Below are 144,179 nucleotides of genomic sequence, written 5' to 3'. Positions count from 1 at the left end.
GTCATTGTGCCCACACTAGTAGTGCCCGGACAGATTGATGATTTGATTGTTGGCACGAATGTGATTAAATTCTTGACCCATAAGCTCAAAGAAAGCGACGTTTACTGGAAAGTAGTATCCACACAGGGCAGCTCTGGTGTCAGAGGCAACCAAGATGACTTTGTTGCCATGCTGGCTGGCGTCCGCCAGTGGCAGGGTGAAGTACCCCCCGACAAGATAGGCACAGTAAAGCTCCACCAAGCCGTTACTCTTCTGCCGGGTCATGAGAATTTGGTCTGGGGCAAACTGCCAGCAAACTCACGCGGCCCACCCGGCTCTACAGTCATAGTTGAGCCGACCAAATCACGGTCAGCTCCGAGAAACATCCTTGTGGGACGTGTTGTGACTCCTTTATAGGGTGATGGCTGGGTGCCTCTGAAAATAATGAATCCAACTGAAAAGACTGTTTTTCTTAGAAGAAATGCGAAGGTGGCAGACGTCCATGCCTGTTTAGCTTTGGAAGATATGCAAGACGATGGGCTGTCCCGCCTTGTGTCCAATAGCCAGCGCGTTGACAGCAACACACAGGTTCCAGGTTCTCTGACACGTTGCGACAGCATGGCCTCAATGATCTGGATATTGACTCATGTGAAGTGTCCGACAGTTGGAAGGTTGAAATGTGCAAACTTGCCGTGACTTATTCTGACATTTTTTCCAAGCACAGCTTAGACTGTGGTGAGGTGAGAGATTTTGTACACCGCATCCATTTGGTGGACGACAAGCCGTTCAGGGTGCCATACAGACGAGTCGCTCCCGCAGATTACCAGAAGCTTTGTGTTGTCTTGAATGAGATGGAAGAAAGAGGGATTATTAGGAAATCTGCAAGTGAATATGCGTTCCCACTGGTTCTTGTGTGGAAGAAGAATGGCGATCTGAGGCTATGCACAGATTTTCGGTGGCTGAACGCCCGCACAGTCAAAGACGCACACCCACTGCCCCACCAAGAAGACTGTCTTGCTGCTTTAGGTGGCAATGTGTTTTTTAGCACGATGGACCTCACCTCTGGTTTTTATAACGTTCCTCTCCATGAAGACGATAAAAAGTACACTGCTTTTTCCTCTCCTGTCGGACTCCATGAGTACAATAGACTCCCTCAGGGTCTCTCAAACAGCCCTGCAAGTTTCATGAGAATGATGTTGAAAATCTTCGGTGACCAGAACTTCATGAGCTTGCTTTGCTATCTTGATGACCTCATGATATTTGCTCCAAGTGAGGAACTTGCTTTGGAACGGATTGAAATGATTTTCCAGAGGCTGCGTTTGCACAATCTAAAGCTTGCCCCCAAAAAATGTTTCCTCCTCAGGCGCTCTGTGCGTTTTCTTGGGCATGTCATAAACAGCCAAGGTATCTCTACTGACCCGTCCAAGGTGGAGGCAGTCACTAGTGTAACCAGAGCAGATCTTATGAGAGCAGATGGGTTGACTCCTGATACAAAAAAGATAGTCATTTTTAGGGCTAGTTATGTGGTATCAGCGCTTCATTGAGAATTGCTCCACCTTAGCTAAGCCACTTTTCAACCTCGTTGCTGGGAGCAAACAGTTCAGGGCGACCAGAGGGGGCAAGAGGAAAAAAGTCCCTGTGTCAAGACAACTGACACCTGCTGACTGGACACCCGACTGTGAACAGGCCTTGCAGAAACTTAAAAGTGCCCTGCTCGGAAATGTCATACTGGCACACCCTGATTTTTCGAAGCCTTTTATTCTATCCACTGATGCCTCCACTGATGGCTTAGGTGCTGTTTTGTCACAGGTTGTGCCAGGGGAAGATCGGGCCCGCCCCATAGCCTTTGCGAGCAAGACTTTGAATAGGGCTCAGAGCAACTATCCAGCCCACCGCCTTGAATTTTTTTGCTTTGAAATGGGCGTTTTGTGAAAAGTTTAGTCACTGGTTGAAGGGCCACAGATTCACGGCATGGACGGATAATAATCCACTTACGAATATTTTGACAAAGCCCAAGTTGGACGCATGCGAGCAATGTTGGGTGGCCAAGCTTGCAGCCTATGAGTTTGATGTGAAGTACGTTCCTGGATCAAAAAACGTAGTAGCTGATGCCCTGAGTCGGACCCTTTTGTTGTCAGTAAAGTGAGTCACCGCCTTATTCATGAGCCTTACTCTGCACTTCTGTCCGCCTCAGAACATCTGCCCGGCCCAGAACTGCAGGACCTATTCCGCCAATCCACTGCTTGTCAGGCCACTCAACATGCCAGTTGGTCCAAGGGGCCAGAAGATCAGCTGTCTGCCAGTATGTCAGCACATGAAGTTGCTGCAGCTATCAGTCGACACACTGAATGGGATACGGCCACTAGAGTGAGAGCTGTTCCCCTGGCCTGTCATCTCCAGAGTCTAGCTGACATAGGCCAGAGTACTTTGCCTTCTTTTTTGGCCCGTGAGCTCCAGGACAGACAGCTTGATGATGCTGACCTTGCCCGTGTCATTTTTTACGTTGGTCGGAAACGACGGCCTTCCAGGCGTGAGCGGGCGCAGGAGAACTGGAGCACACTGAAACTTTTGAAGCAGTGGGAGAAGTTGTCTTTAAGAGGAGAAATCTTATTCAGGGTGTCTAAAGATCTGGCTACTGGGAAGAAGAGATTTCAGTACTTTGCGCCTCAGTCTCTACGGTCAGATGTCTTGCGAGGCTGCCATGAGGATGCTGGTCACCAAGGTCAACTTCGAACAATGCACCTGGTCAAACAGAGGTTTTACTGGGCAAGCATGGAGCGTGATGTAGCCCACCACGTGAAGTGCTGCACCAGATGTGTGATGAGCAAAACACCAGAGCCTGACGGCCGTGCTCCTTTAGAGAGCGTAAAGACAACTGCGCCCCTAGAACTGGTTTGCATCGACTTTTGGACTGCAGAGGATGCAAAGGGCAGGGCAATCGACGTCTTGGTGGTGACCGACCACTACACTAAGCTGTCCCACGCGTTCTGCTGCCCAGACCAGACGGCGAAACATGTTGCTTGGAAGTTATGGGAAAAATGTTTCTGCTTCTATTGCTTTCCTGAGCGCATTCACTCTGGCCAGGGTGCGAACTTTGAGAGTGATTTGATCGCCACCCTCCTCCAGATCTCGGGTGTGAGGAAGTCCCACACAACTGCCTACCACCCTATGGGCAATGGTCTTGTCGATTTAACGGTTTAACCGTACCCTCGGTAACATGATCAGAGTGCTCCCGCCCAGAGAGAAACAGTCTTGGCCCCAGATGCTGCACACTTTTACCTTTATGTACAACAGCACTATTCACGAAACAACCGGCTTTGCCCCATTCTACCTCATCCCACGGCTTCCTGTTGATGTGATGTTCAAGTCTGTGCTGAAGGAAGACGGTGATGCCCCTTACCCAAAGTTTGTTGACTCACTCCAGAAGGATCTTCGTGAGGCGATGCTGCTTGTTGAGAAGAATACAAGCAGAGAGCAGAGACGCCAAGCTCGAGTCTACAACCGGCGAGTGAAGGGTGGCCAGATTGTGTGCGGCGACAGAGTGCTGCTTGCTAACAAGGGCGAGAGAGGCCGGAAGAAGTTGGCAGACAAATGGGAGAACGTCATTTACACTGTAACGGACTGTGACCCAAAGACTCACATCTTCAAAATACTCAACCCAGGGACAGGACAGACTAAAGTGGTCCAACGTAACATGCTCCTGTGTGTCAATTTTCTCCCTGTCATGCCCGAAACTGAGGATGGGAGTGTCTCTTTGGTCTCTACTTGCAGTGTTGAACGCGGTGATGACACTGATGAGTGCGTCGACAGGACTGTCCGCACTAGTGAATGGGTGTCCCAGATCTCCGTCGAGGAGCCGGATCACTCACTTGAAGGCCCTGACAACGATGCCCACTTGCAGGATGACGAGATGACTGAGCTGACAGCCGACCATTAGTCTGTGTCCTACAGTGATGTAGTTACCGGTCCTGAGCAGGATCAGGAGACCTGTGCTACTGCCCAGGATGTTGACAGTCTGAGCCCTGCTGCACCACACGTACAGACTGAGCCTTTAGGTCCTCTTGATCCTGCACAGGCCCAGCACCTTTCTGACACTTCTACACGTAGGTCCAGGGTGGGTCGTATCATCAGGCCTGTTAATAGGCTCATTTACAACATGTCAGCTCAGACCAATTTAAAAGCACAAAGGCTCAGGAAATGGGCCAGTTCAGTTCTTAGTGTCAGAACTATTGGTTAGGGTAGGGTGGTTTTGTTTTTTTGATACTGTGGCCTGTTATTTTTGTGGTTTTGATATGGTGCACTCTATGTGCATGTTGGTGGATTGGATGTGTGAAGTGTAAATGGCACTTTATAGGTCTTCATTGTAGAGTTTGTGTATAGCGCGACTCTCGTGGGTTCTTAAATGAACAGCCTTTTGGTTGACAGAGGTATGCTGGGGGATGCCTATTTCAATTCATGGATGTATATAATGTGATGGCCTGATGAGGTGGTGTTATGGGATGCGTTAGGCATACCGTTGGTACCTGGACTTGTTTTTCTTGTTACAAGCTTTGAATGTTATTGGGGATTGTCCTTTGCAGGGGTGTGGATGATTTATTTTTTATGTGCAAGTGGAATTAAGAGGGGGAGAATGTAACAGTGAAGATTTGGTTTTGTTCCACTTGCAAACTTTTTGTGCTATTAAACCACACTGAGCATGCGCATAAGCCATAATGTATTTGAAGTGAGTGGCTCTCCTCAGAGTTCAGAGGATGAGTCACGGTGAGTTGTGTGCAAAGAGAGCTCCTACACTATTGTCTTAGGATGCAAATATTGAACGTCCTAAATTCATATTGATTACGAAAAGGTGTTCCACATTCTGTCCTTATGTAAATAGTGTTTGTTTTAGTAATTATGCACATCGTTATGTCATCGAAGTTCAAACTAACACGTGTGGATAGCTAACATTTCATCTCCCTCTTACATTAGCATAGAATGCTGTGATCCACGCTGCTGCATTACGAAGTCCCAACTTGTTGTCATTTGTGCCAGATGAATAAAATTGCCGGACTGGAAGCACATCTCCTGACTTCTTGAGAAAGAAACCATACACAACGCAGACGAAATAGAGGGGGTTACAATGGTGCCATGACCCGGATACTTCTTCACATCAGCGCTTGCTGATCTCCGTGGGACATCGCAGTGATTTGGTTCGTCCGACGTCGCTGGAGTCCGAAGCTAGCTGGTTTGCGATCACTCTTAGCAGGCAGCGCAGTTAAGCTAACGTGACCTGGTGGCTACTAGCGAACTAGCAATTTTAATGCTGACGACGCAGCTAGCATTTTGTTCTCTTTCGCTCACCTTTCTATGACACGAATTTGATGAAAACGTAGTGTTGGGGTTTTATTGTGCAGTGAACTTTGAACTGTCAATTTTAGCTTCATATTTCAAGTGGAGTTTGGTTATTATTTTTGGCCAGTGTTTTTGTTTCTGCATTTTTGTTTTCTCTTTGCTTGTCTTTAGTGATGGATAATACTTATTTCCACCACCCTATTGGGAGGGCGAGGGGTTTAATGGGTGTTAGTAGAGCAACTGATTTTGTGGGTGCAGGGAGGGCGTTTTTTGCTCCTCGTGGGAGGGCTCAGCCACGTTATCCGGGGCCACCTGGCCCCATAGATGTGCTTGGGTCAGACACTGAGACACACACACATGGGTGCATGTGGAGGTAGTGAATTATTCTCTGATAGTTGCCCAGCTCCCCTAACGTCCACCCCTATAAGTTCATCTTCTGAGACAGAGAACACACTGAAGCACTTAGGTGTTTTGATCACTGAGTTAGGCAAACACATTGGTGACACTGTCACAGCCCGTTTAATGTCGGACAGAGATGTAGGCACACAAACATTTGCTCCTGATGCATATAATGGCAGCGGCCGCCAGCCGCAGAGCACTACAGTGGACATGTCTCAGGTTAATGTGGTGCTGAAGTCAAAGACCCGCCCATGTTCCGTGGCGATGGCACAGACAAGTACACAGTGAGTGAATGGGTAGATCTCATGGACACTTTCCTGAATAAGAAAAAAGTTGCTAATGCAGACAAAGCGGATGAAATACTAAGTAAATTGATGGGCAGAGCTAAGGATGTGGTCAAGATAGCACTCAGAAGCGACCCCTCTCGTGATTCAAATCAACACCCTGAAGTTATCTATGCCATTCTCAAACGGCACTTCAGTGACATTTTATATTCGTGCATGCCACTTGCAGATTTTTACAGCACATTACCTAAACATAAGGAGAGTGCATTTGATTACTGGGTCCGCTTAAACAAAGCAGCGGATGTTGCTGACGAGTGCTTGAGGTGCCAGGGCAAGAGAATGGAGGATGTGACCAAGGAGGTAGCAATGATGTTTGTGCGCCACTGCCCTGATCAGTCCCTTGCCATGGTGTTCAAGAGTAAAGTTGTTGAACAGTGGACGGCTAAGGAGGTCCTGGAAAGGATTGATGAGCATCAGTGTGAACTGAGGAACAAGCGCACTGAGGTCAGTTCCTTGCCCAGGCAGAATGCAGCGTTCATGCTTGGCAGTGAGGAGAGTCACAGTGAATACAGTCCAGATTGTGCACTGCAGTCCTTTAAACAAAAAATAGAACAGCCCCGCCGTCTTGATGAGTCTGTACCCACTTCACAGACCAGTGTAGACAGAATGGCTGACATGCTCAGCAAAGTTCTTGAAAGTGTCAATGCCCTGCGTGCTTCTAACTCATCCAGTGCTCCGCACCACACTAGGAGGGGTCGTGACAGGTGCCGCTGTGTAGTGAGGGCACACACTCCACCCTCGAACACTGCCGAACCCACCGTCTGTGCTTTGCCTGTCACCAGCCTGGTCACCTGAAACAGTCCTGTCCCTCTGCCCCCCAGCCGCTCCCCGCCAATGTGCCGTCACCGCACCCCCAGTTAAACTAGATAGCCTGCATTTGGAGAGGGGCAGTGTAGGCATTTCAAATGCATCCCTCGCACATACTGTTGACTTGAAGGTCATGTTTGAATCTGTTAGGCAGTCTTTGCCTGGCACCACCACAGTTATCATGCAGAATACATCACGTCTTCTCACAAGTGATAGTTTGTTTTATACCCCCGTTGTTATTAATGAATCGGTTACTGTGAGGGCCATGCTTGATAATGGGTCTATGGCGTGCACCATTAGTGAAGACGTTGAGAGAAAATTAACTGATGCCGGCTCATTGGATAGCGATGTGGAGCCTAACACCGACATTGTTTTGGTGGGTTGTGGAGGAAAACTTGTCTATCCAAAGAGAGTATGTGACCTCCGCCTTAACCTGTATGGATGTGCTGTCATTGTGCCCACACTAGTAGTGCCCGGACAGATTGATGATTTGATTGTTGGCACGAATGTGATTAAATTCTTGACCCATAAGCTCAAAGAAAGCGACGTTTACTGGAAAGTAGTATCCACACAGGGCAGCTTTGGTGTCAGAGGCGACCAAGATGACTTTGTTGCCATGCTGGCTGGCGTCCGCCAGTGGCAGGGTGAAGTACCCCCCGACAAGATAGGCACAGTAAAGCTCCACCAAGCCGTTACTCTTCTGCCGGGTCATGAGAATTTGGTCTGGGGCAAACTGCCAGCAAACTCACGCGGCCCACCCGGCTCTACAGTCATAGTTGAGCCGACCAAATCACGGTCAGCTCCGAGAAACATCCTTGTGGGACGTGTTGTGACTCCTTTATAGGGTGATGGCTGGGTGCCTCTGAAAATAATGAATCCAACTGAAAAGACTGTTTTTTTAGAAGAAATGCGAAGGTGGCAGACGTCCATGCCTGTTTAGCTTTGGAAGATATGCAAGACGATGGGCTGTCCCGCCTTGTGTCCAATAGCCAGCGCGTTGACAGCAACACACAGGTTCCAGGTTCTCTGACACGTTGCGACAGCATGGCCTCAATGATCTGGATATTGACTCATGTGAAGTGTCCGACAGTTGGAAGGTTGAAATGTGCAAACTTTTCAACCTTTCAACCTTTCAAGACTTATTCTGACATTTTTTCCAAGCACAGCTTAGACTGTGGTGAGGTGAGAGATTTTGTACACCGCATCCATTTGGTGGACGACAAGCCGTTCAGGGTGCCATACAGACGAGTCGCTCCCGCAGATTACCAGAAGCTTTGTGTTGTCTTGAATGAGATGGAAGAAAGAGGGATTATTAGGAAATCTGCAAGTGAATATGCGTTCCCACTGGTTCTTGTGTGGAAGAAGAATGGCGATCTGAGGCTATGCACAGATTTTCGGTGGCTGAACGCCCGCACAGTCAAAGACGCACACCCACTGCCCCACCAAGAAGACTGTCTTGCTGCTTTAGGTGGCAATGTGTTTTTTAGCACGATGGACCTCACCTCTGGTTTTTATAACGTTCCTCTCCATGAAGACGATAAAAAGTACACTGCTTTTTCCTCTCCTGTCGGACTCCATGAGTACAATAGACTCCCTCAGGGTCTCTCAAACAGCCCTGCAAGTTTCATGAGAATGATGTTGAAAATCTTCGGTGACCAGAACTTCATGAGCTTGCTTTGCTATCTTGATGACCTCATGATATTTGCTCCAAGTGAGGAACTTGCTTTGGAACGGATTGAAATGATTTTCCAGAGGCTGCGTTTGCACAATCTAAAGCTTGCCCCCAAAAAATGTTTCCTCCTCAGGCGCTCTGTGCGTTTTCTTGGGCATGTCATAAACAGCCAAGGTATCTCTACTGACCCGTCCAAGGTGGAGGCAGTCACTAGTGTAACCAGAGCAGATCTTATGAGAGCAGATGGGTTGACTCCTGATACAAAAAAGATAGTCATTTTTAGGGCTAGTTATGTGGTATCAGCGCTTCATTGAGAATTGCTCCACCTTAGCTAAGCCACTTTTCAACCTCGTTGCTGGGAGCAAACAGTTCAGGGCGACCAGAGGGGGCAAGAGGAAAAAAGTCCCTGTGTCAAGACAACTGACACCTGCTGACTGGACACCCGACTGTGAACAGGCCTTGCAGAAACTTAAAAGTGCCCTGCTCGGAAATGTCATACTGGCACACCCTGATTTTTCGAAGCCTTTTATTCTATCCACTGATGCCTCCACTGATGGCTTAGGTGCTGTTTTGTCACAGGTTGTGCCAGGGGAAGATCGGGCCCGCCCCATAGCCTTTGCGAGCAAGACTTTGAATAGGGCTCAGAGCAACTATCCAGCCCACCGCCTTGAATTTTTTTGCTTTGAAATGGGCGTTTTGTGAAAAGTTTAGTCACTGGTTGAAGGGCCACAGATTCACGGCATGGACGGATAATAATCCACTTACGAATATTTTGACAAAGCCCAAGTTGGACGCATGCGAGCAATGTTGGGTGGCCAAGCTTGCAGCCTATGAGTTTGATGTGAAGTACGTTCCTGGATCAAAAAACGTAGTAGCTGATGCCCTGAGTCGGACCCTTTTGTTGTCAGTAAAGTGAGTCACCGCCTTATTCATGAGCCTTACTCTGCACTTCTGTCCGCCTCAGAACATCTGCCCGGCCCAGAACTGCAAGACCTATTCCGCCAATCCACTGCTTGTCAGGCCACTCAACATGCCAGTTGGTCCAAGGGGCCAGAAGATCAGCTGTCTGCCAGTATGTCAGCACATGAAGTTGCTGCAGCTATCAGTCGACACACTGAATGGGATACGGCCACTAGAGTGAGAGCTGTTCCCCTGGCCTGTCATCTCCAGAGTCTAGCTGACATAGGCCAGAGTACTTTGCCTTCTTTTTTGGCCCGTGAGCTCCAGGACAGACAGCTTGATGATGCTGACCTTGCCCGTGTCATTTTTTACGTTGGTCGGAAACGACGGCCTTCCAGGCGTGAGCGGGCGCAGGAGAACTGGAGCACACTGAAACTTTTGAAGCAGTGGGAGAAGTTGTCTTTAAGAGGAGAAATCTTATTCAGGGTGTCTAAAGATCTGGCTACTGGGAAGAAGAGATTTCAGTACTTTGCGCCTCAGTCTCTACGGTCAGATGTCTTGCGAGGCTGCCATGAGGATGCTGGTCACCAAGGTCAACTTCGAACAATGCACCTGGTCAAACAGAGGTTTTACTGGGCAAGCATGGAGCGTGATGTAGCCCACCACGTGAAGTGCTGCACCAGATGTGTGATGAGCAAAACACCAGAGCCTGACGGCCGTGCTCCTTTAGAGAGCGTAAAGACAACTGCGCCCCTAGAACTGGTTTGCATCGACTTTTGGACTGCAGAGGATGCAAAGGGCAGGGCAATCGACGTCTTGGTGGTGACCGACCACTACACTAAGCTGTCCCACGCGTTCTGCTGCCCAGACCAGACGGCGAAACATGTTGCTTGGAAGTTATGGGAAAAATGTTTCTGCTTCTATTGCTTTCCTGAGCGCATTCACTCTGGCCAGGGTGCGAACTTTGAGAGTGATTTGATCGCCACCCTCCTCCAGATCTCGGGTGTGAGGAAGTCCCACACAACTGCCTACCACCCTATGGGCAATGGTCTTGTCGATTTAACGGTTTAACCGTACCCTCGGTAACATGATCAGAGTGCTCCCGCCCAGAGAGAAACAGTCTTGGCCCCAGATGCTGCACACTTTTACCTTTATGTACAACAGCACTATTCACGAAACAACCGGCTTTGCCCCATTCTACCTCATCCCACGGCTTCCTGTTGATGTGATGTTCAAGTCTGTGCTGAAGGAAGACGGTGATGCCCCTTACCCAAAGTTTGTTGACTCACTCCAGAAGGATCTTCGTGAGGCGATGCTGCTTGTTGAGAAGAATACAAGCAGAGAGCAGAGACGCCAAGCTCGAGTCTACAACCGGCGAGTGAAGGGTGGCCAGATTGTGTGCGGCGACAGAGTGCTGCTTGCTAACAAGGGCGAGAGAGGCCGGAAGAAGTTGGCAGACAAATGGGAGAACGTCATTTAAACTGTAACGGACTGTGACCCAAAGACTCACATCTTCAAAATACTCAACCCAGGGACAGGACAGACTAAAGTGGTCCAACGTAACATGCTCCTGTGTGTCAATTTTCTCCCTGTCATGCCCGAAACTGAGGATGGGAGTGTCTCTTTGGTCTCTACTTGCAGTGTTGAACGCGGTGATGACACTGATGAGTGCGTCGACAGGACTGTCCGCACTAGTGAATGGGTGTCCCAGATCTCCGTCGAGGAGCCGGATCACTCACTTGAAGGCCCTGACAACGATGCCCACTTGCAGGATGACGAGATGACTGAGCTGACAGCCGACCATTAGTCTGTGTCCTACAGTGATGTAGTTACCGGTCCTGAGCAGGATCAGGAGACCTGTGCTACTGCCCAGGATGTTGACAGTCTGAGCCCTGCTGCACCACACGTACACACTGAGCCTTTAGGTCCTCTTGATCCTGCACAGGCCCAGCACCTTTCTGACACTTCTACACGTAGGTCCAGGGTGGGTCGTATCATCAGGCCTGTTAATAGGCTCATTTACAACATGTCAGCTCAGACCAATTTAAAAGCACAAAGGCTCAGGAAATGGGCCAGTTCAGTTCTTAGTGTCAGAACTATTGGTTAGGGTAGACTCTTCCTGCTTCCTGTCCTTTGTTTTGGTTTTGTTTTTTTGATACTGTGGCCTGTTATTTTTGTGGTTTTGATATGGTGCACTCTATGTGCATGTTGGTGGATTGGATGTGTGAAGTGTAAATGGCACTTTATAGGTCTTCATTGTAGAGTTTGTGTATAGCGCGACTCTCGTGGGTTCTTAAATGAACAGCCTTTTGGTTGACAGAGGTATGCTGGGGGATGCCTATTTCAATTAATGGATGTATATAATGTGATGGCCTGATGAGGTGGTGTTATGGGATGCGTTAGGCATACCGTTGGTACCTGGACTTGTTTTTCTTGTTACAAGCTTTGAATGTTATTGGGGATTGTCCTTTGCAGGGGTGTGGATGATTTATTTTTTATGTGCAAGTGGAATTAAGAGGGGGAGAATGTAACAGTGAAGATTTGGTTTTGTTCCACTTGCAAACTTTTTGTGCTATTAAACCACACTGAGCATGCGCATAAGCCATAATGTATTTGAAGTGAGTGGCTCTCCTCAGAGTTCAGAGGATGAGTCACGGTGAGTTGTGTGCAAAGAGAGCTCCTACACTATTGTCTTAGGATGCAAATATTGAACGTCCTAAATTCATATTGATTACGAAAAGGTGTTCCACATTCTGTCCTTATGTAAATAGTGTTTGTTTTAGTAATTATGCACATCGTTATGTCATCGAAGTTCAAACTAACACGTGTGGATAGCTAACATTTCATCTCCCTCTTACATTAGCATAGAATGCTGTGATCCACGCTGCTGCATTACGAAGTCCCAACTTGTTGTCATTTGTGCCAGATGAATAAAATTGCCGGACTGGAAGCACATCTCCTGACTTCTTGAGAAAGAAACCATACACAACGCAGACGAAATAGAGGGGGTTACACTTGGGCAAGGCACTTCACCTTACTTGCCTCGGGGAGAATGTCCCTGTACTTACTGTAAGTCGCTCTGGATAAGAGCGTCTGCTAAATGACTGAATGTAATAAAATGATCAGATGCATTCAGTGGCACTCATAATTTCTCTCATTTTCGATCAGTGCCCCGTTTTTCGATTTGGTTTTTCGATTTTGGTTTCTCAATTGAATAACAAGAAAAACAATTTTCTTGTTATTCTTGGTTTTTGGTTTATCAATTGAAAAATGAAAGAACGAATGATGCACGGATTCAGCTTGTTTCCCGATTTTGGTTTTCTAATTTCAAAACGAAAATCCGTTGGCCGCAAAGTACACTGACCAAGAAGTTATCGATACAGTAACAATTTAGGCACTGTTCAAAAGATTTCCATTGTCTTTTTTTTTTTTTATAGAGCGGAATGCTTCCAGAGGAAGGTTTGCAATTTTAAGTTCTGATTGAAGGGCAATCCAAGCAGACGGGGCAGAGAAACTTAATGCTTTTTTTCCCGTTTCAGTTCGGACTCGAGGAGCAGAAAGATGCAGAATGTCATTTGAGCGTAGTGCATAACGACTTTCGGTTCTCTGAAGGAAAGTGCATAAAAAAGTGGGAATTAAGCCAAGAAGAGCCTTGCGCCTGGGACACACTGCCTGCGATCGGCTGCGACGCGCCTGGAAGCGCCTCCTTTTTTCTTTCGGCGCCCATGTTATCAAATGGGACCGACCACACTGGCTGCGAAGTGCCGAGATTGCCTGCGATCGCCTGCGATCTGCAGCGATCGTTTCGGCAGCTGGTCGAATTTTTTCACAAGACACTTGCGAAATCGGCTGCAGGATGATGAAATACACCATATTAGTTGATATATTTGAATAAAAAAACATGTTATTAAGATTTTACTCCATTAATTGTGTTTACCCTGATGAAAACGAATGAAAATAAACGGATGGATCCGTTGAGCTAGCATGCCCGTAGTTGTTTTGTTTGAGAGAAACGAGTTGTCGCGCGTTGCACACAACACACACGCAGACATAGCCTACAGAGAGAGAACCCCCAAGTCGATTTCTAAAATCAGCATCAAATGAATTCTCGAAGTTGAAAAGCACAGGGAGTTGTTGTATGTCAGCAACAATTTTACAAGGACAACGTAGATAAGGATCAATGCTGGGATATAGCCAATGCCATGTTTATGTACCATGTCAGCGTAAAGGAAAGCTCAGAGTAGCTGAAAGGCTTGGTGACCGGCGCGGAGAAATGCGCGTCTGGTGTGAACAGCTTTTGCTCAGTCGTAGCCGATCGTGGCGCTGCGCGGCGCGTCCGGGCGCTTCGCAGCCAGTGTGTCCCAGGCGTTATACACCAGAGTCATCCAGTGTGTGTAGCGTCTCATTTCCAAGGAAGGCATGCCAGCTTTTACATATAGTTCACAGTGAGTAAAGAATATATTGTGCTTATTAAAGTTATGCATTGTGCTTATTAAAGTTATGAACTTAGAAGTGTGCTCAGGCTTAAACATTGGGTCTCACACTGGGTGTGGGAAGCAGGCTGTTCTTTGTCTCTATCTCTTCATTTTCAGAAACAACCTTGAAACCGGGTGGAGACGGCACCCGAGCAGGTGGGACGCGTAGGCAAGAACAACTCCCTGATGCACGAGAGAACAAGCTCAACCCTTTTTTGATACTTGTGTTTCAATTGCACTGTATAAATATATGCTGGGGAGGGACAGATAGCCAGTTGGACTTCGTGAACCAGCCCAAACTCTGTTGCGGGTAGGGAAACTTAGACAACCCCAGAGCTCTGTACTTGTTGATTTCCAACTGCTGCATTAAAGCTGATATTATCGGACCTCTGCGACTCCAGACCACTCTTTCTAGAACACAGATTTGTGTCATTGGATACCATCATTACATATTGGAATAGACACATAGATATAAGAATCCTTCAAATGGTGACCCCAACGCTGAAAAGAGGGAGTCCAGAGGGTTCCGGCCCGACCGACGGATCGGGGGAGAGACCCATACACCGGTACGAGGAGGCAGACGTAATCGTCAGAGGCGCCTCAACATAAAAAAAGGTAAGCAGACACCTGTTAATTCAAAGTACTGCTATTCGGAACTGAGAACCAAATTTAGACGATTACTATGTTTCATCGTACCTAGTCAAACCAACAGTGGTGGGAAATCAACCGTTTTTGTGTTTTGTCCTTGTCCAAGGGGAGGTTCAAGTCCTTTCCAGGGGTTAGAGTCCCTAAACTCGTTGTCCTTGTCCAAGGGGAGGTTAGAGTCCTTTCCAGGGGTTAGAGTCCCTAAACTCGTTGTCTTTTTCACTGTCTATTTGTGTGGAGTCGGGTTGAGCTGAACGGTATTTTAAACAGATCTGTCGTTCTTTAAAAAATAAAATAAAAAATAAAAAGATCCACTAGGTGTCCTCCAAGGACCATAATTGCCTTCGGTGCAAAGTCTAACAAGTTTTTAAATTGTGAAATCACTCACTTTTATCAATCTCGTGCTTTTTTCTTTGACCAAGAAGTTACAGAAATCCCGAGGAGAGTTGGAGAAAGGTGGGGGCTAAAAGAGTCCTGTTACTTGAGATCTTACAAAGGTGATCCCAGAGGATATAGTTCTGCATAATTATGTGAGTATTAATGCTGATAGATGTGTTCGTTTAGATGAATCCCAAGTTTGGTGGTTAACAAATGCGTGATCAACATTTGTTATAATTCCTAGCCAAACAGGGAGGTTTTTTGAAGCCTTTCCGACCAGAACTTGGATTTATAGGCGGAAAATCTGTGATGTGTGACGGTATTCAGTAAAAATGCAGAAATTGAACCCCAGGTTTATAAATTGGTTCTAATACAATTGGAAGAGTTATACTAGAGCAAACCAGCTGTGTTGGTCAAAGAATGGTTTGAGGAAATGTATGTGAAAAATTATGAGGAAGCAATTGGAAAGGTATATGGGATAACATTTTAAGTCAAAATAGTAAAATCTAGGGTTTTTAAGAGTTTTGATAAAGGTATTAGATGTAATTTGGTTAAAAATGAGAAAGAGAACATAACTAAATGTACTTTTATTTGGAGTTTAATTGTAATTTGGTTTTAAGTTTTATTTGAGAGTTTTATCAGAGGGTTAGGGTTAGGGTTATACTGTTTGGGATAAACAGTTAGGCTGTGATAATGTTGTATTAATAAATGGTATTAGTGCATGAAGAGGGTTATTATAACATTCAGTTCTGAAATAATTTGGGAACACTCATCAAGTCTGATTAATTGTGGTTATGATGGTTTGAGCTAATTGGCTCGTTTTGAACTGCAGCAAAACGAGTTATGAAGTTCTACCTATCTGACCTTTATAGAAAATATATTTGGGAAAAATGTTTGGTTAATAGCTGCATTAAGAACATTATTTGGTCTATATTTCATTTAAGAAGCATACAGATTCTGGTTTGGCATAATGAAAATGGCTTTTATCATATCTTTGATAAAAAGAGGTGTGATTTGGTAAAATAGAGAATCTAAAACAATATTGGTCTTAAACTTAACTGTTTTAAAAGACAGAAAAGGTTTTTTGGAGTGAAAGAAATTAGACTAACAGTTGATTTTCTAAAGAAGGGAACAAAGAAACAGATTGTCATTTCTAGGCATGACTAATAGGAGTTGAATATGGGGGCTCGTTATTAGATGCTGTTACATGTGTTTGCTCAACAATAAGAAAACTGACGGGTAAATACTGCCTGGTAATTATAGATACAGTATGTTTACTATGTGAATTGAAGTCTTTCCCAGTCCTATACCAGGTGCATAACACCATTTGAATTGATTTATTGGAGATCATATGTAATACCACAACTTAAACCTTTCACATAGCATGATGAAGAGGCGAATCAAATGGTTAACCAATTTTATAAAAAAAATGCTAACTAGAAAAGAGATGTCTTCTGCTAAATTCTGTTCCAGGTGAAGCAGTAAACCAAAGAGTGGAGGAGTCAAACGAGGAGATTGGGTATTGATTAAAGTTATCAATGAAAGGAGGGATCTTATGAGAACTTTAAAATATCCTGTCTAATTTATGGTTTTTCTATTTGTTTCGAATTTAGTTTATTTTATTACAATTCTAAAAGCTTGGCTAAAGTTGTATGTATGTGGTGAAGGGGGCCTGTGAGCATGTCCAGGTCTGCCGTGGATACATGGATGTCGAATGTCCACTCTGGAGTGACGGTGGGTTTTCCCCTATAACATCATTAGGGTTTTCCCACTGTGTCCAGTGTGTCCACACCACTTGGCTATAACGCTGCATAGTCTCATCATTATTGTATGTCAACATTGTGTAATCGGTAATGGGATATTTTTTGAATTTGGGTTTGTTGTTGTTGTTGAAAGGAGGGATTTATTTGAACTTTAAAAATATCCACTTTAAATCCTGAAATGGGTTCTTGATTTCAATATCTGTGTTTAATCATTGGTGTTCGACTGTTCGCATCTCATTTGACTCAGTTACTGCTTGATCATGGGAGATAAGGTGATGCTGGGACTGTAACTCTTTTCTGCTTCAGGACGAGTCAGACCGGCGGGTCTGACTACCTAACCCCTGTTCTAAGGCCCCATTCCCCTGGAGACCCTGTCCCCCCCCTTTCTCACTGGATGATCTACCCCTTCCCCTTGGAGACCCTGCCCCATCTGCCCCTATGCCCCATCAGACCTAGGAGTGGTCTGTCCCCCCCCCCTTCCCCTTGAAGACCCTGCCCCACCTGACCCACCTGCCCCATTACGTCATCAGATGTTCGGGGAAGCCTGTTGTACATTTATGGACAGGACCATTCAAGGTCATCGAGAGAACCTTGCACGCCCTAAGGGTGCTGGGGAAAGGAAGTACGTGGTACCACTGCAGCATGTGTTGTGCTGCTCCAGAATCCAGTCGTACGTTGCAGGAGTTGGTGGAGAAGGGCCAGTGAACCGTTTGCTATTGCTACGAATGTGAGAGTCCAGAAAAGAGGGTTACGACTAGGCCAAGAGTGATACTGCTTGACCACACTAGAATTGTACTGGACTAAGTAGGTTTCCGCTATTTTACTTAAGAGTGTGCTATATCAATATCAACATGATTGTTGCTGTATCCCATGTATCAGGTCCCTGTGTAACAGGATCATTGTCTCGGCTGAGGAGAACCCGACGAAGGGGTTCCAAATGCCATTGCTGGGGCTGGCTGACCAGGACGAGGAGGCGGTGGTTGGTCCGGGCTATGTTGATTGATCTCTGGTGTTTTCAGAGATCAAAAGAGGGATTAAAGAATATATTGTGCTTATTAAAGTTATGCATTGTGCTTATTAAAGTTATGAACTTAGAAGTGTGCTCAGGCTTAAACATTGGGTCTCACACTGGGTGTGGGAAGCAGGCTGTTCTTTGTGTCTCTATCTCTTCATTTTCAGAAACAACCTTGAAACCGGGTGGAGACGGCACCCGAGCAGGTGGGACACGTAGGCAAGAACAACTCCCTGATGCACGAGAGAACAAGCTCAACCCTTTTTTGATACTTGTGTTTCAATTGCACTGTATAAATATATGCTGGGGAGGGACAGATAGCCAGTTGGACTTCGTGAACCAGCCCAAACTCTGTTGCGGGTAGGGAAACTTAGACAACCCCAGAGCTCTGTACTTGTTGATTTCCAACTGCTGCATTAAAGCTGATATTATCGGACCTCTGCGACTCCAGACCACTCTTTCTAGAACACAGATTTGTGTCATTGGATACCATCATTACATATTGGAATAGACACATAGATATAAGAATCCTTCATGAGATAGTTTTAGATATGTTGACTGGAGTTAACCCCTTTTGTCATTCTGTTTCGCCCGCGAGACAAAAATGCTGCCTCCCCCTCCCTCAGTTAGGACGCACTAAATTCTAACAAATATATTTTTTAGACGCTACACATGTTATACATCATTGGAACGCTACGATTCTTGTGCTTCCATTGAAATAAACCAATTCAAGATCAAGTCGCAATAGCAAGCAAAGTCAACGTCTTTTTCCGGTGAACATTCCTTCATTCCGGTCCAACAATGCCAAAGAAAAAAGTTTTACTCACCCTAAGTGGTTCAAATAGGTCCAGGTGTGCAAATCATGCCATCAAAACTTGATCTGCTTACAGTCCCAAGGGTTCAAAGTATCTAACCATGTAAAGTAATTCGTCCAAATACAAAGTTTTACGTTCATGAATAGCCATTATCCTTTGTTTCATTATGCAAGTTAGCCTACGGAAGAAACAACTTCTTCACATAAAAGTGTTCTTTTCTCCGGTTAGCAACGGAGTATTTACAATATGAAGGCATCAAAATGTCCGTTGAACCCTCCCCTTTTGATTGACACCTTGTTTGACCCAATAGGAGCTTCCATGCCCCGTTGACAGCCCTCTAAAGCCAACTAGGTCTGTGCGTCCTGCCCCCCCCCGCCCCACACTCGTTCTAAACACATTTCTCGAACTGGCTTCGACTGGCTCTGAAATTAGCTCGTTAGCCTGGTAGCTGACAGCTAGCTGAAAATGCCAATACCTCATTTGTATGCGTCTGTGGAGCCTTCAAAATAACAGTCGATTGCGCAATATGGTTGACAGAATCAGAGTTCTTTGTGCGCCAATCCTTGGAATCAGATAAAGCACTCCAATGTGTTCATGCTTCAGTTTTTGTGTTTCAGTAATACTAATTAGGGATTTAGCTATTATATATGATAGTTCTAAGTACCACCTTTCATTAGAGATAACAATTATGAAAAATAATACCTTTTTATCCTGAGTATTTGACCTTGGTTACAAAGGGTCATTTTGGAGTCTCCAAAAGGCCCTTTTAGAAAATGCCTGGATGTACTCTTATAAAAACATGTGTCAAATATGAATATATTGTGGTATTATGTTTGACTTTTGATTTGAATTGGGTAAGGCTTCAACCTGTGGTCCAATTTAGTCTTCCAGCTAATACCTACCACCTCTAGGCCTCTTCAGGCCTCTGTTTTCAAAACAAAATCTAGGCGGAAATAGAAATTTTCACTTTCCTTGTGTTCAAGCTTCTATTACTCAACACTAGTAGGACTGACAGGGGTCCTGACAACAGGGGACATAACTTCAGAGTGTCAGCTTTCAAAAGAGATCATTTACATGCATGTACTCCAAATGGTTCAAGAACAGCTTCCAATTTACTTTGGGTATGCTGTTTAGGCGTTTTTAGGCACATTTAATTAATAGATTAAAAAAACGACTGGACGAGTCGGGTAGCAAATTGGAAATGCAATACCACCTACATCCACCGGGGCCGTTGCCTCATGCCGAGGGGTGGGGGTCTGAATCACTGCCACCGCTACGTCGCTAAGTCTGCAATCACTGCCACCGCTACGCCATACGTCTGCCATTATGTGGTTCAAGAGATTAGGCTGCCCATAGCGTTGGATTTACTGCTTCAAATTGAAAAGTGAGGCGATCTTCGATTAAAGTCAAGTTTCTTAACATGTGTTGTATTGTCAATTAAAAGTTGCAACTAACCAAGAAGTTTCAAGATCAAGACCCATTCAACACGGTACACAATACCCAAACCCAGATATTATAATTTATTTAATTCTTCAATATCAAACCACTAACCACTCCTGACTCGTTTCAATGACCAGTAGGGATGGGCGGATCGATCCTAAAGTATCAATATTTTCGATACTGGCATTGTATCAAAAGGATCGATTTTTCAACTTGAAATATCGATCCTACCTGGGATTTCCTGTAATAGTAGTAGGCAGTATAGTATAGAAATGTACTTACATTTGACATTTAGCAGACGCTCTTACAGTAAGTACAAGTACATTCTCCCCAAGGCAAGTAGGGTGAATTGCCTTGCCCAAGGACACAACGTCATTTTGACACGGCCGGGAATCGAACCAAAAACCTTCTGATTAATAGCCCGACTCCCTAACCGCTCAGCCATCTGACTCCCTACTTAAATAAGAAAATCAATGGGAACAATTTTTTCTTCCGCTGTGTGCTCATCAGCGGCAGCGCACCGCGCTCTTTCACTCTCACTCAGTGAAAGCACACTCAGCGCAGATTCGAGTGCATTGCTGCGGTCATGACTGAAAGAAAGAAGCATAATCTGGAGTTATTATACTCCAGTTAACAACGATGAAGCTTCATGTGACATTTGTCAAAAAACAATACACCATTGTAGCAATACCACAAACATGACAAGCATCTTAAAATTAAACACCCTAAAGAGCCCAACAAAGTACAGCTGAAGCGAGCAGAGGAGGCAACACAGACATGTAATGCCTATTGTGGTTTATGTAATATTAATAACAATGGCTTTCAGAATTAATTATAAAATTACTCAAGTAAAAATATTTCATAGAAGTATCGGTATCGACGATACTGTGGTGTATTGGGGTTCCATACTTCTATCCTTAATTTTCACTATACTGAAGCGTCCCTATTGGGCAAGATGCTCTACGTACTGTGTCTGTTGGTTTACATAAAGAATGAAGCTAACTGCACGCCGCCTCCAATCCATTCCTTTATTAAGGTTTACATTGTTAACTACGATATGACAATTGGCAACGAGGATGAGATGATCTCACACAACTTTTGTTCGACTTTCGACGACAGTGAGAGTTTTGAGTTTAACCCTTGTGCTGCCTTCGGGTCACATGACCCAAAGGTTCATAACGAACCACCGTTGTGTTTACCCAATTTTACCCAATACAAAAACAAATAACAATTATTTTCTTTTAACCATTGCAATGTGGGGGGTCTGAGACAGCCCGACAGTTAAAAGAAAATGCTTCACTTTGTTTTTGTAGGAGGTAAATTTGTCGCAATACGACGGTGGGTCACAATGACTGATGGGTCAGAATGACCCGAAGATAACACAAGGGTTAAGTTAGTCGTTGTATTCACCGTGCAAGTTGCAACGGTTAGGCTACTAGCTCCGACAGTGGCTAATGTATAGTCAATCGGAGAAAGAGAGACAAAGATAACTTTGGATTGTGTGAAGAGACGTGTGTCGGCGAACTTACTACTGTCATGTCGAGAGTATTGGGGAACATCGGACCGTCATTTCATGACAGTGTGGAGCAGTGGAGTGCTTATACTGAACGTTTTGAATATTTCCTGCTGGCAAACGAGATCAAGGATGACAAGAAAGTGACAACTTTCCTGACTGTAATGGGAGCAAAGACTTTCAATTTGTTTCGGGCATTAGCACAGCCCAACAAGCCAGGAGAGTTTACCTTCACTCAGATAGTGAACACACTAGCGGCACATTTCTCGCCGAAGCCTTTGATATTTATAGTTTATATAGTTTGAGTGTTACAATGTAAGGAGCTAGATTGCCACGCCTGTGGGAAAAAGGGTCATATTGAAAGGGCCTGTCATAGTAAGAAAAAGAGTACACAAGAAATGCACAAGAATACCTACAAACAAAAAAATACTGTACATAAGAAGACAGTGCACGCTGTGGAAAGACAAGTTAGTTGCAGTGATTCATCAGATGAGGAATTACCACTACACATACTTACAGTGGCAAGTGGAGCAGACAGCTACTTGGTAACACCCCTGCTAGAGGGCAACCCAGTGTGTATGGCGATAGATACGGGGGCTGCGGTGTCCCTTGAGTCAGAGACTGTGTATCAGCAACACTTGAAACATCCCCTCCTACCAGCACGGGTGGTGTTGAAGACTTATACGGGAGAAACCGTGGCAGTTAAAGGACTGGTAGAGGTCAGCACTGAACTGAATGGGCAATGTTTGAAACTGCCTTTGTATGTGGTACAGGGCGATCACCCATCCCTGCTGGGCCGATCATGGATGGACAAAGTAAAAATTGACTGGCCAGCGGTACGAATGTTGAACAAGGAAGAAACGGCGTTGGAGAATATCTTAAAGAAGCACACTGATCTTTTCACAAATGAACTGGGAAACATGAAGGACATTACAGCAAAGTTGAGCATTAAAGGGAGCAGCCCATGGTTTTTTAAAGCACAACCTGTTCCGTATGCTCTCCGGCCAAAGGTGGAGAAGGAGTTAGATGATCTAGTGACAAGTGGGGTGCTGGCACCAGGGAGTATCAGTGACTGGGCCACCCCCATCGTGCCTGTCCTCAAAAAGAATGGGACACTGGGTTTGCAGGCCTGGCGCATGGCAAAAAGTTCAGCAAAATTGACCTGAACCAGGCCTACCTACAGATGTCTGTCAATCAAGAGTCCAGAGGACTCCTGACCATCAGCACCCATAAGGGACTTTTCCGCTACTGCCGTCTGGCTTTTGGCGTCACCTCAGCTCCTGCCTTGTTCCAAAAAGCCATGGATCAGATTTTATCAGGGCTGCCAGGCGTACAGGGTTACCTTGACGACATTTTGATTACTGGGACGGATGACTCTGACCACCTTCGCAACCTGGACGTGTGAAAGAAATTCTGGTCATATGTGTTACGGTATTTGCAGGAATGAGGAGGCAAGTGCAGATTTGATGGTAGATCACTTTTCTGACACTAGATACGTCAGAAAAGTTTAACGCATAATAACCGACAACCAAGTAAAAGAAAAACCCAGGTTATATACTCTACTAACAGTAATCAGAAACAGGTGAACAATAGAAACACAGGTGTGCGCAACGGCGTGTAATAGCACTGGACAGAGCCGCCACTAGTAGTCTGGTGAATCTGAGCGTAGACGTGGAGTCGCTGGTCCAGACGTAACAGTACCACCTCCCCCAGGGGCGGCTCCAGCCGACCTGACAGAACAGGATCGAGGACGCCCCCGAGGACGTGGAGCCGGACGATCCGGACAACGATGATGGTCCCTGATGAGAGAAGGATCCAGTATGTCCTTTGCCAGGACCCAACTACACTCCTCGGGTCCGTAGCCCTCCCACTCCACTAGATATTGCAACTGACCACCTCTCCGTCGGGAGTCCAGGAGTCCACGGACAAGATACGCAGGATCCCCGTCGATATCCAAAGGAGGGGGCGGCACGTCGTTATCCAGAGGACCCATCACCACCGGCCTGAGGAGGAAGACATGAAAGGTACGATGGATCTTACAGTGCTCTGGAAGATGGAGTGAGTACGTTACCTCAGTCACCCTCCTCAGGACCTTAAAAGGCCCAAAATACCGGGGTGTTAATTTACGGCAGGGCAGGCGTAACTGCAGGTTTTGCGTAGATAACCATACGCGATCTCCGGGTCTGAACACAGGAGCCGCACTCCTGCGTCGGTCAACTTGTATACGTTGCAACGCACAGCACTTTGCAGGCGGACACGGGCCGCATCCCATGTGGATTCAGCCCGTTGAAATCACTCATCCACTGCAGGGGCTTGTGTCGGACTAGGATGCCAAGGCGCTAAGGGGGGCTGGAAGCCTAGAACACCGTGGAAGGGCGTTAAGCCAGTGGCAGAATGTCGGAGGGAATTTTAGGCATACTCAGCCCAAGGAAGAACGTCAGCTCACTACCCAGCCCGTGCAGGGCGGTCATGGCAGTAACTCCGCAGGAACCTTCCCAGTTCTTGGTTTACCCTCTCCACCTGACCGTTGGACTGTGGGCGATGACCAGATGTTAGACTAACAGACATACCAAGCCGTTCCATGAAGGATTTCAACACTCTAGAGGTAAATTGTGGTCTGCGGTCAGACACGATGTCCTCCAGTATGCCATAATACTAGGGGTGGAACGGTACATGTATTCGTACCGAACCGTACAGTACGGGCGTCACGGTTCGGTGCATGAAATTACACGGAGAATACACAATATAAAAATAAATAAAACATGCGTGCAAATTAATTAATGTAATGCGGAACTACTGTTAGATACTCGTGTTCTTTAGGGACATCTAATCTGTAGCTCTGAAGCTCTGATTGGTGCCGCCAATCAGAGATAGGCTAGCTAGCAGCACTAAGGACGAGTATGGTGAGTGGTGGCGACCCACGAGAGATAGAGGACCCGCGGGCCTTTTTAAGATTGCAAGTTTGGGAAAACTTCGGTTTCCCATTCAGTTACAGTAGTACAGGCGAAAGAGTGGTGGATAAGACAAGCACTGTGTGTCGGCGTTGTTCAGCAGTTAGTTGTGGGCAGTGACGTGCAGTCTGGGTAAAAAATTATTTTATTTAATAAACTTGTATTTTTACTGTTTAATCTTGTGATTTATATATGCAATATGTGTGTTATTCCAATTGTTTAGACGTTACGATGACAAATGTAGCAGTTAGGCCTACGCATAATCAAATACATAAAAAATTGTAGAATAAGCAGTGCTTTTACTGTCCGTTCACTGCGAACGACAAGCGAAAAACTTACTTGCGCACTACGATCCTGTATTCTTTAACATGTACGTTGAAAAGCACAACTCTGCTGTGCCTTTGCACGTAAATATGTTATGCCAGTAATCACCTACGTTACGTATCAAACATGGACCAATTAAAATCGAGTTATTACTGGACATTTGCCGCTGGGACAAAACGGCTCCTATTCCCACCTCTGACACGTCCACCTCTACGACGAGCGGCAAAGTGTGGTCCGAGTGTTTCAGGATGGGAGCTGTTGTGAAGCATCTCTTTAAGTGCTGGAATGCCACTCCAGCCTCTGAGATGAGATTAGTAAGTAAGTCCAGTTTTTATGAAATACTTGGCTCCGTGCAACATCTCAACGGTGGAGTGAATGATCGGCAGAGGGTACCTGTACTTGGTGATGTTGTTTAGCGTCCGGCAATCAATGCAGGGTCGGAGTCCTCCGTCCTTCTTTTTGACAAAGAAAAAACTGGACACTGCAGGTGAGGTGGACGGTCGGATGACTCCCTGATCCAAGGCCTCCTTGATGTACGTCTCCATAGCTTCCGTCTCTGCATAGGACAGGAGTTATACGTGACCTTGAGAAAGTGGAGCTCCTGGCTGCATGTCGATGGCGCAGTCCCAGGGTCAATGCGGAGGAAGTTTCGTGGCACAGATTTTCGAGAAGGCCTTCCGTAGATCTTGGTACTCAGGGGGAACAGACACAGAACATACGTTATCTGGACTCTCCACCGACGTAGCCCCCATATCTAACATCAGACACCTCTCATGGAAAGCTGGTGACCAGGCCGTTATCCTCTTGTCAGTCCATGATATGGAGAGGTTGTGTAGGACGAGCCAGGGCATGCCTAAAACTATGGGGTGAGCAGGTGCCTCAATGACAAAAAAACTGAGTTTCTCCATGTGCTGGTTGTTAATAGACACTGACAATGGGTTTGTTTTGTGTGTAATCTTGCTCTTACCAACAGGTCGACTGTCTACAGCCAAAACAGGAATGTGAACACTCAACGGTATGGTACATTTACATTTATTCATTTAGCAGACACTTTTATCCAAAGCGACTTCCAAGAGAGAGCTTTACAAAGTGCATAGGTCACTGATCATAACAACAAGATAGCCACAAAAACATTGCGAGTAGCCAAAACATGAAGCACACATTGTGAACAACCAAAGTAAGTGCCAAAGGGAAGAACCATAAGAGCATGTAGTTAAACAAGTTACAATTAAACAACATGAACCGCTATAAGTGCAAGTGTACCTGTGGAGAAAAAAAAACAAGCAACAATAATAAAAACAATATGTCACAGCGAGTACAAAAATTTTAAATCAGTTACCACTAACCACAAGAGCAACAAGTCTCTAAGCAAGAGTCATTTTGATCCTTGAGGAAACTAACATCGGGTCAAGCGAACCATTCCTAAGTACCGTTGTACTCCCGGAACAAGTGCGTCTTGAGCCTTTTCTTGAAGGTGGAGAGACAGTCAGTGTCTCTGATGGAGGTGGGGAGTTGATTCCACCACTGGGGGGCCAGACAGGAGAAGAGCTTGTGTTGGGACCGGGCGGTCTTGAGCGGTGGGACCACCAGGCGGTTGTCTGAAGAAGACCGTAGGTGACGGGTGGGGGTGTAAGGCTGCAGGAGAGACTTGATGTAGACGGGTGCAGTCCCGTTCACTGCTCGGAAGGTCAGTACCAGGGTCTTGAATCTGATACGGGCCATGATAGGTAGCCAGTGGAGAGAGATGAGGAGCGGGGTAACATGGGAGCGTCTGGGTAGATTGTAGACCAGGCGGGCCGCTGCGTTCTGAATCCTCTGAAGAGGGCGGGTTGCACATGCTGGGAGACCAGCGAGCAGCGAGTTGCAATAGTTCAACTTGGAGAGGACAAGTGCTTGGACTAGCAGCTGGGTGGAGTGCTCAGACAGGTATCTCCTGATCTTCTGGATGTTGTAGAGAGTGAATCTACACGACCGGGAGACCGCAGCAATGTGGGCCGTGAGGGAGAGCTCGTCGTCCATGGTAACCCCAAGGTTCCTGGCAGAGGATGAAGGGGTCACCGTCGCAGATCCCGGGTGATTGAGAGATCGTGGGAGATGGAGGGTTTAGCCGGGATGATGAGAAGTTCTGTTTTGGAGCCCTGTGGGACACCAGTGGAGAGCTGGCGAGGGCTTGACAGTTTGCCTCCCCAGGAGACCTGGTAGGATCTTCCCGACAGGTAGGATGAGATCCACTGGAGTGCAGTGCCAGTGATGCCCATCTCAGAAAGTCTGGAGAGCAGGATCTGGTGGTTAACCGTATCAAACGCTGCAGAAAGGTCCAGCAGAATGATGACGGATGACCTGGAAGCCGCTCTGGCAGACTGGAGGGCAGTGGTGACTGAAAGGAGGGCAGTCTCTGTGGAGTGGCCAGTCTTGAAGCCCGATTGGTTGGGGTCAAGCAGGTTGTTCTGAGAGAGAAAGTTTGACAGTTGGTTAGATACAGCACGTTCAATTGTTTTTGAAAAGAAGGGTAACAGTGATACCGGTCTGTAGTTCTGGAGGACGGCAGGGTTAAGGGAGGGTTTTTTGAGTAGAGGGGTAACTCTAGCCTGTTTGAAGGCAGAGGGGAAGGTGCCAGAGGTAAGAGAGGAGTTTAGGGCATGGAGAAGAAAAGTTATGATGGAGGGGGAGATGGTTTGAAAGAGAGGGGAGGGGATAGGATTAAGGGGACAGGAGGTGGGGCGATGAGAGAGAATGAGGTCAGAGATCTCTGCCTCAGACAGGGGAGAAAAAGAGTTTAGACATTTAGTTGGGTCAGTCATGGAGGGTGAGAGGGTAGGAAAGGTGGGTTTAGGGAACCGACTGCTAATGTCGGCGACTTTTTTCTCAAAGAAGGAGGAGAAGTCGTCTGCTGTCAGGGTGGAGGGAGGGGGTGGGGGAGGTGGGTTAAGAAGGGTGGAGAAGGTAGAAAAAAGTTTGTGGGGGTTTGAAGCGGAGTTAATTTTGTTCAGAAAGTAGAGGGTTTTAGCACCAGTTATGTGAGAAGAGAAGGATTTGAGGAGGGAGTGATACTTATCAAGGTCCAGACCGCCTTTGGACTTGCGCCATCTCCTCTCAGCTGCCCGAAGGGTGGACCGTTCTTCACGAATAACATCCGTAAGCCACGGGCAGGAGGGAGAAGATCGTGCAGGCCTGGTTGACAGGGGACAGAGAGAGTCAAGTGATGCAGTTAAAGTGGTTAACAAGGTGTCGGTGGCAGTGTTAGTGGGGTGGGACGGGAACTCGTCAATGGGGGGGAGGGAGGATGTTACAATAGAAGAGAAATGGGAGGGGGATAGGGAGCGTAGGTTGCGCCGGAAAGTTACAAGGGGAGGGGAGGTAGGGGGAGTTGGAGGGAGAGAGACAGAGATTTGGATAAAGTAGTGATCAGAAATATGCAGTGGGGTTACAGAGGTTAAGTCAGTGATACAGTTACGTGTCAGGATGAGGTCTAGCTGTTTGCCTGCCTTGTGGGTCACCGGTGTGCTCAGCAGCGTCAGGTCGAAGGAGGTCAGGAGAGACAAGAAGTCGACGGCCTGCGTTCCTTGGAGGTGGATGTTGAAGTCCCCAAGGACTATCAGGGGGGTTCCATCATCCGGGAGGACGCTGAGGAGCATGTCCAGCTCCTCCACAAAGTCGGCTAGCGGGCCTGGTGGGTGATAAAGAACAATTAAGCATGCTTTGATAGGATCAGTTAGCATCACATAATGGTGTTCAAATGATTTGGCAGTAACAGGGAGTGGTGTGGATGTGTATTTAATATGTGGGGAAAGAAGCAACCCTGTCCCACCACCCCGCCCGGTTGAGCGGGGTGAGTGAGTGAAGGAGTGGTTGACGGAGAGAGCAGCTGGAGTTGCAGTGTTCTCAGGGCGGATCCATGTCTCTGTCAGCGCAAGGGCATGAAGAGAAGCATGAGATGCAAACGCTGGGATGAAGTCTGCCTTGCTCACAGCAGACTGGCAGTTCCAGAGCCCTATAGAAAGAGAGAGGGCAGGTGGAGAAGATCTGGATAGGTAGTGAAGGTTAGAAGTTGACCGTATATACTTTGTGATATATCTATGTCTACGAGTAGTGTAATGAACGGGAATGCTGAAGAAACACATGCTAGCTATGAATATGTTCTAGGTGGATTAGAATACAAATAGGGTGATACTTATTAGAAGAGGTGATCCACCTCGTCGGCCATCCTCGGCGGACTCCCGCAGGTAGACTCCCTGTCTTTGTTCGACCAAGTCTTCGTGCACCGAGGCTGCCAGACGAGGCTGCCTAAATATGCTAAAGGCGCAGCTGACAATGGCCCTAAAGAACCCTGAAACTCGATCTCTAGCTAGCTACCTATTGACCAATTTAGCTGCTATACCCTTACCCTCTGTCCTTGAGGCAAAGTTTTAGCTAAACACAAATGAATGAAACAAACTCTGGTTACTTACAGTCAGATGGCAGTCACGAAGTACACTCAGTAAGACACTATTCGCTCTGGTAGGTATATGCAGATCCCGAATTACCTGCTCATCCATAGTTCCCTGCAGCACCAGAATCCACTAATGCGGGAAAGGAATGACTTGCAGGATAGTCAACCAGTAACGCTTCCACAGACAGCAACCGAATGCTTAAGAGACCACCAGGGGAAACTTTTCCTACCTTGGTGACGGTCTGGAGGGTTCGTCTTGGCCCCGGTCCCCCTCCTCGGGCCTGGGTTCACTGAGCCACTACATGTCCCTCCTCTTCGCAATAAGGGCAGAGTCCTTGACGAATACGGCGCCTTCTGTCTGCGGGGGTAAGACGAGTTGAGCCCATCTCCATAGGTTCCTCTTCCTGTGGTGCCCTCCATGGGGGGGACGGTGTTCGACGAAAAGACCCCCTCCTTACCCACAGCAGTCCATCAAGACGTACTGACATATTGACAAGCTGATTTAAGGACGCCTCCTCGTCCCTACATGCCAGTTCCGTCTTGATGTCTTCTTGGAGACCACTCCGGAACAAGGTGATGAGAGCCGCATTGTTCCACCCACATGTAGAGGCCAGGGTGCGGAATTCCAAGGCGTAATCCAACGCAGCACGGTTTCCCTGCTTTAGCTTCAACAACCGCTCACCGCTCTCCTTCCCAGTGGCTGGATGGCTCAAAAACAGACCGAAACAGCTCGATGAACTCTTCGTAGGACGTCAACTCCGTGCCTGCCCTCTCTCACACAGCTGTAGCCCATTCAAGCGCTCTCCCTGTAAGAACGGAGATAACAGCGGCAACCTTAGCTCAGGACCGGAACGATGAGCGAAATACAAGTCGCATTGCAATAGGAAACTGCGGCACCTGTCCGGGTGACCATCGTATCCTTCTGGCAGGGAGAGGTTTAAACTGGGAGTAGGATATGACACAGGATCCTGTGTCGAGGCGTGAACGGGTTCCGTGTTAACAGGAACCGGCTGGCCAGCGGTGTCCAAACGTCGGAGTGCTTGAAGTACCTCATCCATACCCATGCCGAGGTGGACGAGTTGATGATGGTGCTGTTGTAGAACCCGGTCGTGTTCACCCATCGTTTGGGTAAGGCCATCTTCTTCTGCTATCTCCATGTTGTAAGGTCGGTTATTCTGTTACGGTATTTGTAGGAATGAGGAGGCAAGTGCAGATTTGATGGTTCTTCTAACCCTTTCAAACGTACGTTCTAAATTTCTTGACTGCCCCCCCCCCCCCCCCCCCAGTGTAAGTTCTTATTGCGCGTGAGTTTGCATCAATTTCAACGTTCCAGAAATTGATTATGACATATTAAAATCGAATTGCTGTACAATTTCAGCATTTCTCGGTTTGCATCTTCCATTGACCTAGTTTGCATCCCGTATTAGTGATGACTCCTCCATTCATTGGTTGTTTTGTTTATCCCACCTTCTTGTTACGTATTTCTTCCACTTCAGAGGCCTGTTCCATAAAGGCCGCTCAAAAAAGTTGGACTTACAGTCCCAAACCTGACTTGAATTAGTTTAATTAGTCAAGTGGGGCTAAAGCGGTTCCATAAAGGCCAATTTCAGTTCACGCACTCCTACTAATTCCAGTCAGATTTAAGTAGTCAAGCTAATTGCGCGTGCACCCTATTCTTAAGCAACCAGAGAGGTAAAACGTGGATCATACAATCCACCACGGCAAAAGCAATGCACACGGCCACGTGACTTCTTCCAGAAAGAACGTTCCCTTTAAGCCGTGTGCTGACAGCTCTCATCCACCGCTTCATCAAAATAAAATGACACACCATGATTGACGTGAACAATAGGCTACGTAGGTCGAGGTCCTTTATTAGACCTTTACTTTGTTTATTAAAAAACAGACACCCTCTAAACACATCTAAATTGACTTTTTGAAATTGTTTAATATAAACTGCCTACTATTAATCAATACATTATCCAGTAGCCTAACTTTTTAACATGGTTTTTGTGTCAGGAAAATGGAGGAGGATTTAGGTTTGTTTTGCAATTGTAGGCTACTGTTAACAATTATATAGCTAGGATAATTTAGATTGAGATATAGGCCTATGCCTGATGCCTAAACATTTGAAATCACAAACTACCATAGCCATACATTTAATGGCTATGGTTTGTATCAAATCATTGTTCATCATTGTTTAATGCATTAGGTAAAATGTTGTAGCCTATGTAGGCTATTTAGGTTGATTTTCTATAAATGTATGAGAATAAGAAAATAAGAATGTCCGTGGTAAATCATCGTTTTCCCGTTGGGTCAGTGTTACAGGAACGTCTGGTTAAGCAAGAACATGGTCTAAGCCTGACAATTAACCAGGCTAGTTTCGAAACATAAGTAACCATAGTAAATGAGTTCGAACTACATTGAACTAGGGTGACCAGATTTGAGTTTGTGAAAAAGAGGACACTTCGTCGTATCAACGGGGGGACGGGGGTGGTGGTCATGTATTGCATGCCGCCCTATCTGATCAAAATGACAATTCTCTCTACAGTCAGAGCTCACGCAAGAAAGTGGAACATAAGGGCGTAATAGTTTGTGAAATACCCAGACAAACACAAATATCCGACGAGGCAAAATCCAGGACAATTTTGGAATCCCTACCGGTCTCGAAAAGAGGACATGTCCGGGTAAAAGAGGACTTCTGGTCACCCTAGTTGAGCTAGCTTTATGGAACCGAATGAACTAGAAATGAGTCCGACTAACTGACATAAGTCTGGCTTATTCGGTAAACTCGCTTTATGGAACAGGCCTCAGGGGACTGGCGGGAACCTTCAAAGTAGATATTTTGGCTATTATTCTGGTGACTGAAGTGTTTGTATAACTCAAATTATACCACCCATATATTTAGCACGATACTGAGATGAAAGCATTGAACTGTTGTATTTCACAAGGTGATGTTTTTGCCAAACTAGCTAGCTTGTAATGTAGTAAATTGGCAAATCAACAAGTTAGCTATGTTACGTTGTTTGTGTGGTCGGATTATAACGAATACAAAATAATTCTGATACATCCAGTCAGTCTAACTTGATTGCTATGCATTGTTTTGTTTTCTCTAGCTGGCTTCCATCTCGTAAACCTTCTGGATTGGCAACACAATTCACAAAATAAGTTACTGGATGGAAGCCAGCAAAACGAAAACGATGCATTACAATCCTAGTAACAAGTTAGACTGACTGGATGCACTTGCATTATTTTTTTATAACAAATTACTAATGGTGGGCATATATATATATTTTTAATCTGGATTAATCTCACTGTAATATTGGCGTTAATCTAGATTAATCTACATTAAAATGGCTCATTTGAATTCCGCCAAAGGCATTCAGAATATGTGTGCTACCCAAATAATGACTAAAAGTAAGTCTTTGAGAACGGGTTTCTGAAGCCAGGTGGCGCATTAGACCAGGAGCTCATCTCCTCTTTCCAAAATGCATCACAAACTGCTTGAAAAAGCTGTTCTACTATGATAATTGGTGATGAAAATAAATTATGTTCAATAAGATGTACTTGTGTTTATTAACTGTTTATTAGATTAGTTAGCTTGGCTGATAGAACTGTGCTGACGGGTTTGCCTCGGTTGCACTCAAACATCGTAGTTTGACAACGACTCTTCCCCTGCGCTACATCAGTGCTTGGTCCGGCATCTTCCGTATTAGCTAAAGGCCGAAATATGCTTCTGCGTCTCCGTTTACGGATGGGTGGGCGCAGGGATACGGACGGATATGCTTTGTTTATGGTTCTCCGTAGGCTGTGGGTGCTGAAAACAATTCACCGCCAGAAGATTAGGTGGTAGGTGGCGCAACGGTTTTTTGTAAGTCGTCGTCGAGTGTTTATTTACCTAGGTTATCGAGAAGTCGGAGCAAATTTACAAATTAGCCGTTTCATCAATAAAATACGCACATTTTCAGCAACTACACTGCCCATTTCTCGTCACATTTTAATTCAGATGTTGATTTACATGTACTGTTTAGCTGAAATATGAATTCTAAAAACTTACAGCAATGGCGGTCAAAGGATTCTGTTCGTCCTGTTTATCACGGCAACCCCGCCCCTGACGCAAGAGGTTCTTAATACTGACCAATGACAGCCAAGGGGGTCTCCGTAGCTCTCTGTAGCTCTCCGAAATTACGACGGATAGTTAGAAAATTCAGGAGGTGCACGTCGAAAAACGCAGAAGCATATATCCCTGAAGCAAACCAGGCGGCTTCATAGCTGCATCCATGTTAGCATGTCACATTTGATGTGATAATTTCATACACAAGGAATACACACAGGTTCGAAGACTCGTTCTCGCCCCCTACAGTGCAATTCGGCTAGGTATATATCCGCGCTAAAATATCAAGGTGAAAGTCATCATAGCTTGCGTAGTATAGACCCAGCTCCCAACCTAACTTTGAGAATAGATTAACGGCGATATTTTTTTTATCGGCCGATAAGAGTCTCACGTTAACGCCGATAACGGCCCACCACTACAAATTACGTAAATTAACAACAACTGTTGATTGTCAACCAAGTTGAGCTATAGGTGTGACTGGAACGTGACTCCCAGACACCTTGACGAAAGGCGATCAAGCAAGCTCATGCTGCTTGGATATCTTCAAACCTTTTTGGTTGGCTTCAAATTATCTGGGAAACTTTTCTGGTGAGTAGATTATTTCCATCCATCCATCATCTTCCGCTTTTCCGGGGGTCGGGTCGCGGGGGCAGCAACCTAAGTAGATTATTTATACCCACAAAATATACACATATCTGTGGCATGATATTGAGACGAAAGCATGACCTGTGGTTGTTTTCCACTATCTGATGTTTTTGCTAGCTAGCTCGTAGTAAAGGGTATTATTCAGGTAACTAGGGATTACTAACTTGCCATGTATGGAACGCCGAGTTAGTCAAAATTAAATAAATAAATAGGTAAATAAATAGATAAATACATACATAAATAAATATGGCTATGAAATAAATTCAGAAATTCAGAAAAGATGGCAATACATATATAAATATATAATTATATAATTATATAGCTGAATCCATTTACCGACATCAATAAATACATTTATTTCAAAATGATGTTTTTGTAAAGACAACATTTATTTATTTCATGGGACATTTATTTCCTAATGCCACATTTATTTTTTGAGACTTTTGCACACCACATTTATTTCCACATATATTTCCACACCACATTTATTTCTGTGCTGTATTTATTTCCGATCTCACATGCAAACGAGAGGGGCGTGGTTATCTTCGGACCAATGCAGCTCCACACAAGATTGAAGGCAGATAGGGACACCTAGATTCGGTAGATGATGGAAGACATTAGTCGTGTCAGAGATCGCATGCTGGCCTTATAGATCAAATTGATCAGCATGGCTTGTCAGGATGTATTATTTTGGCAAACATTGTAGATTTTGTAGAGGTACTTGGGTGAATAAGTGCTCGAGAGAACATAGATATTGAAGTCTTAAATACCACCTAGGAAGACGTAGTGGTGGCAGTGATTGTTAGCTTTGCAGACGAGTTACACGTCACACGAGCTAAAGCAATGTTAGCGTTGCGCTACGTAGCAGCTATTGAGGCTCATGGATGAAAGGAGCTTGTAGTCACAAATTTATTGGCATTTAAGCAACATTTTGTATGGCCTGGGTTCATCGAAAACAGCTGGTTATCGTGGGCACACCAGAAAATACCAGAATGTGTAGGCTAATCGCGTAGGCCTATTTGGGGTTGTCTTGAGGCAATAGCCACATTTCCCACGATACCACAGCCCCTTATGAAACTACATCTTACAAATTAGCTTACTTAAATCGTCACTGTGAACCCAGACAATAGGTTACGATCAAAATACGCTAAACCCTAAAGGAAGATTCTTGTTGTGGCTTTCTACACTTGCCGTCTTGCACACAAACACGGTGCTTGATAAGTCTCAAACCATTTAAGACTTAGCACTTATCCGCCCAAGTACCTCTGCAAAATTTACAATGTGTGGCAAAATAATACATCCTGACAAGCCATGCTGATCAATTTGATCTATAAGGCAAGCATGCGATCTCTGACACAACTAATGTCTTCCATCATCTACCGAATAATTCAGACATCCATTCTATATTGATGGCTATGTTTTGTGATCTCTTGCTTCCATCTACTGTCATTCATTTCCATGTTGATAGAACATTTATTCCTCATTTATTGTCAGGCCACAGTTCAAGTATTGGAAAAATCAGACAAGTGTAATTTGTTTGGAAGATCTGAAAAACATGTAGAATAAACCAGACTTTATGCTTATTCAATATAACAACCTATTGAAATGACAAGACGGTAATGTATGACTGTAATGTTTCATAGGGTAATGAAACGCACCACTTGTCATACCACTTGATTGCCTGCTGCTGACAGTTTTCTATATAGTGAACATCTCCCTTTGTAATTTTACAGGTGAATGTTGGCCCGCACAGGCCCGGTTCCAAGAGACTGTTGAAAGATGGTTGCACTGCTGTACAAATTGTTCATGTATAGTACATGGACTTCTCTCAGGTGTCGAGCAAGTAAGGTCAGCACAAAGTGACCATTCCCTGCTGAACATCAACAAGACCATCGAGCACCTAATTCCTTGATGTACCAGCAGCATGTTTATTTTTTGCAAAGGCTGAAAGCCCATCTCCCATCCCACATCCTCACCACATTGCATAGAGGGACTATAGAGAGCATCCTGAGGAGCTGCATCACGGCATGCAGAGGACAGCTGAGAAGATAGTCGGGATCTCTCTTCCCTCCCTCACAAACATCTATACCAAACGCTGCATCCGCAAAGCCACACGCATTGTGGACAAACCCATGCACCCCACACGCTCCTGTACATCATCAAACTCCACTCAATTTTTTTGCATATGGCTGCTCAATAACTGATGTCCACATATGGTTTTCGTATGTTATGTTTAAATTCAGTTTCCCTTGCACTAGCCTACTTGTTTACATTCAGAGTATCCCCACTTCTTGGTGTCTTGAGGCATTTGTCACAAATTGTATCTTGTCTTTACATTTACATTGTCATTTAGCAGACGCTTTTATCCAGAGCGACTTACAGTAAGTACAGGGACATTCCCCCCCGAGGCAAGTAGGGTGAAGTACCTTGCCCAAGGACACAACGTCATTTTTCACGGCCGGGGAATCGAACCAGCAACCTTCTGATTGCTATCCCGATTCCCTAACCGCTCAGCCAGCTGACTCCACATTGGTCAGCTGACTCACTCCAATCTTTTTTTACCTAATTCTACGTAGATGTTGTACTTGTCTAGGTTATGTCTAGGTCCTGGAAGAGCGTTTAGTTTCATTGTGTACTGTAAGTATATGATGACAATAAATGCCAGTTGACTTGTCATGATAACAGACCCAGAAATCCCAAGCCCTTCATGATCCTGGATGTCCATAGTGGATCCTGTGTAAAGGATCATATCCTAAATATTCTAGGGTCAACGAGATAACCTACTCTTCTCACGAGACAATACTGAGGTGTATGGGGTTCAAGTGGTACAGCATCAAAGTTTATCTTTGTTGCCGGAACAACAACAAAAAAATCAAAGATGTCCGCAAGTAGGGATGGGCGGATCGATCCTAAAGTATCGATATTTTCAATACTGGCATTGTATCAAAAGGATCGATTCTCAATTTGAAGTGATTTTAAAATATTTTTATAGTAGTAGTATGCCGTATAGTATAGAAATGTACTTAAATAAGAAAGTCAATGGGAACTATTTTTTTCTTCCGCTGTCTGTGCTTATCATGAGTACATCAGCGGCAGCGCGCCGTGCTATATCACTCTCACTCAGTGAAAGCACACTCAGCGCAGATTCGAGTGCATTGCTGCGGTCTTGACTGAAAGAAAAAGAAGCATAATCTTGAGTTCTTTCACTCCAGTTAACAATGATGAAGCTTCATGTGACATTTGTCAAAAAACTATACACCATTGTGGCAATACATGACAAAGCATCTAAAAGTTAAACACCCTAAAGAGCATGACGAAGTACAGTTGACGCGAGCAGAGGACGCAATACAGAGAGTAATGTCTATTGCGGTTTATTTAATATTAATAACAATGGCTTTCAGAATGCATTATAAAATTACAAAAAAAACAAAGAAATCATAGAAGTATCGGTATCGATATCGACGATACTGGTCTTGAAAGTACTTGGTATCGTATCGAAAAGAAAATTATTGGTATCGCCCATCCCTAGACGCAAGTCGATACGAGACGAAAGATAGACGAATGTCGGATGTTTTAGATGCATATTTGTGAATGTATATCTATTATTTCGATCTCTGGTTGGTTGTACAATAGTAAAATGTGTTGAAAGTGATAGCCAAGTCAAGGAAAACGGATAATATTATGGTTTACTAGGTGGCGTGAGTAAAGCGTGAGTTATTTTTGGTTAGCTGTTAGCTAACATTAGCTAAACTAAATTGTTTGAACATTTTCATATGGATAATAAAGGTGTACTTTCGCAAAATATACAGTAAATTGAGACTTATGTTTATAACATATGCGTAGGCTAATGCTGAACCCTTTATTGTTACATAATAAGTCAAACTGGACATTCTATGGACGCGTTCTAATCACACCAGTGTGCTTCTGCGCCCAGCCTGAACTGATCACACAGGTGTGATCGTACGCTTCAAGGGGTTAATAACCCTCCAGGGACAACGGAGGCACATAACTCCGGATAACAAAAAACTCTGACACTAGATACGTCAGAAAAGTGTAACGCATAATAACCGACAACCAAGTAAAAGAAAAACCCAGGTTATATACTCTACATTTACATTTACATTACATTTATTCATTTAGCAGACGCTTTTATCCAAAGCGACTTCCAAGAGAGAGCTTTACAAAGTGCATAGGTCACTGATCATAACAACGAGATAGCCACAAAACATTGCGAGCAGCCAAAACATGAAGCACACATTGTGAACAACCAAAATAAGTGCCAAAGGGAAGAACCATAAGAGCATGTAGTTAAACAAGTTACAATTAAACAACATGAACTGCTATAAGTGCAAGTGTACCTGTGGAAAAAAAGCAAGCAACAATAATAAAACAATATATCACAGCGAGTAAAAAAATTTAAGTCAGTTACCACTAACCACAAGAGCAACAAGTCTCTAAGCAAGAGTCATTGTGATCCTTGAGGAAACTAACATCGGGTCAAGCGAACCATTCCTAAGTACCGTTGTACTCCCGGAACAAGTGCGTCTTGAGCCTTTTCTTGAAGGTGGAGAGACAGTCAGTGTCTCTGATGGAAGTGGGGAGTTGATTCCACCACTGGGGGGCCAGACAGGAGAAGAGCTTGTGTTGGGACCGGGCGGTCTTGAGCGGTGGGACCACCAGGCGGTTGTCTGAAGAAGACCGTAGGTGACGGGTGGGGGTGTAGGGCTGCAGGAGAGACTTGATGTAGACGGGTGCAGTCCCGTTCACTGCTCGGAAGGTCAATACCAGGGTCTTGAATCTGATACGGGCCATGATAGGTAGCCAGTGGAGAGAGATGAGGAGCGGGGTAACATGGGAGCGTCTGGGTAGATTGTAGACCACGCGGGCCGCTGCGTTCTGAATCCTCTGAAGAGGGCGGGTTGCACATGCTGGGAGACCAGCGAGCAGCGAGTTGCAATAGTCCAACTTGGAGAGGACAAGTGCTTGGACTAGCAGCTGGGTGGAGTGCTCAGACAGGTATCTCCTGATCTTCCGGATGTTGTAGAGGGTGAATCTACACGACCGGGAGACCGCAGCAATGTGGGCCGTGAGGGAGAGCTTGTCGTCCATGGTAACCCCAAGGTTCCTGGCAGAGGATGAAGGGGTCACCGTCGCAGATCCCAGGGTGATTGAGAGATCGTGGGAGATGGAGGGTTTAGCCGGGATGATGAGAAGTTCTGTTTTGGCGAGGTTCAGCTGGAGGTGGTGCTCAGTCATCCAGGCGGAGATGTCTGTGAGGCAGGCCTCAATCCTAGCTGAGATCCCCGGATCTGTCGGGGGGAACGACAGGTACAGCTGCGTGTTGTCAGCGTAGCAGTGGTAGGAGAAGCCATGGGAGGTGATGATTGGTCCAAGTGAGGTGGTGTACAGAGAGAAGAGGAGGGGTCCAAGGACGGAGCCCTGTGGGACACCAGTGGAGAGCTGGCGAGGGCCTGACAGTTTGCCTCCCCAGGAAACCTGGTAGGATCTTCCCGACAGGTAGGATGAGATCCACTGGAGTGCAGTGCCAGTGATGCCCATCTCAGAAAGTCTGGCGAGCAGGATCTGGTGGTTAACCGTATCAAACGCTGCAGAAAGGTCCAGCAGAATGATGACAGATGACCTGGAAGCCGCTCTGGCAGACTGGAGGGCAGTGGTGACTGAAAGGAGGGCAGTCTCTGTGGAGTGGCCATTCTGGAAGCCCGATTGGTTGGGGTCAAGCAGGTTGTTCTGAGAGAGAAAGTTAGACAGTTGGTTAGATACAGCACGTTCAATTGTTTTTGAAAGGAAGGGTAACAGTGATACCGGTCTGTAGTTCTGGAGAACGGCAGGGTTAAGGGAGGGTTTTTTGAGTAGAGGGGTAACTCTAGCCTGTTTGAAGGCAGAGGGGAAGGTGCCAGAGGTAAGAGAGGAGTTTAGGACATGGAGAAGAAAAGTTATGATGGGGGGGGGAGATGGTTTGAAAGAGAGGGGAGGGTATAGGATCAAGGGGACAGGAGGTGGGGCGATGAGAGAGAATGAGGTCAGAGATCTCTGCCTCAGACAGGGGAGAAAAAGAGTTTAGACATTTAGTCGGGTCAGTCATGGAGGGTGAGAGGGTAGGACAGGTGGGCTTAGGGAACCGACTGCTAATGTCGGCGACTTTTTTCTCAAAGAAGGAGGAGAAGTCGTCTGCTGTCAGGGTGGAGGGAGGGGGTGGGGGAGGTGGGTTAAGAAGCGTGGAGAAGGTAGAAAAAAGTTTGTGGGGGTTTGAAGCAGAGTTAATTTTGTTCAGAAAGTAGAGAGTTATGTGAGAAGAGAAGGATTTGAGGAGGGAGTGATACTTATCAAGGTCCGGACCGCCTTTGGACTTGCGCCATCTCCTCTCAGCTGCCCGAAGGTCTACTAACAATAATCAGAAACAGGTGAATAATAGAAACACAGGTGTGCGCAATGGCGCGTAATAGCACTGGACAGCACCGCCACTAGTACTCCGGTGAATCTGAGCATAGTTGTGGAGTCGCTAGTCCAGACGTAACAATACGTACAATGAATGTGTTTTAAAAGAAGTTTACAGTTGGCTAAAAAGCTTGATACAATGAATGTGGATTTAACTCCATTTGGAAGAGATGCCACCTGTAGTTTTATGACACCTAACTAGGAGATGTGCAGTCTAGAGACGTGAAGTCTGGGTGACCTGGAAGGGTTCTTGTCACCTGGGGGGAAGAGACAGTTTGTCTGAAGACAATGTGGATTCAACTGTATTGTTCTAAGGATTTAACCAATAACAGAAGAGATTTGATATAGCTGCATGTCTGTAGGATGGACCAATGACTTTTGAGAACTGTCGTATCTATAAAATGATCTGTTGAAGAATGTTCTGGGAGGTTCAGGGCCATCAGCTGGGTAGTGCTGGTGGGCTGGATTCTTCCAGTTCACCCGACTTCAGCTTTACGATTGATTCTCTCAAACTGCCAGGACAGATGCGACGCTACAGAGACAAAGAGATCACGGACTGAGGATTCGTAAAGAAAAATGTGAGTTTTTCCAGTCCTCTGTAGAATATGTGATCATGTGATCGACGCCTCTGGGCTACATAAAGCACCTTCGAAGACCAGAGCCATGCTCATATTGCGCTCATATTTAGGGCTGCTCAACTACTATGGCCGGTTCATCCAGAATCTCTCCACCCTTTTGAAGCCACTACATGAACTGTTGACCCATGAAAAGAACTGGGAATGGTCTGCTGCATGCCACACAGCATTCCTCGAGTCGAAATAGGCCCTATTGAACTCTGATGCACTGACGCACTTTGACCCATCATTGCCACTACAACTAGCATGTGACGCTGTCACGGATCCTCCTCTTGCACCCCTCAGACAGTATAGTTCCCCAGAATACTGAGGACAGCGGAGGAACACGGACCGACTCACACCTCATTATTGCACACACCTGCACCTCATTGTCAATTACACACGGTATATAAACCCTATTCAGACCAGGCACAGTTGTGGTTAATTGTCTTAGTACTATGCTATCGCTAGTCTAGGCAACTAATGTATGTTGTAAATGTCCTATGGATTACAAGTTAAAGTCTACACTCCACCTGCCTTTGTCTCCTCGTTCCTACCTTCAAGGATCAAAGGGCCTCATTCACCAAATGTTCTTACTAACAAATTTGTTCTCAAACCCCACTTACGCAGTTTTCACGAAGATTCTGGCATTCACCAATGTTTTCTTATTTGGGATTTGTTCTTAGGTAAGAACAGAATTTACGCACACCCAAGAGCACTCTTACGCACATTTGAGAGCTGACATGTTTGCGTAAAATAAGTAGTTATCGTCCGTTCTAATTTAAAATTGAATATTTCTCTCCTTTATAATTTTCCAACTAATAATTTTCATTATTTTACACACATTCTTTTTGTATGTTTTAATAAATACACACTACACTTACACTTCTGCTCATTTGTAAAGCACTTTGAATTTCCATTGTGTATGAATTGTGCTAGGCCTATATAAATACAGTATTTTACAATCGCTATGACAATTTTTTCAATACTTTTAACAAGTTTCCTAAACTCTTGACACAGTTAGCACAACATCCGTCTGTATTGGCTATACCATTAACACATTTCTTGTTGCTTTGACACAAAATGCATAGAACACAAATGTTAAATGCCTTAACTTCTTTTACACACAAGCTCAACCAAGACCAAAACAATCGATTTTTACTGCCCAATTTACCAATGCTTTCACAATGTATGTCGGAACAGATAACATCATGTTCAAAACCTAACTTATTGGCTAAAGTCAAAGTGAACAGCTGTTCATATTGTAAATTGAAGTACAAACATATCCCCTGTATTTTATTCCATTGCTACTGAGAAACAGCTGGTTGAAGTTATGCAAATACTGTAAATCACAGCTGATTCCCAACTCTGAAACACTCAGAGCATTGTGTTTGGAATCAAGAAGTTCCATCAATATCTGTTTGGGAGGAGATTTGCACTCTTAACTGATCACAAACCACTTACTGCTATCCTGGGAACACATACAGGCATCCCACCGCTGGCTGCCAGTAGGATGCAAAGAGGGGCTTTGCTTTTGTCAGGCCATGACTGTGACATCAAATACAGGAAATCATTACATTACATTTACATTACATTTAGTCATTTAGCAGATGCTCTTATCCAGAGCGACTTACAGTAAGTACATTCCCCCGAGGCAAGTAGGGTGAAGTGTCTTGCCCAAGGACACAGCGTCAGTTGGCATGACCGGGAATCAAACTGGCAACCTTCGGATTACTAGCCCGATTCCCTCACCGCTCAGCCACCTGACTCCCAAATCAGAAATCCATGGCAACGCAGACGGCCTCTCACGCCTTCCACTTCCTGTAACTAGATCTATGACACTAGCCTGGCTCTGCCCTCCTACGTACTTAGGCTCAATTTTGATTTTGCTTCTGTACTGCTTCTGGGCTTGAGGTACGTAAGTCAGATGTCTCCGGTTAACTTTCTACCTGTCCAATCAGCGAACAGAGAGAGTGGCTGAGAACGATGACGTTGATGTTGTGCGCTAGTTTGTGTTGTAGTTCCGTAGATCCAGAAGTTACAGCCGGAGCAAGAACAATCTCTGATCCCCACAGGGTTTGTTTGATTTTCCAGCTAGCTCCGTTAGTTGTGAAGTAGTTGGCTAAGGCGAACGCTAGCGATTGGTTATGTCAGATCCAGAGTGGCTCTGGGCAGATCCAATAGTTTTAAACTTCAACAGAGTACCCGCCTTCAAGGAAAATAACGCTTGTCAATGGAGCGAGTCCAGTCTCTCTGTCCAAATGAAATGTACGAGAGTCTGGTTCAGACCAGGTGTTGTAGAAAAAACATCACACTGCTGTAATTATGACGATGGAGAAATGATCATGGTTTATATGATTGATATAGAACCACTTAATCACCTTTTTTACTTTTATATGCTATATTATTGAAAACCAGATGCAAAGCTGTTGATTGATTAGAATTGCCACTAAAACGTAGAAGAAACAAAGGCCAAATGTAGAAGACCAGATAGATAGTTTGAGTGCCAGAGAGAGAAGTATGTGTGTAGGCCTTTCCCATGAAGGACTACATAGCCCAGATATTGAGAACTACAACCGCCTGATGTCAGGGGACAGATTTATGTCCTTACACTCAGTGTCCCTGTGCAGCTGGGCGGCAAGGCCTCACGAGGGCCTTGGAAAGAGAAAGTAGAGGAAAAGTACTGGCAATGTAAATTTGGTGACGATTGACCAACCGGGTGTGAAATACATAAATGCATCTGTGACTAAAGATAATGTACCAATGACAAAAGATCTTAAAATAATGGAAAGTAGATATATAGGCAAATGTCTGGAGAAAAAGGCAGTCAGACTCCGGGGTCTACTCACGTTTGTTGGAATCTATCCTTTGTGTTAGATTCGAATAAACACTTTGCATCATACTTTGCTGCTGTTTCCATGCTGTTTTAAAACTTGGATATTGGATAAAAACTTGGATTATTGTACTTCGACACAGGCTACTATGACACAGCACTCAGACATCTTTTACTTCCACCAACTTGAAGATTCCCCTGTTACAGCGCATCAAGTGAAAATCGCCACAAGGAACGACCCTGTGTTGTCTATAGTAATAGAGGCCATACAAAAAGGAAAAAGGATATCAGACACACCTGAAACTAAGCCATATGGGGTCAGACAACAAGAACTGTCTGTGCAGTCTGGGTGTTTGCTGTGGGGGAGAAGGGTCATCATGCTTCCATCACTGCGCAGGCCCATGCTGAAACAGCTCCATGCGGGACACTGTGACATGGTGCGCATGAAAGAGGTGGCCCGAAGCCCGGGTTAGGGCCAACACAGGTCCCCATGGAGAACGACCCTAGCCGTTATCCAATGCGGGAGCGGCATCCTCCCGACCGTTTGTCGCTTATAGTTTACAAATGTAGCCATACATCCTGTCCTAAAATGTAAGTTCTCATTGTGATTGTGTTGTATTGCAATTGCCGGTGGTTGTGTTAAATAAGGGGGGAAGAAATGTGGTGTATTGGGGTTCCATACTTCTATCCTTAATTTTGGTCCTGTTGGGCCACTGTACTGAAGCACCCCTATTGGGCAGGTTGCTCTATGTACTGTGTCTGTTGGTTTACATAAAGAGTGATGCTAACTGCACGCCGCCTCCAGTCCATTCCTTTATTAAGGTTTACATTGTTAACTACGATATAACAGATACTGGTCAAAACAAAACAAGTTTGGCTGTTCAGGTCTCTGCCAATAGCCTACAGCCCAACACTAGCTATCTGAAATAGCCACACTGATGTACTTTAACCCTCGTGCTGCCTTCGGGTCACATGACCCAAAGGTTCATAACGAACCATTGTTGTGTTTACCCAATTTTACCCAATACAAAAACAAATAAAAATAATTTTCTTTTAACCATTCCAATGTGGGGGGTCTGAGACAGCCCGACAGTTAAAAGAAAATGCTTCACTTTGTTTTTGTATGAGGTAAATTTGTCGCAATACGACGGTGGGTCACAATGACTGATGGTTCAGAATGACCCGAAGATAACACAAGGGTTAATTATTTTCCCCGTCAATAGCTAGCCAGCCACAGCCTACAGTTGCCAACTTGAGACCGGTTATAGCTAACATACCACATAATGGCAGACGTATGGCATGGCAGTGATTGCAGACGTAGCGACCAGTAATGACTCTAATCTGACCACTTTTTTCAGTAACGAGTAATCTAACGCGTTACTATTTCCAAACCAGTAATCAGATTAAAGTGACTTGTCCAAGTCACTGTGCGTTACTATTTTGTCATTAATAGTAAAATATATATTTGATTTCTTCTTGTGTCTCTGGGAGTGAAGTCATGTAGCCTATGCGACAATTAAGTCACGTTTTCAGCATGAGGGTCACGTGTATTTACGTAGACCTACCACTCCCTCCCAGCGACTCTGAGTTGCCACGTTCCTCAAGCCCCTTTGCTCCGGTGCTATCTCGATTTGAATATATGTGACAAATAAGAAAGACAAATAAGATTAATAAACTATTACATGAACAAATGTAACGAACCGCAACTAAATCCATGTTTTTTCTAAAAGTAATGGTTCACAAATGATCTCAGATTTACTGTACTCGGGGCGTTTTTTATGGTTTGTTTTTTTACCCCAAGTAGGCCTACGACTTGAGTCGTTTTTACAAGTGCATTCTTAGTTAAACATTTCAAAAGAAAATCTTGTCTATAAATCAACATGAACATCAACAAACATCACCAAAAATGTCAGGGGGGTGTTCCATCAACGTAGATTAAGGAAAAGCGAGACTTATTTTGCCAAGTCTCACTTACTTTAGCAAGAGTTCCGTTCCATTAAGGTGGCTTATTCTAGTTCTAGCTACTTAACCAAGGTAAAGGCCAATATATGCTTCTGCGTTTTTCGAAAAACGGACACATGGGAACGCCCTTGTCTCCGTGGAACGCCCTCTACAAGCTCTCCGTCAGCCCTCGGACACCTTGACGTGCATTTTTGAACTGTCCGTCGTAATTTCGGAGAGCTACGGAGACCCCCTTGGCTGTGATTGGTCAGTATTAAGAACCGCTTGCGTCAGGGGCAGGGGCGGGGTTGCCGTGATAAACAGGACCAACAGAATCCTTTGACCGCCATTGCTGTACGTTTTTAGAATTCATATTTCAGCTAAACAGTACATGTAAATCAGCATCTGAATTAAAATGTGACGAGAAATGGGCAATGTAGTTGCTGAAAATGTGCGTATTTTATTGATGAAACGGCTAATTTGTAAATTTGCTCCGACTTCTCGATAACCTAGGTAAATAAACACTCGACGACGACTTACAAAAAACGGTTGTGCCACCTACTCTTCTGGCGGTGAATTGTTTTCAGCACCCACAGCCTACGGAGAACCATAAACGAAGTCTATCCGTCCGTATCCGTGCGTATCCGTGCGCCTGCCCATCCATAAACGGAGACGCAGAAGCATATTTCGGCCTTAACTTATACTTCGGAACTAGCCTGATCCGTGTCAGGCTAAATGTCAAGCTAAACTAAAATGTGTTACAAATAATTTCAAACAGGCGGAAACAGAATCTCAAAAGACAGTTCCGTTGAGTAAATTCCTGCGTGCAAGGCACTTTAGTCCGTGTTCGGAAACGTAAATTCAGACTTTTTGAAGTTGTTAGAGAAATCAAGACGTCCGTAGAAGGTAGTAGAAAAAGGAGTCGAAGACAAAATATCTTTCAATCAGCTCAAGGTAGTTCGATGGTTTATTTCGGAAAGGCAATAGCGCATTCACAAGAGATACAAAAAAGACAAAGACCAATGCCCCAAAACTCATGTTTTATAGGTTAAATGAGAATAATCCCCCGCCCTGCACAATAATGACGGCACTATACTGGAAAGTTCTGGACTTTCTTGTCCTCACCCCCCTTCCACCTTGCGTGCATTGCTTTGACCAGCGAGGATGTTGTTGAACTTCCCAACAGCTGAATCACCCATCTTTCAAGTACTCCCCCTCTAATGTCCCAGGCCAATGTCCTTGAATCCCATCATAACAGACTCTGCTTCTCTCTCTCTCTCCTAATTCGGGCCTGGTTCAGCACAACCGATCACTATTGGCAATGATGGTGGTCCCTTGTGACGTAGATTTTGGTAACTTCTCTCCAATTCTCTTCCCTCTCACTCACTTTCTTGACAGGCCCTCTTGAGCCTAATGACCCCATCATAGGCTGTTGTGCAATAACAGCCTATTTTCCTCATATTATCATTTCCTTTCCCACACTTAATTTTGCCAATTCGAGTCCCCCACCAGACATTCTCCTTGGTTTGGAGAAAACCAGTTTCAAGCGGAGTTTATCAACTGCCCAGTGATTTTCACCTACGCAGTTAGGAGTCAGCCATTTTAGGCCCAAGAACCTTGACCTGGGGTTACCTTCTTCTAGTTTCGCCACCCCATAATCAATCTCCCACGACAAAGTGCAGACATGAATGATTGTTGTGTTGATGATTGTGTTTACTTCATCTCCCAAAAATATATTAATTTAAATAAACAAGTTAAGAAATAATGTAACTTTAACTGTTTTCAAAAGCAGTTGGTTAATTGACATAAAATAAGGCCTTAGAAACTAAGTAGGGCTGCGTTTCCCGATAACGATGGATCGTAGCAACGATCGAGCAAAATAATGAAACCTGCAGTCTATGTAGGTAGGCCTAGACTATGTAGTCTGCTGGAATCACACACAAGGAAGCAAACTCACTGTAGCCAAGCCTTGACACTGTTCAGTCTGTCTGCATCTCTGTGTGTCTTTGCATGTGGGACATTCTTGAACAGGCAACTATGCCAGGAAATACGAAGGGTATACCTTGCTCCAAAGCAGTACCTGAATATTATCATCAGTTTTTCAGGTCATCTTGAAACACAAAGAATCAAAGAGACCATCCATCCATCATCTTCCGCTTTTCCGGGGGTCGGGTCACGGGGGCAGCAACCTAAGCAGGGAGGCCCAGACTTCCCTCTCCCCGGCCACTTCCATCAGCTCTTCCTGGGGGACCCCGAGGCGTTCCCAGGCCAGCCGAGAGACATAGTCCCTCCAGCGTGTCCTGGCTCTTCCCCGGGGCCTCTTCCCAGTGGGACGTGCCCAGAACACCTCACCAGGGAGGCGTCCAGGAGGCATCCTTATCAGATGCCCGAGCCACCTCAACTGGCCCCTCTCGACGCGGAGGAGCAGCGGTTCTACTCTGAGCACCCTGCGTAGAAAACTCATTTTGGCCGCTTGTATTCGCGATCTCGTTCTTTCGGTCACTACCCACAGTTCTTGACCATAGGTGAGGGTAGGAACGTAGATCGACTGGTAAATAGAGAGCTTCGCCTTTCGACTCAGCTCCTTCTTCACCACGACGGACCGATGCAGAGCCCGCATCACTGCGGACGCCGCACCGATCCGCCTGTCGATCTCGTGCTCCATTCTTCCCTCACTCGTGAACAAGACCCCGAGATACTTGAACTCCTCCGCATGGGTCAAGATCTCCTCCCCGACCCGGAGATTGCACTCCACCCTTTTCCGGTCGATAACCATGGCCTCAGATTTGGAAGTGCTGATTCCCATCTCAGCCGCTTCGCATTCGGTTGCGAACCGCTCCAGTGAAAGCTGAAGGTCACGGCCCGATGAAGCCATCAGGACCACATCATCTGCAAAAAGCAGCGACCCGATCCTGAGGTCACCAAACCGGAACCCCTCAACGCCCTGGCTGCGCCTAGAAATCCTGTCCATATAAGTTATGAACAGAATCGGTGACAAAGGGCAGCCCTGGCGGAGTCCAACCCTCACCGGGAACAAGTTCGACTTACTGCCGGCAATGCGGACCAAACTCTGGCACCGGTCGTACAGGGACCGGACAGCCCCGATCAGGGAATCCGGTACCTCGTACTCCCGGAGCACCCCCCACATGAGCCCCCGAGAGACACGGTCGAACGCCTTTTCCAAATCCACAAAACATGTGTAGACTGGTTGGGCGAACTCCCATGCACCCTCCAGGACCCTGCCGAGGGTATAGAGCTGGTCCACTGTTCCACGGCCAGGACGAAAACCACATTGCTCCTCCTGAATCCGAGGTTCGACAATCCGAAGGACCCTCCTCTCCAGAACCCCTGAATAGACTTTCCCAGGGAGGCTGAGGAGTGTGATCCCCCTAAAGTTGGAGCACACCCTCCGGTCCCCCTTTTTAAAGAGGGGAACCACCACCCCGGTCTGCCAGTCCAGAGGCACTGTCCCCGATGTCCACGCGATGTTGCAGAGTCGTGTCAACCAAGACAGCCCTACAACATCCAGAGCCTTAAGGAACTCCGGGCAGACCTCATCCACCCCAGGGGCCCTGCCACCACGGAGCTTTTCAACCACCTCGGCAACCTCAGCCCCAGAGATAGAAGGGCCCCCCCCGATGTCCCCAGACTCTGCCTCCACGTCGGAAAGCGTGTTGGTGGAATTAAGGAGGTCTTCAAAGTATTCCTTCCACCGATCCAGGACGTCCCCCATCAAGGTCAGCAGCGCACCATCCCCACCATATACAGCGTTGACAGTGCACTGCTTCCCCCTCCTGAGTCGCCGGATGGTGGTCCAGAACCTTTTCAAAGCCGTTCGGAAGTCATTCTCCATGGCCTCGCCGAACTCCTCTCACGCCCGGGTTTTTGCCTCTGCGACCGCCAAAGCCGCATTCCGCTTGGCCTGCCGGTACACATCAGCTGCCTCTGGAGTCCTACCAGCCAATAAAGTCCGATAGGCCTCCTTCTTCAGCTTGACGGCATCCCTCACCTCCGGCGTCCACCACCGGGTCCGAGGGTTACCGCCGCGACATGCACCGACCGCCTTGCGTCCGCAGCTCCGGTCAGCCGCCTCAACAATGGAGGCCTGGAACATGGCCCATTCGGACTCAATGTCCCCGGCCCCCCCCGAGACATGATCGAAGCTCTCCCGGAGGTGGGAGTTGAAGCTCCTTCTGACAGGGGATTCTGCCAGCCGTTCCCAGCAGACCCTCACATTATGTTTGGGCCTGCCAAGCCTGATTGGCGTCTTCCAATAAAATAAGCACAATTTCAGCAACTACACTGCCCATTTCTCATCACATTTTAATTCAGATGCTGATTTACATGTACTGTTTAGCTGAAATATGAATTGTAAAAACTTACAGCAATGGCGGTCAAAGGATTCTGTTCGTCTTGTTGGTCACAGCAACCCCGCCCCTGACGCAAGCGGTTCTTAATACGGACCAATCACAGCCAAGGGGTATCCGTAAAATGACGGACGGACAGACGGATAGTCAGGAAAATCAGGAGGTGCACGTAGAGCTCTCCGAGGGGCTCGGAGAGGGCGTTCCACGTCGGAGAGGGCGTTCCCTGTGTCCGTGTCCGTGAAAACGTAGTAGTATAAGCTTATTGAGGTCTAGCTTGAATTAGCGTTGCCTGTTAGTGGAACGGAACATTAGTGGAACGGAACATTAGTGGAACGGCTTGAGGCTTAAGTCTAAGTTGACGTTTACCCAAGTGAGACTTATTCATGTTAGCGCGACTTGCGTTAGCGACGTTGATGGAACACCCCCCAGGTGGGAGAGAGCGGTGTACATAGTCAGGGTGATGGCATCGTCTGTAGACCTGTTGACCGATATGCAAACTGCATATTGTCCAGGGTGGGAGCCAGCGAGGAGCAAATGAATGATTTGACTAGCCGCTCGAAGCTCTTCATGATGACAGAGGTCAGTGCTATCGGGCAATAGTCGTTCTTGCAGGTGACCTTGGTGTTCTTGGGCACAGGGACTTCATCTCTTGAAGCAGGTGGGGAGTACAGACAGGCTGAGGGAGAGGTTGAAGATGTCTCAGCTAAATATAAAAAGGTTAAAATCAGACTATTATTGTAATTAACATTTGTTAATTAACGAATGTGTAAGCATCATTATTTGAATTTAAAAAACTGAAACAAGTCGGGAGTGGTTATAGTAGTTTAATTTAATATTGAAGAATTACATGAATTCGAATATTTTGGTTTGGGTATTGTGTGATGGATCTTGGTCTGGGTTCCCAGAAGGTATAGATGTACATTCATAGAAGTGTCATATTTTAATGGAATTTTAATGAGTCATAAGCAGGCCAAAACATAACACGCAGATTTTTTTCAAATTTTCGGCGGTTATTCAGACTGAAAATCTGCGGAAATCTGCGGAATTCCGCAAGCCTTCCTGTTCTTATGTCGGAGCGACCGAAGATGTTCCACAACAGTTTGACGCAGAATATGATCGATTGAATGTTGACAGACTTTGCAAAAAAGTATTGATCCATCCTCATAAAGATCGCCTGAAAACTCCCTGCCCCTCCCTGTCTCTTGCTGTAATTTTGGTTGATAAGTGCTTCCTTTTCAATTCTTAGCATTTTTGGCTAACGTTTTAATAATAGAAACGTAATATGAGTTGAAAAGGTTATTAACATTTTGCCTCAGACCAATGCGTTCTACTCGAAAAAACGCGTGTTTTCTGTGGAATTCTGCGCCCGCGTATAATGTTTGGGCCTGGTCATAAGACTCTTAGGGCCCTATTTTAACGATCTGAAATGCAAGTATCAAAACGCAAAGGGCAAGTAACTTTGTGGGCGGGACTCCGGCGCTGTTGCTATTATACTGGCAGGATAAATGACTTTGCGCCTGGCGCAAATCTAAAATGGGTTGGTCTGAAGTAGCTACATTACTAATGAGTGTGGTTTGGGCGTAACGTGCAATAAACCAATCAGAGCGTCATCTCACATTCCCTTTAAGAGCAGGTACGCTTGTTCCATGGCGGATTGCTATTATAACGGCAGATTTGCCAGGCGCAAGCCAGGAGCGGTTCACAGCCGAGGAGACCGATGTTCTCGTCAGGTCCGTAAAGGATAGAGAAGTGACATTGTATGGGAAAGGCAGAGCAGTTTTCTCATTGCACTAAGTTGCCCACTCATGCTGCTCATTCAAATTCTTAGTCTTATTTTTATATATATTTTATTTTTTTAATTGTTATATTTTTAAATTATTTATTTCTTAGAATTAGTTTAACCATTGTACTTTTTTACTTCATTTAAGATACGTATATGTTTATTGTTTGCACCTTCCTGCCACAGTAATTTGTTTGTTTGTGTAGCATACATGGCGAATAAACCGAATTCTGATTCTGATTGGGATGAGAGAAGAAACCCACCCAAATTAGCTTCGGTTAAACAGGCGTGGGAGGAAATTGCCACAATTGTTAGAAGTTCACATACATAGAGATTTCTCATGAAAATCTTTTTAATCATTGACATGAAAGAAATGTAACACAGCCATACAATAAATCAAAACAATGTAACGTAGCTTCGCAGGAAGAAGACCCTGGCCTCGCCAGCAGTGCGCACGGGCCAAGCATGCGCCCTTAAAACCCTTACGTTTTTCCTGGTCTGTGGCGGAATTGTTTTTCTGAAACAGCAAAATAGCACCAGGGAACGTTTGCGCCGAAACACGCCTCCTTTTTTTGCTGAACCGCCCTCGGGAGCACAAGGTCATTCCCTAATTTACTGACGTGCGTCTGTGGAGGGAAAAGTCCGCTTTGCATCGAGTGCAAACTAGGAATGATACTTGCGTCGTTGACAAAGTCAATTGCGCTGGGTGCAAGATTGAGCCCTTTGACATTGTAGTCATTGAGATTAGCAGACACTTTTATACAAAGTGATATATTGGATTTAGTGCTAGTTGGCACAGCAAGTAAACTAACAATTTAGTGTAATTGAGAAGGATATCAAATCACTTCACATTTGTACTTTTTTCTCTCCAAACTATCATATTCTTACTCAACATAACGATGATAACATAGGCAAACTGACAACTTCGATTGGGGACTGGGCTGTGAGGAAAGGCAAAAACCAATGACAGGTAGCCTGCCTAGCCAGCCAGTTGCACAGTTTGCTGAAGGCTTTATTATAGTTAGGCCTACAAAGTAAAAACTAATGGGTGCAGGGGAAAACCTTGCCCGGGGCGCCAAGTGTGCTACGAGTGCCACTGGGCGTAGTGACGGTTGCTAGCTTTGTTAACATTACCTGGTTGGCACTAATCACCCCCCATATGCCATAGGTTTTAAAATACTTTCGAACATACCGCGATGTCGCCGCCCGTATACGTTCCTTACATATGGCAGGCCGTTAGGGCTAAAACGTGTAATTTAACGTTCGTGTACAGACATTTGGACCATCTATGCTTCCATGCTATTGGTTGGCGTCAACATATCCACCCCTTTTTGACGTTGGGACCAACATACCCACACCGAGGTGAAATCAGTTTTATATTCGATATTCAACAGACATTCATATTCGTACCTCCAGTTCAGGCTCCGCATCATATTTAGGGACCGGGGTAAAAGAGTAGTACAGCCCAAATGTTTCTTCAATATCTTAGGGAGAAAATGCGCTTCGGCTACACAGCCAGCAGTTCTCGAATCGATCTCACGGTACTTTGATGGCTACGTCACAGTGACCTAGCCTCGGCGCCGTCTCAAGTCGGACAAAAAGTCTAACCAGAATTCACTGTTTCGAGTCAGCCGCTGCGTGAAGTGAGTCCATGTCGAACGCACCTAGTATCTGCCTTAGCCGCAAGGTTTAGCCAGACCCCCACCAGAGAATGTCTAATATGGGGAGAACTGCCACTCTCGGGAAACTTCCGGTTTCTGAACTGGTTGCCGTTCCACTCTAGTTCCATATGAGGGCACGAACGAGCGAGTGCAGAAAGAATGGAGGTCTATGGAGCTATACCCCTCAAAATCCACTTTTCTCAGGATATAATTTTTTGTCTAGTAATTTGAATTCTAAATTCGAAAGGGGAGGGAGGGGGAACTTTCTCCGCAGATTGTCCGGGCTCTCCCTTAGAGATAGGGTGAGAAGCTCGGTCATCCGGGAGGGGCTCAGAGTAGAACCGCTGCTCCTCTGCGTCGAGAGGAGCCAGCTGAGGTGGCTCGGGCATCTGATAAGGATGCCTCCTGGATGCCTCCCTGGTGAGGTGTTCTGGGCACGTCCCACTGGGAAGAGGCCCCGGGGAAGACCCAGGACACGCTGGAGGGACTATGTCTCTCGGCTGGCCTGGGAACGCCTCGGGATCCCCCAGGAAGAGCTGGTGGAAGTGGCCTGGGAGAGGGAAGTCTGGGCCTCCCTGCTTAGGTTGCTGCCCCCGCGACCCGACCCCCGGACAAGCGGCAGATAACGAACGAACGAAATTCGAAAGGGGAGGCTAAAAAATTACACACTGCTGGGTGTTATATTTTTTTAAGTCGCCTTTCTGTTCTAAAAAGCCTTTAAAAATGTCAATGACGTCATACACATCGTACGACCAGAGATACTGCTTTACGGCAAGCTGTGGTCACTTCCCTTTTTCTCTCGAGGCATCGACAACACAGCTGACAGGTTAGGCTCTCCCTGTCAATTCACATGCTAGAAAGAGTTTTGGCTTGCTAATGTTGTTGCTAATGTTGCTAATGCTCTGACGTTCTGATTCTGCTTCGGATGCCATCAAGCGGGATCTCTAGTCGTAGTCAGTGTTTCACTAACCAATCAGCATAAATTAGCAGAATGCTAGCGTGTTATGGGCAACGACTCTTCCTGTAAGAAATCGAAAGGACATAAGTACTCGTTCATTCAACTTTAGACCTATAATCCATGTTGAACATGCAAAAACTACAATCAAATCTGAGATTTCTCAACGACAATCAGGCGAAAGAGACAAATTTAGCCGTTTAGCTCCATAGACTCCCATCAGCATGCACTCGCTCGCGATCACCCCCAGTGGAACTCTGGTGGAACTGCAACCAAATTCGGTACAATGGGGCTTAATAGGGAGTAGACAGGCTCTCCTTAAACCAGTGGCGGAACCAGACTTTTATATATGGGGTGGCCAAGGGGTGGCCAGGGCTACTTCAGGGGGTCCACAGTCCAAGACTGAAAGTGTGTGTGTTACCTTAGCCTGGCATCTAAGCAGTGTAAATTATTCATATGATTGCTGATGAGAAATATAAATTCAAATTCACTTAAGCCTGAGTTCTTCAGTGTGGCCTAGTATGGTCCACTAGGGTTACTTTAATCAAATTCTACATTTATTATGAATAGACTGTGTCTCTACATCTGAATTGCAACTCATTTCTTTCATACACACACTGTACTGTACTCACAAACTTTTCACGAATATATAATCTGGGTCTAACCAGGTTTGAGGTTAGATCCTTTAATGAATCTTTTACATTAAAACATAACTATTAGTGTATACTCACACAAAAAATGCCACAGCCATCAAAACAAGAACACTCATGAATCAACAATGAAAGGTTTAAAGTGAGGCTTATTTGGAAAAAAAACTTTTGTGTAGGCTTACATGTGTGGCCTACAAACACAAGCTAAACTTGGCATGTGACTGCCTAGTATGCTCTGACCTGGTGCCTGTAGCCTTGGGGAGGGAGCTGCTCTGAGGTCTTGGGGTGGTGCAAGGACTGGGGTCTATTTCCACCTGATCCCGTTTGCTCAGCTTTTTGAATAAGTCTGCTATCTCACCCTTTCTTTTAATGTTTCAAGTGAACCCTAAGCAAAAATAACATGTAGGCCTACACATCCAATTACCCACATTTGAGTCCAATCTCAATCTTAAACATATCCCCATTATTATCTTCAATTCAGTTTTTGATTCAAAATAGGTCATTTGTGTGATTTGTGTAGATCTGCAAAAAATATATATTTTTAGGGGGTCCTCCAAGTAAACTGCGAATGCAAGCTGTCATGAATATTTTTTTCAAGCTTGTTCGTTTGGCCAACCATCATGACACGCACACTTTTTATTTTGAGTTTTCGGGTCTGTAACTGCCTCAATGCCGTAATATACAGGTGTGACATTGGTAGCCTACGCTGCAAGAACGTTAGGCTTTCTAACGTAGGATAACGTGCTAATGTCAGACAGTTGTCTGACAGACGCCTCGCAAATCACATCAACCATTTTTGCTGGTTCCAGTAACGGTGTTATTGGATAGTACAGTGTCTATTTCTCAGTAACTACAGAAAAATCTAAGCAAGAAAACAACGAAAAATGTAGTACCTTTACATAAAAGCCAGAAAACACAACTTTAGCTGCAATTTAAGTTTAATTTCTCAAAATCAGCTTACCAATAAACAGAAGTCTTGGGTTCAAAGTGATCACAACCACTTGTGTGATGTTAAATTGCTTCACGTTAAAAAATCCTAAAATAAATAATGGGAAATCAACGGAGCAAGGGCTTACTCTGATATCAATGTAATGTTAGCGAATGAGGGGTAAGAAGAAAAATCTAAGCGAGAGCAAGGGCTTACTCTGATATCTATGTAATGTTAGCGAATGAGGGGTAAGAAGCCCCCCCCCCTCCCCCTTGCTAATATTTAGTCTCCACTGTTCGTCCAAAGCCAAATCTATACTTGAGGTTCCAAACATCTTCAAAGCAATTTGGCTTTGAATGTGAGTAGTCGATCAAGTTATCTTTTGTCCCGGCGTTTGAAGCAAACATTTTAGCTCTGGCATTGGTCTCCCATTATTTTGAAATTTGAAAACCATCCAAGCTGAATAGCCGCAGCTTATTTGTGTTTTACTGGAATAACATTGAAGCATATGATAAATATGTATATATATATATATATTTAAATATATATATTCCCCGAGGAGCATGCCCCGGACCCCCCGAGGGGGTTCGGATCCTTGTCACCTTTTTCATCCCTGATGAGCAGGGGCACCGTATAGGGGGGAAAAGTTAGGACGATTCTAAGGGCCCCTGACTGACAGGGGCAAATAGGCCCCTGTCAGGCAAATAGGCAAAACATTTTATAAAATTATATTATATAAACCATCATCGAGTATATAATACATTTAAAATATAATAACACAATGAATGATCTCTTTGTTTTTACTTGTGTTTGGCAATAAAGGTTAAATATCCCTATTGACCAAAAAGTAAACATCCATATTGACCGACCATCCCCCTGTATCTGCATGAAATGGTTTGATCCTGCCTTAGCGCACTTATCGGTGACTGTTTAGTTGCAGTCAGTAGATGCACTAGTCGCTAGAATGTCGGGCCGTAAACACAAATCAGGGTTTCGGAAAAGATCAGAGAAAAAAGAAAGAGAGGATAGACAAAAGAGAGGGTTTCAATCAGTAACCCAGTTTTTTACCAAGAAAGGTGGGTAGCCAATCTGTGAGTGGTATTAACCTGTTGGTTTAATGTCCATATAAGCTATCTAGCTACCCAGCTAACAAGGGATGTCCTGGGGACGTCATTTTGTTAGCTGGGTACAGTGTTAGCCTACATTTCATCAACATTTAATCAGTGCAGGGAAACATTTAGCAAGATATTCAGATTAAATCATTGTCCCGACTCCCTGCCCCTTTTAACAGACTTAACAACAGATGAGTCAGCAGCACCCCAGTCTCCCCATTACTATCGAACTCCAAGAAGCAATCCATTAACTAGAGAGGGTACAATTTCTGGGGAAATTGTAGGGTGTACTTGCTTGCATCGGTTGCAGATGGGTCCATTGCAATGGAAGAATTCTAGTGGCACTGTGTAGATTTGAATAGTCAAGAGATGGCGGTTTGAATACAATTTTTTTAGCTTGTACATTAGCATAAGATTTAACAAAGTACTTTGTGATCAGTCATTACGAAGGACGTGCTAGCCACAGATCGTTTGCAAGAGTGATAGCGAACATCCATAAATGCTACCTTATATAAACTTTAGATCAAATGGCATTCTATAAGGTCAATCAATCAATGTAGCAAACTCTGTGATTGGCTAACTCAACTCAGTGACTGTTTGAAACAATACATCTCCATACCAATTGTCCCACAGTTCTTTGATGTGGCATCTCTCCCCAAACCAGTAGATACTACAGCCACAGGAGTTGACCAGTCAAATGGTCAACTGTCCTTTGTGTGGACATCTTCAAACAAGTATTTAATTAACACCACCCATGCAACAGGAAGGGTCAGAGCAGCTTGATGAGTTACCAACTGTCTCTTCCTCCCCAGGTGACAAGAACTCTCCCAGGTCACCCAGACTTCCCGTCTCTAGACTTCACGTCTCCTAGTTGGTGTCATAAACTGCAAATGGAATCTCTACCAAATGGAGTTGAATCAACATTCATTGTATCAAGCTTCTTAACCAACTTTAAACTTCTCTTAAAACACATTCCTTATATATAAAACACAGACATTAAAACTGTATTCTAAATTTCCACCACACCGTTTATTAACTGTAATTTTTACAACTGATATTTCTGTATATGTTATATAAAAATGCCTACTTATTATTTATGAAGATTGCATAGATTTAAAAGCCTACATTTGATGCTGCTCATGTACAATTCAAAATACAAAAAGTGAAGTGTAGCATGTCCCTGTACTTACTGTAAGTTGCTCTGGATGGGCGTCTGCTAAATGACTACATGTTATGTAGAATGAACTTAAAGATCCTGTAAAGTAAATTCCATGTTTTGCTTCTAAGTACATTATATATGTGTGAAATGAGTTCCTGAAAGCATGTGCAAAGCGCTAAAACTTTGTCACACTGAAATGTGGAGTTAAACCAAAGAACAGTTTCTCTTCTGTTTTCAGATCAGGTTTTAATGGGCGGAGCCAAAAAATGCCCTATCTATGTCATTTCGCCCTATCTACGTCAGATCACTGAATGGCTCCTCCTGGTGTACTGTTATTGTAGCCTACATCAGCTAGCTAGCTAGCTTCAGGATGTCTCCCACCACCCGCAACTGCATCTTCCCTGGATGCAAGAACTTCAGCTGCGCTGCAACGCCATTTAAGCTCACTATTGCTAATGAAAGGAAAAAGAGGTGGATAGATTTTGTGAAGAGACACGCTCATGGAAAGCTTCGGATAAACTCCAACAGCCGCCTCTGCACTGACCATTTCACAGCGGACCGTTTTAACATGGACCAGAGACAGACGGGGTTCACCAACACACGGCTTCTCTTGCAGCGCGGAGCCGTACCGAGCATCGCCCCTCCGGCCGTTCATCCTCCGGTCGCACCTGGACCATCCACCGCCGCCAGCAGTTCATCACTCAGTTCTGTGTGCTTGTTATAATTATACTATATAACTTTTCCAGAGGTATCTCTGCTATGAGTTAGTGCAAACCGCTAAATTGATATTAGGCTACTCGGTGTAGAATGATGGGATTTTGGTGAAATGCCGGTAGCTAATGTGTTAGAAGTAGCCTAGTTGGAGAGCTCACTGTCTGCTGTCTCTGGTGTCCATTTTTACTGTTAAAGCTCAGGGGAACATTTCATTTATATGCATCTGTATGTTTCACTCATTGAACAAATAAATACTAATTCTATACGGTTTTGTTTGGCTTAACATAGCGTCCATTATCTGGGTCGGAGGTAGGCACTAGGCAGCGAGGGGCGTAGCTTCAGCTCCTTCAGGCGACACGCCCCCCCAGTCTCAAGGAGAGAAGACTGCTGATTTTTTCACGATTTCAAAGCCTAATTTAACATACTTGTCGGTGTTATTTTTTCATTCGAATTTGGATGGGTAGTTAATAACACATTATTCTGTGATGTGGCGAACTTAAAACTCGTTTCCAGGTCCACTTTACAGGATCTTTAACCTATATGACTTAAACGTCACCTTAAGTTTTTCCCTTCTACAGTACTGATATTTTCAAGCATTTATCCCACTCATATTGCATTCGTTCGCTAAGAACCACCTTTGAAACAAGCTGAACCCCCTTGAAACAAGCTATTCTAAGTAACGTTAACAACGTTATCACCGGCAGTATTAGATAGAATATCGATTGAAACAGATCTGCTACTTGAAAATATGCCCCCAAAAAACGTAAACAAGCTTGACATTTATTTAGGGGGAAATGGCTAATTCAAAAGAAGTTTGCTGGAAGCGATCATTGTCAGTAACAATGCCAAATACGACCATTTGATCTTAGACTAGAGCCCTGCACGGTGGAGAAGCTGACCTCGGTAAATTGTGCTAAGCTAGCCTAGCTGCTGTTGCTAGCCAAATTTAAGGGGATTGTTTGAATGCGCCGGAAATGAAAAAGTTTCTTTTGACATCAAGTTTAGGCTGTGTATATATGTCTATGTGTGGCATTGAAGACAGCGACGCACCACACAAGCTTGAGTTTAAATACATTATTTAATGTGAAATTACTTACTGTACATGCAAGTCTTGAATTACTTAAATATATGATGCTACCAGTAGCTTACTGTGCGCAACAGTCTTAGCTTACTACATCTATGCACGTTGTAGTTATGCGTCGTTGCTAACGTGTGCTGACGTTGTGACGTTGGGCTTGTATGGAACGCCAACTGTGCCAAAACGTCTGAATTCTCGTTTGTGTACATTGACGTCTGTACACGGCCGTTTTTTATGGAACGCCGACAGGGTCAAATGTACTCGTAATTTAAACGCGTATTTTTGATCGGACACCCGTTTAGGAAGCTGTTTCATAAGCGGCTGCAGCCGTAAATGTGCAGGCGAAAGTTACACATGAATGTACGCGTTAGTTAACGCTTTCAGGCGTTAAATAAACGGCTGTATATTTACACGTGCAATTGCAGGTGTTAAATAAACGCCTTTATATTTACACGTGCAATTGCAGGCGTTAAATAAACGCCTGTATATTTACACGTGCAATTGCAGGCGTTAAATAAACGCCTGTATATTTACACGTGCAATTGCAGGCGTTAAATAAACGCCTGTATATTTACACGTGCAATTGCAGGCGTTAAATAAACGCCACATGCAAATCACTGCCCACAATTTCCCTAGCTCCTCCTGCAGTTAGCTGGGCTAGTGTGATTGGATTCTTCCCTGCATTTTCAAGTACCAGCTCCTCCCCACTGTAGAAGCGGAAGATTTCGAAACAAGTTTAGTCCAGCACAGTCAGAAGTTTGAAGGAAGATGGCAAGAAGAAACTTTCTACTACACTGTAAGCAGACTCTTAATGACTGCACTCGGCTTTTGTTATCGGATAACACAGGACACGACGACCTTCAGTCCACGTTGACAAGGTACAGTTTTTTCGAAATCATTATTTGTGACATGAATCGTAATCTTCACCGGCTAGCTAGGCTAACAGGGGTTTAACTTGGTCATTGGCTGTGCGGATAGCTTTTGTTTGTTTGTTTTTTAGCAATGGATTGCTACTGTGATACTTCTGCATTGCTAGCTAGCCAGTCACTGACTAGTCTAGACTGTTGGATAAAGACTAGCTATTTGCGTTTCGTTTTTATCCGTGAAAGCTGCCATGTTAAGGCTGGACAGTCCATATCCAACTATCTGTCCCCTAGTTATGTAGCTAGCTAAACGAGTTAGCCTCAACCCCCAACCATATGCTATCCTCAGTAATCAGTTACAGTAGGCTCCAGTGCTGCACATTCTTGAGATTCATTTTTTGTTGTTACCTAAAGTCGATTAGTCTGGCTAGCTGGTATTTTGAGGCAAAACCACTGCTGAAGGCAAGCAAGCTCAACCTTCAACCTAGGCGATGTATTCGACTATTTGTTCACGTTCTTATGAGATACATATGGTCGATAAATTATTACTGGTTTAGATACAACAACAAAAACTCTAGCCTTGTCTACTTTAACACCATTGTCTTCTTTCAGGCTGGAAACAATGCAGCGAAGCCTAGAGTGGGAAAAGGGGTACGGTCTTACATGTTGTTTCAGCAGACGGCCTGATAGCTGAAGTGTCCGAGCTCATGCAGGAAAGTCGCACACATGGTCGGCATGCACAACCAGGTGGGAACCATTTCAGTGGGGGTGGGTGCTCACAGCTCAGATAGTCTTTTGAGTTGTTTTCACTTGCTGCCCATTGCATTTTCCCTTGTTCAGTATTTTTTACTGCCCTTGTTCAGTATTTGTTGTTAAATTGCAGTGGTATTTAACAGTGCATGCCTGGAGCGTGTGCAAGTTACAGTCTCTTAAATGTTGTAAGCACAGCTTTGTATTATTGTTGCAGCCAGTTCCGGTTACCAGGCTCCATTGACTTGGAGTGGAGCTAGAGGTGCTCCTCATTATCACATCACCGGAGAGCAACTGAGGGGTCTGATGATAGATGGCAGATATTCTCCACATGTTCCATTCTACACTCAAACCACATCTAAGGTAAGTTGTGCTTGGGGTTGAATGCTATGAAATGCAAAGCTTTTAAATGCATGGTTTCCACAATTTTGGCATGAATGGATTGTCAATAATCAAGTTCTCTAGTGATACATTGTCTCATCTGGGCATTGTCAATCTTTCTGTCTTGTCAGGCACTTTGCATTAACCTGAGGGCAGCTGCCTTCCCATCAATGTTGCAGAGGCTGCACAGAAGGTACAGTGTTGCTGCTCTGAATTCTTTATGACACATCGATGGAAACTACAGACTAAAGGTAGATGCTCGCTCACTCACTAATTTTCTTGGTATATATTGGTTATTGAAACTGTAGGTTGTAACATCTCAAACGCTATCAGGTAGCTCACTTGTTTATCAACTAGAGCAAGAACTGACATGGATATGTGGATAAGAATAGTTTTATGATGTTGCTGCTACTTTGGTTATTGATACAGTAGTAGCACCTTGAAATATTCATGCTTATAGTGACAAAGTCCAATGTTATGTTTTTTGTGATTTCAGGTGGAGGATAGTCATCCATGGTGGCATTGATGGTTACAGCTGCCTTGTGTTTCTCCACGCTTTCAGCAACAAGTGCAGCATTACTAAATGCTGAGGCCAGACAGTACTTCCAGCCAGGCTTAGAACAGGATCTGGTAGAAGCTAGATTTCTGTGATTGCCACCTATTGAATTGGATAACCATGGACCGGAACAGATAGTCAATATTTTCCTGCAGTAGTGAATGTAGGTTACGGCTCAACATTAAATTATAACGAGAAGAAGTGAATGTAGCTTGTTTCATAACAAGATAGGTTGATGGAGTGATATGGAGGGGTGATTGTCATTGTTTGTTTATTTTTAACAATTAGTAAACAATGTATATCTTGAATCTGCCCTGAGAGTCGTCCTTGTGTCTTGCCTCTCTAACATTACACATTTGTGGTTGAGTGACTGCCAAAGCCATTGCAAATAGAATAGAATATAACTTCACTTTTCCAGAACGTTGTGGTGTCAGACACATACAAAATGTAGTATGCACACAGGTATGTGCAGTATTTACAGGTATATGAAAGATGATCTGATCCACCGACATGTGTTCAATGTTTTGAGTCATGTCCAATACAAAACAGTTCATCCTAGCATGCCCATCCACACCAAAGGAAGCCTCCTCATGCAGCCCATCCATCCACCATAGATGTTCACCACCAGCAGCAGAAGAGAAGGATAGCGGTGGATCCTCCGCAGCCCCATCCATCCCACATCACACAAATAAAGTATAACAGATTAGAGTTGAACTTATATTTCCTCAGCTAACTTTGATATTTATGTATAATAGAGCATAGAATGAAATTAATCACAGAATACGTATATTGCAGTATTTTGACCGGGGAGTAGACAGAACCCTGTGTGTGTGTTAGGAATTAGATTATCTGCAGTATGAATCAAGGATTTAAACATGTTTAGTAGTTGTATTCCCAACAGATGTGGTTACATTCTGTTAAAGGCACTAGAGATATTCCACAAACACAAGCCTTTTAGTTTTTCCAGATGGGAATGTACATGATGCAGCAATGTAAGGGCAGCATCATCTAGACTTCTACTCTTTATGGAAGCAAACTGGAGTTGATCTGCCAGGTTTTGGACTGTCTCTTGTAGTTGCAAAAGTATCAGACATTCAAAACTCTTCATCACCGTTGATGTAAGAGCTACAGGTCAAACATCATCACATATTCTGACAAAGCCTCCACAGCCTCATCAAGTGTGTTGTCAAAAAACACTGACTGACTGTGTTATCAAAGCAGTCCCTGAGATATATGATTGTCTTTACCTAACAATGAGCTAATTACACTGATTGCCAAACATACAACTGTTAACAACCAAGTTGAAGACAGTACTATTTGCTTTGGTTGCACTCTTTTTGGTCTTTTGGTGGTCGCGAAAATCTAGAAATGCGGTGCTGAAACTTCAGCTTCAAAATGTTGCTCTCAAGAGTGGTTGATGGGGTGGAGGAAATGATGAAGAGTTGGATGGAGCGATGCAGGTGTATTTGGTGGATGGATGTGATGCTGCAATTATTATTGTTTATTATTGTATATATATTTTAAATATATCCATACCGAGTTTTTCTTGTTTCTTTCCTATCTCAAACCATTCAAATATCTTGTTGCGATCTAGTGACACTGCCTTTCGTCATCCAATTCACTAAGTGGCGCTGTCAGGTAAAACTAGGGTCCTAGAACTGCGGTCCTAGAACTGCGGTCCTAGAACTGCGGTCCTGAAACTGCGGTCCTGAAACTGCAGTCCTGAAACTGCAGTCCTGAAACTGTAGTCCTGAAACTGCAGCCTCCGGTACTGCAGGCAGGGATGGATTAACCAACGGGCCTATCGGGCCCAGGCCCAGGGGCATATGAGCTCAGGGGGGCCCTAACCCAGAGCCTCTGCGTGACGTCGCTGTTATGAACTTGATATGTATTGTATTGATATGATGATATGACACGATGCGCCATAGCCGGTATATGCTAGGCTTAAGTCATTAATGTCTTTAACAGGGCCCCAAAAGTCCTACTGATTAAACAAAAAAATAGCCTAAACATTCACTTTGAAGATGTCACAAGAAAGAAACCATCATGATACCTTTCAAGTGAGTGTTTATCCCCTCAGTTTATCTATAGGACTTTAGAGGGGCTGAGTACTCCATGCAATATGGGCCCTTCAACTTTGTAGGGAGAAATCCAAAAACAATAGCATTAGAGCTGTGTCTAAGCACCCCCAACACACACTATTTATTGAAGATATAATATTGTTAAGCCTATGATGGTCATTTTTCAATAAAGAGAGAGGGTTGTGTGGGCTACAAATGTACACTAGGGTTACAACTATCAAATATTTTGGTAATATAAACGTTGTTTATTTTGTTGATTACTCGAGTACTTCTGCGTTTAAAAAAAACAATATCAATATTATTCCTGACAAAAAAAAAAAAAAATGTTTTTTGTTTGTTTTTTTGGCGGGGAGGGGGGGGGGCCTTGACACATCCAGGCCCAGGGGCCCGTGGTTTCTTAATCCGTCCATGACTGCAGTCACATACTATTGGAGTAGAGTAGACTATTGAGAATTCTTGATAACCACAGAAACATATTACATAGTTATATAAGCTATATAGGCTTAGACTGACATCTAGTGGACAATTAGAACAACACATGTTGCAATTTGTGTTGCAGGCCCTGCATTTCTATCACACAATAAATATTTTTTATTTTATTTTTTTCTGAAATGCTGTGTAATTTTGTAAAAAACCCACATCAGCAGAATATATATTTGGGGTTTTTACAAAATTACACATCATTTCAGAAAACGATAACGGAAGTGAGTTAATAGTTTTTAGTTTTTGCGCGCACTTTTCCCAAGGTTTCTCAACAGTGTCTCAAATGAAATAGCTATGGCTGATCGATTTCGAAGGAGAATAACTGAAATGAGGGATCGCATAAATCATCATTTTGACAGTCTGCTTGAAGAGGAAGCTCCAGAGCAAGGAGAGGATAGCCTTGTTGACAGGTAACATCACTGCAATAGTAGGCTATGATATATGGAAGTTTATTAGACTATTTTTATATTATTTAAACGGCAATGCATTTTTTCAAATGACAATTCAATGTGCAAAGTGGCAATGCAATCCTCAATTCAGTAAGAATACAGTTTTGAATGAAAGCTTATTTATAAGTATGTGATATTGCACATCATATTGACAAGGTTTTTCGACTCTTTATTGAAATGGAAATGCATTTTTCAAATGGCAATTCAATGTGGCAGCGAAACAGCGCCCCCAGGCTATTGCATTAGCAATAGCAGTAGTCGGTTACACGACTGGTTACCCTGAGTGCCCGGTGGCATACTGTAACATTAAATCTTTCACCCTGAATAAAATACAAAAAATATATAATTCTACATATAGCTAGCATATTGGATTTCTTGCATCATGTGTGTAAAAGTTGTTTCATCGACATTGTGAGACAACGTTGGCGTCCGATCGCGTACTTTAACATCTTTCACTCTGATTAAATACAGCAAAAAAAGAGCCATAACTAGTGTGTATAGTAGATAACATCATGCTACATCAGATTTTTACTTAATGTGTATAAAAGTTGTATTTTTATCGACTTAGCGAGTACGTTACCTAAATCTGCAAACTTTGCCATGACGTTATACGAACTACAACAGTGACTTTAGAGAACTACAACTCTGCATTCATCTGTCTGACACGCCCCCGAGCTTGGTGCATTGTGGGAACGCAAGCGATTCGCGTCGCTGTAGTGGACACGCACCGTTATACTGTAGCAATCATTAATAAAACAGAAAGGTCTCAATATATCATATAAAATAACAATATAACATTTATATTTTTTTCTATGGAGAGGACTTCACGTAGGCTATTTGATGAGATGATATAGCCTATTAGATAATAGCCTGACACAGTCAGAGAGATCTCAGTGGTCATTCACTGTTTTAGTGTTTTTGAGTTTTGTCTAAATGTAAATTATAATTTATTTATATTTGTGATTCTACAGTTTTCCTTAATATAACAAAAAGTATTTACTTCCCTCGAAGATTTGAGCTTTTCAGGAATGAACAACGTGGAATGAACACTCACACACGTGGAATGAACACTCACCCAAGGGCAGGTGGACCTGCTCGTTCTGTCACAACAAGGAGGCGTAACCGGACCGTAACTTTTAGGGTTACACTTTTAAGGCCAGGAGCCACACGCTACTCCACCACCGGCAGTAAGAATATTGCAATTCTTCATAGCAATATGTTCATTTTCATGAGCTTTCCTTTATGTATACTTACCTTTTAGATAGCACTACCACTCAGACCTTGGTGGTTCCAAGAGACCAGGCAGAGAGGGATTTTAAAGATGCGCTACAGCGCCTATTCCCTCGGCTCGACCCTGAAGCTGATTACGATATTTGAAAGGTGGATTCGCACAGGCGTGTTCACCAATTAAATTTAACCGCTGTAACACCTGCGGCAATACTTTCAAGTGGCCAACTAGGAAGGTCAGCCCTATACATTCGGGAGAAGGTAATAAAACCCAGATTTTTCACTCTGTGCTTGATGTGATGTACTGGATCAGTAGATCTTATTGTTCATGTCTAATGGTTCAACTCTTAAGTTTTGGTAGTAAAACAGATGTATCATTCAAGGCCTTCACCTAATTATGCATTACATTACATAGAGGAATTCACGATTATTTACTTTTTTACTAAATCATTTTCAGAAAACAAGAACCTCATGTTTAACAGCTTTATTGTTTTCTTCACATTTTTATTTGATATGCCTTTACTTGATCCTTTACAGACTGCTTCCACAAACAACCCCACACCTGTGCCAGCATCACTTCCCTTCCTTTGTTATTAGCCCTTTGAGCCCAATATCTTCCAAAAATGTTCAATTATGTATGTGTATACTATGTATTAAAAAATATTTATATATATTCGACAGCACTCTATGATGGCGTGTACAAACAGGTGGGAAGAATGATTTCTGTCTGTCTGGTACACAGGGGTGTAGAGCCACAGTTCTTTTCAGAACAACTTTACAGGCAAGTCTGTGGCCTACAACCTCCTGTCACAGACATAGCAGAAATCAATGACTACAACTTCAGGGAAAAGTTGACCAAGGTACTTGATACTGTGAATGTTTTTCTTTCTCTCATGTTGCTATTAAGTTATTATCCTGTTGGTTTTTATGAATAATTTCATTGTTGATACATCTTTTCAAGGTTATTGATTTACAGTGTGCAGTTGCTCATTCATTAATTTCAATGATCAAAGGTACAAATAGCACAAACTGTGGACGAGGCTCAGGAAGCGGTGCTGGAGGCCTCTGATGAACTCTCTATGTTGGGTTCAGTCCGATATATGCGGACCTTGGAGGAGAGGGATGCCTTGGTGGAATCTGCCACCAAGTTCTACCTGGAAAGCAGGCTACGGGATGCTGTTGAGCAGTGAGTTTTTATACATATGAGGACTAAACATAAACTGATTAGACAATCTGGGTCAATAAATTGCATGACATTTTATTTGTATATGTTATAGGTTCAAAGAGGGACTGGAGTGTTTTAGTCTCCTCCCGATTGCAACCAGACACCCAACCCTCTTCAGAGAGGTTTTTATCCATGTAGAGAAGCCTCTATAAGCCAAAGACTTGGCTTCTCTTTTTGAGCCGGAACTCTCCCCTGCTGGCAGCAACAAGAGAACAGTGGAGAGTAGGACCATATGTTTTTGGAGAGATTGTTTGCTGGAGGTGGAAGGTTAGACAAAACCAGAATTAAAATTTCATGTCACATCATTTTAACCTCATCACTCACAACTCAGGCGGACATAAGTTCTCAGTATCTTACATCTCTACTAGATGTATTCAATCAGTAACTACTTTCAATGACAGTATGGTGTTCACAGTATTAAGGTTTGTTTTTAAATGTGATGTTTTTTTGAATGATCTTTTGCAAAAACATTTCAGAGGGGAGCGCTGAGAAATTAACCCTGGAGCAGATCCTAATTTTCACATTGGGTGCTTCAGCAATTCCTCGGTTCGGCTTCCCAGTTTCACCAACCATTGAATTCTTACATCACCAAGGGGATGAGCCTGTGAGAATATTCCCAGAGGCAAATACTTGTGCCATCATTTTAAGATTGCCCATCCATGCCACTTACACGGGTTTCAAAGAAAAGATGGAGAGTGGAATCCTCCAGTCACCTACCTTTGGTACCATTTAATTTCAGAGTTGTTATTAACGTCTTCTGATTCGCCCTCTGACGAATTCTGTTTTGTTTCTAATAAAAGACGAGAAATCTGTATTTGTATTTTTCGTCGTCTTTGTCTTGTAGGTTTTTGGCAGATGCTTGCATTCAACGTAATGATATTTGAGTATAAAACCTGTTGATCTAGTCTGATACTTTTAACACCAAGCTATTCCTCTATTTATTCGATCTCACAAATACAGTTTGGATATATATATATATATATATATATATACAGTACCAGTCAAAAGTTTGGACACATTTTCCCACTGTATATACATACATACACACTTATTGTGTGATAGAAATGCAGGGCCTGCAACACAAATTGCAACATGTGTTGTTCTAATTGTCCACTAGATGTTAGTCTAAGCCTATATACCATGTAATACGTTTCTGTGGTTATCAAGAATTATGGGAAAGGCAGGCCACACAGTGTTTATAATTTTGGGCACAAATGTCATTTATGTGTATACATTAGTGATGGTGTCAACTGGACAGTGAAATGCTTGAGATGAATAGCACTGGTCAACAACTTGGCACCAGTTGATGAAAAATCAAAAAGGTCAATAAAAGACAAAAAGACAAAAAAAAAAAAAAGTAGCAGTGCAACTTGCAGTGCAAATATAATTCTCATTACTTGTGTATTCCTTGTCTGAAAGTCCAAAATGTTATTGGTCATTTGAGGACTCCAGGAAAGAAATGACCTCTTGCAGGATGTCCATTCCAAGGGCTGTTCTGAGGCCTCCGAGGGGATTGATTTGTGCGGCAAGTACTTGCATGAGAGCATTTCCCAAAGTAAACCGGTTTGGAGGTATGGTCACTCTCTCTGGCCAGTGAACAACAGGTGTCCCTGCCACCCCGTCCTGAGCCTCCCCGTCCTGAGCCTCCCCGTCCTGAGCCGCCCAGTCCTGAGCCGCCCCGTCCTGAGCTGCCCCACCCATACCTCTGGGTACAGTGCTGTCTGCCCCTTCACTTCCGGGGAGTGTGGCAGAAAAGAGGTCCTGCATTGCAGTGGTCGGTAGCATTTGTTGTGCAAGGCAAGTCCTAACGAAGATCTGCAGAGGGGACTGGTGCCTCTCAGTCCTTAAACCATGGTGGTTCCACTGGTTGCAGAAGTCTGCCATGTCTCTATTGATTCTAGGTAGATACACATAATGCAGAGCCCAGACATGCATTTCATTGTCAATGTCCACAATCCCCTCACTCTCAAGGAAATTGAACAGATGGTAGTAGACATTGGTCAAACCACGCCACAGGTCACTCCACAGTCTCTCAATCCTCTGATTGTGTGTGCTCCTTCCCCTCAAAGCACTGCCTCTACCAGATCCTCTGAAAATGTTCATGAATAAACAGACAGCGTTGTTTTCTCCTCCGTGGTCTGTTCTGACCCTGGACGGAACACCATATCTGGTCACTGCATTCATGAAGCAGTCCATTACAGTACTGCTGCGATTGTTGCTGGAAGCACGGAGAAACACAACAAGGCGACTGTAGCCATCAATGCCACCGTGGATGACTATCCTCCACCTGAAATCAGAAAAGACATAACATAGGACTGTGTCAATAAAAGCTGTGCTTGAAAAAGTGCAGCTGCACTACCAATAACAGCAGAAACATCCTAAAACAATTATTATCCACATGTCCATGTCAGTTCTTGCTCTGTGAGCTACCTGATTGTGTTTGAGCTGTTACAACCAATAGTTTCAATAACAAATACGGTCAGTGAGTAACCTTACCTTATCAGTTTGTGGTTTCCATCCAGGTGCCATAAAGAATTTTGACCAGCGACACGGTAGGACCTTCTGTGCAGCCTCTGCGACATGGCTCTGAGGGCAGCCGCCCTCGGGTTAACGCGAAGCATGCTATCCCTCACTCTGCGTCTCTGCACCCGGATTCCCTCTGCCCTCAGTTGTGCTCGGACGGACTCCGGTCCAAGTCTGTCGTTCCCAGCCACCAGATCCTTGACATTATCGTCCAGAGCAGTGTCTGACAAGTCTGAAAAACGCCCCGCCTGTGAAAGATTCAAGCGTCTGACGAGACATCACTATAGTACTTGATTTCTTGATTGTTGACAATCAACTCATGTCTACAAACTGTGGAAAGCATGCATTTAAAAGATTTGCTTTTCATAGCATTTAACCCCAAGCACAACTGACCGTAGGCGCCGTTTGACTGTGGAACGGGACACATGGAGGATCTCGGCCATCTGAGAGAGGCTGAAAGCACAGGACATGAGAAACCTCAGTTGCTCTCCGGTGATTTGATAATGAGGAGCCCCCATTGCTCCAGTCCAAGTCAATGGAGCCTGTTAACCGGAACTGGCTGCAACAATAATAAAATGCTGTGCTTAGAACATTTAAGACACTGTAACTTGCACACGCTCCAGGCATGCACTGTTAAATACCACTGGAATTTAACACCAATGGACACAAAAATACAATGGCAACTGCAATGGGCAGCAAGAGAACGATGTGTGAAATAACTCAAAGGACTAGCTGAGCTGTGAGCACCCACCCCCACTGAAATGGTTCTCACCTGGTTGTGCATGCCGGCCATAGGTGCGAATCTCCTGGATGAACTCGGATACTTCAGCTATTAGACCGTCTGCTGAAGCATCATTCAAGAGCGTACCCCTTGCCCACTCTAGGCTTCGCTGCATTGTTTCCATCCTGAAAGAAGACAATGGTGTTAAAGTAGACATGGCTACAGTTTTTTGTGGTTGTATGTAAAACAGTAATAATTTATCGACCATGTGTATCTGAAATAAGAACGTGAACACAGGTCTCCCGAATAAATCGCCTAACAACTGAAAATATCCTAAAGGGAGAAATACCAATAGCCTAAAGGGAGAAATACCAGTAATATTAGAACCTAAAAGTTGTAGTAGCATATGGTAGCGTAGCCTGTGGTGGCCCGGTAAGATCATAGGCTTGAATGAAATAGAAAAAGTTTTGTTTTAAGATAAAAGAAAAAGCTAACGTCAGCCAGGTTGAAGGTTGAGCTTGTTTGCCTTTAGCAGTGACTTCAAAATACCAGCTAGCTAGACTAATCGACTTTGGGTAACAACAAAAAACGAATCTGAGGAGTTTGCAGCACTGGAGCCTACTGTACAGTACTGATAGCAGATGGTTGGGGGTTGAGGCTAACTCATTTAGCTAGCTAACTAGGGGACAGATAGTTGGATATGGACTGTCTAGCCTTAACATGGCAGCTTTCACGGAAAAAAACGAAACGCAAATAGCTAGTCTTTATCCAACAGTCTAGACTAGTCAGTTACTGGCTAGCTAGCAAGGCAGAAGTATCACAGTAGCAATCCATTGCTACTGTGCCAACAAAAGCTATCCGCACAGCCAATGACCAAGTTAAACCCCTGTTAGCCTAGCTAGCCGGTGAAGATTACGATTCATGTCACAAATAATGATTTCGAAAAAACTGTACCTTGTCAACGTGGACTGAAGGTCGTCGTGTCCAGTGTTATCCGATAACAAAAGCCGAGTGCAGTCATTAAGAGTCTGCTTACAGTGTCGTAGAAAGTTTCTTCTTGCCATCTTCCTTCAAACTTCTGACTGTGCTGGACTAAACTTGTTTCGAAATCTTCCGCTTCTACAGTGGGGAGGAGCTGGTACTTGAAAATGCAGGGAAGAATCCAATCACACTAGCCCAGCTAACTGCAGGAGGAGCTAGGGAAATTGTGGGCAGTGATTTGCATGTGGCGTTTATTTAACGCCTGAAATTGCACGTGTAAATATACAGGCGTTTATTTAACGCCTGCAATTGCACGTGTAAATATACAGCCGTTTATTTAACGCCTGCAATTGCACGTGTAAATATACAGGCGTTTATTTACGCCTGCAATTGCACGTGTAAATATAAAGGCGTTTATTTAACGCCTGCAATTGCACGTGTAATTATACAGCCGTTTATTTAACGCCTGAAAGCGTTAACTAACGTGTACATTCATGTGTAACTTTCGCCTGCACATTTACGGCTGCAGCCGCTTATGAAACAGCTGCAGGCGCTTCCTAAACGGGTGTCCGATCAAAAATACGAGTTTAAATTACGAGTACATTTGACCCTGTCGGCGTTCCATATACACGAACGAGAATTCAGACGTTTTGGCACAGTTGGCGTTGCATAGGCTTGCACTGATTCCCTTTGGCGACTTTGAATTTTTGCCATGGGGCCAGAAATTCCTTGCATTACACAATAGCAAACAGGGTAGCGATCAGACTGCAGTGTTAATCTTTTGTAACGTTAATAGATTGATAAGGCATCTCATCAAGGAATCTTAGCAGTTAAAGTACAAAAATAGTGTAGCGACCCACACCGAAAGACGTGTGTTATATGTTAGGCTGTTAGTTGGATGTTTACAAGTAGTGTTCGCGGGGTCCGACATGCCAATCAACCTGCTGTCTGCTAATCATGGGAATGCCCAGAATGTTCGGATGCCGGGCAGCCTGGTGGTTGGCGAAGGGGCATGGAGGGGGGTTGGGCAGGGGGGATGGAGCATTCGAAGTTTTGGCCAGGTTTAGCGTCTGTTCTTTCTGTTACGTCTGGGTTTCACAAGAGACGTCACTATTGTTTTGTGGGCTACCTTTCTTTTATTTAGCGTGGGCTAGGAACAAACAGCTGTTGGCTTACTAGTAGCTACTAGTAAGCCAACAGCTTTTTGTACCGTGTGGTTAATAAATGTAAATTCGGGAACTTCATCTTATGCCTGGACGATTGTTCCTTTCTGACCTAGTCAGGTCATTACAATAGATTTCAAATGGCAAAATGATACTGTTGTTGTTTTAAAAGTGTGCTATATAAATGAAAAAGAAAAAAACGAAATTGAATCGACTACACCACAGTATGACAACTCTGTTCGCTACTACGGTAGTGCCAAGTGCTAAACAAAAACAGAGACATTTCTCTTATCTGAATCTGTTATATAATCAAATTGCCATTATGCATCTTTTCTATGGCTCTGCGGCCCAGCAACTCAACTTTCATAACATTTTGTTCAGGAAGCCTCAACCCAATGCTAAGCCTTAAACGATAACGGTAATATGATGCTCTTGTCTTCCGTCGCTGGCGCTGTATCAGACGCTGGCGTAGTGATTTGTGACTGACTGGTGAATTGATTCTCAATAACTGGCTACAAAGAGATCTCAATTTTTGGAAGAGTTTTGTTAACTAAAATGGAACTGCTGTCTAAATTTGTTCATCCAGCCTCTTCGCTAGCTATCCCACTCCACCTACTAAAAGAATGTAACACTGATATTTAATTTTATTTGGAAAAATAAGAATCACTATATAAATAAAAATTATTTAGTTCACAATTACGAAGGCGGTTAAATGTTATTGACTTAGAAATAATGAATAGTGTTTTAAAAACTAAATGGTTTAGATAATTTCTTTGCAATACAGAAAGTTTATGGTTACGGTCTCTTCTTCAATATTTGGGAAAATAGGTGGCCTGGATTTTTTGATTAGATGTGACTTTGAGTTATCCAAATTACTTCTTAAATCGTCTGCATTCCATCAACAAGTTCTCTTATGTTGGAAATTTGCATTTTCTCACAATTTTAGTCCACACAAAACTTGGATTTAGAACAATCGTTTTGTTCTGCACCACAACAAATCTTTATTTTATGAAAACTGGGTTCGATATTTAAAAAAATCCCTACTGGACATGATGGATAACTATGGTAATTTTCTTAATTACAATGATTTTTGTTTAAAACATGGGTTTGTATGTCATCCTAAAGAGTTTTATACGGTTGTAAAAGCCATACCAAAACCCATAGTATTATTGGTAAAAGGGATTCTTTCACATCACTCTGTGACATTCTCGCTCCCATCTCCTTGTCTGGGTAAAAATTAAAGATCATAAATGCAACAACAAATATGTCAGAAATATATTCATTGATAGACTTAATCCGAACAAAATGAAACATTATGTTCTCAAAGATTTTAACCCGGAGGAGGTGAAGGAAACGAGAATGAGTTATCTTAGCTTTCCAAGTCTCCCTGAAGTGAAAGAACGTCATCCTTCATTCCTTCATTCAAAGTTTGATATTGGAGAAAACTCTTGTCAATTTTGTGGAATTGAAATTGAAACCACGGAGCATATTTTCTTATATTTTGATTCTTCAAAGTTGTTTTGGTCACAATTGTACAGTAAAATGTCACATATTATTACAAATGTGTATCCCCTTGAACACAAACTTGGATTGGAATTGGACATTGCAATGATGGGTACTTGGCAATGTGGGCTAATTATGTTTCAGTTCTGCAAGGGGATACTACCCCAGGCCGCTAGATGGCGGTATATAATGGATTGAGAGGAGTCTACTATACTCCCATTCGATTGTCGAGGAAGACAGTTTTCGAATCATGGCGGCGTCCAAGGAGAAAGATGGGAGAGCTGGGAAACCAGGTGGAAAGGAATCTCAACCTTTGATCATAGCTAAAACCCCTGCAGAGGAACAGCGTCTGAAGTTGGAGAGACTAATGCGCAATCCTGTAAGTGTTTAGACAGGTTATCTTCTCTTCAGTACTATCTCTACGGTAACTAGCTTTTTACTGGCTAAGCTATGGTTACTGGCTTCTCATAACAGCTACATAGCTACCAATCTACTTTGGATCATGCAAGCAATGTTTTATTATAGAATAACTTTAGGTGGCTCAAATACCTCGATGAAATAGAACTAGCTTTAGTCGCTGTATTGAGTTTAGTGGCTGGTAAGACAACAGGGCTTGGCAAATACAAGGCCAGCGCTAGCTAACTGGTTTGCATTTGTTGTTTTTTATAGGATAAACCTGCGCCTATCCCAGACCGACCGAAAGAGTGGAACCCCAGGGCTCCTCCGGAGTTTGTGCGCGATGTCATGGGTAGGTTGTACTCTCCCCTGCATCCTAACGTGCGTGATGCACTCGCAGCCGGCGGTTCATTGAGCCCTTGTGTACAATAATATACAAAACACTAGCTTCAACAATAACTGTCTAAGCAAGTGCATCTTGTATTTCAGTTTTGTAAAACATTTTAAATTGTAGTCGTTTATTCAGTCCAACAAAACAACTGGCGTCAGATTTGTGCCAAAAGTCGCGAGCGTATAACTATATTCTTTAACAGGAGCACATCACTTTTCACTTGCAAGATGTAAGTAGTCGCGTACAAATTCAACAACCGAGAGTTGTTCAGGTAGCTGCGAGCGAGCGCTTGGCACAGTCTCATAGGTCAAGTCTACTTTGGCAGTAAAATTCTGCTCGTGTACAGTGCCATGGTTTCCGCGGGGTCTTAAAAAGTTTTAAATTCTAAATTAAAAATTTAAGGCCTTAAAAAGTCTTAAAACGGCTAGATTTTCATCCGAGGTCTTAAATTTAATCTAGTCAAGTCAAAAAAAAAAAGTTTTACCCTCGTTCATTTCCAGATGCACTGGCCGCAGCGTTTTTATAAAGGCTTGTTTGTAAGTAAAGGCTTGGTGTTGGTACGTATGCGGTGATAAAACTACAAATCCTGTGATAAATGCAATACCTGACCGCGAAATACGTCTGCGTCTCCTCAAGGCCGATTTATACTTCTGCGTTTTTACGGAGACGGAGACAGGTAACGCCCTCTCCGTCAAGGAACGCCCTCTCCGTGCCCTCTCCGAGCCCCTCGGAGAGCTCTACGTGCACCTCCTGATTTTCCTGACTATCCATCCGTCCGTCATTTTACGGATACCCCTTGGCTGTGATTGGTCCGTATTAAGAACCGCTTGCGTCAGGGGCGGGGGCGGCGTTGCCGTGACCAACAAGACGAACCGAATCCTTTGACCGCCATTGCTGTAACTTTTCACAATTCATATTTCAGCTAAACAGTACATGTAAATCAGCATCGGAATTAAAATGGGACGAGAAATGGGCAGTGTAGTTGCTGAAAATGTGCGTATTTTATTGATGAAACGGCTAATTTGTACATTTGCTCCGATCATTTGCTAGATCACAGCGATTTCCGCTGTTGGTTACAAGCGGTACCCAGCTCCAGGTACGAGGCTCGCTGCAAACTTTGCCAAAAAAATATTTAATTGGGTGTGAACTGTGAAGGCGCTGGAGTCACACGCTTTCTCTATTTGAGGGCAAGTTTGTTTTACCCTATTTTTATTTTGGGGATAAGGTTTTGGGGATTTGGCACGATGTTGGGTGTGGAATGTTACTAATGTGATTAACCTATGTGTAAAATTAATGCTTTTTCAATGACTGAATTAATTTAAATAAAATGATTTTTTCAGAATTTCTTTGATTTGAATTTGGATAATACGTTGTGTAGGTCTTAAATTTCGATCTTTATGGTCTTAACCCTTGTGCTGCCTTCGGGTTACATGACCCAAAGGTTCATAACGAACCATCGTTGTTTTTACCCAATACAAAAATTATTTTTATTTGTTTTCTTTTAACCTTTGCAATGTGGGGGGTCTGAGACAGCTCAACGGTTAAAATAAAATGCTTCACTTTGTTTTTGTATGCGGTAAAGTTGTCGCAATACGACGGTGGGTCACAATGACTGATGGGTCAGAATGACCCGAAGATAACACAAGGGTTAAAAAGATCTTAAATTTGACTTACTGAAACCTGCAGAAGCCCTGAGTGGGGTTCTAGCCTGTTCCTACCAGACTCTCGTACATTTCATTTTTGAGTCAATGACATGACGCCTAAATGTACTGTCCGACTGCATTTTCTCCAGCTAAAAATGGTCTAGATTTATAGAAAATATAAATATTTATATTTAGTCTCTCCCCTTTATGTAACCACATTCATTTTTCAAAAATCTTATGGCATTTCTAATTTGTTTGTTACTGAAAGTGTCAAAATATCATGTGGTGCGACCGGTCAGGCATGACTGCTATTTTGGAAACTTCTGGAACTTTGCTCATAATGTATTCAAATGTATTTTCTGCCCTATTTGGCATCATTTCCAAAGTGTTTTGTAGTCTTATATGAAATTACAGTGCTCTTGTATTGATATTTCTGTCATATAACACAAACAAAGTTTGTTTGAGTATGCCCATTTTATGAAATATCATGCGGTGTGACCATCAAGAAATTACAATTTTGGAGCTTTTATTTTGAATTCCACTGAAAGACAGGAAGTTGCATTATACATCAGTTTGCAAAGGACCCTTGAAAGCAACAACAGAATGTCTAATAACAAAAAAAACAACACACAAGTACAGTCAAATCTATGTTTCTTAGATATATCTTGTAGCAAGGATCTAGAACCGTGTTTCTCAACTGGTGGGTCGCGACCATAAACTGTAAAAAGAATGGATGACATGTCTCCACTTCCTCCCACTGTACAAAAATCAAGCCAAAATATCCCGGATACGGGTGCTGCCATCTTGCGCTGGTGAAGTCATCTGAAGCCAGAGTGGTCATGAGCTGGTGTGGAGTAGGGCTGTGCCAATACATCGATTTAATGCAGAATCACGATTCTTTGCTTCACAACTAACCCATACTTTGAGCTCAAAAATCGAATTTTTATTATTATATATTTTTTAAATAATTATTTGAATGTGTCTTTTATTTATGAAAAAATATATATTAAGAAGATTAAGGTTTTTGTAAGAATATACTATTCAGAATTGTACACCGCGGTCTTTGTGTTGACTGTCTAAATTAGCCTGAAGGTCAATCCTTAATATTAAATTTAGATGTTGTAAGTCATTTCCAATTGAGTGGTTCTTTTATTAGGGGTAGTATTAGACTATATACTTCAAAGGACAATCTTTAGCTAACCCCCATTAACGAAAGATTGTCCTTTGGAATAACTGGCTCCAAAGATACATTACAATATTTGGATTACATTGACATTACATTTCTTTTACAATGTGACTTTGTTCTAATTTCTAAGCTGCCTTTAAAACAATAGGCCCTTCTATAAGGGAAACTAATATTCAAACACAATTTTAGTCCACATAATATGTCAATTTGGAAAAATAGATATTATATTATCAAATAGAAAATCTTTATAAAAGACTGGTGGGATAAATGAATATGGTCAATTTTACAAAGTATGGACATAGGGGGTAACATCTTGGATTCTAAAAACTTTAGTAGCAAATTTAAAATAAACAGCTATCAAAAGATTTATAACACAATTATTTAAAATATCCCTTTACAAATTATTACAGTAATAAGAGAACAAGTTAAATAAACAGTGGCAAATCCTATGAGCCTAGGATAAAAGTACTTTTTACAGATAATAATTGCGCAAATACATTTCTGAGGAAATGTCTGGTGAAAGAATTCTATCAGAGCCCGGTATACTTATCTTACATTCTTAATCATCATCTTAAACATCTTACATTCTTATAGAGGCAGCAAGTGCTTCAGTACTCTTTGACTAACTCACAGGCTGTTTATCAATCCAAGTTAGGGCTGGGCGGTATGACGGTATATACCGTGCGACGGTAGAAATGTGTCTACTGGGAGAGATTTGGCTATACCGTTTCAACCGCGGTATTTTTTTATTTAATTTTTTTTATTGGTTTAAATTATGTATTTCATACATTCTTATTAAGCATATATGCCATAACCCCCCTACTCACATGAGATATGTAAGGGATAATGTATAGAACGCCGGTCATTATCAGGAAAATAAGCCCCGACAGGGCGAACAGCACCCCAACGCAAAGCGGAGGGTTCTATACATTATCCCGCTTATTACACGGCTACTTGCTGAAAAAATAACTTAACACAGTGTGTCTTTTTACAATTTATTTGTTACCATTTGTAGTGTTGATCAGCAGAGAAATAGTTCGCCAAAAACGTTGAACTTCATAGACGTTGAACATTCTTTAGGCTTCAAATCAGCTGACGTCGCTAAGCAACGGAGTACGCTGGGGTTGAAAAGTTACCGGACTAATTGCGGAGTGCTACGAAAGACGTGAATCCGAGGCAAAAAGGCCACTTCCCTTGACAGCAGTCAAATATGCATAGCAACAGTCAAATATGAAAAGATTGTTCACCGCAGAACGTTGGGAAGCCCCATTCAAGTGAATGGAGCATTCTACAGCATTAACAGCCGTGTAATAAACTGATATATACCGTAACCGTGATATAAAATTACTCATACCGTGATAGAAGATTTTGGCCATATCGCCCACCCCTAATCCACGTTTTCCTAATCACCAAGAACGCCAAAAATACCCGGAAATGTTCTTGATCCCCCCCCCTTTTCTCGAGGATGCATCGGATGGTGATGCAAGAACGCATCTGATTTCCCAGAAGTCATTGCAAGAACACACGCATCTCAAATCGTTGCCCGTCCTCGCGGTCTTGCAAGATGCTTGGCAAGAACGTTCTTCTCAAGAAAGCAAGTACATTCTTCTCAAGAACGCAAGTACATTCTTAGCGTTCTTCAGATGATAAACAGCTACAGTCCAAAATGGCTGCATCGCTACCTTTGCACCATCTAGTGGGCAGTTGTCAAAAACACACTAGCGCTTCGCCTCTTGTCGTCTATACTCTTTGGTTTATACAGTTACATGCCACCTACCAGCCAACCAACAACAAGAATATACAAGAATGTATCTTGTTGTTACTAAGCTAACAATTAATATATGGTCACAATTTAATTAAAAGTATATTTTACATTGTTAATGTTATTAACATGAATCCTAATGCAAATCTCCCCTATGTCAGGCTCCAGTGCAGGTGCTGGCAGCGGGGAATTTCATGTGTACAGACACCTCCGCCGACGAGAGTACCAAAGACAAGACTTCCTGGACAAGATGACTGAAAAGGTTGATAATTAAGTTCAACCAATGTTGTGACCAAAAGAGAAAAGCGTTAATCTTTTTTTGTTGGAGTAGTACTTGCAGATGCAATTCTAGAATATACATGTTTTCTATGCATTGTCTTTTGCAGCAAAGAAAGGATTTGGATTATCTAGACAAGGTTGAGGAAAACAAACTGGCAGCTGATGAGAGGACAGCCAAACGCAGGAAGAAGAGGTAGGCCCAAAAGCCTTTCAAAAGATGGATGTCGGAAGGGTTTCCGTCATACTGTTCTTTGGATGAGCTGACCATGGATTTGCGTTGTTTTTTTGTTTTCACTAGGGAAAAGCTGAAGCAGAAGAAACTGATGACAAAGAAATCAAAGCTGGCATCTACCCAAGATGAAGGTATAACAACATCTGTTAAGTGTGGAAGATTTTTTTTTTTCTGTCTAGGTTATGGAGTTAATATGCATTCATCGGTCAGCTTAGTGGAGAGAGAGAGTAACCTAAGACAATATGTAGGATTTAGGAATAATAAATGTATCAAAGACATGAAAATGGTTTTCTGCAATGTCTCTCTGAGGCATTAAGTTCAGAGAGCAGAATTGTATATTAAACACATACATAAGAAACAACAGCTGGTATACAGAAAGGCATGCAGAAAAAAGAATGACACAGGACCAGAGGTGGAAAGTAACAAAATACATTTACTCACGTTACTGTATTGAGTAGTTTTGTTGTATTTTGTATTTTAAGTCGTTTTTAAAAATCGGTAATTTAAATGTACTTGATTACGTTTTGAGTGACGTATTGTATTTCGCTACATTACAAATCCCATCCGTTGCATGAGTAAAAAAAAAAAAAAAAAAAACGAAAGGAAGAAATTCAGTTTCTCTAGGTCAACGAGTACTTGCAGTACGGCCAAAACCCCCGAAAACAATCGGTTTTATGTAGCTCGAGTTGCTACAGCCAGCAGGTAACGCAGCCTGGCAGCTGCAGCGCTACACTCGGGGGTATGAACATGATGGAGGCTCATGAACATGCCCCCAGAGTGTAGCTCTGTAGATGCCTGGCTGTGTTAGCTGTTGGCTGTAGCAATTTTACAAGTTAGAAGTTTATTTGATGTGTTTTATCATTGGACATTAAGTGCCCAGCCTGGCATCTGAGTATTTTGCTGTTTTTTTTTTTTAAATGTCCCTGACACTGAGATCTTAGATTTTTGTTATATTTTGGTCATTTATGGAGTCAAACACTTGATTTGGCCTTGATGTGCTTATTAACTATTGTGTTTGTGAAGAAAAGGATGGCCCTCAGAACTAACAATGTATGGTACTTTCACTTTCAATTGATTGTTTGAAAATGTTTTATGGGATGTTCTGTACTAAAATTGCACATTATACGGGTTACATTATAAGGGTCTTGCATGTCATATGTGACATGTTTTATGATGTTATTGCATTTGTATACATTTTTATTGATTTTCTTTACTTAAAAACAAAATAGTTTTGGATTTATGACCCCTTGTCCTATTTTCACTACATGGGAGAGATCCCCCCCCCCCCCCTTCGCCCATTTGACAGAAAAAAATAAAATAATGTACAAGTACAAAAATGTTTTCCTTGTTGGCAGAAACAGAGAAGACTTCCTCCAGTAGTGAGGAGGATTTCCAGGAGAAAGAGACTGAAGATGATGCAGAGGCACCCAGCTTCGTCATGGGGATGCGGTGACCTTTCTGTTCCCAGTTATGTGACAAGAGCCAGGATGAAATTAGATGCAATACCGGTCCCGGTATAAATATTCTAAAATCCGACCTTCCTTCCTCCCTTGAGGAAATCTCACATCTAACAAGATTGAATCTGTCACTACAGCAGTCAGGAGTTATTGTTTCCTTGGAATGCAAGAAATAATGCATTTTAATGGAATTCCAACATTGTCTAATGACTAAATTAGCATAAATTATACGTTTTTTTTCTTTAATCTAAATTGATTTCCAACATTGATTTTATACAGTATGTCAACACCCCTAAGAAAATCGTTTAAGAGTATGTTTCATCATTGTCTTTAAATCTTTCTTAATTTCTTACAATTTTAATCTGGATTGTGTGTGTATATATTCTTTTTGATAAACTTATTGTGGAGAAAAGAAAATGCATAGAATTTTGTTTTTTGCCTTAAGATGGTTTTGGATGAATGTGGTAATATGAATTGATTGGTGGGATGGAACATAGAAATTAAATACAGTGGCTTCAAAAGTTATTTGTACCCTTTCACTTTTAGCACATTTGATTGTGTTGTATATGTAATTGTAAATGAATGAAATTGGCATTTGCCCATTAGTCTACACGTTTTTAGAATTTTGTGAATCCATAAATCTTAAACGATCCATAGTTTACAAAAGTAGTCAGAAGCTTGGCTGTGGTCAGGATAAGAATAAAGACATGAAGTCCAAGGAACAGTCTGATGTCTATCCAAATACAGAGGTCATTATAGAAAACCTGCTCCAGACTGCACCTCAGACTGGGGCGATGGTTCACCTTGCAGCACGACAATGACCTGAAGCACACAGCCAAGACATTGCTGGAATGGCTTCCGTACAAGTCTGACTGTTAATGAATGTCTCAGCTAAAGGCCAGACTTAAAGATGCTGTAAAGCTAATTCCATGATTTGCTTCTCAGTACATTATATACGTGTGAATTTAGTTGCTGAAAGCATGTGCAAAGCGCGAAAACTTTGTCGTACTGAAATGTGGAGTTAGACCGTTGAACAGTTTCTCACCCATTTTCAGCTCAGGTTTTGTATAGGCGGGGAAAAACCCAACCTATCTACGTCACAGCCACCTATATACGTCGAATCTATGAATTCCCGGTAGGCCGAAGCGCTTTTGGGCCGGAGGACCGTTGGCCTTATAATTTTTTTTACTACTAATAAAAAATGTCGGCAGAAGATTGAGCAACACGGTTGTCAGGCCCCCCTTTCCCCCAGGCCGGTTGGTCTATTCCAAATGAACGTCTATGCAGCCCTTGCAGTGCGTTCACGCCTGGCGCAGGGTTGCCGACGTTGTCGGTGCTCCTGGTGTTTTTTTTGTACTTTCAAATTCAGTCTTCGCGTCGCAGCAGTGTGAACACACTGTTAGCCGCACCCCTTTGTCATGCTTACACACGACAGTGACACTGACTGATCAAAAGCTAGCTAGAGACTATATGACGATGGAAAACCAGGCTAAAGGCCGAATTATACTACTCCGACTCCGTCCGTAACGGAGTCGGATTCGTTGAATTTATAGTACTCCGAAGGCTGTGGGTGCTGAAAACAATTCACCGCCAGAAGAGTAGGTGGCGCTGCACTGCGATGCTAGCTAGGTTATCGAAAACTCGGAGCAAATTTACAAATTAGCCGTTTCATCAATAAAATAAGCACATTTTCAGCAACTACACTGCCCATTTCTCGTCACATTTTAATTCAGATGCTGATTAACATGTACTGTTTAGCTAAAATATGATTTGTAAAAACTTGATTTTTTGTAAAAGCAATGGCGGTCAAAGGATTCTGTTCGTCTTGTTGGTCACGGCAACCCCGCCCCTGACGCAAGCGGTTCTTAACACGGACCAATCACAGCCAAGGGGTATCCGTAAAATGACAGACGGACGGATAGTCAGGAAAATCAGGAGGTGCACGTAGAGCTCTCCGACGCCGACTTTGCATGCAAAGACGGCGTCCATTGAGCCGACTTCCATACAAAGTCAGCGTCTTTTTCGCCTCAAATCGAACCGTGACACGTTCAAAGCACCCGTCTAAATAATATGGAACGCCAACTGTGCCAAAACGTCTGAATTGTCGTTCGTGTACAGATATTACATTTTAATGTGTACAGACGTCAAGTTTTGACGTCTGTCAACAATTCAACAATTCACCGCCAGAAGAGTAGGTGGTTTGCATGCAAACCACCTACTCGCAGCGATTGCATAAACCACGAAGACTGGTAAGTACTTAAGAACTAAGGCTAATAACAAATAGTTGATGTTTCATTTATTTTTGAAATTGGATATAAACTCTACCCACCTTGTTTACAAAGCACAATGAAGACAAAACAGGCGCATCATTACCACATCTATTACAGTTAGTTATTGTACTTTGTGATGGTATGTTATGGTGGCTAACCAACTTCTGTCCTTAAGGTTTGTTTGTTTGATTACTTGATAGGGTGTGAAACCAGGCAGAGTGGGTAACATGGTCTTCATCTCAACAAAACCCAAGTCGAGACAGTACACAGCTGCTGATGGTGTAAGGTAATATTCACTGTCAAGTAATAATGTATTCTGCAGTCATTGTCAGATTATTTTTGTTTTGAGTAAATCTTTTTTCAAATTATGACATAACTGTTTTAAAAGGAGAAAGCGCTACAAAGCAGTGCAGGGGGACTTGCCAGACCCAGATGTCCTGAAGGTCGACGAGGCATACCAGGACTTCACGGCAGACCTTGCTCCTCTAATTACCACACTCTCCATAAGTAATGATGTCCCCCTCGTCGATTCAGCCTTTGGGACCGTTCAAGAAGGCAGCCCTATTTCATACCAGCACCCAGTGCTAGTGAGTAGGGTAATCATCCACCACCCAGACGCACCCCCTCCACCACCCCTTTTTGTTAGATGGTCACAGGCTGGACCCAACCACATGTTCCTTTGTGTGGACTCACCAACAACACCTAAACGTCATGTCGCTTAACATCACTTTCGACATGGCAAGATCCATTGAGATGGCCACAAGGGAACAGAGTGGCAGTGCAGAATGGCACAGCCTGAGGAAGATAAGGCTCACCTCATCCAGGTTCCGGGAGGTGTGCCATGTCCGAGGTCACAGCTCTGCAGAGAACCTTGCAGAACGCATCCGCAAAGGTGGGGTTCAGACAACCTTGATGAAGAGGGGGCTGGCACTGGAGCCAGTAGCTATTCAAGAATATGCCCACATTAAAAATGTCAACTATTGGCCATCAGGATTTGTCATTCATCCAGATGGTGTCGTTTTTGATCCAACGGAGGCACCACCATTCGGGCTAGTGGAGGTGAAGTGCCCCAACGTGAAGAGCTATGTGGACTGCGGGTACCTGCACATGCAGAGTGGCGCCTGAAGCCAGGCCACAGCTACTATTGGCAGGTGCAAGGCCAGCTGCTTATCACTGGAATGCAGTGGTGCGATTTTGTGGTTTTTGCAGAGGAGGACGTTCTTGTACAAAGAATTTATAAGGATGCGGAGGTCTCTAGGGTTATAAGGGAGAGGGGGGATTATTTCTTTTTCTATCATTACTTGATCTGATATTTTAAAAATCAATTTGTTTCAATCGGTTGATAAATTTTCTTGTTCTGGTTTTATTCATTTTTACAAATCTATACAAAACACAAAAAGTGATAATTGTTCAATCGGTTTTGAAATTTCATTGTTCACATTTACATTACATTTAGTCATTTAGCAGACGCTCTTATCTAGAGCGACTTACAGTATGTACAGGGACATTCCCCCGAGGCAAGTAGGGTGAAGTGCCTTGCCCAAGGACACAACGTCATTTTGCACATCCAGGTGATTGAACCGGCAACCTTCTGATTACTAGCCCGATTCCCTAACCGCTCAGCCACCTGACATTATAGGCTATACTTGATGTTACATGTTGATGTTCAGCCTATTCAATTTAACAACTTTCAGAAGGACAAGACAGGCAGTGGATAATATCGTAATATCTTTTTGCAGTCTATGCCACTTTCATTCTATCCTTTGTGTTGCCAAAACACTGCATTTTTAAAGACTGAAAATAGATTAATATGTAGTCTACATGTTATTAACTATTAACTAACTGATATTTTTCCAATTTTTGATACAGCCTTACATTTTGTTTTGGAGGTATAGCCTCTGACCCTACAGCCCTAGGCTACTGTGTATTGAAGAGGTTTGTCCTTAACCACTGATCAGTTAACAATAATTAAATATAATGATTATTTTATTACTTTTATACAGTTTGGAATACTCTGAAAATAATAAACAATGTTTGATCTATCCCCTGCTATATCAAGCTAATGAGAACATAACCCTTGGTCAATTCCAGGAGAGAAATATAGAGAATCTATGAATTATTTTGCTTTTTATGAATTATTTTGATTTTAGTATCATTGATAAACTGACATGTTGCTGTTTGCTTATGCCTGCATAGCCATAAGTTAGTTCTTTGTGAGGTGTGACTAGGAAATGCCTGTGACACTAGTGTAGGTCAGAGGTCACATTATTACCAAAGTGTGTTAAAGCTTAATATTATGAGCAATATCAATAGGCTAGTGACAAATACACTTTTGTATCATGTTATAACAGTCTGCTGGTTTCTGTTAGTGCAGGGTTTTCCCTGCATAGAGAACATTTTGGCGCGCGCCAAAGCAGTTTTCCCGAGCGCCAATGACAAATCCTGTCATCTGCGATGAAAAAAAAAAGAAGCTGTGTTCATCACGCGTGCAATGCATGTCAGCGAATATGTTCTCAATAGTAAGTTTCAAGTAGTATGTTTTCTCGTTCTGTTTTGATCAATAGTAATTGAGTTGATAAGCGTGTCTTGTTGTCTGATCAATACGCAACTTTGAGGTGCGCGAATGGACAGAGCGGCCAGTAAACTGTCGTTCCGCTGCGAGGGCCAGCCCGACGTGCACGAATACACCTGTACAAATGCAAATGAAATTTTCACTCAAAATGCTGACAAAAGTTTGATTTACGATTTCCAACGGAGCCTCCATTGGTATTCTTAACCTGGAATGATAATATATAGTGCAGTGTTTCCTCTATGGCTACATTTCTGCCGCCATGGTATCAGAAATCAGGCTGTACAACATTTTAGGCCGTCTATCAGTGATTGTTAGAGTGCATGTCGGAGAATTGCACGGACACGCGCTTCACACTGCAGTTGAGATTGCGTGTGTGCGTCCTTGAGAACTGTAAGTCGTATAACTTATGTTGTCAGTTCATTAGGGTTCCTCCGGTAGGAGGAAACCTATTGTTTTTGTTAGTATTCCTATTATTATTTTTCCTCTTCTCTGCTAAATGGCCCAATAGCTCAAAAAGTCCTTGACCCGATTTTTTCAAATTTGGCCCAATGATACAACAGGTCACTCACTACTCCCAGACCACTAATGGCCCATGTACGCCCATAGGTGGAGCTATAAGCCACGCCCAAAGTCTACGTGATTTCCCCAGCGCCCCATTATTCCAAAATGCCTGAAAATTTACATGCCTTATTTCTCATGGGGAACAAAAAAGCCTCAAGAACCCATAAGGTCCGCCATGATAGATTTTGCTGTACTGTCCAAATTTGGTACAACCTTCAAAACCCTTCTCCTCATGAACCATAGATCCAATCGACTTGAAAATTGTTACAGATTTGTAGAACACATGTCTTTCTATAGGGTGAAATTGAATAAGGAATGCAATACAAAATGGCTGAAAGTGTATTTATGTAAATGTCCACATTGCCACAATATCTTTGTGTTAATAAATCAAATACAATTTTGACTGATGGTTTTTCAAACCTTTGCCTTCAAGATGACATCATTCTGAAGTACCATACGAAATTTCACCTTGATATGTCAATATATGATTGAATTCAATTGAATTGCTCCACAGCCCGCGTGCTCCAAATTCTCAGACTCATCCTGCCCCTTGACACTAGGGTGACCACCTGTCGCGCTTTGCGTTGTGTCGCACAGCATTTTCACCCCTTGTCCCGCACATCCCATATTGAAAATGCTTTGCGATACAGCGGGACAGGTGGTCCCGCTGTATCGGTACTTGACACACGCGCGAGCCAGTAGCGGTTAGAACTGAAACTGTACTGTAGCGAGTGGTACGTGACAGTGGAGCGAGTGGTACGTGCCAGTGCCTCCACTGGCACGTGACAGTAGCTAGTGGTACATGCCAGTGCCTTTACTGGCACCTAGTGGTACATGCCAGTGGAGCTAGTGGTACGTGACAGTAGCTAGTGGTACATGCCAGTGCCTCCACTGGCACCTAGTGGTACGTGCCAGTGGAGCTAGTGGTACATGACAGTAGCTAGTGGTACATGCCAGTGCCTCCGCTGGTACATGACAGTAGCTAGTGGTAGGTGACAGCGCCTCCACTGGTACATGACAGTTACTGTTCTGTTGATAGTGGTACGCAAGTGTCTCGTGGCAGTTGCATTGGGTGTCTTGCAGCTTTTGTTTACTGTCGTGTAACTGCCCCGCGGCCATTTTAGAATAGGAGAACAGGCTATAAACTTTTATTTAAAAAAATAAGTTCAACTGTTCGTGCTAACAGACTCCAAACCATACTTTTGATGTCTCACTACAAGCTCACCATACAAAGTAGTCGATTTAGACATTATATTGCATATAGTGTAATGGTGTTACCAGTAATGTAGACTTGTACACACGTAATGAATTAGTAACAAATTATTTTACTCAGAGTAACTGAATTTAAGCGTGCACATGAGCCACCGTTGTAGACTCTTGTCTGTAATTCACATCGTTGTGTTGTTATCAGCGCCTACTAGTGGCGTATATCATTAATTTTAATAACTGAAGTCAATATAGGTAGCCTACATTTGCATTTCGATACTCTGAGTAAATATAGTTGTTAATAATAGTTCATTATTTTCATATGAAGCACCTTGTCAATAAATGACACCCTATGATTGCAAATGTACTTTCTAGGTATTATACATATTGGAAAATACAAACTCTCCTGGATACAAATCTGTTTAAATCACTCAGATATCTTTATCACATCTGAAGTTACATCATTTTAACCCTTGTGTTATCTTCGGGTCATTCTGACCCATCAGTCATTGTGACCCACCGTCGTATTGCGACAAATTTACCTCATACAAAAACAAAGTGAAGCATTTTCTTTTAACTGTCGGGCTGTCTCAGACCCCCCACATTGGAATGGTTAAAAGAAAATTATTTGTATTTGTTTTTGTATTGGGTAAAATTGGGTAAACACAACGATGGTTCGTTATGAACCTTTGGGTCATGTGACCCGAAGGCAGCACGAGGGTTAAAGTCGACCTGTGTCAAAAAGTAATATGGGAGAAAATCCTTTTGTTCGTCGACGTTGTGAATGTGAATGTCAGTTTAAGTATAGGCTACATTAATAACTTCTCAGCAAGTTATTTCATTGATCAGTTGTTATGGGCTGCTGCAGCACTCAAAAGAGCAGGCAAACTAAGCATTTGATTTGACATGGCCTTGAAAATCTTGCTAGCTGACATGTCCAAAAACCGTTGAAATTAATCGTTTTTCATAAGTAATCATATACTTTTTGTACATTACAATGAAGTTTAGGGTGTTAACTATACAAAACATAAAAAATCTCAATTTTGACAGAAAACGATTTTCGATATTTTATGGCTTATAGCCAACAATGAGCGGCCGCGACATCCACGGGTTTCCGCAGGCCGCCACACATACTTAAAAAATTATATTCTAAAATGGCCGCGGGGCAGTTAGGCTACATGACAGTAGACAAAAGCTGCAAGACATCCAATGCAACTGCCACGAGACACTTGCGTACCACTATCAACAGAACAGTAACTGTCATGTACCAGTGGGGGCGCTGTCACGTACCACTAGCTACTGTCATGTACCAGCAGAGGCACTGGCATGTACCACTATGGGGCGTAATTAGTGCCCTCACACTCCAGAACAACATACAACCGTCGCTACGCCTGACAATCACAGACGCCTATGGAAGGCCAAAAGGACAAGTATTAGGACGTCTCCGTGTGTCAACCACGCGTAATTGACGCCGACTTTGCATGCAAAGACGGCGTCCATTACGCCGACTTCCATACAAAGTCGGCGTCTTTTTCGCCTCAAATTGAACCGTGTCACGTGACACGTTCAAAGCACGCGTTTATTTAGACGCGTGCTTTTTTGAGACGTGTCTATCAAACCACACGAAATTAACGCCTGGTTTGGCTCAATCAGCGTCTGGTTTTCCAAAATTAAAGTCTGCTTGCTTGAATCTCCGATGGGAAATTACGGCAACAATTGTAACATCTAATACGTAAGTAAAGTAGGTCTTAGAATGCTCGTGCGAGCTAGGCTACTATCAAATACAATGCTAGTTAGCTATTAGTATGAAGTTGGTGGTCACAATTGCAATACTCTATGATATAAAAATTGGTGCAGAGACAAATAAATGCAGTAATATCAGGCTGGCTGGCTGTCTGTCTGGCTTGGAGCTTTGTGAACTTCCCTTGCACTGCGATTGCGTGGCCTCAGTATTGTGCGCAAATGCGCAAACTTAGTTGGTGGCAATATACAACTGTTGTTAGGCTAATCGTCAAGTGTATTTTATTGTCATTTTCAATTGCATATGGTTGTACATAATAAAAACGAAACAGAGTTTCAAGTTCAAGTCTTTTAATGTCAGATGCACAGACCAACACAGGGTCAGACTGTGCACTGAAATTCTTAGGACAAGACAACGCAAAGCAACCTGGCATAACATGACATATAAGTACTCAGAATAAGTGTACACCTATGACAAGCTAACATATAATAAACCTCCTAAATAAATTCAAAATAAACACTAAACCTATTCCCCCAGGACCATTGGTGCCAGTGCAAACGTATGTAGCCTACAGTTACAGGACAGTATGTTCAGTGACAGGACAATATGTACAGTGATTGGAGGTAGCAGTTATGAAGTGATAGGTTCTCGTGCCAATATATTGTGATGCCAATTTGTTGAGCGGTCATCTTCCTTGTATAGACCTAGAAAAGTGAAATACACAGCCAAGGTGACAGAAATAAAGGTTCATCGGCTGTCCTTCACATTCACACACTGTTGTCTTTATACTTAACAGATCATCTATGATGTCCCAAAGGCCCAACTCCTTCTCAGGTCACCTTCTGGCAGCAACCATGCAGCTGGATTTCACTGTGCAACCAGGCCTACCAAAGCTGCTGCTGCTGGGCCCAGGGTTGATTGTAATGGCACACTGGGACTCTCCATTACTAGCAGGAACATCAAATCTAATCTTCCTATGAACCCAGTTAAGACAAAATATTGTACACTGCTAATCATCAGCTAACTAAATGGTAGGTGAATAGACAATCAAGCTTGATATGGTATAGTCATGAACTAGCACTGTTCAAAGATGTCCAACCTAAGTTCTCAATGTCAATGTCAGCAGAAAAACACGAAAGAGCAGAAACCTGCTCTCGCAATGCAGTGTTAGTCTACTAATAAAACAATTGTGATAATTTTTCAACTTTCATTTATCTTCATAGCACCCGCTCACTAGGGATGATTTTCCATAACAAATGCGACCTCTACTTTTATGAGGTGACCTGACGCTCAGGTCGTTGACCCTTTAGTGACACCATCTATATGGGTAACACAATTTTCATTATCTGGGAAATCACACCATAATCTTTTGATACATTTCCTTCTCATGTAATACACTTTCCCCTACATTCAGCCTAATAACATACTCCAAACTAACGCAATGTACCATCATTAGGCTACAGTGTCTTGGTAACGGGTGAAAAATACTAGATTTGAACTGAGCTTCCATTCTGGGATACGACTGCAGATGCATTGATTACAGAGAAGTTTAAAGAATTATAATAGACATTTTTGTATGTCCATCGGTAATATCTGTAGGTTGCCACCTACACTCAGAAGCCAATGCTACTTAGAAACCCTTTTAAAATCAAACACTCTAAAAGTAAGGTTATACAATTTAATTTGATGTCTTTAATGAATTCAAATATGCCTTATGTGTTACAGTGTGTGGTGGCGTAGGACCCAAACGCAGGAGAGTAGCCAGACATTGCCTCAAACAAAGGGTTTATTCTTTTAATTGTGAAACAGACAGGGTCAGTAGCGGTCCTAGCACATATGGCGCCCTAGGCAAGATTTATCAACAGCACCCCCTCTTCATGCTGCCCTAGGCGGCTGCCTATGTCGCCTATAGGAAGGACCGGCACTGGACAGGGTACTCACGTTAACAAGGGTAAGGACAAGACTGGACACAAAACAGGAACCTAAAATACACAGAACCAAACAAGACACAGGTGGACATGATAATACAAACAAGAACTGAAACCACTGAATGAGACACAGGTGAAGACAATGGCAGACACAGACACAGTAGGGCAGGGCAAAACCAAAAACGGGGTCACGTTTGTGGCTGTGACATTATGCCTGCCCAAAGGTTGGTGACTGTATTATCCTAGACTCCATGTACTGTTTGAACTGTACATGGGTTGTGTGTATGGGCAGTCTCAGGGTTATGTCACAGGTGTTGGCCTCTGGGCACAACCTTGGTGCTGGGTGAGGACCAGGGGGACAGGGAGCTGCTGGTGCTGGGGGAGGACCAGGGGGACAGGGACCTGCTGGTGCTGGGGGAGGACCAGGGGGACAGGGAGCTGCTGGTGCTGGGGGAGGACCAGGGGGACAGGGAGCTGCTGGTGCTGGGGGAGGACCAGGGGGACAGGGAGCTGCTGGTGCTGGGGGAGGACCAGGGAGATGGAAAGAGGCAGAAGAATTGAATATCCAATACAGTGCCAATACACACATCTGTATAAGCCCGACATGAGGTGTGTAGCCAACCAGGGCTTGTTTAATGCTGTCATAACTTGATTCATAGGAAGATTAGATAAGAACTTCAGGAAGTGACAAGCCACGGTAATAAGGATAACAATGTATTTATTTAATAAAAAGTGCTTACAAAGAAATGGTTGGTAAATTAGAAGTGTATGGAATGGGTGTGGGATCAGTGCAAGTGTAGAGTGAAGAGAATCATTACACACTAAAAAGCAAACAGTGATGATGTTCCTGCTAGTAATGGAGAGACCCAGCTTGTTAGGGCCCAGCTTATTAAGGACCAAGGCACAGATCACAGGTGTGCCCCTGCAGCAATCACAGCTCCTCTACCTGCCTGCCATCCTGCAACAGAACCAAAGACAAAACAGAAAACAATGGAGAGGAGACCCAAACAATGCACATAGAGCCAACAATCTAACATGGTTTATACCATCATCAGAACAGGCATAACCTCCCGATCACTACTACAAGTCATTCAGGTAATGGTAATGTCCTATTGACTCATACAGCTGTGAACAGTATCCTTTCTGAAGTAGACATGGCAAGTGTTTGCTGACCATGGCAGTGTTTAACAGCGTTCAACTCAAGTTAAAAGCAGTAGGCCTACATCTTACACAGCAGAAAGACAAATATTTATTTCAGGTAATCTGCAAGTCCCAGTGTGCCATTACAATCAGCCCTTGGCCCAGCAGCAGCTTGGTAGGCCTGGTTGCACAGTGAAACCCAGCTGCAAGGTTGCTGCCAGAAGGTGACCTGAGAAGGAGTTGGGCCTTTGGGACATCGTATGTTTACATTTACATTTAGTCATTTAGCAGATGCTCTTATCCAGAGCAACTTACAGTAAGTACAGGGACATTCTCCCCGAGGCAAGTAGGGTGAAGTGCCTTGCCCAAGGACACAACGTCATTTGGCATGGCCAGGAATCGAACCAACAACCTGATTAATAGCCCGACTCCCTAACCGCTCAGCCATCTGACCCCCAGTCCAGTATATGATCTGTTAAGTATAAAGACATCAGTATGTGAATGTGAAGGACAACCGATGAACCTTTATTTCTGTCACCTTGGCTGTGTATTTCACTTTTCTAGGTCTATACAAGGAAGATGACCGCTCAACAAATTGGCATCACAATATATTGGCACGAGAACCTATCACTTCATAACTGCTACCTCCAATCACTGTACATACTGTCCTGTCACTGTAGGCTACATACGTTTGCACTGGCACCAATTACTGTTACAACTTGTTAACTTGTTCTGAGTACTTATATGTCATATTATTGCCTTCTGAGTAGCCTACTTATATGTCATGTTATGCCAGGTTGCTTTGCGTTATCTTGTCCTAAGAATTTCAGTGCCCAGTCTGACCCTGTGTTGGTCTGTGCATCTCGAACTTGAAACTCTGTTTCGTTTTTAGTATGTACAACCATATGTAATTGAAAATGACAATAAAATACACTTGACTTGAATAGTAGCCTAACAACAGTTGTATATTGCCACCAACTGAGTTTGCGCATTGCCTCTTACTTTAAGGGATGTTGGCAGTGAAACCAAATTGCGCACAATACTGAGGCAACGCAAACGCAGCGCAAGTTCACAAAGCTCCAAGCCAGACAGCCTGATATTACTGTATTTATTTGTCTGCACCCCTTTTTATATCCTACAGTATTGCAATTGTGACCACCAACTTCATACTAATAGCTAACTAGCTAACCAACATTGTATTTGATTGTAGCTCGCACGAGCATCCTTAGACCTACTTTACTTACGTATTAGTTGTTACAATTATTGTCATAATTTCCCATCGGAGATTCAAGCCAGCAGACTTTAATTTTGGAAAACCAGACGCTGATTGAGCCAAACCAGGCGTTAATTTCGTGTGGTTTGATAGACACGTCTCAAAAAAGCACGCGTTTATTTAGACGTGTGCTTTGAACGTGTCACGTGACACGGTTCGATTTTAGGCGAAAAAGACGCTGACTTTGTATGGAAGTCGGCGTAATGGACGCCGTCTTTGCATGCAAAGTCGGCGTCAATTACGCGTGGTTGACACACGGGGGCGTCTTAATACTTACCCACTTGGCCTTCCATACACTAGGCCTGCCATAAACTTATCCAGAAGTAGATGTCACACGACAGTCTCCCTAGGCAGGTTCCGGCGACATAGGCAGCCGCCTAGGGCAGCATGAAGAGTGGGTGCTGTTGATAAATCTTGCCTAGGGCGCCATATGTACTAGGACCGCTACTGACCCTGTCTGTTTCCCAATTAAAAGAATAAACCCTTTGTTTGAGGCAATGTCTGGCTACTCTCCTGCGTTTGGGTCCTACGCCACCACACACTGTAACACATAAGGCATATTTGAATTAAAGACATCAAATTAAATTGTATAACCTTACTTTTAGAGTGTTTGATTTTAAAAGGGTTTCTAAGTAGCATTGGCTTCTGAGTGTAGGTGGCAACCTACAGATATTACCGTTGGACTTACAAAAATGTCTATTATAATTCTTTAAAGTTCTCTGTAATCAATGCATCTGCAGTCGTATCCTTGATTGGAAGTTCAGTTCAAATCTAGTATTTTTCACCCGTTACCAATTGACACTGTTGCCTAATGATGGTACATTGTGTTAGTTTGGAGTATGTTATTAGGCTGAATGTAGGGGAAAGTGTATTACATGAGAAGGAAATGTATCAAAATATTATGGTGTGATTTCCCAGATAATGAAAATGGTGTTACCCATATAGATGGTGTCACTAAAGGGTCAACGACCTGAGCGTCAGGTCACCTCATAAAAGTAGAGGGCGCATTGCGTAATTTGTTAAGGAAAATCATCCCTAGTGAGCGGGCGCAATGAAGATAAATGAAAGTTGAAAAATTATCACAATTATTTTATTAGTAGACTAACACTGCATTGCGAGAGCAGGTTTCTGCTCTTTCGTGTTTTTCTGCTGACATTGACATTGAGAACTTAGGTTGGACATCTTTGAACAGTGCTATGACTATACCATATCAAGCTTGATTGTCTATTCACCTACCATTTAGTTAGCTGATGATTAGCAGTGTACAATATTTTGTGTTAACTGGGTTCATAGGAAGATTAGATTTGATGTTCCTGCTAATAATGGAGAGACCCAGCTTGTTAGGGCACAGCTTATTAAGGACCAAGGCACAGGTCACAGGTGTGCCCTTGCAGCAATCACAGCTCCTCTACCTGCCTGCCATCCTGCAACAGAACCAAAGACACAGAAACAGAACACAGAGAGAGGAGACCCAAACAATGCAGAGAGCCAACAATCTAACATGGTTTATACCATCATCAGAACAGGCATAACCTCCCGATCACTACAAGTCATTCAGGTAATGTCCTATTGACTCATACAGCAGTGAACAGTATCCTTTCTGAAGTAGAGCAATGGCTAGTGTTTGCTGACCATGGCAGTGTTTAATAGCATTCAACTCAAGTTAAAAGCAGTAGGCCTACATCTTACACAGCAGAAAGAAAAATATGTATTTCAGGTCATCTGCAAGTCCCAGTGTGCCATTACAATCAACCCTGGGCCCAGCAGCAGCAGCTTGGGTAGGCCTGGTTGCACAGTGAAATCCAGCTGCATGGTTGCTGCCAGAAGGTGACCTGAGAAGGAGTTGGGCCTTTGGGACATCATAGATGATCTGTTAAGTATAAAGACAACAGTGTGTGAATGTGAAGGACAGCCGATGAACCTTTATTTCTGTCACCTTGGCTGTGTATTTCACTTTTCTAGGTCTATACAAGGAAGATGACCGCTCAACAAATTGGCATCACAATATATTGGCACGAGAACCTATCACTTCATAACTGCTACCTCCAATCACTGTACATATTGTCCTGTCACTGAACATACTGTCCTGTAACTGTAGGCTACATACGTTTGCACTGGCACCAATTACTGTTATATGTTGTTTTATATGGCACCATGGTCCTGGGGGAATAGGTTTAGTGTTTATTTTGAATTTATTTAGGAGGTTTATTATATGTTAGCTTGTCATAGGTGTACACTTGTTCTGAGTACTTATATGTCATGTTATGCCAGGTTGCTTTGCGTTGTCTTGTCCTAAGAATTTCAGTGCACAGTCTGACCCTGTGTTGGTCTGTGCATCTGACATTAAAAGACTTGAACTTGAAACTCTGTTTCGTTTTTATTATGTACAACCATATGCAATTGAAAATGACAATAAAATACACTTGACTTGAAGATTAGCCTAACAACAGTTGTATATTGCCACCATCTAAGTTTGCGCATTTGCGCACAATACTGAGGCCACGCAATCGCAGTGCAAGGGAAGTTCACAAAGCTCCAAGCCAGACAGACAGCCAGCCAGCCTGATATTACTGCATTTATTTGTCTCTGCACCAATTGTTATATCATAGAGTATTGCAATTGTGACCACCAACTTCATACTAATAGCTAACTAGCATTGTATTTGATAGTAGCCTAGCTCGCACGAGCATTCTAAGACCTACTTTACTTACGTATTAGATGTTACAATTGTTGCCGTAATTTCCCATCGGAGATTCAAGCAAGCAGACTTTAATTTTGGAAAACCAGACGCTGATTGAGCCAAACCAGGCGTTAATTTCGTGTGGTTTGATAGACACGTCTCAAAAAAGCACGCGTTTATTTTATAGAACGCCGACAGGGTCAAATGTACTCGTAATTTAAACGCGTATTTTTGATTGGACACCCGTTTAGGAAGCGCCTGCAGCTGTTTCATAAGCGGCTGCAGCCGTAAATGTGCAGGCGAAAGTTACACATGAATGTACGCGTTAGTTAACGCTTGCAGGCGTTAAATAAACGCCTGTATATTTACACGTGCAATTGCAGGCGTTAAATAAACGCCTGTATATTTACACGTGCAATTGCAGGCGTTAAATAAACGACTTTATATTTACACGTGCAATTGCAGGCGTTAAATAAACGCCTTTATATTTACACGTGCAATTGCAGGCGTTAAATAAACGCCTGTATATTTACACGTGCAATTGCATGCGTTAAATAAACGCCACATGCAAATCACTGCCCACAATTTCCCTAGCTCCTCCTGCAGTTATCTGGGCTAGTGTGATTTGATTCTTCCCTGTATTTTCAAGTACCAGCTCCTCCCCACTGTAGAAGCGGAAGATTTCAAAACAAGTTTAGCCCAGCACACAGAAGTTTGAAGGATGAGAAGATGGCAACAAGGAACTTCATAAGACAGTGTAAGCAGACACTAAATGACTGCACTCAGCTTTTACTGTCGGATAACCCTGGACACGACGACCTTCAGTCCATGTTGACAAAGGTACAGTTTTTTCGAAATCATTATTTGTGACTTAATCGTAATCTTCACCGGCTAGCTAGGCTAACAGGGGTTTAACTTGGTCACTCGCTGTGCGGATAGCTTTTTTTTGTTAGTTTTTTAGCAATGGATTGCTACTGTGATACTTCTGCATTGCTAGCTAGCCAGTCACTGACTAGTCTAGACTGTTGGATAAAGACTAGCTATTTGCGTTTTGTTTTTATCCGTGAAAGCTGCCATGTTAAGGCTGGACAGTCCATATCCAACTACCTGTCCCCTAGTTATGTAGCTAGCTAAACGAGTTAGCCTCAACCCCCAACCATCTGCTATCCTCAGTAGTCAGTACAGTAGGCTCCAGTGATGCACATTCTTGACATTCATTGGGTGTGCTCAAGCCTTCGGCGAGAGCACAACCTTTGTTCTCTCACATATATATTTATTTATTATTATTTATTGTTTATTTTCGCCCCCCTAAAACTCAGTCAATATTTGGCCTACATAGACAACGTAGGTGTCAAAAGTTTCGTCTTGGTAGCGATTGAGTTGCTTGTATTGGAATTTACGTTCCGTTGCATGGTTTAGGCTGAAGTTAAGTTTTTGTGGCGAAAAGTGAAGCTAACGGTGGCTAATTTGCTAGCCACAGTCACTGACGTTACTAACGTCACTACGTCACTAACGTCACTACGTCACTAACGTCACGAAAACACGCGTGACTACCTTTGGCAGAACATTCGTTTCGCATCTGTTAACTTGGGGGATAGCTAGGCTAACTATAGCTTTACTGCAAGGCAGCTGCAGAAACGCCACAAGCAAAGAGGCCAGGGTGATAACTATTTACTCATTTTACTTTGTGATATGACACACAATTGTGATGTGTAATGTACAGTATAAGCTGATATTATTAAGGAAGTACATCAACTTTCGGAAACAGTAGTCTAATATTTCACTGAAGTATTAGCATCATGACATTAGCCTGTGTTGCCCGGGCAACACATACTACAGTGGTCTATGATGTAGCGTTATCTGTTTTCAATCGTTAAAATAAACATTCCTCACATATACATTTTCGTTGTAGGATTTATTATGACATTAGATTACAAGTAAACGATTTGTGAGTGAAATTATCATTACCTGTGGTTTCAATCCAGTGTATCACTGCAACGCTGTAGCCTACGCGAGACACTACAAAAACATCTACACAGCTGTAGGAAGTCAAACGGCGACAGAACATGTTCGGCACTCCCCTTACTTAAATCAAAAGTCTATCTAACTACTAACCTGAACTTCATTGCCACAGCCTAAACTTTGTCAATCTGTTCATGAAAATAATTAATTTCAGCCTAAACCGTACAACGGAACGTTAAATCCAATTCAACCAACGCAATCGCTACCGAGACGAACACAGCAGTAGTCTAGTACTGTACCGTAGTAGTACAATTTACCGGGGCAGCTTCTCCACACAGGGCTATATCGCATTTTGCGTTGTTACTGACAATGATTGCTACCAGTGAGCTTTTTATGAATGAGCGATTTTCCACTAAATAAATGTCAAGCTTATTTACGTTTTTGGGGGCATATTTTCAGTTAGCAGATGGTACTGTTTGAATCGCGATTCCATCTTCTACTGCCGGTAACGTCGTAGAATAATCTTCAAAGGGGGTTCTTTATTCATGAATGAATGCAATATGAGTAGGCTAAATGCCTGAAAATATCACGAGAAGGGAAAACTTAAAAGGACGTTTAAGTCTTAGAGATTAGGTCAATTTGTACACCGGTCTGCCAAATTTATTCGTTTTGATTCAACGATGAGGCTGCCTCTTGCAGGGGAAATGAGAAGACATCTATTTCATTCTACACTTCACTCGTATTTTCAGTTGTAAATGAGCAGCAAAAAAAATGCTTTTAAATCTATGTAATCTTTATAAATAATAAGTATGCATTTTTATATAAAATACAGAAATATCAGTTGTAAAAATGTCATTAAAAAACGGACCCCTGTCCAACCGACGCAAGCAAGCACACCCTACAATTTCCCCAGAAATTGTACCCTCTCTAGTTTTTTGTTGTTACCTAAAGTCGATTAGTCTAGCTAGCTGGTATTTTGAGGCAAAACCACTGCTGAAGGCAAGCAAGCTCAACCTTCAACCTAGGCGACTATTTGTTCACGTTCTTATGAGATATGGTCGATAAATTATTACTGGTTTAGATACAACAACAAAAAATACTAGCCTTGTCTACTTTAACACCATTGTGTTCTTTCAGGCTGGAAACAATGCAGCGAAGCCTAGAGTGGGCAAAGGGGTACACTCTTAAATGTTGCTTCAGCAGACGGCCTGATAGCTGAAGTGTCCGAGCTCATGCAGGAGAGTCGCACCCATGGTCGGCATGCACAACCAGGTGGGAACCATTTCAGTGGGGGTGGGTGCTCACAGCTCAGATAGTCCTTTGAGTTGTTTCACACATCGTTCACTTGCTGCCCATTGCATTTTCCCTTGTGCAGTATTTTTTACTGCCCTAATTCATTTGTTGTTAAATTGCAGTGGTATTTAACAGTGCATGCCTAGAGCTTGTGCAAGTTACAGTCTCTTAAATGTTGTAAGCACAGCATTGTATTATTGTTGCAGCCAGTTCCGGTTACCAGGCTCCATTGACTTGGAGTGGAGCTAGAGGTGCTCCTCATTATCACATCACCGGAGAGCAACTGAGGGGTCTGATGATAGATGGCAGATATTCTCCACATGTTCCATTCTACACTCAAACCACATCTAAGGTCAGTTGTGCTTGGGGTTGAATGCTATGAAATGCAAAGCTTTTAAATGCATGGTTTCCACAATTTTGGCATGAATGGGTTGTCAATAATCAAGTACTCTAGTGATACATTGTCTCATCTGGGCATTGTCAATCTTTCTGTCTTGTCAGGCACTTTGCATTAACCTGAAGGCAGCTGCCTTCCCATCAATGTTGCAGAGGCTGCACAGAAGGTACAGTGTTGCTGCTCTGAATTCTTTATAACACATCGATGGAAACTACAGACTGAAGGTAGATGCTCGCTCACTCACTCACTTTCTTGGTATATCTTGGTTATTGAAACTGTAGGTTGTAACATCTCAAATGCTATCAGGTAGCTCACTTGTTTATCAATTAGAGCAAGAACTGACATGGATATGTGGAAAAGAATAGTTTTATGATGTTGCTGCTACTTTGGTTATTGATACAGTAGTAGCACCTTGAAATATACATGCTTATATTGACAGTCCAATGTTATGTTTTTTGTGATTTCAGGTGGAGGATAGACATTATGTGTATCTGCCTTGAATCAACAGAGACATGGCAGACTTCTGCAACCAGTGGAACCACCATGGTTTAAGGACTGAGAGGCACCAGTCCCCTCTGCAGATTTTCATTAGGACTTGCCTTGCACAACAAATGCTACCTAACACTTCACGGTTCAGGACGGGGCCGTTCAGGACGGGGCGGCTCAGGATTTTTGCAAAAGATCATTCAAAAAAACATCACATTTAAAAGCAAACCTTAATACAGTGAACACCATACTGTCATTGAAAGTAGTTACTGATTGAATACATCTAGTAGAGATGCTAGATACTGAGAACTTATGTCCTGCTGAGTTGTGAGTGATGAGGTTAAAATGATGTGATAATCACAGTTCGTTTAATCCTCACATGTATAAAAACTCACTGCTCAAAAGCATCCCTGAGCCTGCTTTTCAAGTAGACTTTTGTGGTCCACCAAGGCATCCTTCTCCTCCAAGGTCCACTTATCGGACTGAACCCAACACGGAGAGTTCCTCAGAGGCCTCGTCCACAGTTTGTGCTAATTGTATGTAATTGAAATGAATGAATGAGCAACGGTACACTGTAAATCAATAACCTTGGAAAGATGTATCAATAATGAAACTTGGCTTCTCTTTTTATGCCTGAACTCTCCCCTGCTGGCAGCAATAAAAGAGAGCAGTGGAGAGTAGGACCATCTGTTTTTGGAGATATATTTGTAATTTACACCTTCTGATAACATTCTCTTGTGAAATTCTTTGTTTGTAATAAAGGATGATAAATTTGTATTTTATGTTGTCTTTTTCTTGTAGGTTTTTGGCAGATGCTTGCATTCAAAGTAATGAGATTTGAGTATAAAACCTCTTGATCTAGTCTGATACTTTTAACACCAAGTTATTCCTCTATTGATTCAATCCCACAAATAGTTTGGATGTTTTCTGAAATGCCGTGAAATTTTGTTAAAAAAAAACAAATCAGCAGAAAAATGCAGTCAGAGGCAGATGTATGACACTTAATTGTATGTATATATATATATATATATATACTGTGTGATAGAAATGCAGGGTCTAAGCCTATATTATGTAATGTTTCTGTGGTTATCAAGAATTATCAATAGTATGTGCCTGCAGTACCGGAGGCTGCAGTTTCAGGACCGCAGTTCTAGGACCCTAGTTTTACCTGACAGCGAATTGGATGACGAAAGGCAGTTTCACTCTATTAAGCGAATTGGATGACGAAAGGCAGTGTCACTAGATCTCAACAAAGCAGTGTCACTAGATCGCAACAAGATATTTGAAGGGTTTGAGAGGCAAGAAACAAGGAAAACTCTGGGAAATGTGATTATTCAGATATGGATATATTTAAAATATATATACAATAATAAACAATAACAATCGCAGTATCACATCCATCCACCCCTCCACCAAATACACCTGCATCGCTCCATCCAACTCTTCATCATTCCCTCCACCCCATCAACCACTCTTGAGAGCAACATTTTGAAGCTGAAGTTTCAGCACCGCATTTCTAGGATTTCTAGATTTTCGCGACCACCAAAAGACCAAAAAGAGTGCGACCAAAGCAGTATTCCCCACAAATAGTACTTTCTGTCTTCAACTTTGTTGTTAACAGTTGTATGTAACTGCAATTAGCTCATTGTTAGGTAAAGACAATCATATATCTCAGGGACTGCTTTTGATAACACAGACTGGTCAGTGTTTTTTGACAACACACTTGATGAGGCAGTGGAGGCTTTGTCAGCATATGTGATGATGTTTGACCTGTAGCTCTTACATCAATGGTGATGAAGATGTCTTTTGAATGTCTGATACTTTTGCAACTACAAGAGACAGTCCAGAACCTGGCAGATCAACTCCAGTTTGCTTCCATGAAGAGTAGAAGTCTAGACGATGCTGCCCTTACATTGCTGCATCATTTACATTCCCATCTGGAAAAACTAAAAGGCTAGGCTTGTGTTTGTGGAATATCTCTAGTGCCTTTAACAGAATGTAACCACATCTGTTGGGAATACTATACTAAACGTGTAAATCCTTGATTCATACTGCAGATAATTTAATTCCTAACACACACACAGGGTTCTGTCTTCTCCCCGGTCAAAATACTGCAATATACGTATTCTGATTCATTTCATTATTTTATTCTATGCTCTATTATACATAAATATCAAAGTTACCTGAGGAAATATAAATTCAACTCTAATCTGTTATACTTTATTTGTGTGATGTGGAATGGATGGGGCTGCAGAGGATCCACCGCTATCCTTCTCTTCTGCTGCTGGTGGTGAACATCTATGGTGGATGGATGGGCTGCATGAGGAGGCTTCCTTTGGTGTGGATGGGCATGCTAGGATGAACTGTTTTGTATTGGACATGACTCAAAACATTGAACACATGTCGGTGGATCAGATCATCTTTCATATACCTGTAAATACTGCACATACCTGTGTGCATACTACATTTTGTATGTGTCTGACACCACAAAGTTCTGTAAAAGTGAAGTTATATTCTATTCTATTTGCTATGGCTTTTGCAGTCCCTCAACCACAAATGTGTAATGTTAGAGAGGCAAGACACAAGGACGACTCTCAGGGCAGATTCAAGATATACATTGTTTATTTTTAACAATTAGTAAACAAACAATGACAATCACCCCTCCATATCACTCCATCAACCTATGTTGTTATGAAACAAGCTACATTCACTTCTTCTTCTTCTCGTTATAATTTAATGTCGAGCCGTAACCTACATTCACTACTGCAGGAAAATATTGATTATCTGTTCCGGTCCATGGTTATCCAATTCAATAGGTGGCAATCACCTGTTCTAAGCCTGGATGGACTGTGTGGCCTCAGCATTTAGTAATGCTGCACTTGTTGCTGGAAGCGTGGAGAAACACAAGGCAGCTGTAACCATCAATGCCACCATGGATGACTATCCTCCACCTGAAATCACAAAAAACATAACATTGGACTTTGTCACTATAAGCATGAATATTTCAAGGTGCTACTACTGTATCAATAACCAAAGTAGCAGCAACATCATAAAACTATTCTTATCCACATATCCATGTCAGTTCTTGCTCTAATTGATAAACAAGTGAGCTACCTGATAGCATTTGAGATGTTACAACCTACAGTTTAAATAACCAAGATATACCAAGAAAGTGAGTGAGTGAGCGAGCATCTACCTTCAGTCTGTAGTTTCCATCGATGTGCTATAAAGAATTCAGAGCAGCAACACTGTACCTTCTGTGCAGCCTCTGCAACATTGATGGGAAGGCAGCTGCCTTCAGGTTAATGCAAAGTGCCTGACAAGACAGAAAGATTGACAATGCCCAGATGAGACAATGTATCACTAGAGTACTTGATTATTGACAATCCATTCATGCCAAAATTGTGGAAACCATGCATTTAAAAGCTTTGCATTTCATAGCATTCAACCACAAGCACAACTGACCTTAGATGTGGTTTGAGTGTAGAATGGAACACGTGAAGAATATCTGCCATCTGTCATCAGACCCCTCAGTTGCTCTCCGGTGATGTGATAATGAGGAGCACCTCTAGCTCCACTCCAAGTCAATGGAGCCTGGTAACCGGAACTGGCTGCAACAATAATACAATGCTGTGCTTACAACATTTAAGAGACTGTAACTTGCACAAGCTCTAGGCATGCACTGTTAAATACCACTGCAATTTAACAACAAATGAATTAGGGCAGTAAAAAATACTGCACAAGGGAAAATGCAATGGGCAGCAAGTGAACGATGTGTGAAACAACTCAAAGGACTATCTGAGCTGTGAGCACCCACCCCCACTGAAATGGTTCCCACCTGGTTGTGCATGCCGACCATGGGTGCGACTCTCCTGCATGAGCTCGGACACTTCAGCTATCAGGCCGTCTGCTGAAGCAACATTTAAGAGCGTACCCCTTTGCCCACTCTAGGCTTCGCTGCATTGTTTCCAGCCTGAAAGAAGACAATGGTGTTAAAGTAGACAAGGCTAGTATTTTTTGTTGTTGTATCTAAACCAGTAATAATTTATCGACCATATCTCATAAGAACGTGAACAAATAGTCGCTCAGGTTGAAGGTTGAGCTTGCTTGCCTTCAGCAGTGGTTTTGCCTCAAAATACCAGCTAGCTAGACTAATCGACTTTAGGTAACAACAAAAAATGAATGTCAAGAATGTGCAGCACTGGAGCCTACTGTACTGACTACTGAGGATAGCAGATGGTTGGGGGTTGAGGCCAACTCGTTTAGCTAGCTACATAACTAGGGGACAGATAGTTGGATATGGACTGTCCAGCCTTAACATGGCAGCTTTCACGGATAAAAACGAAACGCAAATAGCTAGTCTTTATCCAACAGTCTAGACTAGTCAGTGACTGGCTAGCTAGCAATGCAGAAGTATCACAGTAGCAATCCATTGCTAAAAAACAAACAAACAAAAGCTATCCGCACAGCGAGTGACCAAGTTAAACCCCTGTTAGCCTAGCTAGCCAGTGAAGATTACGATTAAGTCACAAATAATGATTTCGAAAAAACTGTACCTTTGTCAACATGGACTGAAGGTCGTCGTGTCCAGGGTTATCCGACAGCAAAAGCTGAGTGCAGTCATTTAGTGTCTGCTTACACTGTCTTAGGAAGTTCCTTCTTGCCATCTTCTCATCCTTCAAACTTCTGTGTGCTGGGCTAAACTTGTTTTGAAATCTTCCGCTTCTACAGTGGGGAGGAGCTGGTACTTGAAAATACAGGGAAGAATCAAATCACACTAGCCCAGATAACTGCAGGAGGAGCTAGGGAAATTGTGGGCAGTGATTTGCATGTGGCGTTTATTTAACTTTCGCCTGCACATTTACGGCTGCAGCCGCTTATGAAACAGCTGCAGGCGCTTCCTAAACGGGTGTCCAATCAAAAATACGCGTTTAAATTACGAGTACATTTGACCCTGTCGGCGTTCCATACCATGGGGCTGTGAGCAGTGCTTGAAGATATCCAAGGGATAAAGAAATTCAAGTCAATTGTATTTCCCCGTCGTCTCCCCGTCGTCAGTCAACTCTTTTTCTATTACTATTTTAGAGCCTCGACTGTGAGCCAGTGACGCGTTTCTTAAACCGTTTTCACACGTGGTTGTCCTGCCTGCCCGAACATCATATCATTCCTGAGTTTCTAACATTATTGAAACAAAGACTTAACAGTGTTGATTTGCAATTGTATGGTTTTATTTGTCCTTTATAATTAGTTTTGTGTTGTTGAGTGTGGTTGAACATTATGCTGTCATATGGGCAAAAACATATGCATTTGTATATGGAGTGTCTCTGGTGCATTTTTGTATCCATAAGGTGTGTAATAAATGTCTGCAATTCAAAAAAAAAAATCGTTCGTTTCCTCTAGCTACCACTACAGAGCCTATGCAGGTCACGTGAAAAATGATCCAAATACTCGTACCCGAAGACCGAGTCGGGAAATGAACGAATGATTTGGACGAGCCTATGCAAGAGTCCCGATGCGCGGCCACGAGAAAATGAACGAATCATTCTTTGAGAGGACTCGTTACGCCCGAGTCCTTGTAAGGATTCGTTCAAAATGAACGAATCGTTTACGAACGACACATCACTATAATTTGAGCGAGTGCGCCCGTTAGACCGCCTAGTCGGTCCCAGGCGTTATTCCTCAACGTCTGGCTCCGCCTCTGCCTTAAAGCAGTTGCAAATGTATTTACTAAGCCCGGGGGAAATTTCAAACGGGATTGTCTCGTAAATAACAAAACATTCTTAAACTTACATGAACGTGTTAACTATGTGTTCGAACTAATAATTAGCCAAATTAATCCGACTGTGTTGAGCTGTATTGATACGTCCCTTTTGACAACTGACCAATCAGCACTCACTTTGCTTCGAGTCCAGGAAGTGTGACATGTTAGCCAGCTAGCTAGGAGAGTCACGACTGATTAAGCCGCTATCTTGGGAAGTAGGCACAACAAGGGGATTAAAATTGATGATTTAATTTAAAAATGATCTCCAGAATTGTTTTCAAAGATGTCATCCATAGGTTTAAGAATTTTATGCCACAGATCAGCCTCACTAGTGGGATTGTGACTGTGATCATCGTATCCTGCGCATTATTTATCGTGATCTCACATTTCAGTTTAGCACAGGATGTATTCAGTCTTGGGACTAGTGCTTTTGTCAATGGGCATGGTAAGGCAGCTTCACTTAATATATGGTAGTAAAACATAAATGTCTTCAGTCATACCATGGCAGTAGCCTACTAACAACCCAGTTGTGTCTTTAAACGTAAAGTCAAACGTATGTCTCATCGTTTACATTTTGTGTGTGTATAGCCTATACTTTGTCAATCTGTACTTTACCCCTACCAGACATGTGTTAACGATGCTATACCTTCCATTTACAGTACACAAGCTGCTTACATACTCCTTCCACCACAAGACCATGATTCAACTACTCCTCAGTGTAGGGGTTGTGGTGCCCCTAGGCAGTAACATTGAAAAGAGTTTGGGGACTGTCCACTTTATCTTCCTATTTCTACTACTCTCTACCATCACCGGGGTGTTGTACACTACACTACAACTCATTGTTTTGGATACATCCTTTCAAGACCAGGTGGAAGGGTTGGTCCCTATTTCTCTAGCCTTACTCAGTGTGACTACAATGCAATCCCATATGACCAAGGCCTTCCTATTTGGGGTCAGGGTGCCCACGTTGGCTCTGCCATGGCTGTTTCTGATGATCATATCACTACTGGTCCCACACACTGTGTTCCTCTGTAACATTGTTGCCATTGCAACAGGGTGGATCTGTATCCTTACCCCATTTCCTCAAGATCTTTGGAAATTTTACTTTGAATTGCATGTGTAATGACTTGTATCCAAACTTTCCAGTAAGTAAATCAGTACTGTTTATGTCTGTCTTCTAGGACATATGAATAATACTTACTATCCAATACACATAGGCCTTACCTCCTTAACCTGCGGTTGTTAAACAGATGGCAAAGGCTGGTTCTCTATGTTGGACATGTCTGAAGCTAGGGCGTCAATCCTTGACAAGAAGATGCCTTTCAGACTGCTGAGGAACATTGGCGTCCTGTACATCCCAGCATCTGTGGAAGAGAAGAAGAAGGTTGTTCATCCTCGGTCAGTATTTCAGAAATGGGTTTTGGTTCGATTAGGCCTTTAAAGACTAGGAATGCATTTCTGAGACACCTGTATTGCAAGGAAGAATTGGTCCTGGTGTTATTCAAAGAGTACCAATGTGTAACATTGTACCCTGACATACCCTCCTGAATAGGAGGACTATTTTGCTTATTGATCATAATACACTGTACAACTTCACAAAAGGCAATACAACCATCTTGCACACTAATTCTTTCTAACTTTATCATAAATTGCAGAATCACCCCAACCCCAGGGTCCTATCCAGTCCAAGCCTATGCTCCAGTCTCCACTCTCTCAAGCCTCCAGGCTACAGAGGCCACACCAAAGATGTATGAAGGCTGGCCACACTCCTCGTACACTCAATATAGTCCTATTCCACACTCAGCCCCACATGGACACAGCCACGGATATGCCCTGGCATATAACTTTGGGTTTAATAACGGACACAGTCACGAGCATTGCCACGGGCATGGCTGCAGTCATAACCATAGCCAAGTGCATGGACATAGTCACGAACATGGTTTTGTTGACAGGAATAGTCACGGTGGCAGGGATTCCTGTTCTCAACATTCTCATGTTAGCCCAATGAATATGCACTCAGGTCAGCCTGTTGGTTATCTACCTCATCCAGATACCTTTTCACTTTTTCCAGAAAGTGATTTAGCACCAACGTCTGTGATGATTGACCCAGTGGCACCTGTGGGCTTTTCGGGCTAGGTAGACTCAGGGCTAAATTGTAGTTGATTGATATTTCTTATTTTGATGCTGTATGTGGAGGTAATGAGTGTAGACAAAATGGGTTTTCAGGCATTCTAGGTTTAAGGCTAGAAACCCCTCAAAGACTGGATTTGTAATGTGTGATTTTTCTTTGTTTGTACAACTCTCATATCATTATTTATATTAAATACGCAAGAACTGTTTTCAGATGTTTCCCAAAACAGTGTGTGAAACAGTGGTTTGCACTGCGCTGGTGTAGAAAAAAATAACTAGAAGTAGATTCTATGTACTGCATTGGTGGCAATGGCCAATATGAAGGCATAATATAAAAGACAAAAACGTAATATCGGATCCACAATCTCTGTTTAATATATATATCTTTTTTTTTTTATCATGCTTTTCAAGTTGTTTATTTACAAACTACTACTTTTGCATATAAAACTGGGTCAAGTTGTATAACACAGATTAATGTAACAAACTGAATCTGTTATCAGCAAATCAAAGCAAACCACAATCTAAAAAGACCAATTTCTTGCTAGACATTTGCAACTCTTGCCATTCTATGATGGTTTAGCAGTACAGTACATCTGTGTTTTTTTATGTTCCATTGATGATTAGTCTAGGAAATGAAAGACTAAAGAAATAGGATGTAACAACATTGGAGAAACTCAACTTGATTCCACACATTCAACAAAAACCTCAAAATTGAATATATATTCAACACGTCTTCTATGCAGCCAACCCTCAAGAATAATGATTAAATTAAAAATCCCAGAAGTAAAATACAATAATGACTGTTAATGTATGAAATTATGTTGCAAACATACTTCTAAAATACCTCAATGATCATGCACAGTAGTGTCAGCAGCACAAAGTGGATAACTCTGTGGGTCGGGCAAAATATAATGGTAATTCTACTAGTAAAACAGTGGCATAATTAGACCTATGGATAATTCAAACAAATCCATACTCCAACTGAAATGTGCATTACAGTAACTTACAACATCCCAATATGCCAATTTAACACTGCACCAGAACTGTTCTGGTGTTATGTATGTACAGTAACCTTGTGGTGCAAAACAATGTATAGACTTTGTATTCCACATTTAAATGAGTTAACAGACTTGTATTTTTAAACACTATGTATTTCATTTAGCCAACTGTCCATCAACGTTTGCCAGATATTTAATCTGAGTAATTGGTTAATCTACTGTAACTGAAAACTAAAATGTTAATTATATTTCTAGTTAATTGTGTAGTAGCTGTGCAAACATTAGCATGGGATAATGGAAGATTCTGCTAAATGGCCATTTGTGGTATGGAAAGTTAGTCTAAAGTATTTTTACATTTATTTTACCATCAAATTATACTATAACTATAAAATTGCTATATCAAACAAAATTGGCAGTGGGGAGGAGTATTTTCACAACATGATTAGCACGTCTAAAGGCTATATTTCATGTCCAAACCAATACAGCCTGCAGAACTTTTCAGGACTACTTCAAACTGAGGATAATTCTATGTCCTATAAGGAGACAACACAGCGACTGCTTTTGATACAGGGTAACTGTTCATATTAGAGTAACTGGAAACACAGCAGTAACCTGTTTTAACGTGCTTTCCCAGCATCACTTGAGCCATTTTTGTTATCAAAGTCAAATGTCAGGTTATCCAAAAGGAACTCAAGCTTCCTGATAACATCATATCCCATTCCAAAACCTTCTGGTTCCAATTTCACCATAGAAGGATACAGAGATCTTTTTGATGTAGTACCTATGTGAAAGTATCTGTAAACTCCCACTCCAAAGGCTTTAACTGTTATCCAGTTAATCCTCCACTATCTGACATAGGTCAGTGAAGTGGATTTGGAGGTGTAGTTAGTTTAATTTGCTGGTTAGTGTTTAGCTCCATACATCCTGAGAGTAGCGACCCTTTGTCATTAACTTCTTGATGTAGGCCACTGCCTGGGTGTGCGTCAGGCCTCCTTCCTCCTGCACTATTTCGTGGAATGCGTTTTGGACATCTCGCGCCATGTTCTTTGCATCCCTGAGGAGCGAGACAAGAGGCACTGAGGAAACATTGTGTGGAAGTCCTGCATGTTGTTTTATTCTTGGATAAATGCATTACTTTGTAAAAAAAAAACTGGATTACGATACCATCATTAAATATGTCTCTTTCCTACCTGCAACTATAATCAATCTGAAATGTACTAAATGAGCGATTTAGCTGCTCAATGAACTCATACCCGCATATGTAGACATGAGCGTTGTCTGTGTTGATGAGCTTCCACATGTGTTCTTTTTTCTGCTTCAGGAGGTGCTGCACGTAAACCTGAGGAGGATTGACATGGTACACTATTAGCATAGAGAAGTCAGATGCTATATGGCATACACTAGCTGGATAGCCTTTGGTAGCTCTGGTGTGATTAGCATGATTACAGCAATTTCAACAAAGTTTGTTGTTTGTTGTTTGTTGTTGTGACAGCAATGTCTCTGTATACCTTTTGCTCCTGGTCTCGTGAGAAGGCCACGTTTAGTTGAGTCAGCACACCTGCCTTTTCAAACTCTTCCAGCTGCTGCTGATACAGGAAGTCCTTGTTTCTATGGCGGCAGCCAAAGTAAAGTATTGTCTCGCCCACCTCCTTCCCTGATGGATAAATACAACATATTTTAGATTTGGTCCTTGGAAGCCTCTTTCCGGAGACTGAACTACATTGTGTACATTTGTAGATGTTTTCATTTTTTCTTAGTTAAATCCCAAACCAAATTGTATTTGTTTTTCTATGGTAGTTTAGGTTACCTTGCTCCTTGAGCCAGGCACGCTCCTGCAGAAAGCCCATGAAGGGTGCGATCCCCGTGCCCGGTCCGATCATCACCACAGGGTTGCTGGCCTTAAAGGGGAGTCGAAACTGGGACTTCCTCACATACATGGGCACCGTAGCTTTGTGGCCATTGTCCATCACAGTCTTGTTTTTCAGCCAGTTGGTGGCCACGCCCTTGAATGTGCGTCCAGTGCTGGTGCAAAACTCCACCACCACGGCGCAGATGCTAATGGTTGTGGGGTACACCTGAAAAAAGACTCACAATATCATGACTGGTATGTTTGTTTACTACGTTTACACAATTGCCACATCTGTACTGATGTATGAGTAGGCTACCCAAAAACAAGTGAAATAAAATAGCCTTCAGTAGATGTAATAGAAGTAGAGGTTTGAAGAATAATATGAAATTAAATAAACAGAGCAAAATAGTGAGTAGGTTTCATACATACTACCAATAATAGTATGTATGAAATCATGTCCCACACAGGGGACAGGGAAGTCTGACCTTGCCGGAGGACGCGATGGAGTAGTAGCGAGCCTGAAGGCGAGGAAGTAGCTCACACAGGTGATCTATGGCCGGGCGGAGAGAGGGCATGTCCTCCAGCACCGTCAGGATATCCCTCTGTGCATCCAGCACCCAACTCTGGTATACACTCTGAGACACAGATTCATCTCCTTATGAGCTTGAATTACTTTTGGGTTTATCTAGTAAAAAAAAACAGCACTTATACAGCCTAGGAGACGCAGCTAATGTGACATTTTAGATTAGAAAAAAATCTGAGAATCGGGGGGGGGGGGGGGGGGCACGTACACTGAGCTGTGTGAATGTCATCTAATGTGAATAATGCATTTATGCTTACAGAGTAATTAGAAAAGGGAAACCACGTTCTTGTTACCACATTGCAGAAACTGACATTATTCTAATGATTATACTATACTGATCTGAATTTGTCTAATTGTGCCGTCTTGCTGCGTGGTTGTCTGAAGCATGTAGACATTACCAATATGGAATTCTAGTTATGTTGTGGAGATATGGATAAGTCCTTGCGACCGCAGGTGCATAGGAACCATGAGTGTTCACCTTGCCCTCTGGCGAGGCGGAAGCCATCTTGCGCAAGGTCTCCTGCTCTTTGGGGTCGGAGGCATACTGGGCCAGCTCAAATAGCACGTTGGTGCGGGGGAAGTTGGTGATGTCAAGGTAGTGGGTCAGGGCCGTGCGGTAGGAGGTGGGGCAGGGGAATGGGTGCTTCTTATTGGACTCCTCTGAATGGGGAAAAATACAGACAAAGAAGTAAGCACTGAATCCGATGTAGGCTACTTTAGAATCTGTTGTTTACCCCTTTGTGTTATGTTGAAACTATTACTCACACTGTAATTTAATCATCTGCAAAAAACTGTGACTCATACTCAATTGCTGATAGGTACTAACACATAGGCATCAGATCCATGCAAACATGGATGCAAAACAGCCAAGAGCTTTCCACAAGACATATAATAATCCATGATGTATGACTGACCGTCTAGGTTATTAAGAGAGATAACCGTATCCAGTTCAACGTCCAGGATCTGGCCTATCCTGTTCACCAGGGAGGCGTCATTGACGGGGTAAACAGCCACATGGTCTCCTGAATCGTATCTAGATGGCGGGTCAGATGAACAAATGGCTGTGTATCTTTTGTTATAAAGATGTAAACATCAATGTTATATCTATTAAATGTGGACATTGTGAAAGATAGGTAGTAAGGACAGGTAGATTATTAACATTTAGAGTATGAGGTAAGTGAAGGTTACATAACTTGGAGAAAAACAACATGCAGTGTGATTATCCTTTTTTTAATATATATAAAATAAAAATTATCATCACAACTATTATAAATGTTTTCACGTTACCTAATATCAAATTGTGCTTTAATTGTAGACGTTAGAGATGATGTCATCCAGCATCACAGTTTTTTTTATTTTTTTATAATTCTTTAACCGCCTCAGTACCTGATTTTGGAGCCTGAGATGTCCAGTTCCAAGTGCATGAGATGGCGCTCTCCTACAGTGTTGAGCTTGCGGTTGACGACCACTGTTGCTAAGTAGGGGTTCTTGGCATCAAAAGGCCTGCACACAAATGGAAAGCCATTTTTTCCTCAATGTCAGAGAGGTGAGAGTGAACAATGACAGAGAAATGAAGGCTGTGCGTGTTGTTTTCTGGTGAGGTGTTAACCCTGTAAGACCCAAACATTAAAAAAAAAATAATGTTCTTTTTAAGTCAGATGATGTTGCAAGAGTCTTCTGATGAAGATAATGAAGGATTAATAAAAAAAATATGTTTTTGTACGTTTTTGGGGAAACGTTGTAATAATGCAACATTGGACCTAGTTGGGAATTTCAGCATTTGCTCTCAAACTGTCAGAACAAATACACAAAACATCTAATGGTTAATTTGGAGTGTGGATTGCTTACATAGCACTATATCAGTACATTTCATTAATAATAATCACCCAACAGTAATATTTTGGTTAATCAGAATTTATGAAAAAAAAAGAAAAAAAGGATAAATATTATAAAAACAGAATGAAAACTTCAAAGACCCCGGGGTCCATTGTTCACGTGCAATGGTAGTCCCAAAAGCAGTTCCTTTCCTCTGAAAAGCAGAGACGGAGATTGCACTTTCTGCAGAGCATATTAGAATATCCTTTTATGCAGTGTCTGCAGTCTCCTCTCGTTGTCTTCACCGGAAATGTTCGACAATGTCCCTGCGCACATCCGTTGGTGGTTCACATGCCCTCTTGGTTGGGACCCCATTTGGTGGACCCCCATTACCTGAGGATGGTCTCTTCTGAGCAGTCACAGGTCTCTGAGGTGTCACAGTTATCAATGTCAAAGGGCTCCCACTGGCTGAAGATGGCCACCCTCTCCTTGGTGTGTTGACAGCTGTGTTTGTCAGGATGAGAGAGGAAGCTAGTTGCGCCTGGAACAGTCTCCTGTTCAACATCTTTTTCTTGGGAATATTGAGAGCCTTGCAGTCCCGTTTGTAGAGGAGACAGGCGTTGATCACAGCAATGATAATAGTGTGCCAGAAGATGTAACTGTATCAGTAGCGCAATTTCATGAGGAACTTGTATTTGGCTCCAAAAGAGTCCAGCAAATCCACACCGCCCATGTATTTGTTGTATGAACCCACAATATGAGGTCTCTCAACTTCAATGTAGGATTTTTTTTGTTCGAGTGTTGAATCTTTTGCACAGGATCAATGCCAGCAAAGGATGACACAAGTGTGACTGCCCTGTTGTCATACCACTTGACAGCGCATATGTTGTGGTTTGGTTGGCTTGTGTTGGTTTGCTCGATGTCCTTACCATCATCATCATTAGTTGGACAATCAGTGGGTCTCTGATTCTCTCTTTTTCCACTTCCTCAACATTTTCAACCACCTCCTCATCACTCGAATCACTGGTGTCTGATTCCATGTCAACATCCCTTTCTACATTTTGGATAGCATCAATGACATCATGCACACTGAAGTAAACTCTCCTTGCTGGTGTCATTCTGAAATGGAAATAATAGTTAGAGTATGTTCAAGTATACCTAATTCCAATGCAAATGAATCTTATTCATGCAATACATTCCACTGAAGGCACACAATACTGTCTGGCTAGCCTAATGTGCTCTCTACTTAACATTCTAAAAGGAAGATACAACCCCCCAGACCTCTTACATCCCTATATTGCAGAACATTCACACCTGTCCCTGAACAATGCACCATACCTGCAACCCCCACATTCCAAAACATTTACACTTTTCCCTGAACAACCATCCTCCAAAGCATTCCACAAACAGTATTTGCCTTGTGCAAAAAGTAGATATTTGGGCAAACAAACAAAGTCCAGATAAAAAAAAACAGTTGACTATATTTCACTGCTAACATAGAAATAACATTGATTTAGAAATCTTCAAATCTGGTCTAAACTGAAAATTATAACAAATAACCCATTTGTACAGTGTGAATCATAAAATACATAATATTTTTGTAAGTATTTATCCTATATCTGAACATTCGAGCAGTGTAATGTCTCCATGTAGAGTGAAAGGTGCAATTGCTATTTTAGCTACCATTTTGACCCAACGTTGTAAAATTACAACAAAGACAAAACAAGATGAAAATCAAATGTGATGCATGAATTCCACAATAACTTAGTATTTACCGTATTTCTTCGAATAAACGCCGCCCTCGAATAAACGCAGCACCAAAAATAAACGTTGTGTAATAAACTATATTATATTTAATTCTAATTACACTTAGTACTGCGAGTTTATGTACCCTTAGTATAGATAGTCCACATATTTCAATTTTAGGTCCCTATATGTTTATTGTATGCACCTTCCTGCCAAAGCAAATTCCTTGTCTGTGCAAACTTTCATGGCGAATAAATCCCATTCTGATTCTAAACGCCGCCCTTGAATAAACGCCGCACCAAAAAAAAATCAGAATATGGTTATTGGTTCAATTCAACCCAAGTATTTATTACACATGTACATAACTTTCTGTTTGAAAGCTAACGTGTATGAACATTTAGGCATGCTGCTTCAGATTTCTACACAATGTAGAACACCTGTATTTGAGACAGTTGTACTACCAACGCACACCTAATTGATAGCCAATGAGAAAGGGAGTTGCCGCACTGATAGACAAACAAAGAATAGACAAGGAGGTCAGCGGTAGTAAATGAAACCTGCGTTTTTAGCAGCATGATTCATTTGTCACAATGCCAGCAACAAAGTTGTCTATGGCTGCACTGCAGCTACAATTCACGAGATCACCCTTACTAATTAAACGCCGCCCTCGAATAAACCCGCCCTCGAATAAACGCTGCACCAAAAATGAACGTTATTTAATAAACGCTGCAGCGTTTATTTGAAGAAATACGGTACATGAACTACATATTCTAACAATCACCCAAAACATTTTTTCATGGAATTTACTTACTTCAATGATGATATATCCAGTCAAATGAAACAAGGAGATTTGTTTCCAGGAAAGTTGGCTGGTGGAATGAGTTCATGGCCTTATAGCCAGATCTATATTCACATTTAGTATCCAATGACATTGCAAGGCAATACAATAAGACCCAATGGCTATGAAAATGTGGTCTTTCCCCCCAAAAAATTGAGGAACATTTGTTTTTTGGAGAGCTAAAGGTGACGTTATAATATTACAACAAGGGGTCTTACAGGGTTAAACCAAAGATTCAAAATGAGAAGTCATTAATGAGCCTATTTTCTTATTTTGATATTAATATATAAAATATTTTGATATTAATATCAAAAAAGGAAATAGACTGCATATTATTTATTTATTTAGATTTAAATGATTTGGATAACAGTCATGACAACAGGAAGCAAACTAAGGCTGACTTTGCTTTTGGACCTGTGAGGCCCAGTGAAGCAGTGAGAATCAGGTCACTACCATGACAACAGTCATCTCTTTTGTGGCCCCCTGAACAACAACAATAATCAATTCCTCTTGTTTCAATTTGAGCAATGATGCAGCTTTGTAGTCAGGTCTGCACATGTATACTGTGCACATTTGGACTAATGGAAGATACACACACACCCTGTGCATGCCAACTCACGGTTTCTGAGTCTCGAAGCTCTTGAGGCGACCCATCTCTCCGGTGTACACCTTATTCATGTTGATGTCGGTCGGCACCACCAGCTCGTACTGACGAATACTGAGGAGACGTGAATTTGGAAGGTGGTTACTTCTGTTGGCCATTTCACCGTCCATTGTCAGACCTGAGAAGTCTAATACCTCACAATCACACCAATAGCAAAGACCGGCCCGCTTTTCTTGCGGGTTCCTCTCTCTGTGATGCAAATGTGATGATGCATACATATACTTTATGATCACATAAATGGTTCGAATAGAAAATGACAACAGTAGACCTGTGTTTGGGATAGTAAATAAGTACTGGAATATTGTTTTACAACAAACTAAATATGTTTTAACTCCCAACTCATTCCATGGTTTCATACACCAGACTTTTTAATAATGCATATAGTCAATGTTCAGAATTGGCTAACCTATACTGGTTTTCACCTAAATGAGTTTGCAATCTCCTCTACAGTACTGTACTTGTGAGGCACAGTCTTATTATTTAATTTCTACATTAAACTGCAGCATTTGGCAACAGGTTTGACCTGTTGAGAGGTGCAGCACATGTCAGCCATTACCTGGTGTCATCCCCTGTAGGCTCCACTCCAAAGTGCTCACACACTGCAGGCCAGAATCCCTCCTTCCAAGACACAAAGTCCTCCTCAAGACTGAGAAGTAAAGTTGGAAAAGTATATTTTAAACATTTGACAGCAATACATTTGAAAGTGTTTGTGATAGATACAATATTGCTCTTTTCAAAATACAAAGTAACAAAGGTATGCAAATAGTTTCATGGTTTATAAGAATACTGCGTTGTGTAATGTACTGTTGCCTATTAGATTAGATAGAATTTTAATGATCTCCAAAGGGAAATTCTGACTTGGCTTTATTGTTTGTAGTATGTTCTACTCTGGTAAGATTGCTACTTACTTGGCATCATCGTCCCCGATACCCAGATCGAATATTCTATTGCCCCCCAACTCTGCCAGTCTCTTGTCTGTATATTTCCCCATGGCATTGAAGTGCTCATATGTTTTATTCCCCAAGCCAAACACCTGTGGTAGAAAGTCAATATTGGCCTTAACAGTAAATCAATGTAAAGATACTTGGGAAAATAGATATTTATATTGATTAAAAGCTTGTTTTAGCCAATTTACTCATGAGCATAAATCAGAACTGAAAAAAGTGTAGCAGACTCAAATTTCTGCAGAGGTCTCAACCTATCTGAATCTTACTTGTAACCTTTTGTGGCTTTGAAAAAGCAATATTTTGGAAGACAAAAAATAAACGGATTTTCAAGACAACCCTTTGACCAATGAAGCAGTTCAAAAAACTCATCCTCTGGAGGGTCACACAAAGAACTGGAGGAAGCTGTGGTTCACATTGTTCAGCGGTGATGTAAATGAGAAAACACTTGAAATGGAAAACTATGTCTCAGGAAAAACCACAAACTACCAGCGCTATAGCAAGCTTGCTAAGCCAAAGACGCTGTTTGGCAGAGCCTCATGTTTCCACTTGGTGAATTTGGAGTGTTCAGTAAAGGGGGTTGGTAAAGTGTGTGTTACATTCCACCCAAAGGGTTTGATTTTGGAGTGGGGGAAAAGGACAACTATTTTGGGATGCGGAGTGAGTCTGTGTACGCAAATCCCTACAGCATTAAAGCCCCTGACATCTCTTACTACACTCTCTTTAGGCCGGAGTAAGACACTGTCCTTATGGAATCAAAGCCTACAAGTCATACATCTGTCTGTGATACTGTGACTAAAAATGAATTGTCAAAAGTCTGATGGTGAAAACACGAACCGCAAAGCTGACGCCACTCAGGTCCTCGTCGGTCTCCTGCATCCAGTCATAGAAATCCTGAGCATTGTCTGTGGGGTCTCCTTCCCCGTAGGTGGCCATGCAGAACACCGCCAGCGAGTTCTCCATCTCCGCCAGGCGGGGCAACTCCGACTGGAAAGTGAGAACCAACAAGCCAAGACTTTTTTCTCAGAAACTTCTGACTGGGAAAAAAGTCTCCATTGCTAAGAAGGCAACAGAAAACATTCATATTGACTTTGAGTGTTGGACAAATCCAATCCCAAAGACCCAGCAATACCTAGGTGTACAACGTTAACCACGAGTTTGAAGATCAGCTATACAAGACCAATACCATGTCGTATTCTTCAGGGTCGGCAGACATGCCCCTCATGCCGTAGCGCTGGGCGTCTTTGGCCAGTCTGCCGCAGAACTCCTCAGCTGTGCCCGTCTGAGAGCCGTAGAACACCACTATGTTTCTGTTCTGGAGAGATAGATCCAGATGGACAAGACATGGGTCATTAGCAAGATGATTACACAGATTTAAGTTGGTAGGACTTTATTGGGGGCGGGAGGGGGGTACCTCATTAAACTATCCATGCTCAAATGACTGTCAAGTGGTACAATGCACTGCCCCGAGACCCATAGCCACCTATTCAAGTTATGAATTTTTCGTTCACCTCGATGGTTAATTAAGATGATAAATAACGATGACATGATATCACAGCAAATTGTATAATTTAGTTCATAGATAGATTCATCATAGAGATAGATTCATCATAGATGAGGAAAAACACCACCAACCGTCTTTTTCATCTTTTCAATGAAGCTGGTTTCTCGCTGTGGTGTGACTCTGGACAAACAAACAGCAGGCAGATATTAACATTAAACCCATTAAGGTAACTTACACATTTAAATCCACCAATAGGGCTGTGATGTAGCAGTTAAAAGACAGTGCTGTAGACCAAAAAGTTTAAATCCTTGAGATATCTTGGCACCAGGGAATCAATTGTTTCAACCCATAGAAAATCTGATGAGTTAGACACAACCAACTGCAAGAAAACGTCTTCATTTACTCATTCCAGAATTTGACCCCAGTAGCTGTTATAGGTCTACATGTCATGTAATGTTTGCCTCCATAAAAGCAGCCTTTCAAAAACGTTGAGCAGAGAATGTTCTTTGCTCCACCACTCTCATCCTATTTGAGCCCAGGGGACAGATTTTTTGTGGCGCCCACACCCCTTTACCCGTGTTGAAATCCTTGAACATGTCATGGAAACAAAGTATAGAAACAGCCCAACGCAACTCACTGTTGGTCACAACGTCAGAATCACAACTGCTGTGGAATAGAAACTGTTGAAACAATTGTGTTGATTTCTGCTCTCTTTCTGACGCATACAGTCTGAAGCTTAGTTCCAAAAACTAAGGATTTAGCAAATACAACTCAAACATAACTTGTGTGTTTTAACAAGCTGCTAGCTCCTTGACAGAGCCACGCAACAAATTCTGAGTGCAAGCTAAGACAACTAAAACATGTCTTCATCGACATCTGTAATCCACAAACTGCTCCTGATTGTGCCCTCAAAGGAAAATGGAACATCATTTTTTCAAAAATCTATTTTCGATAGTTGGTGGTAGTACCAAAATTATTGAGATTTGGCTATACCGTTTCAACCGCGGTATTTTTTTATTATTTTTTTAAATTTTATTTCTTTATTGGTTTAAATTATGTATTTCATACATTCTTATTAAGCATATATGCCATAACCCCCCTACTCACATGAGATATGTAAGGGATCATGTATAGAACGCCGGTCATTATCGGGAAAATAAGCCCCGACAGGGCGAACAGCACCCCGACGCGAAGCGGAGGTTCTATACATTATCCCGCTTATTACACGGCTACTTGCCGAAAGAATAACTTAACACAGTGTGTCTTTTACAATTTATTCGTTACCATTCGTAGTGTTTATCAGCAGAGAAATGGTTCGCCAAAGACGATGAACTGCATAGATGTTGAACATTCTTTAGGCTTCAAATCAGCTGACGTCGCTAAGCAACGGAGTACGCTGGGGTTGAAAAGTTACCGGACTAATTGCGGAGTGCTACGAAAGACGTGAATCCGAGGCAAAAAGGCCACTTCCCTTGACAGCAGTCAAATATGCATAGCAACGGTCAAATATGAAAAAATTGTTCACCACAGAACGTTGGGAAGCCCCATTCAAGTGAATGGAGCATTCTACAGCATTAAGAACAGCCGTGTAATAAACCGTAATATATACCGTAACCGTGATATAAAATTACTCATACCGTGATAGAAGATTTTGGCCATATCGCCCACCCCTAGTTAGACAGTGGATGAAATTGGAGTAGCGTGTCTCACTCACACACACACACACACACACACACACAAAGACTGACCTGGCTGCCGCTGCCTGTCTCTCCTTGGGCAGTGAGAACACACATCCCATGACTGGAGGCAGTGTTCTCCAGTGTGCCAAACACTTGTTGATCCACAGTGGGAAACAGTCCGATAACGTGCCCTGCGAAGCCCCTGTGTTGTGTGGGGGGGGCTAGGAGCTAACTGTGCCTTGGCCTCTCATAGTCCGTTTTTCCAATGCTTCAGCTGAATTTCATCCCCTCACTAACTAACATCCCTATATCTTGCGCACACACACACGCTACTGGAGTGCTTTCTCCTTCTCTTCACGGTGGAATCAGAACAAGCAGGCAGCCATGGCTACTCTGTTCTGCAGCCTCTTGCTAGCTTGACGGAAGACCCCAGTCTCTCGTTCTCCTCGATGTGGACACGGCGTTGCTGCAGCCCCTCGCCTCACCCGCTCTCACGCAGCTGACATCTGGCTCCGAGGCAGGGCGAGCACCCTGAACGTGAAGGCTGGCTGGACAGACATCTCCCTCAAATCTCACACTAGCAAGTCGCCAGCTGACATGTACATGAAACAGCCCTGTCATGCCCCCCTGCACAGACAAACACACTCAACTGGGCTCACACAACCAGCATCTATATCTCCTCCTCTTTTCCTCTGCAATCAGTAGGGATTACAAGACCCAAGTTACCCTGGCAACCATTAACGCCGGAAATGTGTTCTGTTGTTGACGTGTCCCCTTTTCTTACAGAGCGACGAGGATGCGAGCTTCCATGAGGCATGTCTCAAAAAGCCCCAAGCCGAGAGAGCGTGTCACTATGTTTACCTAATCTGTCATAAAAGGTCGCCTTTAGTGACATGGCCCGCTCCATTCACGCCTCTTCAAAAGCTAATTAGAGATGGTTCGCCACAGAGTGAAGGCTCGAACAGAAAGAAAGGCTGGACTTTGGCCCCCAACTTTCCACCTCGGAGCGATTTCAAAAAGGGAAAAGAGCATCCACTTTAGACCTTGCCAGTGGGCCAGCAAGTACCAGTGTAGATAGAGAAAATCACTTCCACCAATACAAAAACACAGTATTCCCCTGTGCGCAGCAGCAAAAAAGTTATAAATAAATAATAAACATAAACACCACAAACACTACAGTATGAGCCAGCCAGACTGCATGACAAGCAAACTCCAAGGTAGCTCTCTTTTTCCTGCTCTCCACGAAACAAACCCCTTCCTGGAATGTTCAGGGCTTCACTTGTGGGCCGTTTCCTCCGTCCTGCATATTTCCATTTCCTTCAATGGGGTTTGCTGAGGCCGGGGGGGGGGGGGATCTCTCTCAGGGAGAGAGGGGTCCAGTAATTAGGCTTCCAGTTGTGGGCTACTTTTTGATTCAGTGTAACACTGCTCCCATCGACACAGAGGTAGAAAGAGGAAAATAAGGAAAGAAAGAAGGAAGGAAAGAAAGAAAAGTTCAAGAGGGACTCCTCATTGTTCTGGGGGAGGGGTAAACCTTTGGCATTCCCTTGAGGGGGGGAATTGATCCAAACACACAGAAAAATGCCCACAAATGAACAACTGGTACTGATTAAGCCATATCTTGCCTTTCTATGTACAGTGTTCAGTAGTTTTATTTTAAGAATCCTTCAACAAAGAAATGTTTTTATTTTGTAGGTTTAGTTAGAGATCATGCAAGTCTGCCTGTTCCTTGCGTTCTTTCACTAAGGTTTTTCCTATTGATAAAAGCTACATTTGTACAGCTCATTTAGCTAATCTAACAAACACATGGTCAAATCAGAAAAATGCTACTGCCGCTCCAGACCTCCATGAAGGCCGTAGGATTTTTTGCCACACAACTGTCCGCGGCTCCCACCACAACTCAGAACAGAGGAACAAGCAAATTCCATTGTTGTTCCTCTGGTGTTTCTTTCTCCCAACAACAAATGTTAACTAATGTGACCATGGACATTCCCTCACTTAGGGCCTACATGAGGGCAGTCCTTTGAAATGCTTGAAGGCCTCAGTCCTGACCACAGTGCGGTCTAGTGTAGACCATGCAGGAGCTCACTGCCACTGGCAGCCTTCAACTCTTCAAGTTCCATGGCAAAATGCAATTCGAATTACTTTGGGTCACTAGGGGGTGATAAAAAAAAGTGTGAGAGAGTTTTTGAACTCTTTAAGGGGAATAAGAGAATAAAATAACTGAACCATTACATAGGCTACTCTGTACTGTAAGTTGTATTTGAAGAAACAAAGCAACCAAGGGAAACTAAAAAGAGCGGGTCTCCACCTTGGAAAAACGTCTCAATCTCCGACAAAGTAGTAATACATGTAGGGTTTTCTATATTGGCCAAACAACCAAGAGAAAGAAAACCCTAGAGAACAATGCTGCACATTCCATTTTATACCCAACTATTATCTGTAAGAACATGTCTTGATCCATACTTATCAACATATGACTACCAATGCAACAGTAAAGGCCAATTTATACTTCTCCGACTCCGTTTACGTACGGACAGACGGACGGAGTCGGACGGATTGGTTCAATTTATACTACTCCGAAGGTTGTGGGTGCTGAAAACAATTCACTGCCAGAAGAGTAGGTGGCGCTGCACTGCGATGCTAGCTAGGTTATCGAAAAGTCGGAGCAAATTTACAAATTAGCCGTTTCATCAATAAAATAAGCACATTTTCAGCAACTACACTGCCCATTTCTCGTCACATTTTAATTCAGATGCTGATTTACATGTACTGTTTAGCTGAAATATGAATTGTAAAAACTTACAACAATGGCGGTCAAAGGATTCTGTTCTCTTGTTGGTCACGGCAACCCCTCCCCTGACGCAAGCGGTTCTTAATACGGACCAATCACAGCCAAGGGGTATCCGTAAAATGACGGACGGACGGTCAGGAAAATCAGGAGGTGCACGTAGAGCTCTCGAGGGGCTCGGATAGGGCACGGAGAGGGCGTTCCTTGATGGAGAGGGCGTTCCCTGTCTCCGTCAAAACGCAGAAGTATAAATTGGCCTTTAGTCACATCAAGTGAGACTCCATGCAGCATAACATCTTCAGTCTTTAGCACATAAGAGGTGGGGGCAGGAGTGTAAAAATCCTATACATATTGAAACAGACATGATTAGTTATCCATTCACATTTCAAACCATTGACAGGGGTCAGTGCCATCCCCTTCATACAGCCGTAAAAGACACAACTACCGTATTTCTTCGATTAAACGCCACCTTCAAATAAACGCCGCCCTTGCATAAACGCCGCACCAAAAATGAACATTGTGTAATAAACACAGCCCTCGATTAAACGCTGCACCAAAAAAAATCCGAAAACGGTTATTTAATTGGTTAACTTAAAACACAATATTTATTACACAAGTAAAGTGTACTATAATTCCCTCGAAGCACTGGCAGACACAAGTGGCTTTCTTGCTACAGGTTTATTTGAAGCTTCTTCTCCAAATCCACTGTGAAAACTAAACCCACAGTAGCCTATAACGAGAAAATGAAGACCACATTAGCTTAATATGAACATACAATGACATGCGCAGCATCTAGCCATGTGTGTCTGTATTTCACCAAAGTAAAATACAGACACAAAACAACATACCTCGTTGGCGGCATGCTGTACACCAGGGAATAGAGGTTTCCTTAGATCGCTAACATCAGCTATAACAAACTTTAACTTTTATCGGAGCATTAAATTGTCCATGCTTCGCTTGCTGTTAGCTTGTCGACTCTCTCACTCACGAGCGTTCCAAGGCCTTCAAAATGAAGGCACTGTACTCTTACCAAATAAAGTCACTTAATAATAGCCTACTGAATGCAATTACAGTTAGGTCCATAAATATTTGGACATTGACACAATTTTCATCATTTTGGCTCTGTATACCACCACAATGGATTTTAAATGAAACAATCAAGATGTGCTTTAAGTGCAGACTTTCAGCTTTAATTTGAGGGTATTTACATCCAAATCAGGTGAACGGTGTAGGAATTACAACACATTTTATATGTGGCCCCCCCCTTTTTAAGGGACCAAAAATAATTGGACAAACTAACATAATCATAAATCTAATTGTCACTTTTAATACTTGGCTGCAAATCCTTTGCAGTCAATGACAGCCTGAAGTCTGGAACCCATAGACATCACCAGACGCTGGGTTTCGTCCCTGGTGATGCTCTGCCAGGCCTCTACTGCAACTGTCTTCAGTTCCTGCTTGTTCTTGGGGCATTTTCCCTTCAGTTTTGTCTTTAGCAAGTGAAATGCATGCTCAATTGGATTTAGGTCAGGTGATTGACTTGGCCATTGCAGAACATTCCACTTCTTTGCCTTAAAAAACTCTTTGGTTGCTTTCGCAGTATGCTTCGGGTCATTGTCCATCTGCACTGTGAAGCGCCGTCCTATGAGTTCTGAAGCATTTGGCTGAATCTGAGCAGATAATATTTCCCGAAACAAGTCCGGCATGACGAGGTGGTGAGCAGACGTGCGAAAGGGGGCTCCGGCTAAACTTTTCATATCATTAACCTGAACGACCTTTAAACTTATTTTCCTCTATCTTTGTTGGCCTAAATCTGAACATTTACACATACTTTTTACACGGGAGTGTCAAGAGATAGGCCTAATGAACAAACCGAAACAGCAAGGTACTCGAGCTAACGTTTCTGCTAAGTTAGCTAACATGGCAGCCAGAGATGCTGAATGGGCTAGCAAACATGAAGAAGACAGCCCGGTTACCAAAAGCGACCTCGAAGCTCTACTCAATGATCAACGTGAAAGCTTTAAGACCGATGTGGCAGTTCTGATCCGCGAGTCAACAGAATCCCTCAAATCATGGGTGGATTCTCTGAGACAGCAGGTGTCATCGTTTAATAGCCGTCTCACTCATACAGAAGTTTTGGCTGGGGAAAACTTTGGAAAACTCACCGAGATGGAGACCACAGTTAAAACGCTTCAATCCCAATGCGGTAAACTTCTGGATAAAGTCGACGATCTTGAAAATTGATCCAGGCGTTCGAATTTGAGAATAATCAACATACCCGAGGGGAGTGAGAAAGGCCTGGTCCTAACGAAGTTTGTGTCTGACTTGCTGATGACGGTGACCGGCTCCGAGGTCTTCAATAGCCCACCTGAGATAGAGAGAGCTCATCGCTCCCTCCGCAGACCGGGATACAATAATACAGAGAAGCAATACAGAGAAGCCTAGAGCCTTTATCGTCAAATTCCTTCGTTTTCAAGAGAAAGAGAAAGATGGGCCAGGAAACATCAGATGACGTATCGTGATTCTGAACTGAGAGTTTACCCTGATATCAGTGCTGAACTGACCAAACAACGAGCGTCATTTAACCCGATAAAAAACTCCCTGTATCTGAAAGGAATAAAGTTTCGCCTGCTACACCCAGCCCGTCTTCACGTCTCTTTCCAAGATCAAGACTACTACTTTGATTCGCCACAAAAAGCCCAGGACTTTTATGACCAGCACATCAACACCCCTGTCTAGTATGCTGCAAAGGAGAAGAGACCGGCCTCATCCCGAGTTGTCTGTTACAGCCACCAAGCTAACATTTTCTGTTGATTTTGACTGATTAGACACTATTGTAAGTACTCTTTCGAAGATGACTCTCTAAATCTTATTTTGTTATAGGCCTATCGTTTTTTCTTTTCTTTTCTTACTTCTTTAAAAATACAATAAGCTTTACACAGTAACCGTTAACAATATGAAGGGGTACATTAACCTAGCTTATAGGCCTATATTATACCTCTCACTGATCTTAGTTTCTGAATCACAGGATTCATTGTTTTAAATAGGAGCCCCCTAGCTCATGTACTAGGGATCGTGTTGCATGCCACCTAGAAGTAACTCGTTTTGTAATATCCTGCTGCTAGTTCTAGTTCTGAGAACATGCTTAGGAACGTTAGATTTTGCATTAGTATTGTATACTCTCCGTTCTGAGAGTTTAATGTGGCTTTTTTTTCTGGGAAGGGAATGGGTGGGTGGGTGGATGTGTACGATTTGGAGGGGGGTGGTGGGTGGGTATGGCCTCGCTACAATTGTTGGTATATATGTCCCCTATTTTGTATGTTTGTTTTTCGTTTTTTTTCTCTCTCTCTCCCCTTCCGTTTCCTCCCCTTCCCCTGCTCTCATCTTCTCATACCAAGGCAGTGTCACTATTTTACACTCCTCTTACTATTACATATGGCCAACATAATAAAAGGTGAAGGAGCAAACCTGAGGTTTGTATCCTGGAATGTTAAAGGGCTTAATAGCCCAGTCAAGAGGGGCAGAATTTGATCTCATCTAAAACATTTGAAAACAGATGTGGCTTTCCTGCAGGAGACACATCTGATCTCTAAAGATCAACACAGATTGAGGGCATCGTGGACTGGCCAATGTTTTCAATCCAACTTTAGCAGCAAAGTGCGGGGTGTAGCTATTTTATTCCATAAAAAAATTCAGTTTACCCCATCTAATACATTCGCTGATAATCAAGGCCGATTCATTATAGTTACAGGCTGTCTTAACAATGAAGCAGTCACTCTTGTAAACTTGTATGCGCCCAACTGGGATGATGAGGCATTTGTTACAAAGCTGATATCATCTCTTCCAGATTTGAGCTATCATAAACTAATTTTGGGGGGTGACCTTAACTGTGCAATGGATCCTTTACTGGACAGATCCCCCTCCAGACAACACCCACCATCTAAAATGGCCAAAGCCTTCTCATCTTTCATGAACCAAATAGGAAGTGTGGACCCTTGGCGTTTCCACTACCCTGATAAGAAACAATTTTCATTTTACTCTCAGGTTCATAAAAGTTTCTCACGAATAGATTACTTTTTCATTAGTAACGGTCTCCTTCCAACTGTCAGTCACACAGAATACTCAACCATAGTCATATCGGATCATGCGCCATTGCTTCTTGACCTCTCCTTCAGATTCTTACAAAAAACACGCCCCCCCTGGAGGTTGGATTGCACACTGCTTAATGATAATGCATTTAATTGCATGATTTCTGCAGCAATTGATAATTTCCTTATTAACAACAACTCAGATTCCATATCTCCATCTTTGCTTTGGGAAACATTAAAAGTGGTTATTCGGGGAGAGATTATATCGTACTCTGCAAGTTTAAATAAAATAAGACAAAAACAAGAGCAGCTAATGGAAAGTATTAGTCATCTGGATAACAAACTATCAGTGTCACCATCCCCAGAGCTGGTAAAAGAGAGACAAAATTTGCAAATGGATTATAATCTATTTACAACACATGAGAAAATTACTATTGCGCTCACAAGGTTTTTTGTATGAACATGGTGAGAAGGCAGGACGACTGTTAGCTCACCAGCTCAAGAGTCGAACAGCATCTCAACAAATTAAACAAATAAGAACTTCCTCAGGAGAACTTACAATAGTCCCATCTGTCATTAATGATACCTTTAAAAATTACTACTCTAATCTATACACTTCTGAAGCCTCTAACACTGACACATACAGGACGGAATTTCTTGATAATTTGGAATTTCCATCCATCACTCCTGACAAAGCTAATATTATGGATCAACCTCTGAAAATTAGTGAAATTACTGATGCAATTAAACTGATGCAAAGCAACAAAGCGGCTGGCCCAGATGGTTACCCTATAAATCTTTTAAAAAAACACATTGATAAACTAAGCCCTCTTCTTCTTAACATGTTTAATGACTCCTTGAATCAGGGAACCTTACCTCAAACCCTCACAGAGGCCTCCATAACTTTATTGTTGAAACCAAACAAAGACAGTAATGAGTGCGGTTCCTACAGGCCGATCTCACTCTTGAATAACGACTATAAAAAAATTCTGGCTAAAATACTTGCACTGAGATTGGAATCTGTTTTACAGGACATTATATCGTCTGACCAGACAGGATTTATGAAAAATCGCCATTCCTTCTCAAACATTCGCAGACTTCTTAATATCCTTCTGTCCCCGGCTCCTGTTGAAACTTCAGAGGTAGTGGTCTCACTAGATGCTGAGAAAGCATTTGACAGGGTGGAGTGGGGGTATCTGTTTGATGTCCTTAACAGATTCGGTATGGGTTCTAAATACATTTCATGGATAAAGTTACTATATACTTCACCCAAAGCTTCAGTGAATACAAATGGAATGAGTTCTCAATACTTTACTCTCTCCAGGTCTACACGTCAGGGTTGTCCCCTGAGTCCCCTATTATTTGCTGTGGCGATCGAACCATTATCTATAGCACTTAAATCAACCAACTATAATCAGGGGATTTCTAGAGGTGACACCAGGCATATACTTTCACTTTATGCAGATGATTTATTGTTGTTTGTGTCTGATCCACTGACCACTATCCCTCGCATAATTGAACTATTAGACAGATTTGGTATCTTTTCAGGCTATAAACTGAACTACTCAAAAAGTGAATGCTTTTTAGTTAATAACCCAGCTCCACAAATTATCGACGGAGATCTTCCCTTTAAGATGTCTGGAGACAGCTTTAAATACTTAGGGGTGAATATCTGTCGACATTTGTCAACTATTTACCAAAACAATTTTCTACCTTTAATGGAACAGATCAAACTAGATTTGGAAAGGTGGAAGGCTCTGCATTTAACAATTGCAGGTAGGATAAATTGCATAAAAATGAATGTACTTCCACGATTTCTATATCTTTTTCAGTGTCTGCCAGTCTTTTTGCCAAAATCATACTTTAGCTCTTTTGACAAACTGATCTCCTCCTTTATATGGAAAAATGGGATCCCCAGGATCAAGCGTGGGTTTTTACAAAGAGACAGGTCAGTTGGTGGACTAGGGCTCCCAAACTTAAGAAATTACTATTGGGCAGCCAACATACAAAAAATGATTCTATGGGTTCAGACGCTAAATTGACGCTAAATTGGTGTGAGATTGAGGCTAGTTCATGTCCTTCCACTTCACTTTTGGCTTTGCTCACATCTAAACTACCCATTCAGTCAACTCAATACACAGGCAACCCTATTGTTATCACTACGTTAAGGATCTGGTCTCAATTTAGACTTAACTTAAACTTTTGGCCTCAAGGGGGTATCTAACCATACTCTCATTTGCAACAACCATCTTTTTCTTCCCCCCAGTGTTGATGCAGCCTTTTTGTTTTGGCAAAGGTCGGGCCTTACAAATTTAAGAGGCCTTTACACTGATAATTCCTTTGATAGCTTTGCCAAACTCAGTGAAATAGTACATTAAAATATAGCTGCAAGCAGCAATGAGGTGGCCAAGCAGTCGAATGACCCATAAAACATGTTAAACATCCTCATAAGAGGTTTACGAGTACACACAAGTTTGGTGTGAATCCATCAAAGATTTGCTGAGATACGACCCAACTTCCTGTTTGCTGGCTTAACGGCACATTTTGTTATTGATGTGAAATTGAAATTCGTTATTTCCAGATCCGTAACTTTGCCAAGCTGAATAATTCAGTTTTTCCAACCACCCCACCTGATTCAGCAGTCGACTCAATTTTGGACATTCCTACCAGTCAAAAAGGCCTAATTTCCAGAATATATTCTTCAATTTCCCAACTCACAGTTACCCCACTAGATCAGAAAAGAAAAGACTGGGAAGAGGAGCTGGGTTGCCCTACAACTGACAATGACTTGAAGGAGGCACTCAGCAGAGTGAATGAGTACATCTTGTGCAAGGCTGAGTTTAATACAGTTTAAGGTGATCCATCGCACTTATTATTATATTATACTAACTCTAAACTTTCCAAAATATATCCTAATGTCACAGACACTTGTAACAGATGTAATTTATCCCCAGCAAACATGACACATATGTTTTGGTCTTGTCCTCGCCTTTGTGATTACTGGACAGATATTTTTAGTCATTTGTCCAAATTTCTAAGTGTTACATTGTCACCAAGTATAGAAGTCGGTATCTTTGGGGTAATACCAAATCATGAGAACTTCACGAAGTGGGCAAAAGACACTATTGCTTTCGCGTCCTTACTAGCGAGGAGGAGAATACTTCTAGGATGGAAGTCACCACTTGCCCCCTCGGCGTCCAAATGGCTAGAAGATCTTATGATGTTTCTCAAATTAGAAAAAATTAAGTACAATTTAAGAGGATCTCCGGAGAAATTTGAATTAAATTGGAACCCAACACTGGAATACATAAGAGTTAAAAACCCTTGAAGATAAATGAGCACTATCATCATATTCAGGATACTTTGGTTACAATCTGACCTTGTTGCCTTATTCCCTTTCTGATTTGTTTTACTGAACCCCCCCCCTTTGTTTGTCTTTCCCCAATGGCTTTTGTCATATCTAATGTATGTTGCATTGTACATTATATTGTATTATTATTTATTTATTTATTTTTATTTTGTGTTTTTTCCATTCTCTGTACAGCGTAGACAGTGTAGTATGGCTGACTGGGGAGGGAGGGAGGGGGGGGGGGTTGAAAGGGTGTGCTTTTGAAGGAAAATAGAAAATAAGCCTTGATGTAATTTGTCCTTTTTTTGTAACCTGTGAAACCAATAAAAATATTTGTCAAAAAAAAAATATTGCCCGAAACACTTCAGAATTCATCCTACTGCTTTTGTCAGCAGTCACATCATCGATAAATACAAGGGAACCAGTTCCATTGGCAGCCATAAATGCCCACGCCATAACACTACCTCCACCATGCTTCACTGATGAGGTGGTATGCTTTGGATCATGAGCAGTTCCTTCCCTTCTCCATACTCTTCTCTTCCCATCATTCTGGTACAAGTTGATCTTGGTCTCATCTGTCCATAGGATGTTGTTCCAGAACTGTACAGGCTCTTTCAGATGTTTTTTGGCAAACTCTAATCTGGTCTTCCTGTTTTTGAGACTCACCAATGGTTTACATCTTGTGGTGAACCCTCTGTATTTACTCTGGTGAAGTCTTCTCTTAATTGTTGACTTTGACACAGATACGCCTACCTCCTGGAGAGTGTTCTTGATCTGGCCAACTGTTGTGAAGGGGTTTTTCTTCACCAGGGAAAGAATTCTTCTGTCATCCACCACAGTTGTTTTCCGTGGTCTTCCGGGTCTTTTGGTGTTGCTGAGCTCACCAGTGCGTTCTTTCTTTTTAAGAATGTACCAAACAGTTGATTTGGCCACACCTAATGTTTTTGCTATCTCTCTGATAGGTTTGTTTTGATTTTTCAGCCTAACGATGGCTTGCTTCACTGATGGTGACAGCTCTTTGGACTTCATATTGAGAGTTGACAGCAACAGATTCCAAACACAAATACCATACTTGAAATGAACTCTAGACCTTTTATCTGCTCCTTGTCAATGAAATAACGAACTCCCATGAGGGAATAACATACACCTGGCCATGGAACCGCTGAGCAGCCAATTGTCCAATTACTTTTGGTCCCTTAAAAAGGGGGGGGCCACATATCAAATGTGTTGTAATTCCTACACCGTTCACCTGATTTGGATGTAAATACCCTGAAATTAAAGCTGGAAGTCTGCACTTAAAGCACATCTTGATTGTTTCATTTCAAATCCATTGTGGTGGTATACAGAGCCAAAATTATGAAAATTGTGTCAATGTCCAAATATTTATGGACCTAACTGTATATAGTTCCAAATTATGACATTGGTTGAAAACTAATTATACATTATTATAATGTAATTGCAACAGGTACAATATAGCGAGGTAGCTGACTTCACTCGCAAATTCGCCTTTCATCAGCCCCAAGTTCGCGTGCTACAGATCTGTCGCTGCTGGTGAATGCTTTCTGCACAGCTTTCTGTTTGAAAGCTAAAGTGTAAGAACGTTTCGGCATGCTGCTTCAGATTTCTACACAATGTAGACACACGCACGGCTTCAATTTTACACCAGGCTTTGTTTGACCTCTTTGTCTATTCTTTGTTTGTCTATGACCGCACTGCAGCTACAATTCACTAAATCTCTCTTACTAATTAAACACCGCCCTCGAATAAACGCCACACCAAAAATGATCATTGCGTAATAGACGCCGCGGGGTTTGATCGAAGAAATACGGTATTGATAAACGTGTAAAATCAGATTCACTGGAAAGTATAAAAAATATCCTAATTATTTTTGGATAGAGATCCTCTTGAAAAATTGAAAATAAAAGGAAGGCCACTTACACAGTGGGGAGTCTTTTGAATTCAGGGTCTGCTTCCTCTGGCTTCTTACGGTTCATGAAGTAGTAGATGAGCATGCCGATGATGAGGGAGAAGAGAAGGATGTCCAGCTTGCTGAAGAGAGGATCTTCTGCCTGGGCTGGGTCCGGGCTGCTACGGCCCTCTGCCGTGCCCTCCTCAGTGTCCGCCATGGGACCACAACCTTGCTGAGGGGCTGTGAAACACTGGCTGGAGCCAGGGGGACCGGGGAGACTAGGCCTGTAAAGATCAACAAATAAGATGGTTTCAGATAAACAAATTTAACCATGCGTTCCATGATATTGTGTTCCCAGCTGATGAGGCCTACCGTAAGAACCTCAACTTACTCCATGGCTTGTGTAGTAGTCACAAATAGGCCCAATCTCAATATCCACACAGACTCAACGTTCAGACGCAACACCGATGACGTTCAAAAACAACAGAACGTTTTACGTTTACGTTTATGTTTCTGGCAGACAATGTTCCCAACCAGCTGCATTCAGGGTCCAGCTGAGATAGGCGTGCACAGTCTTGTTCTCAACTACATTGAAGTTCCCTGTTATATGCAGTTTGGCTACATACAACCAATACTGTTAAACGTTTCTTTCCAACATAAAGGAAGTTATGACGGACAGGACTGTCTGTAAAGATTCATGGCAGCGTCTTAAGTAAGCGGCACAGAGTTTTCACTTAACTACTAATTGGTGGCCAAGCCGCGAAGCCACTTAAGTGTTTCTACCTTTTCTTATTGGTGGCCAAGCCGCGAAGCGGCGAAGCCACTTAAGTGTTTCTACCTTTTCTTATTATTATTGGTGGCCAAGCCGCGAAGCGGCGAAGCCACTTAAGTGTTTCTACCTTTTCTTATTATTATTACACTTCTTCTCCCATTGGAGTCTATGGCAGCCCCTAGAACCATATGGTAAAAAGTTGTGAAATTTGGCACACTCATTAAGCACAGTCCCCTCTTTATTTTCACCAAGTTTCATGTCTCCCATTCGAGCACTCTAGCGCCACCAACGGGTCAAAGTTGGACTTGTGTTTACACACGTAACTTTTGAACCGTATGACCAATTTTCAAAAATGAGGTACCGTTGGATTCCCTGGATCAAGACGAGTTCAACACACCCTATGACGTCACTTTCCGGTTATATAGATTTTCCGCCATTTTGAATTTTAAGGAAAAACGTTTTTTTCGCTTCTCCTCCAATTTTTGTCACACATCATCACAGCAACCCTCACTAAAAATTTTGAAAGTATTTTTGATTTTCAAAACCGTTTGTCCGGTACAGCCAATCAAAATCGGCAGCAAAGACACCGAACAGGAAGTTGGGTCAGATCTCAGCCAATCCTTGAGAAATCAACACCAAACTTGGTAGGATGACTCGGAACCCTCTCCTGAGGATGTCCAATCAATTTGGTGTCATGTGATCACTGGGCGTGGCCGCAGGAACCAAAAATGTGTTTTGGCCAATAACTTGATTTGTTTGCCTTTATTAAGTAATTCCTTTGTCTCATGATATCTTGGGACATCCCGTGTGTGACACATGATAACTCTCGATAACAGCCGAATTGATGCGGCCGCCATTTTGAATTACTGAAAAAACTTTTTTTCTTTACTCCTCCTACAAATGTTTTCTTATCTTCACCAAATTTGGCAGAGATCATCTTCAGACCAAGCCTCACAAAAGCCATCGTATGTTTTTTGGATTTTCAAAACCGTTTGCCCGGTACGGCCAATCAAAATGTGCCGTTAAGCCAGCAAACAGGAAGTTGGGTCGTATCTCAGCAAATCTTTGATGGATTCACACCAAACTTGTGTGTACTCGTAAACCTCTTATGAGGATGTTTAACATGTTTTATGGGTCATTCGACTGCTTGGCCACCTCATTGCTGCTTGCAGCTATATTTTAATGTACTATTTTAAATACATTACGTTGATTCTAGAAAATGATTTTGAAATGCATTATTTTGCCATCATCAAATAAGCTACAGTAACCTATATATAATAAAAAATATTCAAAAGCAAAAAAAGTTTCTAATGCAAAAATAATGTACAAAAAATAAAATTTTGCATGCCACTACAAAATATTTGATTGCTAAATCTTTTTTTAGCTTTGAAGCCTCGATTTTGCAGAAAATTTATTTTTCATTGCAAAGAAAAAAGTTTTACTAAACATAAAGACACTAAATGTACCTTCATAATAATGCCGCAAATTGCTGTCCCATTCCTATTCATAGCATTTTGAGCCTTGCAGCCTCTTACACGCAATCACTTACCATGTGAAGTCAAGTGAGTCTGTGATGGTTTAGGGCGGAGATTGAGATTGGGCTATAGATTTATAACAGACTGCAATACTGAACTTGAACACAAGAGGGCATTGGATGGATTCATTTCAATTGTAAATGCTGTTCTGTTTTAGACGGCCAAAACAATAAGGATCATAACACAATTATGAGGATCTCAAAGGGTTGTCATATTGAGCTTCTCAATAGCCAAATTGGCCATTTGGCTTTTTTATGTAAGAAATGTAAATCTGTTAGAGAATACCAATCAATATCACCCTCAAGCTAGTGTGATGGTATATCGTCTGACAGCTGTGACAGAAATATCACTGTCACTAACATTACAAAAAGCTATGTACAAAAATGTCTGGGAGTGGTCCAAACAGCAGAAGCTAATCAAACATATTGGTTGCAAAAATATAAATGCATATCTGTGTTTTTTCATAACAGTAGACCAATTATTATTTTGCGCTATATAAAAAAAATATATATAGATATATATATATAATGGAGGGGAAACACTGCTATCCTATGTATCCGATCAGGGTCTCTGCTATTGCTAGCTTGAGCATGTTTGTATGTACTAAAGAAGATAAGGAACTCATGGTCGATAAACTATGAGTGCATAGTGCCCGTGATTCAGCCGGTGATTAAGATGTCAGTGAAACACACAAATACAGATTACCGTACTTGAACTATAGATAGTGCATAGTTCCCATGATAAAATTGGTGGCATACACACACAGATTCCTGGAATGATAGATACAAAACAGCAGACAAATGAAGGCCCTATGTTCTAAATGGCTTATGTTATGTTGATCAAAATGTACTATATTGGTTCTCTGTTAAATTGTCTTACCACCACAAACATCTAAACATTTAGTTCATTACAGAAGTCATTACATGTACAATGGTTGAGCCAGTTGTCATAATTGTAGGCCTAATTCACCATACAACGCTTGTACATTTGCAATGTGTAGGCAGTTTTGACATCAGTAAACACATTTATGTAGACCTAACAAAATTCACTGATCTATATTGAAAGTATATCCACTTTATATTGTCATTCTGTTCGCTAGCCAGCCAATTTGAAAGCAGCTGATTATGCCTATTGGCAACTGATTATGCTGTGAATAATCATTTCATTATTTGATGTCGAAATGCTTATCCAAACAATGTCGATCGTGGCACTGCACTCCGTTGGGGTATAAAGAAGACACCTGCAAGATAGGATCTTTGCCCGGTTCTTTCTCAGATTGTGGGAAACTAAACCCATTCTAATTGGTACACACACCCTCCTGAAATTAATAGATGTTCTGCCTGATAGCTGAGATGAGGTTATTTTGTGATGCAAAATCAGAACGTTCCTTGACTCTGACCACCAAAATACTGTTCGAACTAGGTAACTTATTTACTTCTGATCCTTGATCTCGCTGTACTTTCTGTATGCACTATTTGTACATTGCTTTGCATAAATGTGTCTGCTAAATTAATTAAATGTAAATGTAACTGTAAGGTGCATTTACTGCATAAAATGCGTTGGAATGCTGAAATGAATAAAAAATGGTTGAAATATTTTTTGAACCAGTTTCTGAAGCTCCTCTCCACTCTAGCATTTCAATGCTGTCACATACACACCCATGTATATCTCAGAAACGGTCTCAAAAAACTTGAAAAATGTTGAATAGATATCAAAAAGCTTTGTTTATCGTTTAAATGGTGGCTGTAGCTGAAAGATTGAGGAAGAAGAAGGATTTGAAAGTTTAAGAAGTTCAAGAGGATTGGGGAAAAAACTCGAAGGCAGCACAAGGGTTAAAAATATTATGAATATTGATTTATATTAATTTGAGGATAAGAGGTAGAAAGCTGAAAAGTCATAGCAGTCATAGCAGTTTTTTGATAGCCGAACGGTTTTAATAGCTGAAGATTTGAAGGAGCCACGGAAGAAATAAAAGAATAAGAATAAAAATATGAAGAAGTTGAATAAAGATTCGAAGAACAATAGTTGTAGCAGCATTCCAACAATAAATTTTCAAACAGGGATGGAACATTTGTGTAACCTGTTTTGCACAACTAAATGTGAGTAGTTTGACCTAACTACCAGTAGCTAGTCTGGACAAAAAATAGCTTGTAATGTAAATCAATTGACCATGTTGGGGGCTTGGTAGATAGACCACCAATGAAAGAAAAACTATTAGTTAGATATTTATACAATTACCTCAAATCATAATAACATGTTAAATACAAAATGATTGTCCCTGGTCAAGTATCTCAACTCTTACCTTTTGATCCTGTATCCTGTCTGGTGTAGTAAGATGGCTAGGCTAGTGCTAGCTAACTAGTTGTGCGACATCGAAAACTTACGTCATCCATGTGCGCTGCACAGCAGAGCGAAACGGTTGTAGAGATCTGGTGCCACCTGCTGGTACTATACAGACAAAAAGTATTTTCTTTGATACAGACCCCCACCCCTCCGCCCCTTGGCTTGAGGCAACGGCCCCGGTGGATGTAGGTGGTGTTGCATTTCCGGTTAGGCACCCGGCTCGTCCTGTTGTTTTTATTCTATTGAAGGGGTGATTGACTGGGTTTTGGGGGTATTTCACACTGTTCCTTAAGGTCTCCGAATAGGGTATGTAACATTGGTTGGGCTGAAAATGGCCTATGCCCCCTGAATAGATCCTCTGAAATGTTCCCGGTAAAAAACGCTAGGTTTTCTCCTTTTAATAAAAGGAGAAAACCTAGCGTTCATGAGCATACCATAAAAGTTTTATGGTATGCTCATGAATATATAGATGAGCTGCGCGCTGATTGGTTGGTTTACAACAAGTGAAGCTGTGGAGCAGACGCAACACGGCCAACACTCATTGAAACAAGGAAGGTGGGGAATAAAAACGTACACATGAATCTATTGTGAGCCAAACTATATCGTGATTGAACTCAGCTTCAGTTAGCTAGATAAAAAATAACCTGCCAAAGATCTGAACAAACATGAATCGTGAATTGTAGATTTATGTACGGGTTATTTATTCGAATGAAACACAGTCAGGAACATGAAATAACGCGTTAGCCCCATTGCCAATAAACTAAATCATCACACATTACCTATGCTCTTGCGTTAGCAAGCTAAACTAGTTTACATGCCTACTCTAGGCGTTTTCGCTATCTAGCTGTTCTTGCATTCCTTGCAAATCAGCGTTAACTAGAGAGGGTACAATTTCTGGGGAAATTGTAGGGTGTGCTTGCTTGCGTCGGTTGCACAGGGGTCCGTTTTTGAATTACATTTTTACAACTGATATTTCTGTATATGTTATATAAAAATGCATACTTATTATTTATAAATATTACATAGATTTAAAAGCATATTTTTTTTGCTGCTCATTTACAACTGAAAATACGAGTGAAGTGTAGAATGAAATAGATGTCTTCTCATTTCCCCTGCAAGAGGCAGCCTCATCGTTGAATCAAAACTAATAAATTTGGCAGACCGGTGTAAAAATTGACCTAATCTCTATGATTTAAACGTCATTTTAAGTTTTTCCCTTCTCATGATATTTTCAGGCATTTAGCCTACTCATTGCATTCATTCATTAATAAAGAACCCCCTTTGAAGATTATTCTACGACGTTACCCGGCAGTAGAAGATGGAATCGCGATTCAAACAGTACCATCTGCTAACTGAAAATATGCCCCAAAAACGTAAATAAGCTTGACATTTATTTAGTGGAAAATCGCTCATTTATAAAAAGCTCACTGGTAGCGATCATTGTCAGTAACAACGCAAAATGCGATATAGCCCTGTGTGGAGAAGCTGCCCCGGTAAATTCTACTACTACAGTACAGTACTAGACTACTGCTGTGTTTGTCTTGGTAGCGATTGTGTTGGTTGAATTGGATTTAACGTTCCGTTGTACGGTTTAGGCTGAAATTAATTATTTTCATGAACAGATTGACAAAGTTTAGGCTGTGGCAATGAAGTTCAGGTTAGTAGTTAGACTTTTGATTTAAGTAAGGGGAGTGCCGAACATGTTGTGTAGATGTTTTTGTAGTGTCTCGCGTAGGCTACAGCGTTGCAGTGAGCTACACTGGTTTGAAACCACAGGTAATGATAATTTCACCCACAAATCGTTTACTTGTAATGTAATGTCATAATAAATCCTACAACGAAAATGTATTTGTGAGGAATGTTTATTTTAAAGATTGAAAACAGATGCATCATAGACCACTGTAGTATGTGTTGCCCGGGCAACAGAGGCTAATGTCATGATGCTAATGCTTCAGTGAAATAGTAGACTACCGTTTCCAAAAGTAGATGTGGGCCCCTTCCTTAATAATATCAGCTAATATTGTACATTACATTTCATAATTGTGTTTCACATCACAAAGTAAAATGAGTAAATAGTTATCACCCTGGCCTCTTTGCTTGTGGCATTCCTGCAGCTGCCTTGCAGTAAAGCTATAGTTAGCCTAGCTATCCCCCATGTTAACAGACGTGAAACGAATGTTCTGCTACAGGTAGTCACGTGTGTTTTCGTGACGTTAGTGACGTAGTGATGTTAGTAACGTCAGTGACTGTGGCTAGCAAATTAGCCACCGTTAGCTTCACTTTTCACCACAAAAACGCAATTTCTACTTAACCCTTGTGTTATCTTCGGGTCATTCTGACCCATCAGTCATTGTGACCCACCGTCGTATTGCGACAGATTTACCGCATACAAAGACAAAGTGAAGCATTTTCTTTTAACCGTTGGGCTGTCTCAGACCCCCCACATTGCAAAGGTTAAAAGAAAATTATTTTAATTTGTTTTTGTATTGGGTAAAATTGGGTAAACACAACGATGGTTCGTTATGAAACTTTGGGTCATGTGACCCGAAGGCAGCACGAGGGTTAAACCATGCAACGGAACGTAAATAAAAATACAACCAACGCAATCGCTACCAAGACGAACCTTTTGACACCGCCGTTGTGTATGTAGTCCAAATATTGACTGATCCTTAGGGGGGCGAAAATAAACAATAATAAATAAATAAATATATATGTGAGAGAACAAAGGTTGTGCTCTCGCCGAAGGCTTGAGCACACCCAATATTAATAATATATATGTGAGAGAACAAAGGTTGTGCTCTCGCCGAAGGCTTGAGCACACCCAATAAAAAGCAGATGAGCTAGAGTCTAGCTAACATTGACTCGACGGGCATGGCAGATGTTTGTCTATAACGTAGCTCTAGCGTAGAAGATCCCTGTGCAAGCAAACAGGATTGACTTAGGTGGGTAACGTTAGCACTAGCTACAGCTACCAAACAAACTATTGATTTGATTCACATGACGTCACTGTAGCTTTGCGCCGCCATCTTACCTACCTACTTTTTCCTTTGTTTCGGTGAAGTTCATCTCGGTGAATTCTGCTCAGGTCGAGGAGGACAGCATTTAAGAGAGAACGCGATTCCCCTTTGATCTGTAGCATCAGAATTTTGATTTGGGTCACGAAAGTCTTGCAATTTGAGTGAGAATGCGTCGCCCGCATAGTAGTAGGCGGCAGCCATGCCTTGGTCCCCCGGTTTTGACGTTAGCCTCAGTCAGACTCACTGGCAGTGTTCACAATGTTGTATTTCACTCCATTCTACACCACAAACGTCAGTGAGGACTGCTTTTGGTAGATACGAGCCTACCGAAGATAGCCAGAATATTGGATTTCTTTAACCGAGCCTGTTTCATTCGTCATTTGCCTGAGAAAGCGACCTCCGTTAGCCAGGCTAGTTTTGCCAGTTTCACTAGGTCAGGCTATTGTGGTGGCTTGCTTTTTAGCCGAACAGGTGCAAAGGATGAACGCAGAGAGTCTGTCCAAGTTTTCAGATGCAACGACAAGATTTTATTGATCAAGTCAGGGAAAACACACAGTTAGGTCTCTCGGAGCACAAAGTGAAAGCCTACTTAACATCTGAATACAGACAGCATTTATAGCATATGGACAACCCCTTATCATAATGGCAGTTCACCCTGTCCTCCCAAAACCCAAATGGTCAGTCTACCCTGCTCTCGATGTATCTCGTTATCTCCTGTAAGCGTCAATATGTTATGTTCTCGTTGTAACTGCTGATTCATGCTTATCTTGAATCAGCTGACCCCCTCCCCTTACTGTCCCCGTTTCTCTGCTGAGAGACCAAATGTCAAGACAAAGCTTGCTTGACCTGTGGTTATCCACTTACGCCTAAACTTAAGGTGTCTTATCCAGTTTTCGGCCTACGACACTATTTAAAGGTCTCGGACAAATGACTTTTGTGCATAGAATGTAAGTGCCTCAAAAAGTTAATGTCAAGCCCTGCATCTGACATTAAAGAACATTGTCAAGATTAATGACAGCTAGCCGTGTGAGCTTAAGTGGCACTAAAACAGTTTCTTCCCTTCCGCTGTTGGCCTCTTCAAAGAGGGATTAAAGAATATATTGTGCTTAGTAAAGTTATGCATTGTGCTTATTAAAGTTCTGTCTTATGAACTGAGAAGTGTGCTCAGGCTTAAACATGGTGTCTCACACAGGGTGTGGGAAGCAGGCTGTTCTTTGTGTCTCTATCTCTTCATTTTCAGAAACAACCTTGAAACCGGGTGGAGACGGCACCCGAGCAGGTGGGACGCGTAGGCAAGAACAACTCTCTGATGCACGAGAGAACAAGCTCAACCCTCTTTTCATCTTTCTGTTTAAATTGCACTGTATAAATATATGCTGGGGAGGGACAGATAGCGAGTTGGACTTCGTCAACCAGCCCAAACTCTGTTCGGGTAGGGAAACGTAGACAACCCCAGAGCTCTGTACTTGTTGATTTCCAACTGCTGCATTAAAACTGATATTATCGGACCTCTGCGACTCCAGACCACTCTTTCTAGAACACAGATTTGTGTCATTGAATACTATCATTACATATTGGAATAGACACAAAATAATTCAATCCTTCAAATGGTGACCCCGACGCTGAAAAGAGGGAGTCCAGAGGGTTCCGGCCCGACCGACAGATCGGGAGAAAGACCCATACACCGGTACGAGGAGGCAGACGTAATCGTCAGAGGCGCCTCAACATAAAAAAAGGTAAGCAGACACCTGTTAATTCAAAGTACTGCTATTCGGAACTGAGAACCAAATTTAGACGATTACTATGTTTCATCGTACCTAATCAAACCAACAGTGGTGGGAAATCAACCGTTTTTGTGTTTTGTCTTTGTCAAGGGGAGGTTAGAGTCCTCTTCAAATGGGTGAGAGTCCCTATACATGTTT

General features: G+C 42.7%; 4 protein-coding genes and 4 long non-coding RNA genes across 12 annotated transcripts; 4 read left to right on the top strand and 4 right to left on the bottom strand.

Annotated features, from left to right (window-relative positions):
* The first annotated feature begins 61,770 nt into the window (after positions 1-61,770).
* On the top strand, positions 61,771-62,766 carry LOC134039584 (uncharacterized). Its single transcript, XR_009932795.1, has 4 exons — positions 61,771-61,812; positions 62,012-62,157; positions 62,307-62,426; positions 62,672-62,766. It is a non-coding gene; the product is annotated as an uncharacterized LOC134039584 (long non-coding RNA).
* Positions 62,767-69,624: 6,858 nt separating this feature from the next.
* Positions 69,625-72,670, bottom strand: LOC134039976 (uncharacterized). The gene is made up of 5 exons (XM_062486200.1): positions 72,395-72,670; positions 71,492-71,625; positions 71,113-71,278; positions 70,693-70,986; positions 69,625-70,483 (listed from the first exon to the last, which is right to left on the bottom strand). The coding sequence occupies exons 3-5, from the start codon at positions 71,235-71,237 to the stop codon at positions 69,625-69,627; spliced, it is 1,278 nt and encodes a 425-aa protein (XP_062342184.1). The 5' UTR covers positions 71,238-71,278; positions 71,492-71,625; positions 72,395-72,670.
* Positions 72,671-75,298: 2,628 nt separating this feature from the next.
* On the top strand, positions 75,299-83,086 carry prkrip1 (PRKR interacting protein 1). 2 transcript variants are annotated; one of them, XM_062485544.1, is made up of 6 exons: positions 75,299-75,466; positions 75,757-75,835; positions 80,627-80,727; positions 80,852-80,937; positions 81,043-81,107; positions 82,338-83,086. In XM_062485544.1, the coding sequence occupies exons 1-6, from the start codon at positions 75,338-75,340 to the stop codon at positions 82,427-82,429; spliced, it is 552 nt and encodes a 183-aa protein (XP_062341528.1). In that variant the 5' UTR covers positions 75,299-75,337; the 3' UTR covers positions 82,430-83,086. The 2 variants fall into 2 exon arrangements, with proteins under 2 accessions (XP_062341528.1, XP_062341527.1); XM_062485543.1 differs by having other exon boundaries at positions 82,332-83,066.
* A 12,457-nt stretch (positions 83,087-95,543) lies between these two features.
* Positions 95,544-97,977, bottom strand: LOC134039618 (uncharacterized). The gene is made up of 3 exons (XR_009932805.1): positions 97,836-97,977; positions 96,361-96,994; positions 95,544-95,665 (listed from the first exon to the last, which is right to left on the bottom strand). It is a non-coding gene; the product is annotated as an uncharacterized LOC134039618 (long non-coding RNA).
* Positions 97,978-100,956: 2,979 nt separating this feature from the next.
* Positions 100,957-102,290, top strand: LOC134039583 (uncharacterized). The gene is made up of 4 exons (XR_009932794.1): positions 100,957-101,059; positions 101,266-101,411; positions 101,561-101,680; positions 101,924-102,290. It is a non-coding gene; the product is annotated as an uncharacterized LOC134039583 (long non-coding RNA).
* Positions 102,291-105,413: 3,123 nt separating this feature from the next.
* On the bottom strand, positions 105,414-106,847 carry LOC134040109 (uncharacterized). Its single transcript, XR_009932849.1, has 3 exons — positions 106,499-106,847; positions 105,781-105,915; positions 105,414-105,553 (listed from the first exon to the last, which is right to left on the bottom strand). It is a non-coding gene; the product is annotated as an uncharacterized LOC134040109 (long non-coding RNA).
* A 989-nt stretch (positions 106,848-107,836) lies between these two features.
* Positions 107,837-110,042, top strand: rhbdd2 (rhomboid domain containing 2). The gene is made up of 4 exons (XM_062485532.1): positions 107,837-108,148; positions 108,363-108,767; positions 108,954-109,101; positions 109,359-110,042. The coding sequence occupies exons 1-4, from the start codon at positions 107,962-107,964 to the stop codon at positions 109,837-109,839; spliced, it is 1,221 nt and encodes a 406-aa protein (XP_062341516.1). The 5' UTR covers positions 107,837-107,961; the 3' UTR covers positions 109,840-110,042.
* Positions 110,043-110,185: 143 nt separating this feature from the next.
* LOC134039572 (NADPH--cytochrome P450 reductase-like) lies at positions 110,186-139,308 on the bottom strand. 4 transcript variants are annotated; one of them, XM_062485523.1, is made up of 16 exons: positions 139,200-139,308; positions 134,620-134,874; positions 120,906-120,954; positions 120,457-120,585; positions 120,108-120,257; positions 119,235-119,359; positions 118,883-118,972; positions 118,282-118,380; positions 114,650-114,766; positions 114,178-114,296; positions 113,742-113,923; positions 113,166-113,315; positions 112,639-112,906; positions 112,340-112,485; positions 112,085-112,170; positions 110,186-111,885 (listed from the first exon to the last, which is right to left on the bottom strand). In XM_062485523.1, exons 2-16 carry the CDS (start codon positions 134,805-134,807, stop codon positions 111,741-111,743), a joined length of 2,043 nt encoding a protein of 680 aa, XP_062341507.1. In that variant the 5' UTR covers positions 134,808-134,874; positions 139,200-139,308; the 3' UTR covers positions 110,186-111,740. The 4 variants fall into 4 exon arrangements, with proteins under 4 accessions (XP_062341507.1, XP_062341509.1, XP_062341510.1 ...); XM_062485525.1 differs by lacking the exon at positions 139,200-139,308 and adding an exon at positions 125,260-125,467 and having other exon boundaries at positions 134,620-134,749; XM_062485526.1 differs by lacking the exon at positions 139,200-139,308 and having other exon boundaries at positions 120,457-120,580; positions 134,620-134,687.
* Between the last annotated feature and the right edge of the window lie 4,871 nt (positions 139,309-144,179).

This window comes from Osmerus eperlanus, chromosome 19 (genome assembly GCF_963692335.1).
Source record: "Osmerus eperlanus chromosome 19, fOsmEpe2.1, whole genome shotgun sequence".
Taxonomy (NCBI): domain Eukaryota; kingdom Metazoa; phylum Chordata; class Actinopteri; order Osmeriformes; family Osmeridae; genus Osmerus; species Osmerus eperlanus.
This window is presented reverse-complemented; position numbering and strand designations above follow the sequence as displayed.

Coding starts and splice junctions, on each gene's coding strand:
- prkrip1 (XM_062485543.1), top strand. CDS start 75,338: ATGGCGGCGTCCAAGGAGAAAGATGGGAGAGCTGGGAAACCAGGTGGA. Junction 75,467..75,756: donor AGAGACTAATGCGCAATCCT/GTAAGTGTTTAG, acceptor TGTTTTTTATAG/GATAAACCTGCGCCTATCCC. Junction 80,938..81,042: donor GCCAAACGCAGGAAGAAGAG/GTAGGCCCAAAA, acceptor TGTTTTCACTAG/GGAAAAGCTGAAGCAGAAGA.
- LOC134039572 (XM_062485523.1), bottom strand. CDS start 134,807: ATGGCGGACACTGAGGAGGGCACGGCAGAGGGCCGTAGCAGCCCGGAC. Junction 114,297..114,649: donor ATCTCAGGCTCCAAAATCAG/GTACTGAGGCGG, acceptor CCCGCCATCTAG/ATACGATTCAGGAGACCATG. Junction 111,886..112,084: donor GCTCATGTCTACATATGCGG/GTATGAGTTCAT, acceptor CTCGCTCCTCAG/GGATGCAAAGAACATGGCGC.
- rhbdd2 (XM_062485532.1), top strand. CDS start 107,962: ATGATCTCCAGAATTGTTTTCAAAGATGTCATCCATAGGTTTAAGAAT. Junction 108,768..108,953: donor CATTGCAACAGGGTGGATCT/GTATCCTTACCC, acceptor GTTGTTAAACAG/ATGGCAAAGGCTGGTTCTCT. Junction 109,102..109,358: donor AAGAAGGTTGTTCATCCTCG/GTCAGTATTTCA, acceptor CATAAATTGCAG/AATCACCCCAACCCCAGGGT.
- LOC134039976 (XM_062486200.1), bottom strand. CDS start 71,237: ATGGGGGCTCCTCATTATCAAATCACCGGAGAGCAACTGAGGTTTCTC. Junction 70,987..71,112: donor ACAGTCAAACGGCGCCTACG/GTCAGTTGTGCT, acceptor ATGTCTCGTCAG/ACGCTTGAATCTTTCACAGG. Junction 70,484..70,692: donor GGAAACCACAAACTGATAAG/GTAAGGTTACTC, acceptor TTCTGATTTCAG/GTGGAGGATAGTCATCCACG.